At 42.3% G+C, this 117,101-nt stretch overlaps 4 protein-coding genes across 11 annotated transcripts; 3 read left to right on the top strand and 1 right to left on the bottom strand.

Moving 5' to 3' along the window:
- The first annotated feature begins 10,083 nt into the window (after window positions 1–10,083).
- On the top strand, window positions 10,084–12,582 carry myog (myogenin). Its single transcript, XM_035151903.1, has 3 exons — window positions 10,084–10,823; window positions 11,512–11,611; window positions 11,737–12,582. The coding sequence occupies exons 1-3, from the start codon at window positions 10,290–10,292 to the stop codon at window positions 11,853–11,855; spliced, it is 753 nt and encodes a 250-aa protein (XP_035007794.1). The 5' UTR covers window positions 10,084–10,289; the 3' UTR covers window positions 11,856–12,582.
- Window positions 12,583–12,588: 6 nt separating this feature from the next.
- Window positions 12,589–69,963, bottom strand: ppfia4 (PTPRF interacting protein alpha 4). 4 transcript variants are annotated; one of them, XM_035151898.2, is made up of 32 exons: window positions 69,614–69,962; window positions 69,123–69,423; window positions 30,323–30,424; window positions 29,993–30,157; window positions 29,428–29,502; window positions 28,837–28,908; window positions 26,869–27,090; window positions 25,938–26,072; window positions 25,195–25,329; window positions 24,959–25,042; window positions 24,167–24,298; window positions 23,941–24,003; window positions 23,546–23,637; window positions 23,305–23,434; window positions 22,707–22,882; window positions 21,988–22,216; window positions 21,839–21,874; window positions 21,623–21,744; window positions 20,755–20,867; window positions 20,584–20,665; window positions 20,380–20,461; window positions 20,002–20,202; window positions 19,470–19,532; window positions 18,390–18,416; window positions 16,864–17,039; window positions 16,555–16,652; window positions 15,701–15,876; window positions 15,089–15,157; window positions 14,813–14,999; window positions 14,531–14,628; window positions 13,751–14,265; window positions 12,589–13,517 (listed from the first exon to the last, which is right to left on the bottom strand). In XM_035151898.2, exons 2-30 carry the CDS (start codon window positions 69,378–69,380, stop codon window positions 14,570–14,572), a joined length of 3,561 nt encoding a protein of 1,186 aa, XP_035007789.1. In that variant the 5' UTR covers window positions 69,381–69,423; window positions 69,614–69,962; the 3' UTR covers window positions 12,589–13,517; window positions 13,751–14,265; window positions 14,531–14,569. The 4 variants fall into 4 exon arrangements, with proteins under 4 accessions (XP_035007789.1, XP_035007790.1, XP_035007791.1 ...); XM_035151899.2 differs by lacking the exon at window positions 14,531–14,628 and having other exon boundaries at window positions 69,614–69,963; XM_035151900.2 differs by lacking the exon at window positions 19,470–19,532 and having other exon boundaries at window positions 69,614–69,963.
- Window positions 69,964–73,581: 3,618 nt separating this feature from the next.
- On the top strand, window positions 73,582–78,515 carry tmem183a (transmembrane protein 183A). Its single transcript, XM_035152858.1, has 8 exons — window positions 73,582–73,777; window positions 73,912–74,001; window positions 74,436–74,606; window positions 74,696–74,855; window positions 75,126–75,306; window positions 75,587–75,667; window positions 75,797–75,952; window positions 76,836–78,515. Exons 1-8 carry the CDS (start codon window positions 73,714–73,716, stop codon window positions 77,019–77,021), a joined length of 1,089 nt encoding a protein of 362 aa, XP_035008749.1. The 5' UTR covers window positions 73,582–73,713; the 3' UTR covers window positions 77,022–78,515.
- A 1,530-nt stretch (window positions 78,516–80,045) lies between these two features.
- On the top strand, window positions 80,046–111,463 carry tfeb (transcription factor EB). Of its 5 annotated transcripts, none has more exons than XM_035149609.2 (12): window positions 80,046–80,342; window positions 93,203–93,294; window positions 98,877–98,981; window positions 99,398–99,571; window positions 101,283–101,381; window positions 102,098–102,286; window positions 103,001–103,090; window positions 106,961–107,078; window positions 107,265–107,315; window positions 107,889–107,964; window positions 108,067–108,223; window positions 108,326–111,463. In XM_035149609.2, exons 3-12 carry the CDS (start codon window positions 98,952–98,954, stop codon window positions 108,896–108,898), a joined length of 1,557 nt encoding a protein of 518 aa, XP_035005500.1. In that variant the 5' UTR covers window positions 80,046–80,342; window positions 93,203–93,294; window positions 98,877–98,951; the 3' UTR covers window positions 108,899–111,463. The 5 variants fall into 5 exon arrangements, with proteins under 5 accessions (XP_035005500.1, XP_035005512.1, XP_035005481.1 ...); XM_035149621.2 differs by having other exon boundaries at window positions 93,164–93,294; window positions 108,076–108,223; XM_035149590.2 differs by having other exon boundaries at window positions 93,164–93,294.
- Window positions 111,464–117,101: the final 5,638 nt, after the last annotated feature.

Raw genomic sequence — 117,101 nt, 5'->3', positions numbered from 1 at the left:
TGTCGTCCAAATCTCTAAAATACTCACTTTGTTGACAAAGAAAGAAAAGCAGCAAACGCTCACATTTGAGAAGCTACAACTATGAATTTGTATTCTCGTATTCTCAAAATATTTGAGAGTAAATCACATCAGCTGGTTGACATTGGTAGACATTTAAATACTCGCAGCGCAGTTTTTTTAAATGTCTACTCTTGGGTTAGGAATGTAGTTAAATGTATTGTAGTTTCCACCACATACCAGGGAGGAAGGTCGGTCATGTCCTCCCAGTGACACCACAGCTCTAAACGTTCCTAACGGTCATACCAAAACGTTTCCTCCTGCTGCGTCTAATTCGAGAATGGCACACAAGCTTTGTCAGTGGCGTCTGGCATGTCACCGGGTGTAGAGAGGAAGAATGGCACAACACCCCTGGCGACATGGCAGCCGGAGCTTGGCAACTCTCGAATGGCACGGCTCAGGGAGTGGTCGGGGGGGATCTTCATGTTTCCATGGCGACAGTTCCTCCATCCCAACATCCCAGAATAACTTAACACATTCTCCCTTCATCCCTCATGGTGTATGCAATACTTCCTGGAGGGAAAATAGTTAGGATGGAGGTTCTTCACCACTTTATTGCGCCCACTGCCTTCAATCAGTTCTGTGAAGCATCTTCATACACGTTATATTTCTGTGTCACTCTCATCCTTTGTCCTTCGTCTAGATTCCTCCAGGACGGCGAGCCTCGGCCTGTTTACCCTCTCTTGCTTTCTTCAGCTTGTGTCTGGGTATCTGTAACTGTACCCGCCTGACCTGGACCTTTCTTTTCTCACCTCCATGCAGACGCACATACACATCATTCCTGCTGTTGTGTCCAACTATTTGGTCGTTCAAGAAACCAGTCTGCTAAATTTGTCCCACTGCTGACATGGGAGAAGGTCAGTGGAGCCAGAGAAAAACAAAGATAGTATATGGAAAGAGTCATAAAGATGGGGGAGGATTTCAAAATAAGAGTAGGACTAGCAGAGAGGGATCGAGATGTGACACTTAAGCTTGTCGTTCCTTGTAAGCACAGCAGGAAGCCAGATATGACATTGAAAAGCTGGACAGGTTGGGATCAGGGTGTAGTTTTCACATAGTCATCCACTTAGAGCTCACATCATCACTCTGCCTGCGTTCACACATTAATGGCCCCAGACAGAATTCAGCCAAGTCCCTCAAGAGCTGATTGTGGTTTACACATGGGCAACGTCAAGGTGTAAATTGCCCACAAATTGAAATTGATGATTTTATGAGGGTCTCGCTTTCCACTGTCAGATACCTTTCTGATGAACTGAGGTTAAACTGGCAGTGTCACAGAGATGTATGTTTTCATCTGCATTTCTTTCTTAGTTAGCAGGATAAGGCAAAACCTGCTGGGCAGATTATCACAAAACTTGGTGGTAGGATGCGGTATGGGTCAGGGAAGAAAAACATTCTTGTGTTCTGCAAAAATTGCGAGAGTGGGTGTTTTTCAACATTTTCATTGCTTGTTCGAGAACCATAATGACACTCAGTCGAGCGCTTACCTCTGCCAAGGCCCAAGGGTCCCCTAATGAAAACATTTAAATTCAGTAAATCCGGATTTTCTACTTCAACCAAATTGTCCCCAAGGGGAAATTTGTTTTACAGCCAGACAAATAAAATCCACAGGAAACACTGGCACACAGAATCGGGGAGAAGAATGAAAAACATTGAAATACATAAATACCTTAATACATCAAATAACAGAAAATCCGGAGCTTGTAAAACCATCAATAACATTGGCATCGCTAACTGTCATTAAAACCTAAAATAAGACCCTCATCAGTCATCAGGGCTGAGCAAGAAATGTCTAATCATCTAGGTCATCATTAGAAAAATAGTTTGATGGCCTGAGTTATAAAATAATTTTTCCACCTGTTGGACTTAGACTTTGGTAATTTGTATCTCCTGCCTGAGGTGAGAAGCTCAAATCCAACAAAGAGAGGATCTCGAGGATGCTGTAAGATGTCTCGAGCCTGAGCCTGAGCCTGAGCTCTCTTTCCTAAGGTGAGAGACAGGTCAAGTAACTTAACGCCAATGATGTTACAGGGAACTTGAATGATGTGTTGCAACTTTCATTCAGATCTACACCAAGTTGCAGACACTCATAGATATCAGCCTGTTTTTTTGTTTTTTCTAATGAAGATCCTTGAATGATTGTAAAATCATGTAATAATAATTATATTGAAAAACACTTTATTTCACTATGTTAAAAATAATTCCTGAATCTTCCCCCTGATTCAAATCTGTACTGACATTTAAAGATAGTTCACCGAAAAAAATGAAAATTCACTCATTATCTACTCACCACTATGCCGATGACCAGTGTTGTGCATGAACGGTTCAATGAACGGCGTTCATATTTTTTGTTATCGATGAACTGAACTAATCAGTTTACATATAATAAACGTGAACGTAATCGACGTTCACTCTCGCTGGAGTCACCTTCATTTTTTACATCATCACCGTATCAGGCCATCCTGTGAAATACCAGGAGCGGGTACACACACAGGCCCCGGGGCCCCGCCCCCACTCAATCGCGCAGAGCGACACACGCAGTGACATCAGAGCTCGTTCACGTGAAGCAGCCGGTAAGTGACCTTGTTGAAGAACAATGGAAACAGTGAAAACACAGAGTTTCTCTGGTCACAGCTGCTCAGTGATCAGAGCAGAAGCTGCAGTTGGTTTGTACTGAGCTGGAGTTTCTGTGTCCTCCTCCACTCTGACCTGCTCTCACTGTAACTTATAAACACAAAACACTAGTTATCAGGACCTGATCAGCACTTGAAGTGACTTAGTGTTTGTTTGATTTGCTCCAGAGTTTATGAGGCTGCAAAATGACTCGTGAACATTTTGTGCTCAGTACAACACGAGACGTGACGCTCACAGTCAGGACTCAGCGTTAAAGTGCGGAGCGACACGCAGACATGATCCGACACCATCAGCTCATAACTAAACACATGGTCGTAAGTTTGTCACCTAAATCATCCCAATAAAAAAAACGGAACCAATGAACGTGAACTAGTTCATTTTTGGAACCGTGAACTTAGTTCAAAATTTAAAAAAATTAACTATGAACGTGAACTAGTTCATTTTCATCGGCATTAACTGAATTTTGAAGTAGTTCTTTTTAAGTGTGAACTGGCACAACACTGCCGATGGAGAGGTGGGTGAAGTGTTTGAGTCCACAAAACACTTTAGGAGTCTCAGGGTTAAAAAGCGTTGCAGCCAAATCCAATACAATTGAAGTAAATAGTGACCAATTCTTCAAACGTATATAAAGCAATAGAAAGAAAACATAAACTGCCTCCATACTGCTCCTGTGGTGTCATCCAAAAGTCCGTAAGCCACGACATTTATATTCGACCCGAAACAAGGTAATTTAAACCATGTTTTTAGCCTAAATGTCCTCTGTGATCCACTCACAAACACGGCCCCCGGAGGAGGAGTCAGGTGAGTAGATCATGAGTGAATTTTCCTTTTTGGGTGAACTATCCCTTTAATGGGTTGCTACTTGGTTCATGCCCCAACCTTCCACTAGATTTCATGTAAATGTTTGTTTGTCAGCGGGATTACGCAAAAACTTTTTTGCGTAATCCCGCTGACAAACAAACAAACGCAGATGAAAACATAACCTCCTGAGTGGCTGTAATCATTCAATCAGATCCAATTAAGAGCCTGGATCTAGTGAATGTAAATCTGGTTTCATAATGGGACTGCTGGACCTTGATGAAGGTATTCGCTCTCCTGAGATTTCTGTCTCTGATGCCTCTTTTGAGTTATGATACAACTGTGGCATCACTGGAACATTCAGTGGGTCATGTAAATAATCTGACTGTTTGTGTGGGGCACAGATTACAGTGGACACTTTAGCGCGGCCATGTGCTGCAGAGTATGTTAGTGGGAAGTGGGTTATGTACGTAAGTATAAGTATGTATGTGTGTTTGTCTGCGTGTGCTGGAGCCTCACAGTGAGTGGGATGCCAGTGAAGGGAAGGGCAGCGGATGGCTCAGGGGCTCAGTCCATTCCTGCGATTTAACATGACACCACTTGCACTAAGACTGCGACAGCTGCGTATGCACATGCCGGCCATTCTGTTTGTTGTAGGGGATTACGCTGCGATAAAAGCCCCAGTGAGCAGCAGCATGGCTGGGCTACAGAACTACTGTTGCCCCCCTGACTTTGAAAGCTTTCTCCAGGCCTCCAGAGCTCTGTGAAAACACAGGTGGGGCGCTTCATTCTGAACAGGAATGAATGAGCGTATTCTCCCGTTGATTAGCCAGGACAGTAATAGTGTCACATCACCTTTAGACATCAGTCAAATGGTACAGTACTGCAGCTTATGCAAGGTTCATTACTCAACAGAAATAGTTGGGGAGGGGCTCACAGTTGTGTAGTATTCAGCTCGGACTGCTCCCATTCATTTGAATCTCAGTAGTAAGGTAATTGATTTGATGATCATCTGGGAGGAGTTCACTGCTTAGTCATCTAACACCATTAATGTTATGGTCGGTATAATATCACCATAAACTTTCTGCTGTTGGACAAACTGATATCAGTCGTCAGTAATTGACGTGCAGTTATCATGGTGACAGAATGAAAAGGCTCTGAAGCGTCACACTTTGGCATCTGTTGCTGTCACTATGGCGACTGTGTCCTCTGCCAAAGGTACTTCATCTTGTACATGATGTTGTTGCACGAGTCCAGAGTTAAGACAGTTAAGTAATGCAGACACGTGTTTTTTATTTACTACATTTTATTTCTCTATTCCCTTCTATTTTCTTTTACTGTTTATTATCTAAAATCTCATGATCATATCACATCTACTACAAACATCCATAGTACCCTACATTAGTAATTAGGTGGTAAACGACTTAAGGTTTGTTTACCAACTGTACGAGTGATGCAATAAAGCTTTACCAAGTTTTGTTGAATTGACACGAACGTAAACTGTAGAAATGAACATTCATTATTAGTGAACTAAACTGGGATTGGGTCCAACCCCACCCATGACCCATAAAGGATAAGCATGAATCCTGGTTCAGTCAGGGCCTTTCTGTGTGGAGTTTGCATGTTCTCCCTGTGACGGTGTGGGCGACCAGTCCAGAATGCAGCCCGCCTCTCGCCCATCGTCAGCTGCATTATCACGATGGTTTGGTAGTGACTGTTGGGAAAATGTAACCAGTGTATGTCTGTAAATGAATTCCAAACAATCGCCAGATAATCTGGAGTTAATCCCACTATTCAAACAATGAAAAACAAAGAATACATTTTCTGAGGATAAAAAATTCAATTATTCGGATTTTAGTTATTGTTAATTTATGGAAATTCCTCTAAAAAATGTCAACATGATTAAACAAACTAAAATAATAGTCCCAAAGCACGGTCTATATTTTCCATATAAATTGTCCCAAATGAAGTAGTCACTAAGAAAATACACGACCTGTACATCACAACATCACAACACGTGTTCCACTGAATGACTTTGACTTTGGGGTTATTGTATCCTACAATGTAACTGACTGGACTGAGGTCCTGGTTTATCCACATTTAATCATCTCCTTCACTGTTGTTATGTTATTCTCCTCTTACATCTCTGAGATTTCCAGTGTGCGCTCGGATGTCAGCTCTCCAGGTCAGTGATGATTTTGAGGCTAACCTGGGGTGAAGAGGCCTGATCCCTCTCTCCCTCCTCCTCCTCCCTCCCGCTCAGCTGTCCCACAATGTGCTGCTGCTTGTCAATGACAAGAAGTGCAACAGTGTTGCAGTGACAGGGCAAACCCCGCTACGCACAGCCCACACACACACACACACACACACACACACGCACGCGCAGTCATGAACACGCACAAATGGGGCCCATAAACCCTTGTGCACACATACACAGTGTATGTTATGTACAGACATGTTTTTCAGGGTAACCAACTTGGCTTCTACAGTTTCAAACATGTCAAACAGGTTTATTACTGTTTATTTCTCTGAGATATTTACATGGTCTTTATAATAAAATCGAATGCGTAAATACTTGAAGAAAAAATTTGTGTTACTACCAGTTTTAAAAAGACAAATGAAATCCAGGTCTAATCTCAGTTGCCACTTGTTATGGTGAATGTTTGATCTGATATGTATTTTGTTATTATGACTCCTTCACTGGGTTGAGGTCTGTAGAGTATTTGCACACAGTCAGTAAACACCCACACTCCTCCCTGGTTTACTGCACCTCAAGTGTTCACTTAAAAAATGCTGAGAGGGGGCTTGCTCCTCAAACGAGACACAAGTGTGCGGCCGACATTGCGACAAGACACACACAGAAACACACACACGCGATCTCCAGTTCTGCTGACAATGGGTTAAGATGACAGAGGGTTATGAGTGACTCTGACACACTGCAGACCCCACCCCTCCTCCCTGCTTCACCCCTGAGTCCAACACAGGCGTCTTTGTACTCGCTCCACCATCAGTGACTATCCATCACGGACTAACCTGTCAGCCCTGCGCCAAGCTACCACTCCGCCTCAACCCCAGACCCGAGGCCAAAGCCCAAGACTCCACCACGACCCGCAGGCCACACCGCTGCCTGTCACCCAGTCCCACAGCTGAAAGTCTGCTGCCTGCAGTCATTACATCTTACATTATGTTATGTTCGACAAGCCATTACATTATTTACATTTTAAATCCCAACTTAGATTTTTATTCCAAAATGAGTAAGTTTAAAATCATACAGAGACATATAACAGTAAATACAGGCTACTGTAATTAAAGAATAGCAAATTATAAAATGTGATGTAATGTAATATGGGTGGCTGAGGGTTATCCACTGAGGGTTATCCACTTACCAGGTTGGTGGTTCGATTCCCAGTCTTCTTCAGTCTGCATTCCGAAGTGGCAAGATACTGAACTCCTAATTGTGCCTGATGGTTGTGCCGGTAGTGTATGAAAGGTGTGTGATCAAAGAAAGCAAAGTTAATTCAGCAGCAACTTTTTAGCAACCAGCTCCTGTTGGTTTGCACTGCTGCCCTACAGTTCCTGGTTCAAATCCCAGCTGTGGTCTTTTTGTGTGGAGTTGCAACTCATAATGTGACTCAGTAGTTAGTATGGCCTCCGCGTTCCTGGATACGCACTCCTGATAACATCTGGGCATGCTCCTGATGAGTCAGCAGATGGTGTCCTGGTGGATCTCCTCCCAGACCTGGATCTGGGCATCAGTGAGCTCCTGGACAGTCTGGGGTGGTACTTGGTGGTGTCGGATGCATCAATACATAATGTCCTAAAGGTGCACAATTTGGATTTAGGTCCGGGGGAACGTGAGGGCCAGTCAATGGCATCAATGCCTTCATCATCCAGGAACTGCCTCCACACTCTGGCCACATGAGGCCAGGCATTGTCCTTCACCAGGAAGAACCCAGGGCCCACTGCACCAGCTTAACGTCTGACAATCGCTCTGAGGATTTCATCCCTGCACCTAACTAATGACATGGAGGTCTATGGGACCCTCCAAGGATACATCACTGACCCACCGCTAAACCGGTCACGCTGTGTGATGTTGTAGGCAGCATAACGTTCACCACAGCTTCTCCAGACTCGTTCACTCCTGTCACATGTTCTTAGTGTGAACCTGCTCTCATCTGCGTAGAGAGCGGGGCACCAGTGGCGGACCTGCCAATTCTGGTGTTTTCTGGTAAATGCTAATCGAGCTGCACGGTGCTGGGCTGTGAGCACAGGTCGAGGACGTCGGCCCGCATGCCACCCTCATGGAGTCTGTTTCTGACAGTTTGGTCAGAAACATGCACACGTGTAGCCTGCTGGAGGTCATTTGTAGGGCTCTGGCAGTGCTCCTCCTGTTCCTCCTCATACAAAGGAGCAGACACTGGTCCTGCTGCAGGATTGACTTCTACTACCCGGTCCAGCTCTCCTTGTGTAATGGCCAGTCTCCAGTCTCCATGCTCTTGACACTGTGCTGGGAGACACAGCAAACCTTCTTGCGACCGCACGTATGGATGAGCCATCCTGTAGGAGCCGGACTACCTGTGCAACCTGATTGGGCTGCAGGTACAGCCTCATGCTACCAGTAGTGACAAGGACACTAGCAGAACACAAATCTATAGAATAATCAGTGAGGAAGGATAAGGAGAGAGCAGCTGTCTGTGGCCATCACATGGAAAACCATTCCCTTTTTGTGGGTTGTCTTGCTCTGGCCTCTCCATTGCACCTGTTGTCACTTTAATTTGCACCAAATCAGATTAATTACTATAACTTGTGCTTCCTAAATGGACAGATTGATTTCCCTGAAGTTAAACTGACTTAGTGTTATACTGTGACGATTAAGTGTTCCATACATGTTTTTTGAGCAGTTTATATAGATGTCCTGTGCACTTACATTCATTAAAGCACTAATATGATAGCTTTTGGAAATGTCACAGCATTTATTTATGATAAATATATTTAAAAAAAATGAAGTTTAACAATGATGACAGCTCTGCTCTGTTAAGGTTTACCATTGAACTATCCCACTCAAGACCAAGAAAAAGAAAAGAAAAGACTCTGTTCATCTCTGCTGTATTCATATTCATATTGAAACCAGCATGGTAAAAGGTAAATAAAACGAAATAAATAATCAAATTGTAACTTAACTAAAAGGCTTTTATTTTCAATTTAATTTATCAAACTAACAAAATGTATTGATGTATTCAATAATATTTACTCATGGAATAACCATTTACTGCCTCTTGTCTCTTTTTGTGTGATGTAATTTGGCCAATTTAAATAAAACAAGACAATATTAGCCTGGTTTGTCTTCTCACTATTTCTCATTGAACATTTAAAGAGTCTATATAAACTTATGGTGTTACTGTATGTTACGGTGGAAGAGTAAAGGCATTCAGAGAAAGAGAAAGGACGACGTGAGACAAAGCTCTGGCTTGTCTCGTGTCACCAGTACGTCTCCATAGGTTTTATGGCCACAATACAGAGCACACCCCTCTGTCTCCAAATTTTTCCTGACAGATATGTGTGTTACAGTGATTAACCTGTGGTAGTGACATGGGATACACAGGGATGTGACACATCTCACACTATGCCTGTCATTCCAGTCCACGTCTCTGCTGACAGAAGTGTGTGTCTTGGCTGCTCGTCCGCGCTACAGCGGAAGCCAGTCTGAATTTGCTGGTGAGCTATGAGGTGAGACATGTCCTGGTAGGATTAACACCTGGTGGCTAACGCTAATGCTACGGCTGACTGGAAGAGGACAGGACATACGAAGGCCGTTCCTCGGAGTGGTCGACACGTTATTTTCTCTTGAATTCTGAGAGTAACGGGAGCCGGTGTCAAGTTGGCGTTTGACTGACTGAACAGTTCTCTGTTCGTTCCTGCACAGGCCTGTCTGGTTCAGAATCCAGTGATGCTGAGGTCACTTGTATCACTGTGCAATCATCTTAGAGGGAGTGTCAGCAGATATGAATGTGGTTACATAAAAACGAGACTCGCCCACAACGGCCGGACCCTTTTACTGTCTGGCATCGGAGCTTTTACATATTTTACATCAACCTCATTCATGATTCTGACCCTTCACAACGGAGATCAAGTGTTTATCTGTGACCCAGTTTTGAGTAAACAACAATCTCGGGCCTCATTTCCTTCTCATCAACAACTAGGATTCGAACAGCTTCTCGTCATTGCATATCATTGGCTCCCAGTAGAAGTGACAGCTGTCTCCGGACCCCCCGACCTACCCACCGATGCCAGGGGACATGTATGGTGTCACGGAGGGAGACGTTAGTCTAGGATTAGCTCATTAAGACGGGCATATTTGATCCGAGATTATCTCTCCCATTTCCACGGGAACTTGATCATATCCTGGCCTCTTAAGAAACACACACACGCGCACACATAAACACAAACGGGCCCTAAAGCCCCAGAGAGCAGGGCCCAACAAAGATGTGAAGTGTAGATGTGCAGCAACAGCTAAACGTCGGGTCAGGTTTCTGGGGGCTCGTGCTAAATTTAACCCTGTGATCCTACAGCAGGCAGAGGGGTTTAAATGCCAGCCTACAGTTGCTCCACACCAGTTGTTCTCCAAACGTCTTCCACTCATCACAAACTAAAGGCAAGGGGGCGAGGACAGGCACACACACATACGTACACTCCCGACACACGCTCCAGCTCACAGAACCGAAGACCATATCACAGAAGAGAGGTTCCAGGGGAAGCAGGGATCTTCGTTCCCTCAAATCCAGACCACAGTGCCGTCCAGTATGGAGCTTTTCGAGACCAACCCTTATTTTTTCCCTGACCAGCGCTTCTATGAAGGAGGGGACAGCTATTTCCCCTCTCGCTTGCCCGGGGGGTACGACCAAGCCGGCTACCAGGACAGGAACTCCATGATGGGTTTGTGCGCGAGTCTGTCTGGGGGTGTTGGAGTTGGGGTCACAGGAACAGAGGACAAAGCCTCTCCGTCCAGCATGTCACCTCACTCCGAGGCCCACTGCCCAGGCCAGTGCCTCCCTTGGGCCTGTAAGCTTTGCAAAAGAAAGACAGTGACCATGGACCGTCGGAGAGCGGCCACGATGAGGGAGAAGAGGCGCCTGAAGAAGGTGAACGAGGCCTTTGACGCTCTGAAGAGGAGCACCCTGATGAACCCCAACCAGAGGCTGCCCAAGGTGGAGATCTTGCGGAGCGCCATCCAGTATATCGAAAGGCTGCAGGCCCTGGTGTCTTCCCTCAACCAGCAGGACACTGAGACAGGACAGCAGGGACTGCACTACCGACCCAGCACGGCTCAGGCCAGAGTGAGTAGGACGGATGAGGAGGGATGAGGAGGGATGAGGAGAAGGTCACATATTAAACACTGAGAACAGAGCCAAAAGACAAACAGAAAGTGGCAGGAAAGGTGATGCTGGGACAAAAAACAAATGTGGAGTAGAGACAGAGAAACACTCGATAATTAATTATTGGAAAAAATAATGAAAACAAAAATGTTCTTGACTTTGTTGAACTAGTCCGCTCTAACACTGGCTTTGGAAGTGATCGTTGGGGAAAAGTTTAGAAAATTCAGTTGTGGAGATGCATTGACGGATCTATATTTTTATGTTTTACCCAATTTTCAGTGGTGTTTTAAGTCATGATCCGATTTTCAGCCCAGTAATGTTTCAGAAAACATGTTTTTTCTCATGGTTATAAGCTGATGAGACTGGTGCCAAAACCCAAAATCCAGTTACAACTCTCGCTGTCAAATGTTCATGATCTTCCAAGATCTTTTTTATTATTTCCATCTGTGTTTTTTTAATTGGAAGGTGTAATTTCTCTTACTGAGGTAATCCGAGTTTGTCTCTGAGGAGTCACATGCATTTGTAGTCGTGGTGTTGTGTGTGTGTGTGTGTGTAGTTGTGTGTATGTGTGTGTCTATGTGGGGCAGGGTGTGCCGTGTCATAACACAGTGACTGACAGCAACTTCTGTGTGCATCTCCATGGCAACAGGTGTCGTCGTCAAGCGAGCCCAGTTCAGGCAGCACCTGCTGCAGTAGCCCGGAGTGGAGCAGCACTCCAGAGCAGTGCACACAGAGCTACAGCAGCGAGGGTGAGTACAGTTCACACACACACACACACACACACACACACACACACACACACTCATTATGACACCATGGGCAGATAAGTGTGCCGTCACTCTGATACTGACTGTGTGACTGTGTCTCTCTGCAGATCTCCTGAGTGCTTCCGACTCTCCAGAGCAGGGGAACATGCGTGCGCTGACCTCCATCGTGGAAAGCATCTCTGCAGCGGATGCAGCCGTGGCCTTTCCTGTGGACATTCCCAAATAGACCTTCCACTCATTGGACCCATAAATGCACAGAGATCCACAAAATAAAATAAAAATTGATATAGAGGATTAAAACTAATTTCAAAGTCCAATTCAATATATTTTTCAGCTGTTCCGTTTTATCCTGTGCTAAATTAAAAAAAAATTGTAATATATTAGGATTGCAACTGTGCGGATCTATGGTTGTGCCAGCCAAACTGAATCCTGTTCACAACGAGGCCTTATTGCCATTATTCCCTGCCTTATTCTGTGGTCTAGACCTGCCTGTCAGACCCACAGGAGCCTTTTATAACTAGAGATTCAACCATTTTGCTGCATGAACAACACCGAGTAACTAGCGTGGATCTCTGACAGGTCTCCTGTCTGATAGAGCTCAAGAGGAATAAGAAAATTATTTTCATCCTCACTTAATTTAAGTTTTTCATATTTTCGAAACCTTTCCCAGATCTTTCATTCTTTTTGTGTGTGTTTTTATGCTTAGAACAACATGAGTTTTATTTGTGGGGCCAATATGTACCATGGCAGTTTTGACCAAGATCTGCTTAATTTAAACTGAATGCTAGTGATGTAAATACGTTCCCTTTTTCTACAGAGTGGTTTTGCCATTTTATTTTCTATTTTTTGCTAACTTATTTTTGACTTTTATAACTAAGATTGTTGTGTATTTGTAGATGTTCCAAAAAGTGATATTTTCTGTCCAATTCTTGCAATAAAGACCATTTTCAATACATTTGTCTGTTGTTGACTGATTTGACGTCTTTAAAAAGAACACAACAAAGACAATTTATGTAAAAAAAAACAGCTTTACTTATGTCTATATAGTGTCATAAATACAGTACACTTTTTTTGAATAGCCAAATAATAAAATCTTGATTTGTCAGCATTGTTTCACACCTGGAATAAAGACACAGTACTCATAGCTGCCACATAGCACATTACACCTTTTAGACACCTTGGAAAAACTGTTAAAAAAAGAAAAAGATTGTACACCCATCCAGCACTTCACTGGTTCCATATGCTGTGTTCTCATTGGATGAGGAGTTGGTCAGCCAAGAGTCAAAACTGCTCACTGTCACGTCTCTATGGCAACTGAACGGGAGGCGACGGGACGGGATCAGAACGAGTCCGTCACGTTGAGCAGTATTATGTGGATATCATTGGCTGATGTTGAGCAGCAGTTTACAGTTTGATTTGAGAGAAGAGTTAAGGAATCGACAGAGAGGAGCTACAGTGTTCACACTACCCATTCACAGAAAATAGTCATGGTCAAATGGCTGGGGTCGGCCCATCACACGTACGACCTTTCTGCAAGTCTCGAGCAGAGAGACTCATTCAGACACACACACACACACACACACACACACAGCCGCACGCAGACACACACACACACACACACACACACACACAGACACACACACACACACCTTCATATTAAAGGATTCTCTCTATTCTAGGCTACATAGTGTCATACAGAAGGCGAGAGAGGTGGAGAGAGGGGAGCTAACAGCTACATGGTGTCAACAGAAGAAGAGGAGTAAAAAGAAAAGAACTGGAGAGGAAGAAGCAAAGAGTGAAGTCTGAATTTGGACCCATGAACCTGTGAAGAGTCCTTGTAGAAACACACCCCGTCTTTTGTGAGTCCCTCTCACTAATGATTCACACACTTACAGCATACAGCAAAAGACGCACAAAGGTCCGACACAGAGAGAAAGAGAAAGAGAAAGAGAGAGAGAACAGTCACTATCGAATACAGGGCATTGGGTTTCATACAGCAATATTATATTATTTTCCATATATATTTCCAATATATATATATATATTTATATATATATATAATATTTCTATAAAAAACATAATTCATCCATTTTATGTACAGAGACGATAAATGAGTAATACCTTGCATAACCGGTAGAGGGGCAATGTGCAGTGGGATCTTCCATTTATACAAGTATTCATCATTCCCAAGTCCAAATCAACAGCTGCTCACCGTCGCTTTAAATCTTTTTCTCTTTTTACACTAATCAACTAGTGTGTTAACTCGGATGTGATGACACAGCAAAGTTGGTTTGAACTTGGCCATGTTGAGACTAATAGAACCAGCACGAGAACCCACAGCTGAGACCAGGGGGAGCAGGAGCACAACACCACAACAACAAGGCTACTGGGAGCACTGGGGTAAACTGGGAGAGACTGGGACGAGTCTCGTTTACAGCAGCGAGCGCAGCCAATGAGCACTCTCGAGAGTTCAAAGATCAGAGTTGGCCTCTGTATTGCACGTGTCCGAAGGAGAGGTGAGAGGTGAAAGGTGGGAGGTGAGGCTGGGCAGTGGCACCCAGGGACTTCCTCTCCAGATTTGGCATATCACTCTCAAAAGGCCGCAAGCATGTGTCCATATAGGTAATGAGAATGCACTGGAGGAGGAGAAGTGGGACAGAGAGAGGAAAGTGAGACAATGTCGTCAATCTTTATAAACTGCCTGTGGTTGAGCAACATTTTTCTGAACGATTGCTAAAATCACATTTTACTTAAATCTTTGTGTAAATCAGCCGTTTACACGTATTAGTACAGTAAAGGTCAAGCCATATTCCTTCCACAGGCCACACAGATGGCAAATGCTGGTTAAAAGCACACCAAGCTGGAAGTACAGCAGTGTCAGGTAGTGTTTCATTAGCTTACCTGGTAGCATTAGCGCTCCTGTTAGTAAGCAGAGAGTAGTTAGCATGAGTAGGTCCGCACGGCCGAAGGGTCGAGTCTCGGGGGCGCCGGGGGAGGAGCTTGAGAAGATATGGCACAGAGGGGCGTGGGCACAAAAGGACAGAGAGGACACAGCATGCAGTTAGTCAGTCAGGACAAGCAGAGAGAATGGCAAGCAAAGATACACACACACACACACACACACACACACACACACACACAAAATATACGAGGTAGAATCCTTTCGTTAGTACTGAAACTAACCTTCAGGCTGCAGCTGTTTCCTGGACATCAAATTCACAGAGGGCGGCATGGACATGGAGGGCATACGGAAGCCAGCAGGCAGTGTTTCCATGGACCCTGCCATCATCCCCAGCCCCGCCCCTCCCTCACGTGCCCGAAACCTCTTGCGCCATGACGGAGAGCGTCGAAAAGACTTGTCGTCCCCACTCTACAGGGACAGGGAGAAAAACCAGGTCAGACATTTGGCCCTTTTTCAACAATATCGTATTGGATCAAAGCAGCAGCTTGAAAGGTCACCTCCTCTAGATGACGGTCAGTTCCCAAAGCTAATACGTTGTTGAACTCTCTGTCCAAAACCTGCCGTGCCTGAAAAACAGAGCAGACACAGAGACGATGTGAGCGCTCACCAACCAGGATCCAGAAAAACAAACACGAGCTGAGGCCATAATGTCAACGGAAGCTTTTGAAATACCTGAGGAATTAAAAAGTGGTTCCTCTACTTATTAGAAACCATCATGTTTGCAGTTGAACTGCCAAAAACAGGCACCTATGAATGTGAAACTGGGCAAGTCATCTGTACTGACGCCTGTGATCAGGGAACTGTTTTAAGTGAATTCTGAGTGAGAAAAACTTTTTATATTAGAACAACCAAATCTGAAGCCGTACTAAATGTTGGCAGCATGTTGTCAGGTGGAGAAGCAAAATGCTGGCTGAACACAAACCACAGTGCCAACAAAAGTAAAGTATCATTATATAAAATATAATGTTATTGCTAGAAATGTAGATGTTGTGAACAATATCCTATACAGATGTTGAGATTTCATAAATCATTGAGTCTGCCCACAAAATGGACCAAACTATCCTTAAGAACTGCTCACACAACACTTGAAATCTTTCCTCAATAACCACCTGTGTGTTCTGCATAGGGATCTGCAGGATGAGCGCTAGGCTGCTGTAGTCGAAGGTCTCGTCCAGAGAGATGAGCGACCCGTGAATGCCGCTCTCCAACAGGCTGCCACTGTACTCCCTCAGACCAATGGACTGGACCCAGTGGATCACCTGCTCATTGGTCCACACCAACACATCTAAACGTAAAGAGGGAGGGGCTCAGATTTATGGTACAACGTTATGTGCAGTGACAGCAATTGTCATTAAAAACAAATAGAAACAAATAGATTTAGAGAAAAGAGAAGTGGAAAGGGAGAGAGCGAGAGAGAGAGACAGAGAGAGAGAGAGAGAGAGAGAGGGATAAAGAGGTAATGTGCCTGCTAACATAGTGTCAACTCACTGGCACACTCCCTTTGTTCATTTAAAGCACAGCTGTCAACCAGCTTTCCAAGTTGGAACAGGCGGTGTGTGTGTGTATGTGTGTGTATGCGTGTGTAAACAGGGCAGGAGTCTGATTTGACACGACAGCTGACTCAAGTTCATGTGCAGAACTCAAGGTCAAAAGGGCGAGAGGACTGGTTAGATCTAAGTGTGTGTGTGTGTGTGTCTGTGTGTGCAGACTACTCTTGGTATGCAGCGCTTTGGATCATAAGGTTGAAGGCCTGCCTCAGTTGGTTTTATGACAGTGCACGGTGCAGCTGTTTCAGTGCGCGTGCCAAATTAACAATATCAGGCAAAACCACTAGGTGGTGCTCTGGCCTGACGAGACTTTGGATGTGTGTGAACTCATGTTCAGGGTATTTAAATCCGTGTGCTTCCTGTTTTGCTTTGTTTAGGTCACTGTATGTGTGTTTCAGGGTGTGAGTAAAGTGTACCTTTCATGTCGTGTTGGCTGTCCTCTCTCCGGCGCTCCAGGTCTTTCCTGTCATAATTGAGTCTCTTCAAGCACATAATCCCATACTGCAGACTAGCCCTGGTACAACACACACACACACACACACACACACACACACACACACACACACACACACACACACACACACACACACACACACACACACACAGAAAGGGATAAGCACATGTGCATCATTAGTCCCCTCATCTCCATTGCTAATGTATCCAGTTAGCACATGAAAGCAGAAGCTGATCAAACAGAAGCTAAACTCATCGTCACGGTTACAGACCTATGAAAGCTGTCCACCATCTTGAGGTGGCTCCTCAGGTCCTTCTTGGTCAGGTGGTCCAGCATGCGTGCGTCCACCAGACACTCCATGAAGTAGGAGCGGTACTGAGGCAGACCGAGGCTGGGCAGCCACTCGTTCCCGATCCACTCATGGTTCATGTCTCCATATGCCAGAGTCTACATGGAGACATGAAGATAATGCTACTGATTTTGCAACAGAAACAAAAGGGACTGCTCTATGTTTCAGAAATATATACAGTATATGTCTTCATGGATGTGACACTGATTAATGTGAAAACCTGAATAACCGCATTGCAGTTGTATGCTTCCGCCAACCAGTGCAGTTTCTGTGTACATATTTCTACATACTTTTTCCCCCCAGATTCATATAAGGTCACTGTGAGCTTTGACCAGAGATCACAAAAAAGTGATCACTTCATCTGAAAATCGTAGTCCAAGTGAAAACTGATCAAAAGTTGAAGAAATTCCCTCAAACAGTCTTGAGATGTCACATTTTTTTAAGGCCACCGTGACGTTGACCTTTGACCACTGAAATCTAATCAGTTAATCGGTGAGTCCAGGTGATTTTACCAGATGTACTGAAATTCCCTTACGGGGAGTCCTAATATATCACATTCACAGGGATGTGAGGTCCCTTTGACCTCCAAGCACCAAAATGGAATCAGTTCATCTTTGAGCCCAAGTGAACTTTTGTACCAAATATGAAGAAATACCCTCAAGGCATTCTTGAGATATCGGTTCATAGGAATGGAACTGAAAGACAACCCAAAAACATGATGCCGCCGGCAACTGGATTTCGCCGGTGTGGAGGCATAAACCTGCATTTGAGCAAAAAAGCTGCTTATGTGGTAAAACCAATCACATTTCTGTCATATTGTGAATCTAAATTTAAAAATATGTGCAAGGTCTTACCCGGATTTAAAACATACATGCCTATACATAGTCACATTTTGAAGGCTGTTCTAAATGCGGACTGAAGTCTAATCAGGTAGTACGCGGCGCAGTATTAAATACAAAGCAATTATTATTTTATTTGCATGTTAACAGCTACAGCTCATCAAGGCTTTGAACATTTGCAAATGGCTTAAGTGAAAGGTTAATAGAAAGAAAATATTCATCATTTATTTGGGTTAAAGGGTAATTTCACTTAATTTTTTTTCTTCTACTCACTCTTACTGGTACCTTGCCAAACAGATGATTTTATTTTAAAGCATCAAGGTTATGAAAAATTGGTGTCTGAGTTTTCTGAGGGCAGCCTCAATAGAATGAATTTAGTGGGATTTAGTTTTTTTCAGTGCTCAAGGTACTGAAAGTGACACCTGAATAACTCAACAGCAGGACAACAACAACAACAACAACAACAACGTCACATTTGGACAAACACCACATTTCATGTAATGTTACATCTGAGTACAATACTGAAGATGATAAAGATTCCCTTGAAATAAGTGTGTTAGTGAAGAGTGTGGCTGCAAATACAGTTGTTAGCAGATGTTATGCCCCCACCTGTGCCCAGCTGCCCTCCTCATTGTCCTGAGTGGCAGCATGGTAGAGACAATATGCAAGGTTAGAGACAGATGCTAACAAAATACACATATAGTATTAATTTAACATAATATAATAGATCACACACACACATGTACACAAATGCAAACCAGAGGACATTACATTGACTTACATTGATTTCCTGGAAACTGAAAATGCAAATCCACTCATTATCTACTCACCACTATGCCGGTGGAGGGGTGGGTGAAGTGTTTGAGTCCACAAAACACTTTAGGAGTTTCAGGGGTAAACAGCTTTGCAGCCAAATCCAATACAATTGAAGTAAATGGCGACCACTTCTTCAAACGTAAACGTGCCTCCACACTGCTCCTGTGGTGTCATCCAAGTGTCCGTAAGCCCAGAAATGTTTGACTAAATGTCCTCTGATATCCTCAGCCTGGAGTCGTGTTCAAGCGCACACACTGCACGAGCTCTCGCCTCTATGCTCTCGCCCAAGGAGCATCTGACGACATCAGGGAGAACTCGCAATAGCTGCAGTGTTTTATGGACTTAAACACTTCACCCACCCATCCATTGGCATAGTGCTGAGTAGATGAGTGAATTTGTATTTTTGGGTAAACTATCCCTTTAACCTGAACTTAAACTTAAACTAAACCTTAAAACATGTCTTCCCCAATTCACAAAATTGAATGGTGTACGTTATGGGGATTTGCTTTTTCCCCATAATTAAGACAAGTCCCCATGTGACTATGTTAACAGATATAGGTCCCCACAACATCAGTACTACATGGACCACACACACACACACACACACAAAGCCCTTTCACTCTGCAGTTAACATCAAACTATATCAGTTAATTGTATCATCATGTTTAGTTGGATTTTTCATGTCAGCACAGGTCGCATGACCATAGGTTGCACCAGTAACATTCATACACCCATCACACAAATACCAGCGCGATAAACAAAATGCATGTGCATGTGATATAGTGGGGGCAAGTGCGAGAGAGTGTTTGGTGGTGGTGGTGGTGGTGGTGGTGGTGGGGGTAAAGGGAAGGGGAGCACCCAGATGGTACTGACCGCTTTAGTGGAGGAAGCCAGGTTCTCCATCTCTTCATGAGTCACCCACACATTTCCGGAGGACTGCTCAGAGGACAAAAACACACACGAACACACACACACACCAACCCCCACGCGCACACACACAAAGACAAACATTGTGTTGAGTGATGCCAGGGGAGGGAGTGTATTTCGGGCAGGTAGCTTGTAGCTATATCTGGCACCATATGTGTGTTATTTTCCCACAGAACCCCATGCAATTTATGGCAGCAGAGAAGGACAAGTCAACACAGTAAAAGGCAGAGACCAGCCTCTACTGTGTTTTGAGATGACGAACAAAAAAAGGGGAAAAAAAGCAGTGATGGGTTACTCCAGGGTGCAGAGTGAAGGTTGAGCCAAATCGTGGAAGAGGTTTTAAGTGTTGAGTTTTGTGTAGGGGATCATTGTGTTCATTTATTTATTCGCTATTGGTGTATGTGCATCTATGTGGATGAAAAAAGCGCAGTGTGTGAGTCCACAGTGTTGTATTTTGGTTGGAGGTTTTTTGTTTTACCGTTCTGGAGGTGAGCGGTGCAGAGGGGCTGGTGAGGGAGACCATCTCCTGAATGGCCAAGCGGAGTTTGAGTCGGTGCAGAGGGTTGCTGATGCCAATCTCCCTCTGAATCTCTGTGTCGGACAGAGCTGACATGATGGCTCCGCTCTTCACGTTGGCACGACAGGCCGCCACATACCAGGCCGGCATACCCACCCACAGCTGGTGAGAGTCATCAACACAATCAACGTCAACGCCATTGTCACCATAAAAGGCCACATAGAAGAGGAGGGGAGAGCAGATTACTGCTCCTATGGTCAGTCTGGTATTTAATATCACCGTAATATTAACGTAAAGACATTTATGGCTGGTAGAGATGAAATCAGATAAGTGGAATACCTCAAGCCAGGAGACGACAGTAGGGCCGTCCCACTGGGCAAACGGCAGACCTCTTTTCCTGGCATCTTCAAGAAGCTCGTGCCTAAAGAAGAAATCGCAAACAAAGGCCGAGGGAAAAGACAAACACCAGAGATGGCTCAGTTAATACTGTAACTAAAATAGTAATAAACAGAATAGAAATAGAGAGGAAAAAACAGGTTTTACTTTTTCTTCATCCTGCGGTCCCTCTCAGCCTGAGTGCCAAGTTTTCCCAGAGTCATAGTGTCGCCGATGCCCATCTCAAAGTCTGAAATACAGCAAGACAGTGTTAATTTATATCTCTATAAATCCCACGCAGTCTACACAGTGTAGTATGATATGAGGTCAGCAGTGGACCTGTTAAGGCTGGTAGGGGCTGTCCGTCCCTGCCCATGGTCTGGTCCAGTCGACCCTTCTCCTTCTTCCCAAACAATCGGCCGATCGACGACTTGATGCCTTTCTTCTGCTTGCTGCAAACAAATGAAACGAGCAAGCAGGAACAAATAATGTTAGACTAAAACCTACAGTCGGACACATTATTGTCAACTGTTGATTAAAAAGTAATTGACTTTGTGTGTGTTGAGCAAACAAGGTTTCAGAGTTGAATTGAAGTGGACAATATATTTCTTAATCTACCTGATTGTCTATCATCACATTTGCTCAAATATTTTATAAATTAAAGATCTTTTGATTATTGGTGATATCGTCATGGTCGTTGGAAAATTTTTATTTACTTAAATTACCTCTGAAGAGGGTTATGTTTTTATTTCTGCGTTCGTTTGTTGGTTGGCAGGATTACACAAAAATACAGAATTTCCCCCCACTTTTTCTAACATTGAGAGAGGGCGTTTTATCTTTTATCTTGATGAAAAAAATCGGACATGTTTTGGGTATGCGGATAGGGGATATTTATGTAGATCCAAATAAAATTTGTATCCAGTGATTAAATCCAGTCAATTTAAATGTAGTTTCATTGGGGGACTGTTGGGCCTTAGTGGAGTATGTGCTCTACCGAGTGTCAGTCTAGTTAATGTAGTTAATTTGAGTTGTTTTGTAGCCATGCTGTATATCGATTAATCAGCCATCACTCAGGACAATCCTCATTGTTTTGGGGATGTTTTATGTTTACTCAGGTAAATCAGACAGTGTAACTCAACCATGGCGACTGCTGTTTCCTGTGGCTCAGCTAAACGTATCTGTCTGTGTGGATGTATATTTTTTTTACCCTCGACCATCCTCCAGACTGCCTGTAAATTGGGCAAAATTGGTTTCCAGCCGCAAACTCCGGGGCGAAGAGGGAGGCGACGTCTCACACTTGATGGTAGCTTTGTCCACTTCAACTGGAGACTGGAAGAATCACAAAAGCAACTGGGTTACAAAAGCCGCAGTCAGACAAAAAACAACCACGATAAAACTGTACAATTTGACTTTGAAAACTTACTGCCACTTTTCTGCGATGTTTCCTCAAGTCGCTTGGCTATTGAAGAAAACAACACACATGCTATCAAAGTGACAATTTTTGTTCATCAACACCATCAAGTAATTGCAGTTAGAGTGTGTTTATCAGATAGAAGGCCTGTGCTCTCTGACCAGAGTCATGATGCCTAGATGGTGGCTGGGGTTGCGTCCGTGGTGTTTCGGCGTTGAGTGGCCACTGTTGGGCGGTGACGAGGAGGATGCCAGGGACTGGGCGGTGGCAGAGGTGGGCAGGGCCCGCGGTCGAAGCGTCACGTTTAGTCCGTCCATGCTGCCGCTGTTCACGCGGGACTCGATCTCATCAGAGCGCAGGTCTGCGGACTCTCTCTCCACCTGGATCATCCTGCACAGACACGTACAAACATGCACGTACACACATTCTTATGTTGTCATACCTATGCAGTAGAGTTGAAATAATATATTAGCTTAATAATCTGCCTATTATTTTCTTTGAAGGATTCAACGGTTTTATCCAACAGGGACTTTTTATTTATCTCTGTAATAATTAGCATCCTCTTCCAGTACGAGACACGAAGAGTGTTATCTGCATGTTATCAGCTCTATATCTAAGGTCACTATCTGTTCTGGTGCATCCTGTCTGGCCAGAGGGCCAGAGGGCTCCATGCATCGCTTGAACTAGCAGCAGCATCTTTATTTTGCTGCAGTATCTCCAAGATGTTCCTATTCTTGTAATTATTTCTTGCATCATCTTTAATATGTTGTTCCCCTCTTATCTGTATCCTGTTTCTTGCTGCTGCACTGACCCAGCTCCCCCCCCTCAGGGATCATGGAACTGTCATGTGCTATAATCTAATATGCCTGTGATCTGTCACCTTATCTCTTCATTGATAGCATCAAGCTGCTCCTGCAGCATGAGAGCGAGAGTCTGAGCGTCTGATTGGCCGCTGGGGGAAAGCAGGGTAGAGCTAACATCGTCGTCCAGGTCCGACTCTGCCTCGATGTCACTGCCGAGGAGGTGGCTGACGCTGCCGCGCAGTGACGGGTAGTCCTGTTCAAACACAGCGCACACCTGAAGAGACAGACATGAGCTTTATTACAAACAAATCTGTAGAGGTAGTCTACATGCACACGTGTAAAAATACAATGTGACAGTTGTGGAGGTATGTGGTCAGCTAAGATAAGAAATGGATGAACAGGAAACTTACATCAGACAGCATGTCCATGGCGGCAGGTGAGAGAGAGACAGAAAGACATGGAGGTTAGTAAAGAATGGTAAGTTAGGTATGAAGATCCTCAAACACTGGCCGGGCACTGACACGCATTAGCAAAGCAGACATGAACTTGGATGCGGCACTGGTAAGGAGTAAATGTGGTTAAACGAATAACAGAAATATGATCTGTAAGTTGGCCATTCTACTTAGTGTTAGGTACTGCAGGGCTGTTGTGTTCTGCTCAAGACTTTATTAGCACCTTGTTTGGGTCGTCTCGCATCGCTGACATTCTGCCCTTCTGTGAGCGCCTGATCACAGTCGTGCTGTAGTGGCCGTCCTGGCCCTCCACCACAGAGTAGCGAAGGTCACTGGCGCTACCCAGATGAGACCTGAGATGATAAACATAAAGGAGATTACAATCCCATTCATCATAATGAAGCAGCATGTTAGAGGGAGAGTATGAGGGAACATGTGTGGAGGAGGTGTTCGTCTGTGTGTACCGGGGGTGAGTTCCATCTCCAAAAACCCCACTGCGACGTTTCAAATGGTCGATCTCATTTCTCAACTTCTCAATCTCTCCGATCAGCCGTTCCTGGGGGACAGATGGGATTATGGGGCATGTGCTCAGTTTGTTTAATCAAGAAAAAGTAGCAATAACTTTACTATAGTACCACTCCATTACAAGTCAGAGTAAAAATCCATATAAACAGCAAATGTCTGGTTTTCAAAATGTAACTTTAATAGAAGTATTATTTGTAAAATACTTTTAAAGTTTTAAAGGTAAAAAATAGTCTAAGCTGACTGAAAACAAGTGACTATTATTATAGGGCTTATAAATTGATCACGAGGTGATGATAGCAACAGTGGTTTGATGATTTGCTGAGTTGTTACTGACCCTGGTGTGGTGAAATTCTTCAAGCTGTTTCTGGCAGTTCTCCAGGTCCTGAATGAGAGAGTTCTGGACCAAAAAAAGTAATGAAACCACGTGAAAACAAGTAAAATATAAACTTATAGTCATTTGTTATGTGAACAACAGTAATATGAGCTGCTGCTGCGTAGATGAATGTGTGCCACGTGTGTGTGTGTGTGTGTGTGTGTGTGAGCGTGTGCGCAGGTCTTGCCTTGTCCTCCAGGGCAGCCATGCGTTCTTTCAGATGGAGCTGCAGTCTTTCATTGGACTCAGTGAGCAGACGATCCACTGTGTCAGATAAACGCTTGTTGTGCTCCTCATTCATTTTCTCCCTCTGACGAGCCTGGAGGTGATCAGAGAGAGAGAGAACATGACATGACTCCGTTTAGGTGTGTTTATGCAGCTAATCAAATGTCTCTGCATGGATTAAAGGATGTAGTGTGCATTTAGCCCAAGATCACAAGCTGCCAGATAGGTTGTCTTGGCCAGCAATGTATCTCACAGCCAGAGCGATTTAATTACAGTCATTTACATGATGATGAAAAAAGGGTTCAATGCCTTTTCTTAAATGGCTTTGCTCAATATGTATTCTACAATAATTCCATTAAAATGAATTAACACAGACACAAACAAACACACATCTGCATCAACTCCTACGACTAAATATAGTCGTGAGATTGCACAGAGAGAAAGAGAAATTTGCCTAGCGTGAATTATTCAGAGTCTAAAGATAGCAGCCAATCAGTCTGTGTGTGTGTGTGTGTGTGTGAAAGATTTGTGGAGTTGGTTTAAATTCATGCAACAATGCACCATGTCTGTCCTGTGTGCATGAAGTGTATGCATGAGGGAACACAGATCCAAGAGTCAAGGCGTCCAGCTAATGTGAAGCATCAGCACACACACACACACACGCACACACACATTATAGTGAGAGGTCAGAGAGACCCTGCAGGGCTGGTGCACACACACACACACACACACATACACACACATACACACACACCCTTCCAAGCTCTTGGTTCTTCTCCTCCAGTTGAGATTCCAGCTGTCTGAGCCGCTCCTCCACGTTGCCATGACGTTCCTCGGCCTGCAGAGGGAGATGCTTACACGTAAGTTCAACCGCCTCCACCACCACTGTAACTTTATGTCTGACTGTTTCTATAGCTTTTGTGACTAAATTATCATTTGCTGTACTCTCTGCACTTTGTGTGTGTGTGTGTGTGTGTGTTTTTGTGTTACCTTGGAGAGAGCTGCCACTCTCTGTGCCAATTCGGCTTCCACCTCTGGCAGAGTCTCAGCCTTCCTCATGGTCTGAGCCAGCCTCTGCTCTGCCATCTCCAGCATCTCCTGCAGCTGGCGCACCTTCTCTTCACTCTGACACACACGCACAAAACATGCACACACAGGCACACACACACACACACACACACACACACACACACACACACACACACACACACACACACACACACACACACACACACACACACAAAGAAGAGGGCCATTAGTGCGAGGCAGTTGTAACCAGTGCATTGCAGTCATGGAGCAGCAAGGACACATCACACAGGCCCTGAATGGAGGATGTTGTGGACCCATGTGGCGTTGAACCACTGAGTGTGATATTTCTTTTACTCACTCAAGTGACTGAAATATTCTTCTATAATATTCTCGACCTTGAATGCATCACACTCAACACTTTTGGACAAAATAACTCATGTCACCTTGCATCAAGTTGAATGTGCCACTTTTGGCTGGTTAATACTGATAAAGTTCTTGTGTCAGGGTTTATTAGCTAAGTTCTGACAGGATAATTTTCACAGGTGCTTTTGTCGAACCTATATTTAAATGCCGATGGAATTCGGAGCTTTACTCAACATAGCGATCACCCATTTCAATCTGAATGACAGTTGATTGATAAATACAAACCAGGAAGAGGGTTCTTCCTGTAGTACATGGCTGTATGTGGCTGCTGTGTTTGTTACCTGTCGGTGCAGGGAGTCCTTGGTGGCCAGTTCATTCTCCAGTTTGTCGTTGAGGTCGTGAATGTGTGTGGTTTCCCGCTGGGCGGCCAGGTAGCGTTTCTCTAATGTTGTGATTCTCTCCTCCATGTCCTCTCTCTGTGGGTGCAGGGACACAACAACATGTATGTGTATGTATGGACAAATACCCCCACTTTATGATTTAAGATACATTATCAGTATAAATATTCATGGTATCATGTACAGTTGATGGGATTGAGTCCAGCCTGAAATCTGAATCCTGACAAGAGTAATTTGCAGTTACAATAAATGTAAATGTATGCAATATAAACTTAATAAAGTCTTACAAAGACTTACAACGAGCCTCAAGTAGTTTCATTTTTGTGTTGTGTGGCAATAGTTTCCATCAACAGCACACAAATCAAGGAATGCACACTCACAAACTCACACACATTATTAAGTAATCAGTTAATGAGCTTTGTTATGTGGTTATTTCTTACACTTGTGTCATTATTTAGTATCTATGTTATAGCCTGTAATACACTCATATTAACTAGCAATACTGGTAAGTAGTAAAATAGTTGTGATTTTGCTTTGACTAAACTCAAATTTACAATAAACAGAACTGAACCCAAGTTGATTGAATGCACTTTAGGAAACACCTTTTCAAATATTCAAACATAAACAACACAATATTGTGTATTCAGCCACTGTCAGACATCAACAATCATGCACAGTTTCTCTGTAGCAGTGAGAACTCAATGACATGGGAGTGTAAGGTGTGTTTGGAAGTAATGATATAGTAACGTATTAGTAAAGATCCATATTTTCCCTCAGAAAAGCAGAAAGGTAAAGTTTGTTATCTTTTTACTTAAAAGTAAAAATGTAACTTTTTTCTCCTCCAAGAACAAAAGCACATCTCCTTTGACCTCACCTCTCTCTGCTCCCTCTGTTGTTTGATTGACAGCTCCTCGCTGCGGCTCAGTTCTCGGCGTGCGTTCGCGAGCTCTGCCTCCAGCTCGGCCATGCGGGCGTTCAGAGTGGCAGAGTGCTCGCGGCTCTGGGACAGCTCCTTGTTGGTGCGATCCAGCAGCTCCTGAAGCTCAGACAAACGGCTGCTGTCATCGTGAGCGTCTATGGAGCCGTTGGGAAGTCTCTGTAAGGTGGACACGTACATTTATATATATATATATATATATATATATATATATATATATACACACATTGTCACATTAAAGGTGGTTTAGGACTAAGTTACGCAAATAATGTGAGAGTTGACATAGAAAACACAGAGTTGTTGGAGAGTAGAAAAAGTTGGATGACCTAGATAAAAAAGTGTTTTTATGCATTTATGGGTGGTGCAGTGTGGTGTGGTGCTGCCATGTTGTTGTTTTGATGCTGTTTCTCATCTCCTCACAGCTCAAAGTGCAGTTCATTCCAGGGCCTTAATTAAACAAACCTTTGGGGACACATATTCATACAGGCAACACAGTGGGCAGTCAGAGTTATTAGGACCCCCTCGGCTGCCTCATGTTCCCATTTTGCCTGCTTATGAATACCTTACAGAAACAGAAACATGCACGCCAACACTGCGGGAAGTGGAGCTAAATAGCATGAAGATGTGTAATAAAACACGCCTGGTGGTTTGTGCAATTGTGCGTTTAGCCTCACAAAGTCAATAGTTTTACACCCAGGGACTTTGGAAATGCCACTGTACGGCCCCACCAGAACGGCAATCTGTGACAAAGATTGGATACGACGTGGAGCCAAGATTAACTCGGAACAGGGTTCCAAAGCAGCTCTCCAGAAAAAAAATCCATGAGGTGATGATTTCATGGTGTTTTGAATTAAAATATCCCCTGAAGGACGCTGGGAGAAACTGCAGTAATTGTCAGCAGGACAGCGGGTGTCATGAATAGAAGTCGTGACAGCTTGTGTGTTTGCACAGTTCCCACACAGAGAGACATCTACCTCTCATTTTTACCTCCGCCAAGGAGGTTGTGATTTTTCCCCTGTCCATTTGTTTGTCAGCAGCATTATGAAAAAAACTATGAAACAGATTCAAGGAATCGGACACGGGCCAAGAGAGAAGCCAGGCGGATCCAGGATTTGTTTTACTGGGATATCTGATATATTGCAATTTGGTGCAGCTTGATTCAATTTAAGAGTTATGCACTCTACTGAGTTCCATATGAAGCTTGGTGTAAGTTCAATTAGGAAGACCTCGTTCACAGTTCACTCTCACCCTCCCTCTTCTATTCAGCTGATTGTTGGGTGCTATGATCTCGATCAGCCAATCATGTTGCTTCAATCTGTTCTCCTCTCTCTTTTCAGTCATTTCAGTGATTCGCTGCGACCCTCCTCCTCCCCAGGCACCTGCAGTCTCCATATCCAGTTTCCACTCATCTCATCAGACCCTCCACTGTCTCTACATCCTATCAACCACCACCATTGTCTAGACCCCAGGGGATTTCCTATACTACACACAGCCTCACCCCATTTTTTAACATTGATGACATCACTTTGGGTCTAAGCACTAAATAGACTAATTTATACCACATTACTTTCTTCTCTAATTATGCTTGGCAATACATTTTGTCCATGTTTCGTGGATGGCCATCCTTTGTCACACCCACCTCACTGCTGTCATGCTCTCTAAACGGGAACATCTTGATTTATCAAATTTAACTATTCTTTCATAAAACACATTTTATTTTTGCTTTCTCTGTCTCTAAGCCAAAGAAACAAGAGCCAAACAAAGTGGAAGTAAGTGTGTGTGTGTGTGTGTGTGTGTGTGTGTGTGTGTGTGTGTGTGTGTGTGTGTGTGAGCCACCAGACAACAACCACAGACAGACATAAAATAGAGCACAGAGCAGAAAAACAATCACACAGCCAGGAAGACCTTCCATGTAGGTTTGGATCCATCTGTTCGCTCCAGTGAGTCACCATCCTTCCTTTGTCTCACCATGTTCAACTGCAATGTAAATTAAAAAGAAGAAAAAACAGAACACGCATTTACTAATTTTTTCTCTTCCTTCACTGAACCAAAAAAAAAAGAACTCGGACTCCGGATGGGAAGTCTGGCTCTCGGGCTGTCAGCGTGCTTCAGACAACATGCTCCACCATATTTGGGAGAACTATTAAAATGAATTCTACTCAGATTACTTAAAATAGAGAAGGGGGGGTTTAGGGGAAGGGGATTTTATTTTATCTTTAGAATAATTTCTCGGATGGCATTTACAAATATATGATTGCTGAAGGCAAGTTGCTGTGTGTGTGTCTGTGTGTGTGCATGTGCATTGGCAAACGGGTATGAACAGAGGGCCAAGGAGACTGAGCCTCTCGCTGAGCATGACACTTGGAGTATATATCAGATCAGACAGGAGGCTGCAAAAGATGTCTGCTAGGAACTGAACAGATGTTTCACTAACCAATACACACATACTCTCACACACACACACACACACACATATAAACATTAACGCATGCACACCTCTTGTGTGGTCACCACTAGCTGTCCCTCCAGGGTGGCCACCCTCTCCAGAGCCACCCGAAGCCTCTCACGCACCTGACAGAAACACAGAGAGAACACACTTCAGCACGGGGTCCAGAAACACTGTGTTGAACTTACAACAGTATGTGTTTATGTCATTTGTATGTATGTGATTTTAAGTTATACTGAGAAATGTAATCTGGAAATTTTGTTGGTATCACCGTTCATTAATGAAATGATCATGATTTGTCATCTGCTTCCTTTTACAGTTGCACTCTGGTCTTACTGTAGTTTGCTGGAGAAGCAGCTTGCTCAACACTTCCTCCATCTGTTTCACATTAAAAGCATTTCATCTCTTCCCTTTTCATGGGGGAACTTTTACTATGAAAATCAGGAAGTGCTGAGGTTAATTAACAGCTTAACAAAAAGAAAAACAGCAAAAGGGAACTGATCAAAAAGTGAGGGAGGATAGCAACTGTTTAAAAGTAAGACATGACTGATGAGGTCACCAAGCGCAGCAGCCGTTTACACCTGCACGTGTGTGTGTGTGTGTGTGTGAATCCACCTTCTCATCCAGGGCCTTGTGGTGTTCAAACAGCGACTTCAGAGCTTTCAGGACCTCCACTTCGCTGGAAACTCCAGATGGTGGGGGTGCTTGTCTCTTCACCACTGTCATCCTCAGACTGCGCTCGTGACGAGACACCAGACACTCCAGGTGCTCCAACAGCAGCTACAACACACACACACACACACACACACACACACACACACACACACAAAGCACAAGCACGCATGCAGAACCAAAGAGAATACAAATTTCAAGCTTAGAAACATTATTTGTTTTTATCAGCACCACTGCACACTTGCACTCACATATAGAAATGCACACACATACCCTTGTGTTGTTCCTTTCAGCTTTCAGCTCTGATATTTCCTCCTCTTTCTCCAGCAGCTGCTCCTGGCATATGTTCAGCTCCTTGGTCAGGGTGGCAAACTCCTACAGACACACACACACACACACAACACATACAGGTTAATATTGTATCGGTGATCAATGGAATGGGCTTTCTTAGCTGTAATCTTAAAGTGCAAACCCAACTGGGTGTTCTTGACCACTTTTCTTTGCAGTTTTTGGTGACCGCGTAGCACAGGGAAATTCTAAGTACCTGTGGGAGGAATTCTTTATCAGCAGGTGAAGTTGGGACAGACATAAATAATGGGCAGTCCAGGCTCAATAAGAGGAGGTCTGAGCCAGTGGAAGCCTCATGACAAAATAGCCACCGAAATGAGACCGTGTTATCTGCTCTGCACAAACAGAACCTCAGCTGTGCCGCTCTGACCACCTCAGTGACCACCTCTGGGTTTTTCGGAGCCATAAAATTACAGTTGCAAGCGCAAAGACAAGCGGACTTGTGACTGATGACATTGTGTTTGTAGTGATGTTTCTTACATAATTCAAATATAACTTTTGTTGTTGCTTGAATACCTTACTACAACTTGCATGGAGCACTGCAAATTTAGCAATAAAGGCCAACATTCGTTTCAGGATATTTGGGTCACATTTGCTATTTTACAAGTATAAGCAACGTTAGGCTCACATCCATTTAGTCCGGGCAACAAGAATTAAGGCCACGATTGCCTGAAGTGGTTCACCTCCGTATGCCACTGCATATAATGATGTTGAAATGATTTCCTAAACATAAAAAGTTTAACCTATTCTGATCCAAATTTGATGAAATTGTATGATTTCATTATGTTGTACATAAAGTAAATATACTGTAAATACAATTGAGAGAACTGAGAACACTAAGAACAGTATCATCCCTTTCTCTCTGACACAAACACAGGAGCAAATACAATGATGAAGTATTTTTTTAATTAAACAGTGAACAGATGATCTATAATAAATTCTTAGTTGTAAGATTAAATGTATTTCACTTGAGAGCAATTACATTTATTGATGTTCATTCTTCATGCTCATTAGTCCTGCTAGAGGTCTGAGACTGAAGAGTCAGTGCTGCGGCTGATGTTCTTTTACAGCCACATCCGCCCAAACTTCACTGATGATTGATGAGTGAACATGGACCACATTGGTTTATGGCTGATTAGGATCCACTCAGTGTGTCATCAGTGAACATGTTCAAAAAATATTTTCAGCCCCTTTGTGCAAACTGTGCAAGATGTTGGTCAATAGGATTCAGGGGCAATTTAAGAGTTAAACCCACCCCAAAATAAGGGTTAGCCCTCAGTCATTATCTAAATACAATTAAAGGTCCCATAATTTTTTATGTGAGATTTCCACGTTTTGTTACATTACAATTCGGTCAATGTGTCATGACTCTAGACTTTAACTCTGGAACTCTTAGATAAAGAGTTTTTTTTTTGTGTTACTTTTGTTTGTTTTTTGTTTACTGAATTTACCCGTTTTCCTTGTGTTTGGATTTGTGTTCACTCTTTTGAGTTTTACTCCTCATGTGTCTCCAAATCAACTTCCTGTCATCCTCCTGTTTCCTGTCCTCCTGTTGTTTTTTTTTGTTAGTACTTTTTATTAAAGGACACTTTTTATTATCCTAACTTGGCTCCTGCATTTCTGGGTCCACCTGCACACCAACCCTTTCTGACACCATGGCTACATCCATACTACTACACTTTTGGTTTGAAAACAGACTAGTGATCTCTGTCCACACAAGCGTTTTGGCTCAGATAGGATCACTGCCCACCAAGACTCGATGTCTAACCTCGCAAGATTTGCTCTCCTGTGTTTAGCTAAAATCTGCTTAATATTCAATCTCTATTCCAAACTATTACTAATGTTTTAGTAATTTTTTTCCCGTTTGTCTATTTTTGTTACTCTCACTGAAAACCAGCTATTGTAATCTGCGGACTCCAAACTTGCTTACTCATAGCTCAGCATCCTGGAGTCAGAGCTCTGATAAAAAAGATTAAACTTCTCCATGGCTTTGTCTCTGTAGCTGCTGCCCAGGCAAAGCATATTTCGGCCATGATTTTTCCATTTACACCAGTCTCACCGTTACATCTTCTTTCCACTCCATTCTCTCATCTGCAATCAATCCTATCTGAGATGTAAAACTACAGTACATTGAGATATATAGTACATATATCTTTTTGTGGAAATTAAAACTTATAATGAAACACAGCAGAAGTGTGAAATATTTGACATAATTTAGAAGAGTTATTCAACATTCCACCTGGTACCGCTTAAGCTTATTAATCACAAGTTATTGTAATACTTTATATGTAGTTTGTGTTATTAGCTTTAGAGACATTGTTTGACAGATTTTAGATAGATTTACAAAGTCAGGCTGGATGATTTACTGACTTTGTGCCAAGCTAACAAAAATAAATCTAGGCCTTATTATTATTATAAGCCTTTATTATTGTTCATGAGTGAAAAATCACTTAAGTACAAAAACATATTTCTCCTGTACAGTACCCCTGTTAAGTGTGAAGTTGATTAATTCATATATTCACAGCTTATCCCACATTATTCAAGCTAGCAGCGCCACCTTTTCACAGCTACACAAACAACCACATATTGCAAATTTGATGGGCATTTTATGTTCTTTTGGGGCTGTAAAGTGACGGCCCCATTAACTTTAATAGTTTGGGAGAACGTGGTGATGGAAGTGCAGCAGTATTCTGCTGTGTGTTTGGTTTTTACAGTTTATAAACTTTAACGGCATTTCGCCCTGCAATTTTTCATTATGGGGTGAACAAGTCCTTTAACATCACATCGGCCAAAGGTGTTTGAAGATATTATGACCCAGTTGGTGCAAAAAATAAAAAGGGTTTTCTTAAAATGGTCTCACACACCAATAATGTGTAAACCTCAAATGTGGGCTGACTGAATAGCTGTCATCTATCAACCTGATTCAATATGACAAGCCCATTTATCACTGCAAGACAACATTTATGACAGAATAAGTTTTAACAATGACAGATGTCTTTCAGTTCACCACACATCGCACATCTGGCCCACAACCCCCGTGAAATGATTTCACCTGGGCGGTCCACTTCTGTTTGCCAGATCTGGGCCACCAGTAAGCCATAGCAGTACCGCATGTCAACCAAAGGTGGCCCGAATTTGTTTTGTGCTGTTTGGGCCATAAGCACCATTTACTCCATGGGCCACTTTACACTGTAACAAACTGATGGAAAAATACAGTGAATTTTGTACAGTAATGTACTGTTTTTCTTAGATACAGTTGAATACTTTAAATGTTCATGCCTTTTAGGAGGGAACATTTTACAGCAAACTACTGTCCAAAATTACGGTATATTACAATATTTTTTGTTCCACCACCCATAATTCATTTGGGCAACTCATGCTGAATCAAGTCCCATTACCTCATGAAGCACTGTCAACGTATAGGAACCAAATAGGCATTTAATACTCTAGATAGAAGGAACTCTAAGAAGAGGAAGAATTAAAGATGATGATTTCCACAATGATTGACAGCAAAGAATTGGATACTAGGTCTCCCCCTACTGCTGCTCATCCATCCTGCTCCTGGTTTACTCAACCTGCTGAGTCCAATCTTATTAACAGCAAACACTATATTGCAGACAGCATTTCCCTGTTTTGTCCTATTTGTTGAATTTTCATTGTAGTGACTGTTTTTGCTGAAATGATATGAGTCAAAATCCCTGCGTATAAAATGTTCAGCCTCCATCAGTAATGTGTCGATTTATTTGATTTTAGCAGCCACAGGATTCAATTTCTAAGTAAGCTCATTTACAAACTAAGTTGTGTTAGCTAGTTTGGTAATTAAAGTGATGTTAATTTGCAATTTATTAAAATATCAGATGTAAAATATGATCCTTGATTTGTTGTAAAATCTATAGAGGAGACTACTTTATATTTTACTTTAGTTGAAGATCTATTTAAACTAAAAAGGTTAATTGTATCATGTTTCTTTTCTCCTCCACCCAGGGAGGGAAACTTGCTTGTTATGCACATAGCCAAAAAGTTGTATGTTTAATTTAAGATTGTCCATCTTTTACAGATGTCTCCCACTCCAGCAATGTTGATGGAACCTGACCCTCACAGCCAGTTCACAACTGACTGGGTAAGTGTCACATAAGCAATGAAAGCATGAAAAAGTCACAAATGGACATTGGATGATCATTTAAGTTATGTCCTCTATGAGGGCATCCAACTCAGTTTTTACAGCCAACTTGTGTTCAACTTGCAATCTCAAGAGGATTTCACAAGCTCTGCAAATGATCATAACCTACATGCTTTTTTATCTTATTACATGTTTAGGCAATTCATTGTTGTCAACACTGAGAGGAGAACAAAAGCCAGCCGCAGGGCATGTGGTGTTTACAGTAAGAAGACAGGAGAAGCTGGTCCAGAAAATAGGTAAAAAAAATGTCCTTTAAGTGAGGCTTAATGGAGCCTAAACACATCTTCATATAAGATCTGTACTTTCACAAAGGAATAGCCCACACTGCAACCTGATGCTCATGTCTTGGGGTAACATTTGGTTTCACATTGCAGCTGTTGTCATCACCTATGTGCGCTGTGTCTACTTATACTTATACAACTTATATCACTTATTGATGGACGTGTGTCTGATGTCAGTGTCAATTCAACTATTGTATTAGGTAACTTCTGACATAAGTGCAAAAGACAAAACCATCAAAAAGAGATGTTTTCACACTGCAAACGATATGAACCATGGTTCAGTTTGATCCAGACAGAGAGCAGATCAGACTAAACTTTGGTCCGAACTGTGGTCTGAGCAACCTTTCACACCTGTTATTGAACTTCCTGTCCAAACAAGGTAGGTGTGAAATCACCCAGACTGTAGCAAAGGCGATGGAACATATCATTACTGACCTGGTTATTGCCAGTACAGAAATACACCTGCTATCTGATCCTGAAGTGTCAACAAGTCAGGTGTTACCACAACAGCGGAGGTACAAAAGCTTTTCCAGCCAAGTGTCGATTAGGGCAAGATGAAACTATATGTGCTATATAACACATTCTGTCCTCCAGAATATCACAAGTGATTGTAAAAATATTAAATGATTGTGATGCTGTACATTTCATTGACAAGTATCTAAAGTATATATTACATTCAATATAAATTGCTCACTTGTTTTCAAATATTTTGCAGCTATCATGACACAGAAATCATTATCACATTCGCCAAAAAAACACTGACTGGATTTATGAATTTGACAAATTAGATTGAGTTTTTCCTGTTTTAAGATGACAAGCTGAGCACTTCAGGGGCTCACAGCGGATATTTCTTTGTCTGGGATTGAGTGGATCTTGGTGGTGAATTGGTGATTTTGAGGGGGGGGGGGCTGAAGAGCTCGCTGTCTCTTTCAATCATGGCAAAAAGGCTCAACAGAACACCTCCTCCACTTCTCCTTTAGTTTATCTCTCCATCCCATCATCTCTTTGGCTTTTAAGAGCTCAGCATCCTCCTCTTTAACTGTTTCAATATTCCCAAAAAACTAAAACAAATTGGAGAAACAGGTAACAAAGAACACACATGAGGGTATGAACACATCACTTTCGTTAGGATTATATATAAAATATAAAACGTCGCGATGTCTAGACGAATCTATTTAATTTCTCATGAAGGTCTGTCGAATACCCTCCCTCTAGCTTCTACTGCTTTTGTACACACACACACACACACACACACACACACACACACACACACACACACACACACACACACACACACACACACACACACACACACACACACACACACACACACACACACACACACACACACACACACACACACACCACGAGATCCTAACCTCCAAAAGCCATGTGAGCTTTGAAATCCCAGGATGTTTATTCAACTTCACACACTATAGACGCGGCTCTCTGACAACACAACCTCGACATCTGTCAGAGAATATATCATATAGAGCGGAAAACGAAGGTTCTGGGTGTCTGGAGGAAGAACGCTGCTGCTCTTCTGCCTCCAACCACAATGTGAGATAGCAAGTGGTTACCAAACACTGCTGAGCCCAGACATTGTAAAGGGATTTCTCCCCTTCGCTTCCTTAAGCAGTTTGGGATTAAAGGATGTAAAAAAAATGCGGTGTGTGTGTGTGCAGAGAGAGAGAGAGAGAGAGAGGGGAAGAGATTGGAGTGCAGTCGTATAAAAGAAAAAGGGCTGAAAAAAATGTACATTCAATCTCTCTCTCTGTCAGACACACACACGCACACACACACATGTGCACACACGCACACACGCACACACATGCACAAAACCCCAAAAAGTACAAGGTTTGCTTATCAGTCTGCTTATCCGTACACTCTCTCTCTTGGTCTGTGTGTGTGTGCTTGGCTCTAAATGTGTGATCTGCACTCTGATGGGTTAACACACACACACACACATCACACCTAAACTGTGTCTAAAATCACCCCTCATCCACTCATTTACTCTTCCCTACACAATAAGGACTATATAGAGTTTACATGATATCAAGTATTAAACTGAGGTTAGACACCGGCTCTATTGTCTCAGGAGGGAAGGTGAAGCGAGCATATGAAGAAGTGCACGTGGTTTCATTCTTTTTATTCTCTTGTGGGAATTAATAAATATTCTCTCATGGTGCCTCCGCACTCCTCACAAATGATGTGAGGATATTTTGTTTTGCCAGTCGCTTGTTATTCAGCAGTGACGTTGTGGTTGAGGAAACTTTCAGTGTAAATGAATCCTACTGAAGCTGCCGCAGTAATACTTTTCTCCTCTCATCATTCACAGAATTGACAGACTCTCACAAAACCCCTCAAGTGAATCCTGAAATTGGTAAATCTAGTGCTGTGCACCACACAGTTGGGATTCCTAAAAATGTTATTATTTTAGAGATGAATGTGTGTGTCTGTATTTTGTTGCGCTCTTTATCTAAATAAAGATCAAAATAATTATATCCCAAGACTACACAAGTAGTGAAAAGAACTGTTGTATTTACTATTCTGAGTAACACGATCACTCTGAAAGCCCCAAAGTGGCATCCTTTTTACAACCATGTATATTAAGGCATCCCTAACAATCCCTCTGCAGTCCTAGCACTTCTAAAAGATTGACCATCATGTGTTTTATACAGATCTCTCAGACATGCATCGACGCTACACAAGAAAAAGAACAGATTAAACATCCTCTTGGTTTTTGCCATAAAAGAGTTACGGGCCAATATTCGCTGCGTTCCCGTTGTTAGTTCAACATAGTGTTAGAGCCATATTGAAGTAAAGAAGACGATCAGAGATTTACAGAACAAAGGTTGTAATTTTGCAGGAAAAAAGTCATAATTTTATGAGAATAAAGTTGTTTTACAAGATGAAGAAAAAAATTATAATTTGGAAATAAGACGCAAGAAGAACGCGTGCTTGCCGGAGTTTCTCTATCATACGCAATCTTTTTAAAATCCTGATACTTTTGATAATGCGGAGCTGATGAGCCATGAGAAAACTTCATCCAGAATCTGAGAAATCAAGTGTACTCATAGCAACGCAGTGCTTCTGATCATGTAACCTGCACTATCCAACCTATGGTTTATTCATGCAGAGCACACACACACACACACACACACACACACACACACACACACACACACACACACACACACACACACACACACACACACACACACACACACACACACACACACACACACACACACACACACACAGAATAAGAGGGCAAGTTCACAACTGTTCTCTGGAGGTTGTTGAAGGTTATTTGTGAGAAACAGGGAATCACGAGCAAAATACCATATTTCTACACTTCATTGTCAAACAGCTCCTGTAGATGGTTGACTTAAAAATCATTCATACATGAGCCTCTAACTTTATACCAACTGCACTGCAATGTGTGGGTATATTGACAAGCCAGTAACACACAGCCAAAACTGATTTCATCCAGAGTCTGAGGACGACGACTTGGATCATCTTCTCTGTGAGCGTCAGTTAGTGGGAGGAGAGGAAACGAGGAAAATATGTGGAAAAACAAATACAGCAAAGAGACTAAAACTGTAACTGATTATTAACTCTCTCACACATTGTATGATTCATAGTTGAGGGTTGTGATATCATTTTTGACAATCAGAAGATGTTTACAGCTCCAGTACACATCACAAGTACTCAGATTGCTCCTTGCATGATAAGTTTCGTCAAGAAAATAAAATTCCACTGCATTTAAAGATGTTCATGTTACTTGTCCTTCGTCGTTGGTTCGCTGTTTCTGAAACACAATTTTTCTTATTTTCTAACCCTAACCCCTGCTCATCACTCCCATCAATCCTGTGTAATCATATGGGGGAGTGATTAAGTTGGAGCCTAGACGCCAAACACTAAACCTGCATAAACGTTTGAACGTGAGTTGTCTGACTGAAATCAATTCATCAGATTTGCTTTTCTTGTTATTCCCCATGCTGACATAGAAGTCTGGTTTTGGCCTTCACAGCAAGATCTGACTTTAACTATACTATAAATTGATTCAGAAACAAGATAGAAAGTGTTCATTTGAGTGATTCTGTAGAAATATGGTGCAAGTTTTATAGTAAATGCAAGATAAGAGTCACAAAGTTTCATGACTAAAACTATAATGATCGCTCTCTGTGGAGAGGCAGAGAAGAGCAGCGATACCTCGTCAGAGATTGTGTGTGATGATGAGCTCCTGCACACACCAGAAGACACTGAATTAACTGTGATGTAAATCGTGGTAATTCACTAAGGAACGCCGCAATGAAGATGAATGCAGGGATCGGGGGACGAGAGAATGTGTGAGTCCCCGGGGAGACTCGGATATCACAGATCTGTAACTCTTCACCACTGCAGAGAGAGAGAGAGAGAGAGAGAGAGAGAGAGAGAGAGAGAGAGAGAGAGAGAGAGAGAGAGTGCGGGGGCAAACAGGAGAGAGGTGGACTCGACCTTCCTCTGACAAATCTTAGCCAACACACACACACACACACACACACACACACACACACACACACACACACAAGAACTCTGACACACTCTACCACTACAACACCTTGCCTGGGTGTTGGCCCTAGGTAGGCAGTGAGTAATCTGTTGCCATGGCACCACCCCACACACGGCTGCCGTTGCGATGGCAACGGTATCATTAGGAAAGTGACGTTTTTGAGCAGCATACACAAACTTTGCATGAGCGTTTAACACACACACACACACACACACACACACACACACACACGCATGCACGCACGTACGTACGCACGCACGCACACACACACACACACACACACACACACAGAAACACATCCGCTGAGAGTGTGATGCTGAGATGGAGATGCAGCTGACTGCAGGAGAAACGTCTCCACCCTGACTGGTGCTACAGAGGAAGAACAACTCTGGCTGGAAACTCAGGATGCAGAACATGGAACATAAAGGACAAGCGCAAGTTTTCTTTGGATAAGTCCTCATGGCTGAGACAGATGTAAAAAAAATTGGCCTCTGCATAATCACTGTGAGTCATGAGCAAATCAGCCTAAGTGAAGCACATTAGGGATAATGCCAAGGCTGACTGAAGCTGTGCCAGCTCTGGACTCACTTCTCCAACGCTGAAAACGCCACTGAAAATACGCTCGGTGTAAATACAACTCAGTAAATCGCGCTCGGAACACCTTTTACTCAGAGAACGAGTTGATTCCTGTTTGAAATCCAAAGCAAACGTGAAGCCAAAAGAACCACTTTAAATGAGACCTCGAAGAAACACGACTTCCCATCGAAACATGCATTTCAACAGTCATTTAATATCCTGATTATTTGTTATAAAGTTGACTGATGCAGCAAAAGCATTTCTAGGGTGGACACATCAGCTCTGTCTCTCTTTCCCCAAAATATCCCTCTCCCATGCTTCAGTCAACAAAGTGGTGTCAAATCCCTGCAAGTTTTCCAACTCTCTGTCTCCTCCTCCTCTGTGCCCAGAAAAGCATCAATTCACGTATCCCACTGTCCTACAGGGAGGCAAAGCACAGACCTGCACCGGAAGAGAGGGACAAGGAAAGGCAGGAAGGATGAGAGGGTAGTACTTCCTCTGCTTGGATGAAAGGAGAAACACAAAGAGTTTTTTGTTCCTGCATCAGTCGAGTTTATCTCTCATATGCATGTTGTAATAAACACATGGTGTGTCGAGGTCGCACAGCAGACACAGAAAAGGAGAGGATTTCCCAACAGTGCATGACACATATTCATATTCTTTATTGCCCTGGACCATTGGGACATTTCATTTGGCTGAAAACTTGCAGCTACAGCCGCAGCAACCAGTGAAGAGCTTCAGTGGAAAGGGGGTGCCCACATTTTCTAAACCAATATGCAATTTGCATGACGGCAAAGCATTAATCATTCGTCGCAGCCTGATTGAGGCATGGTGGTGAAAAGGAGGGAGGAGGAGGAGGGGAGGAAAAGGTGGAGAAGAGGCCATTTCTCAGCCCCTGAAAAGAGTCATCAGCGCTGAAATCAATACTCGGCTCAGGATATGTGGAGAATGTAGAGAAAGCTATTTGAGCTGGAAGACATCCATCACCAGTAACGTCCCAAAACTGTACAGCTGCCGAGTCCCTACCTGGTGCATGTAGCTGTTAAAGTGGGTCCCATTCAGAAGGTGGATCTTCACTCTTGGGTTCATGGTGGAGGATGAACATATCAGATCCCTCAAGCCGACCCCCCATAAAAAAGAGAGGCAAATGAAGAGGAAGAGGAGGAGGAGGGAAAGGAGGTTAGGGTGAGGAAGGTGGAGAAGTGTGTAGCAGGGCTGAATGAGACTCCCTCTGTCCTCCGCCGGGACAACAGCACTCAGCCTGTCAGCGTGCTCTGTCTGCAGCCCAGAGACAGAAACAGAATGAAACACAAATGATGAGGATGGAGGGAGGAGGAGGAGACAGGGAAGGAGGAAGGACGGGGCAGGGTTTAGACGAGGACTGCTCGGGGCTCTGGCCACCTGTTCTCTCTCTACACACACACACACTCACACACACACACACACACACACACACACACACACACACACACACACACACACACACACACACACAGGCACACGTACATGGAAGTTTAGGCACTCTGTGGGAGTTTTTAAGTCACATTTGGAACTAATGCCAAGAATTACCATGAAATTAAACGCTCTATTTCCTCTTAATAAAAACTCCAGTCACTGCTTACTCAACACAAATTCAAGAGACCCATTTTCCTCCAGCGTGACATTGTGCCTGCTGATTCTTTCTATTTATAAATGGCAGCCTGTTTCATTTCTCTGCTCTCAGTAGGATTTCACAGAGCATGCACTTGACTGAAGCGCCTTCCGGTGATTTTACACGATATCAAGTATATCAAGTATATTTATTCATCATATTGTTATAATGTCGTCTGCAATATTAATGATCCTTTATCTTTTTTGGGCACCATGAGATATCGTTATTGCATTACAAAGCAGTGTGAAAATGTAGAAACTGTGGCTCAAAATCTTGTTTGATTTTAAATATTTGGGGTCAAATATTCATGACCTATGTTATCACATGATCTGAATGACTTAGTCTTTAAGGCCACTTAAAGGAAAACAAATCTGAGATTTTGAGAATTTAGTCATAATATTACAACTTTATTCTTGTAATAATATTACTTTTTCCTCAATTGCAACTTTATTCTTAAAATAATATAACTTTATTCACGTAATGTCATGACTTTCACCTCATTTACGACTTTATTCTCGTAACATTACGACTTTATTCTCTGGATATAATGACTTTCTGTTTAATTACAACTTTATTCTCATACATCTCGTACCATTTAATTCATTCTCGAAATCGCATATTTTCTTCTCCAATATGGCCCTAATTCAAAGTTATTGCGCTTACTTTGTGTGATATAGATTTTTTTTAACATTATGTGTAAAACGCTGGAGCATACTGAACAAATTGTGTATGTACTCTACATCTTTAAATTGGAAAAGGTTGCAGTCAGAGGGTCTACTTTCTTGCACCTGGTTGTCAGGGAAACAGGGTTCACAGGAGAGAGGAGATGAATCGGTGAGGCAGACTGCACACATCAAAACATCCTTTTGTGACTGGGGTGACTTCCACCATTACCTGACAGCAGCTTACTGCAGGCTGGAGACACAGCCTCACATCCACTCAGTGGCCAAACCCACCGGCCCCCTGCTGCTTTATGGGTTAGTGGTGACGTGGAGACCCCTACTGGCAGCATGAGGTTGCAAGTCATGTATACACATTAGCTAAATATGTGTGAGGAGGCCAGTTAACCAGCTTTGCAGTAGCAAAGTAGCCGTGACTTCATTATTCAAATAATGTGCACTTATTGCGCATGAAGTCATCTCGATCCAGGGAAACAAACGACAAGAGAAGCCAGTAATAATTCATGAAATGTGATAACTTCTCATCCATGTGGAGCCAGAGACAGAAACACAAAAACATTCAAACTCACACTTAGCGCAAACACACACCACACGGCAACACAAGCACATCAGCAGTACTGACAAAAACACAAGAAAGTGAATTTTCTGCACAAGAATTCACAGACCCCTCACTTCTTTTTAAAAACTGACAGCCTCTCACAGTTCTCTCTCTCTTTCGCCTCCTCTCTCTACCTAAGTCTCTCTCCCTCTCGCTGCTGCCTAACTACACTTGATTACTTCTTTCACACTCTATCCGCTCCTCCATGCTCCCTCTCTTATCCCCCCTTATATTTTTCTTACTTGGCTCACCCTCTCTCTTACTCTCGTCTCTATTTTTCTCAAGCATTTCTTATCTCGGCTGAACCACCCTCGACAGACAGCAGCCATTTTGCATCATGACATAATGTGGAGCAGGGAGCATGCACCTCCATCCCATTATCACTGAGTTTGGTTTCAGAAAAAGAGGGAGACCTCCATACTAGTATATCTGAATCCCAGAGATAATGCGTTATCTCAACATAAGTCTGACAAAGAGTTTGAGATGCTGAATACCTTTTAATTATAATTACTGTAATGCACTAATCCCACTGAATTACATGCAGTGTCACTGATGGGATTGAGATAAGGCTCTAATGCAGTTTTAACAATAAACCACTAAGAATAATGTATTAATGCCAAGACTTACTATGTAATCTTGTTTGGTCACTGCAATTTTGATTTGATCTTAATTTGACATGTCTGCTGATTTACTTTCAAAACTAGACATGTAGAGGCAGCGTTCAGTTTTTATGCTCTACATATGAAGAACAAGCTCCCAGAGAACTGCTGCAACTCTTAGTTCTTTAAATTCAACGCTTTAATTTCCTTTCCTTTCATTAAATCAAATGAATACCAATTTCTTACACTGCACTGTTACTTTCACCCTTTTATTTGTTATATTGTTTATTTTTTACTCTCTACGTAACTCTTTTTTAATTTTCTTTCTAAATGCTTCTTTTGTGTATTGTCTTATGTTGCTTTTCCACTTTGAACGGCCTTGTTGCTGAAATGTGCTGTGAGAATAAACCTGTCTGGCCTTCATATTATTGTTTAATACTATTGTGGTTGTAATGGAGTATTTAAAGAGAAGTTTGACATTTGAGGAAATACACTTAGTTGAGGTAAATGAGAAGAAGGATACCATACTTATATCTCTAAAATTAACACACTGCTATTATCTGTACAATAAATATAAATATCCAACCAGCAGCCAGTAGATGAAAAAATGTAAAAGGCACATTTTGTAAATTCGGAAAATAAACAGTGAGCTTCAGAAGTGTTGGTATAGGCAGATGTGTTATCTTTGGGACAGAGCCAGGCTAGCTGTTTCCCCCTGTTTCCAGTCTTTATGCTAAGCTACATTAACCAGCTGCTAACTGTAGCTCCATGCTTACTGGTCAGACATGAGAGAGATATCTACTTATCTTAACAATTACATTTCACAAATGCATCAACTAGTCATTCAAAATAACATCTATAAAGAGCAGACATAGTGGGTGGTGTGCTTTTAAGCCTGGGTTGTATCTGCTAAGCTTCAGGCTGCTTCCCAACAAGCTCCACTAATCAGATGGGTAGGCCAGACTGTCGCCTGAAGGATGAAACCCAGGGCGAAAAAACATCCATGAGTCTGTTTCTGCTTCAAACAAAGCTGTGAGCACACTGTAAAAACTGAAATGCCCTATATGACAATGTCAGCACTTACATTAAGGCAGAGATCATCTTGAATCGTAAATGTAAAAATGTAGAACTTTAAAATCGACTGTTTTATTCCATCCACGTTTCGGGAAACAGTCTGGGAAGAGTCATACCTTCCTCAGCTCCTCACCCCTCCTGCTCTCCTCATTAGTTTTTTTTTCTGGGAAGAGTCATACCTCCTCCCTCTCCTCTGTCACCTCCTCTCTCGTGGCCCTGCAGCCTAAAGCACCTGTGTCAGCTCCGTCTTTCTGTCTCTGCTGCTGTCCTCATCAGTCAGTCGCAGAACACGGGTTCCCTCCCACCATCGCCCCTTCACTGTGTCCTTGTCAAGCCCTTGCTCCGTCCAGAGGGAAGCCTCTTACTGCCACTGTACGCACAATCATTGCAAACAACAGATGCACTCACAGGCTCCGTTTGTGTACACGTTCACATCTGAACTCTGAATGAAGCCCTAACTATACTCTGATCCCAGAGATGGGAAAATGTAAATATATTTCATCCTCGCAGCCATAAAACACAAATTACAATCAGAGTATTTAAAAAATAGAGTCTATATAAAAACATTTCAAGTGGGTGTATTTTACTAGGTGGCATTTGTGTGTCTGTCTGTCCCAGTAATACACCCGGCAGTTTCAGTCTCATTTAAACTTGGCCCATTGATTGGGGTTAGTGTCAGGACCTGCAGTATTGATTCTTCTTCAAATCCGCCAAAGGTCAAGGGCAAAGCATGGGATCAAAGCCTCATGCAAACAGTAAAATGATTAAAGCCATTTAGATTTTGGCCAAACTTGGTATGCACCCTGAGATTCACATGACTATTGTAATTAAACACGCCTGCCATCAACTAATGTACTTTCACAAATGGTGGGGCTGAGGGAATTTTGAGAATTTGCCAAATCATAATAAATCTTTGTAGATATTTTCAAGCTTTGGTTGGGAATATAGGCCTCCCTAAACATTTTCAGGCTGACCCATAGGGGGTGCCAGGTATATGTAATATACACAGACTGTATATAGAAGCATCCACTTCGTCCCACTATCCAGAAACGAAGCCAGAATTTCCCAGATACAAACGCTGCTATCGATCGGGAGATGGAGGTGCAGCAGCAAGATTCTGCCAATACACGCACTGAACCAATCGTGAGTCAGTCTCAGCTGTCAATCATGACGTTTCACCCCGTTTTTGTATCATCAAAATAACAATTAAAACCAGAATTACTGAAAAAATTAACACGTAGTATGAAATAACTAAATGACAATCATTTTTAAGGAAAATGTATTCGATGCATACTGTTTTAGTTTGGTCCATACACCATTTATTAATTAACATGGATGAGGTACGCTGCAGCCAGCCACCAGGGGGTGATTGACATTCTTTGGCTTAACTTTTTGGGAGCAGCCATGTCGTCCATCTTTATACACAGCCAATGGTAATATAAAATATTGTAAAAAATGAGTACTTCAAAACCCAGGGGTCAGAATTTCACAAAAGTTGCCGTGGAGGCAAATATTAGCCAGAATCTCAAGTTTTATAATGATTGGTGATTGGTGTTTGCTAATAACTCAAGATACCTTTGATCCTAAATGAAAGAAAATGAAACTTACTCGACCACACTTATGCCCACAAAGTAAACATATCATATTTTACAATCTAATTTTACAATATGATCAATATAGATGCATTATTATTTTGTTGTCTTGCATCTCTCTTATAGTTGTCGAGTTATAATGAGGTAACATTCACTCTTATGTGTAAAAGTTCAAACCTTCATACCGAAACATTCTAACAATGTAACACATATTGAATATTTCAGTTTCTCTCTGAGTTCCTTTCAAGTTTTAATATATAAACCCCCGCTATACACAAACATACTGACTCATTCTCTGAAAATACACAAAGTAACACACGTATACTCCAGGGACCCCACCAACACACACACACTCAGTCCATCCCAGCTGCTCTGTTTTGCAGATGAAAGTGTATCACAGTTCTAGAGGAAAGCAGGAGATGCATCAAAGCTGCACAGCTGTATAAATATTAATCTACATATTCAGAGTAAATAAACTGCTCCAAGGGTACGCCCAGCATAATTTGCAATAATATCCTCTTTTCCTAATCCTTCATGTAGCTAAAAATGGCTGTGAGTAACGGGCAGCCTAGGTGCTGTGTGTATTTGTGTGCGTGTGTGCAGGTCAGGGAACGCTGCTCTTGCCCTTCAAAGGACACAAACAGCAGTGACAGGATGCAACTCTACACCACTGTGAGTGTGTGTGTGTGTGTGTGTGTGTGTGTGCGTGTGCATGTGCATGTGCATGTGCGTCTACAGTAAGTCCACAATAACTGTAACTATAATGACAGAGGCACGACCAGCACCTCTCGTGGTGCCTGAACGTGAGGTGTCACATTACTGTCCTGTCCTTCTCCCACTGCATCTGTCCTTCTCTCAGACCACAAAACACACGGATGGATGCACGGACTGTGGGACTGAATACAAAAACATAGTCAGTGCTCAGCTGGGGTGTAGCTAAAATGTCACATCCCAGTATTTTTCACATTATTACAGTTTTTCTCGATTGCTTAAGCACGATTTTCAAAACAGGGCCCGGTGTTTCAAAACACTACACACAATCAGCACAACCACACACACAATGAGCAGAACACCTCCGATCCTTTGCAAAATGAAACACTCTTGTAAAAACTATACACTAATTTATTAAAACCATAGTTTGTTACCATATGAAACACACACGTTTCATATGACTTCATTCTGTTTGAACCAGTTACACACTGCTGTTGCTGACCTAAAACACGTTTAGCAATTCCACTTCTCAGTGATTAGAGTACTGTAAGTGAAGTACACAGAGAAAGTGAAAATATACAATAAATTCACCAAACACTACACAAGACCAATGCTGCAGACTGATGAAAATATAATGTATTTCTCTCCATATACCCAAATCAGCCAACATGTCAACATGGAGAATCACAACAAAACATGTCCCAGTTTTCATGCTACTACAGTCGTGTGCATAACACTGTAAGCTCAGCAAATATCAGACAAACAGAAGATTCTGTATCCAGTACAGGTTACAATGACAGGTTTCACTGTATATCTCACGACATGGTCAACTAGTGCTGCACGAATTTCATTTGATAAATTTGGTCCTCTTCTTCTTTGAGCACGTTCTCCTCCTGCTTCATGTCTTCCTCTTCCTCCTGCAAAAAGTGTGAGTCTGACATTGTGCTTATAGTGGTGCAAATCTGGGCCCATGTTTTGCTCCTTGAGTGTAAGGTTTTGATAATTGTGTCATACTTTTGATTTTAGTGTTTATGCAAGAGCATGAGTGCATGTATACATTTCTATTACAGATTGTGATTAAACGGCAGTTTCAACAAGGTGTCTGGTCGACCAATATTTTTGAATTTAAGTGTCAACTGATCAGCCTTCGCTTAAAGATTTTGACAGGTATTAGATGGGGAATAACAATCGGTATAAAAAACCTTTTCTGGATAAATACAAATCCAGTGTATGATAATTCAGAATTGAATTTAAATACTATTGTAATCTCAATGTTAAACAGCCAGAGGTGAAAAAAGGTGAAGATTGGAAGAAGTGCAAACAAACAGAAATCTCCACTAATATCATGGAAGGAGAAAGATACCTAGAAAGGTGAAATGACTTTGTGTACACTCAGTCAATTAGTTCATTTATTATCCTTGAAGGGTTCATTTCCACTACACTGCACATTCACTTCCACATACTTCTATGTGTTATAATGTTTGTCCATTTCATTCTTAATTATTCTACCTCTTTTTAATTCTTAACTTTTTAGTGCACTGTATATTTAAGATGAATCTTCTCCTCAATAAAAGGATAAAAGTGGATGAATAGGTTTGTGTGTTTTCCAGACATGTCAAAAAATAACATGATGCTCTCTCAGAATACTTAAAGCTGAAAACAACACAACCAAAGGGCATTAAATATATACAAGTAATGCTGTGGCCCACAACTAGTTTCATCACGTCACACTTTGAGGAAAAAATACTTTTTATTAAAAAGATGCCGCTTCATAGCAGTTTTATATATCCATGTCACAAAGGACAAACATTTCACAGACATGCTTTACTTTTTTAAGATATTAAAACACACACACATGCACAGTCGCAGAATATACAGACCCAATATATAGTTACTGTCTACAGTCCAATTTACATTCAATGACAATAAAGCACCTTGCACATGTTTCGTGAAATGTCGTGTTTTATGTGAGGACTGTGATCTGAATGATGCATGCTCACACACACACACACAAACACACACACAGACCTACGTGAATCCAAAGAGTGAGCACCAACAACATATCTCAAAAGGGTCCTGACAAAGATAGAAAAACAAGCATAAGCAGACACACACACACACACAAACATACACACAGACACACACACACACACACACACACACACACACACACACACACACACACACACACACACACACACACACACTAATACATAGGAGTGACAGCTCTATAAAAACGATTCGCCTCTAATCTGGTCCATGCTATGATGACCATGGTTATAAATCATGTGTGTGTGTGTGTGTGTGTACATCCATCACAAGACCCTGGATGATTTATTTATGAAATGTGATTTTCTGGAACTCAGACACACACACACACACACACACACACACACACACACACACACACACAGTTGACTGAGACAGACACACAGTGGTCACTCTCAATCATACTTTACTGTTATACTGATGTACAGTATTTGCTCTGCCAAGAAATGATTACGTTTATTTTGGGATATGAGGATTTAAATCTTCTGTGTGTACTATGAACATGTTCAGGAGGAATGGGGTCATTTACTTTGTGTGTGTTTGAGCCTGTATTTTGTTTGTGTGTGTGTGTGTGTGTGTGTGTGTGTGTGTGTGTGTGTGTGTGTGTGTGTGTGTGTGTGTGTGTGTGTGTGTGTGTGTGTGTGTGTGTATGGTTAATGTAGCAGTCCGTTATTTTCCCACTGGTGTAATCCCTAACAAAGTACCAATCCGTCTCTTTATGACTCATACAGTGGGAGCTCATTTTAACTGAAAATACAGACGACTCTTTACGTCACAGTGTGTGTGTGTGTGTGTGCGTGTGTCGTCTAAAACATTCACACTAACAAAAATCCTCAACAGAATAAGGGTCGTGCTGTATTTAAGTTTAATAAATGCATATGTCTGTATGGTCGAATGCAATATTCTCTTCAAGGCCAGCGGGTAAAAAAGATGGAGGAGAGACGAGGAAATATTTATGTGGATGGGTGTGGCATGGATTGCGTGAGTAACTTCTCTGCCACTTCTTTGCACTTTGTGTGTATCTGTGTGTGTGTGTATGTGTGTGTGTGTGTGTGTGTGTGTGTGTGTGTGTGTGTGTGTGTGTGTGTGTGTGAGTGTGTGTGAAGTGAAGCTAGTCACACTGAGTGACTGAGTGAGCTCATCTGTTCTCAGGGTCTATAAATATTGTAGATGCCATGTGCCTGCAGTAGACCTTCACAGCAAGCTACTGTATGATATCATCCTGGCACACCTCTAAACACACAGCTGTGCTACCGGGGCCTAATATCCATGGCAACGCTGGGGTGTGGTAGGTGGGGATGCAAAAACCCAGAGAGGTTTGAAGAATAAAGCAGCTCAAACTGTTTCGAACTTCTATATTTCCTTCCCATTCTCCTTCACCGTTAATTTTCTTGATTTTAATATTTTTTTATTTATTAATTAAATCAGCATATATACTGATTTTGGCAGCTAAAATACCCCAAAATCCTCAATGGTGCCATGCATTCATCTTCTTCCCCATGGTCTGTGTTCCCTTTTGTTTTCCATCTGTCCCATTTTTAGTGTTAGTCTTGCCTCTGTGTGTGTGTGTGTGTGTGTGTGTGTGTGTGTGTGTGTGTGTGTGTGTGTGTGTGTGTGTGTGTGTGTGTGTGTGTGTGTGTGTGTAACCTGCTGCAGTATTTAAACAGTGGTTCATTCCTCCAGACTCTGCCAGATCGTCCAGTCGCACAGTGCTGTGACGCTGTAGCCGTTTAGACCTGGTTTCTGATGCTGAGCCACTTTTTCTGTTCGTCTGTGCCTCAGATTCAAGATCCAGTCAGTTTCCAGCCACGTCCATCTTTGTCCTCTTCAGTTTGGTTCTGATTCCTCGCCTGATTCTATTACTGACTGTAACTGTAGTAATTCTGACTTCTCAAAATATTGAATGGTTTTCTTCAGGTGATTTCACACCTGAAAGACCAAACCAGGTTTATGTCCTAATTAAATTGTCTTACTCTAATGTTGTCAATTTTGGTTTCAAAATGTAATTTGGTAAGCGCAATTTTGTATGACATAAGGACCACTGTCATCATCACCTGCATTGACTGCGTCTACCTGCACTTGACACTGATTGGTTTGTAGACAGACGTGCTCCTGACAATGGTGGGTTGTAAATTCAGCTGGTAGTAGTCTTTCTGTTTAAATGCAGAAAATGAATGAACCAGTACATTTTGTTCATTTCGTCGTTTCATCATTACGGTATTACTACCAACTACTCACTAACTTCAGGTGCAGTACTCAACACTAGTTTGAATGTGCCAAATGAAAGTCCTCGCTGTTTTTATATTGTCCGAGGCAAAAATTACAAGCATCCTGTGAGCCTGGGACACTCTTTATGAAGACACCCATAAGGTTCAAGACCATGATCCAAGAAACCTTTCACACCGGTTGTTTTAGTTCAGACTAAACTGAAAAGTCTGAAGCCCCTTTAGTCTTCAACAATTACCTTGGACTTCCTCACATTAAAAACTAAATGATTAATTGAGAATATACATTATTGATGCCAAAAATCTTTGTTAGATGATTAGGTAGTACCCTAATATACTGTCACATCTACCTCTGCAATAATTCACAAAATTAAAATATAATTTATATTTTTAAATAGACAAGTACCTAAGATTCTCTGCCTTTACAGTGAATCTTTTAGATGTGTAATTGTGCCATCACCTTTTGGGGCATTATTTGCTAAAATAGGAAGTTAAAGAAAGCAAACACTTGAGATTGCTTGACAAGCATGATGGATGTTATATGTTGTTATATGCCACTCCCCACTCCCTCTCCATGTATCTTCTGGAGCTAGACTACTATCAATAATGACAAAAATATCTCCCAGAAATAGCCATATACTCCTCATATCATATGACACTTGTGTTTCAGCCAATGGATCCTCTGGTTTCCTATAAGCTGTTACTATTTTAAGCAGTGCTTACATTTACCTTTGATAAGAGCACTGCCAATTTATTGTTTTGCCAATATGGAGCGATATGAAAATGTTATAAATGTTTGGTATTTATTTATATATCTCTGCCCTCGAACTACTATGTTCACACTGACAATATAGCAACACAGCTCTGCCTCATGATCCTCTGCATCCATACCCTCAACTGCAATTTATTATTTTTACTGTTGATTAATCTGCAGCTTTAAGCAATTACCCTTAATTGTTTCAAAAAAAAGAGAGAAAAAGCCGCTGATTTGATCTACAAATTTTAAGTTGACTGGCCAACCCCAGGTGATGGACCAAAGTAAAAAGAGGATAAAACACATAGTGCATCTAGGACAGCAGTGACACAAGCTCTTATTTTCATTTCTCTGGGTCTATCGCTGCTTTCATCCTCCTGTTCCAATGAACAGGGGATTCCTGCACACAGTCCTTCAACCAGACCCACAAACAGACTGAGCCGCTTAGTTCTGGCAGCCGATCAGAAGCAGCTATCAAGGTTGAGGCTTCATGTGCCAATGAAGGAACACACACACACACAAATTTGAAAGTGTAAAATTCAGCCAAAGTGTGTTTTGATCCGAGGAAGCTTTCAAATACAGCTACTTGCACCTGGTGTAAGTATATTAAGGCTGATGCACAACAGATCATACTAATCACACAAGAGAGAAAAAAAACACAAACATCCACACAGTATACACACAAATACAGAGTTGCTGACAGTTGGCGTCCCACAGGACAGAAGGTGTCAGGAAGTCAACATCACCCCCTCCCTAACCAGCCCCTCAGTTTCCATGGAGACTGAAACTGCAGGTCTTTAGGAGGTGAGGAGTCTGCACAGAACACACACACATGAACACACACACACACACACACACACACACACACACACACACACACACACACACACACACACACACACACACACACACACACACACACACATAAAAAACTCACTAAAACAAAGCATATATACTGAGTCTAACTAGGGCACAGAGTAGAAGGACAGCAGGATCTTGATGAATATGCAGTATGTATTGTGTGTGAATGAACGTATAGTTGACTGCAGAGCTGGTTGGCGTCGTGCCCTCAGGGTGAGAGGGAACACTGGAGGGATGGACATATATTCCGTTGGGTCAGCATTAAACAAGCGCCAACTGCTTCTGTGATGTATTCCCACCGGGGTGTTGCGTGGAGTCTGTATGTTTGTGTGTGTGCCTCTGTGTGTCAGTGTGTTTATGTGTGAACCTTTGGGCGTGTATGTGTGATAATGGTGTGTATACCAGAGGGATGAAATGTCACTTGTATCAGGCAGAGAAGGAGAGGTAATTTTTGCCCAAATGACAGGAATAAAAATAACCTGATGAGGATGACTAGGATGGAACACTGTAGATGTGCTGACCTAGCACACACACACACACACACACACACACACACACACACACACACACACACACACACACACACACACACACACACACACATTGAGATGATGCTGCAGCAATAATAAATGCCAATTATTTGACATTGGAAGCAATGACATCAGCTTTTAAAAGAGGATTTCATTGGGTTTTATCCAATCTTTCGATATGCTTAGTTATTTTCATGAATGAAAAAATAGGGATAAACCCTGGCCTGCAGCGCAGTGGAGGAATTCCCCAGGGTGTGTCAGATCAAATGCTCTAAATCAGCCAGATTGGAAGGATTTAAGCAGCTGTTTATGGAGGTTTGCCAATCACGAGCGAGCGCAGTCCTGCTGCATTAACTCTTAGCCTGAAAGTGGCTGTAAAGATGGATGATGTGTTAAAAGAGCAGGAGTATTAAACTTAACTGATGGATCAAGATAGTGCCGTGCCACCATTAAATATATGCTTGATCATAAAAGCGTAAAAGGGATATAAAAAGTTTCCAATACATATCGTATCATTGTTATAACTTTCTCACTGTATCCTTGCTCCTCAATATGTTGAGTTCTTCATGAGCAGAGGTATCTTAATGTAATTTGGCAACCATGGAAACACTATAGAGCCGAAGAACAACAGATGATAATATTTTTCAAAAGAAAGAGACAAGGAAAGAGCTGTGTCCTAATTCAGGGGCCTTCGTGGGCAACAGAGACTCTAAAGACCAAACCCAAATGAGATGGTCTGGTCTTCGGAGGATTTCCATGATTTTGGTCACCAGCTTGTCCTGCCCTTACTGCTATTGCCCAGCATTGGCGCTATTGGACATGACGAGAAAGTTTTACAATGCCCTTGTTTTTTTTATCGTGTACTGATAGCTGTTTCGTTGAGTTGAAGCCTGACGAGCATCAGACGTTTTGGTCTCATTGGTCACCCTCTCTATTTGAAATACTGTACATGCAAGGGCAATGAATCCTGGGATAGGTTTGCCCGGGACGGATCCACACATGTTGGAGCCTTCGCTGCTCGGGATGAAAGGACACATTTTTTGGACGCATTTGAAGGAGCCCACGAAATTGAACAGTCTAGTTGCGTCGCTTTGACGCAATCAGTCAGGATGTAGACCCTGAATTGAGACACAGCTATAAGAAGTGTGTGTGTGTGTGTGTGTGTGTGTGTGTGTGTGTGTGTGTGTGTGTGTGTGTGTGTGTGTGTGTGTGTGTGTGTGTGTGTGTGTGTGTGTGTGTGTGTCTGGTGTCTGTGAAACAATGTTATATCGCACCCACCGCCCAAGCGGCCCACAGCCAATCTAGAGCAATTACAGCACAGATCTATGGGTGCCTGACGATGAGATAAAAAGAGAAGAGAGGAGAAGAGAAGAGAAGAGAAGAGAAGAGAAGAGAAGAGAAGAGAAGAGAAGAGAAGAGAAGAGAAGAGAAGAGAAGAGAAGAGAAGAGAAGAGAAGGAGGCCTCCATTCATTTGCTGACACAGGATGCTGACATGCCAGCACTGGCGGAGGGACGAGAGGAAACATGGGATCAAATAGGAGGAGGCAAAAATGAACAGATCCCAATGACAAAAGGATGTGACTGAAACTTGAGAGGCAAAGGATGGAGAAGAATGCTGGAGGATGGCAGCGGAAGTGGGGGGATGGGTGACACTGTCTGATGCAAGCTGCAATGCTTCATATGACCTTAATGTAACTCAGCTACGGGCACTTCCTCGCTGTCCTTGTCTTTTTCTCCGTCTCTCATTCACAACTGTGAATACCTCGTTGTCACACTGAACATCTCATTTTCAAGAGCTTAAATAATGGTGAGGAAATTTTAAACAGCTTTTCATGGGGCTTTTAGTCACCTTCAATGAACTTGTGCAGAAGGGACGTGCACACGCCCACTCCTCCTCCTCCTCCTACACATAATTTATTTAAACATTGATTTCATTTTCATATTGCGACTGTTGTGTATTAAGAGTCTCTCAATCAAAACAATAACCAAAGACCTAGTTTGATGATGTTGTGAAGCAGCATGGGATCATGGGAGTTGTTGTCTTCACCACCATTGCAAAAGATAATCTACCTGACGCGAATGCAAATCATCTTCATGGATGAGGTAATGTCTTAAAGTTGTATTCACGTTAAAGGGCAAACGGCAATGAATAATCCTGATCCATTATGAGTGAATAATACAAACAGCGGAAGGAAAGAACAGCTCACTGGCTAGCAGTGTGTTTTTCCTTTGCCATCCCTTGTTTGCCCCAGACGTTATAGCAGAGATCTACAAATCCATGGTAAAGCAGATATGATTGGGTTAAAAGGCGACCAAAATAAAATGTCCCATTTCCATGAACGGGAATTTGTCTGGCTTTGAACATTTGAGTTTGCATGCTCCTCCCGTGTCTGTGTGGATTTTCTTTTCCTCCTATAGACCCTGCAGACTGATCAATTGAGGTTACATTAATCCAGACATAAATTGGCTGTAGGTGTGAGTGTAAATGGTTGTTTGTCTCTAGCCCTGTGATGAGCTGGCAACCTGTCAGGGGTGTACCCCTCCTCTCACCCAACATAACCTGTAGATTCAGCTTCCCTGCCTTACAGGACAAGCCGTATAGATAATAGATGGATTTGCAACGGGCCTTTTCCAAATGCACTCTGCTGTTAGTGTGTTTACAATGCTTTCATGCAGTTTAAACAAAGCTGTTAAACCGCAAGGTGTTCAAAGACATCAATTACAAGAGCCATCTTATGTCTTTCCCTTTGAGTCTGTGTTTTTTGTAGGCTAGTTTAAGTGTGATTGTTTGTGTCTGTGCCAGACTGAGCGAGAATTAGCGTGAGCGAACGAGAGGGCTGGAGCGTGGAGCTGAGGACTAGAAGAGACGGTGCAGGGCAGCGGAGGAGAGAGAGGGCAAAGCATCTAAGTGTGAATGATCTTCTTCTTGCACTGGGGCAGGCCACATCACAGCACCCATTATTCTAATGGGGCACCACGATGCTTACTGACCTTCATCATTGACAGACAGAGCCGGCTGTGGTCATGATAGTGTGTGTGTATGTGTGTGCGCATGAGCTGTTTGTACAATTATAATATGTGGGAGCAGTTCAGGCTATTAGCGTTGTAATTAGATGTACTACATGGAGTGCACAATGCATTCACAAAGAAAATGTTTTCTTGGTACCAATTAGACAATAGAATATTGCATTGCAACACGAAGAAGTGTGGATGCACATACACACACACACACACACACACACACACACACACACACACACACACAAACACACGCACACACATGCACATATGAGCATACAATCATAAAACATAATGTTCTCAGGCTACTAGGGAGATATAACAACTCACTGGGCTTGCTAGTTCAATGAGCTGATTTAGGTCAATTCAGTGCACATATGCAATCGCTAAAGGACATACACTTCTACTTGATATGAATATGAAACTACATTAATAAAACAACATTTTCAGATTTACCCAGCTCTGTTTCATCAAGTTAATACAAAGACAATTAAATCTAATAGCTGCATCTTCAATTTTAGTTTTTCGTAAAGAATATGGACAGACTTTGTGCCCCAGTATGACATCCGAGCAGCTGTGCTCCCACCTCAAGCAGTGAGAGCAAAGCTGTAAGTACAGTGAGCTCACCGAGAGATATGAAGCATTATCTGACAGAACGATAGCTAACTAATAGAGCTCTCAGCACACACGCATAAAGTCATCACCACTGATAAGACAGAGAGCGAGGGAGCATGAGAGATAGAGGGACTGAGAAAGAGGAAAAAAAGAAAAGAAAGAGACTGAGACTATGAAGAGAGAGAACAGATTAGTGCGTTGGGAATGTTTGAACACTGGATCTTGACCAGTGTTCATTTCAACACTGATTTTATAGAACAGGTTCTTGAACTTTACTGAAATCAAGGAGACACAAAAACTAATTGAACAAAAAAAACAGGAGAGCAACTTCTCCACAAATCTTTAAGTAACAAGGATAGAGTGTGTGTGTGTGTGTGTGTGTGTGTGTGTGTGTGTGCGTGCGTGCGTGCGTGCGTGTGTGTGTGTGTGTGTGTGTGTGTGTGTGCGCACGCTCAGTTTGGGTGTCTGCACCATCCCACGTTTCTGTGAATGGAGCTGAAAGTAATTGAATTGAACAGACTGCATCTGAGAACTGAGGGATGTTGTAGGTGGTGCTGAATAAACGGATCTCGATTTAATACAAGAGACGAACCTAAAAGCTTTCTGCAGATATATACATGCACCAAATATATCTTATTAGTTTCTCCAGTATATAGTTTGTGAACTCATGCTGTTTAAATCATCTTTTAGTCATGGTAGTGTGAAGTCAGCATATACCATCATGTATTTAGACTCAGAACACAGTGCGTCTGGCCAGCCATGATAGTGCTCTGAGCCGGCTCATGCACACTTGCACATGCACCTTTTTCCTGTGAGAAACATCCAGCACCATACCGTTATGGGTGTATGCACATGTGCATGTGTGGCTGTGCGTGTGTGATGTATTTTCCCAGTTTGACACTTAACAGTGTACCGGGAAGTGCTGACTAGGTGTGGGCAATTCATCACTTGAACCGTTTTCTTATATAAGATTTCAGTAGCAAGAGCATCTGCTCACCAAGAGGATTGAATAATATAGGAGGGAACAGTGTAATCCATGTTTTACAACCTGAGCCTTACTTTAAAAGTCCAACATTTTCCCATCAGATGCAACAACATATTTAGACAGATATCCACTCCTTATCTCTGCTTTTAAAGCACAGGTGATTTGACAGAATAAGACGAGAACTGCAGGATCTCGAACACCCCCAGGAAATCTCCATAAGAAGGGGCAGAGGAGGCATCCGAACAAGATGCTTCAACCACTTCACCTGGCTCTCCTCCAAGCTTCCTCCTGATGTCCGAGCTCCTCACCCAAAGGCCAAAGCCAGCCACCCAACTGAGGCTGCCAACCAATTTATTAAATTGGTTGGCAGTGAGTGAGAACTGTAGGAATCAGAAATTAAAACGATTGTGCAGCATTTTTAACACCAAAATAAATCACATTAAGACAAAATTGGCCAGTGGTGAATACGTTCTCAGGAGTGTGTCACAAAGTGTTAGCTCGCAGCAAGCTAGGTAGTTTGTCGCTGAGGAAACGCACTACACTGCAGGAGCACAGGTCAATTCACAGACACTGCAAACAACTCAAACACCAAAACAGGAGCACATGGAGGGCATAACCCATTTGATGTGAGTGAGTGTGTGTAGCACGTGTTTGTCAAAGGGTGATAGGTCGGGTCACGAGACATATGTTATCGGATCTGAGCGGGTCGGCATTTCACAAGGAGATAATAGCGGGGTAACATGTTGAGTCCGGTAGGGAGCTTTGCGGATTCAGCCAAGTGCAGGTTTTGCAAAAATGGGCCCATGCATGACTCAAGGCCAAAAGCAATCTCAAGGCCTATTTTAAGACTGATGGAAAAAAAACAATTATAACAAAAATTTTCTTTTTAAAAGTATCCTTCACATATTTATGATTCCCATCCCGAGCCCGATAAAACACAAATGATTAAAGAAATACAAATAAAAACACATAAGGGTGTGATAAGTTCCACAGCCTATACACATAGAGAAATACATGTTCCACTGGAGCCATTAGCTACAGTATATACAGCAATATTTGTCCTACCACTGTGTCCTTCTCGCAAATCCTACATTTCACTTGCACCGCCACGCTCTCTCAGATCTGTGTAAGTGTGTGTTTGTGTGTGGGTGTGTGTGGGTGTGCATGCGAGTGTGTTATTGACAGACAGCAGCGGGAGAGGGGGCTATGTTGTGAGACACTGACAAGCTGTATTTCATGGAGCAGATGAAGCATTTTGAAGTCCTTTAAATCCCTTTAAGGGTCCAGCTGGGGACTTAGCTTCTGATGCCGCCGCCTGTGCTGCTGCCGCTTAAGTCTCTCGCTGAGAAAAACTGGGGTCTAGAAGATGTCGCCCCGACTACTGTGCATGTGTGTTTGTGAGGGTGTGATTCTTTGAGAGAGGGACTCTCTGCGTGTATTGTCTTGTTTTCTCTCTGGTGTCTATGCACACGTGGGTGTATATCCTTAAAACTTGCAAGTTTGGGTTTCAAGACCCATCCATCTATCCATCCATCATCTATAATGCTTATCCAATAAGGGTCACGGGGGCGCTGGAGCCAATTCCAGTTGACATTGGGCGACACAGACACTGGGAGAGCATGCAAACTCCTCTTCTGCCACCCCTCATCTCTTCTCTTACACATTTATAGCCCCTCCTTGCCCACCAATGTCTCATCTTCTATTCTGGGGGAGTTTCACGAGGGGAAAGCGAACTGACAGAGTTCCAATAGTGTAGTTGTTAGACATGGCAGGGCCAAGGGCTAAACTGCTGGCTGGAAAACTTAATCTCACGTCCCCCTGTTTCTATTCCTCCTCCTCCTCTTTCTCACTCTGTCCTTTCGTGCCTCCCTCCTTCATTATTCTCGCCCTCCCCTCTGGTGGAGCAAATGCAACTCCAGTCACTCTGCTCTTATAGGTTGAGGGGAGCACTCTCTCTCTCTCTCTTCCACACACACACACACACACACACACACACACACACACACACACACACACACACACACACACACACACACACACACACACACCGCACGCACACACAAACACACACACACACACACACACACATGCATTCTCCATTATGAGAGCATGTCCCTCACTGTTGGGGACAGTCAGGTCTGCTTTTTTTCTCCTTCCTTTCCTGACCTACTCTTTGCTAACATATACATATATACACACAAACATATTTGAAATAAAATATGTCTCTCTGTCCTTCTCTTACTTCCCTCGCTCTCCTCCTCTCCCAGCAGCCAGGGGGACAAATTGGCGCCCGGCTGAGCTAAATGTGCCTGGTGCTGAGAGCCAGATGGTACTGGCAGAGGGAAGGGGGGAGCCAAAGATGGATGCTACTGAGAGACAGAGTGCTGAAGCCGTGGTGTGGCAGGGCAGCGTGGGGGAGCTAGCTTTGCACACTGATAGTCTATTAGTGTTCAGGGGCCCGAAAGCTGTGCACATGGCCCTTGCCAGGGGCCAGTTTGACCTGATTAAAGCTTTTGGGTGTGCTTGAATCAAGACTGGTCGACACGAGGACGACATGAACGTGAAGCAGAAGAAGGGCTGTGGAGTGAACTGCTGCTGACAGATGATGTAAAGTTGTTACAGCAGGAGAGGAACAGAGGATGAGAGAGAGAGAGAGAGAGAGAGAGAGAGAGAGAGAGAGAGAGAGAGAGAGAGAGAGAAAGAGGTGATGTCAGACCTCTGCTGAGAGGTAGATATGCTGTTAATTAGACTCACTTCACTTATTCTGGGGTCAGTTACATTTGTCTCCTTCTCTACCACAAAATATTAGTTAAAGATCTGAGGTCAAATCCAATTTCTATAGAATGTGGGTCATATTTTTGTGGTTTATACACTAATTTTAAAGTATTTATTTGTTATTTATTACAACTAAGGCTTGGTGCACACTAGAGTATTTAGTGTATTTAAAGTTTATATTACTTAAAAAAAATGTGGGAAACCAATTGAATTTTAATATTCCAATCACACACACCAGCCGATTTGGTCTAAGACCTCACACTAAACGATTTCGATTTGTGCTGATTCAGGGTTAGGGTTCCCCCAGAAACCCACATAATTAAACATGACTTCACAGCTAAACACGCATGGAGGTGGACTGTCATCAGCCAATCTCAGAGCCCATCGGCTATCGCCTGATGACAAATTAGCCTCCGGGAGCAACGGCCAATATGTGGGGGCTTCTCCACACAAAACACAAAAAGTGATACTTTCTGAAGGGGTTTTTGGTCCAGATAACATTTTAGGTAACCTCTATTAACAGCTTTTATGCATATGAAGGCAGATAAATTAAAAAGCCGATCGCCAAGCTATTTCAGTCTTTGTGTTCCACCTCTCTTGCTCTCCACTCGGAGTGTTTACCTGTGGGCAACCAAAGCCTGCTCAAACGTGACTCGTCAAACTAAAATTAAAACATGAAGGCTTCCAGCCCCTAAATCTTGTCCCTCTCCTACGGTCTCTGCATATTCACATGCAGAAAGTGTTTATAGAGATTAGTCATCAGCTGGTTGCACTTGTGCGTTGTGATTTTGTGGAAGGAAAAATGAGGTCATGGCTGAGAAGACAGAGTCAGCATGACATACATTTGGCAGCATAAGCAGGAGGTGAGTTGGAAATAAAATGTTTTTGTCTCATATGAGGCTAGTGCAAGCTGCTGCTACATGCTAACATTATTGTGTTTCTTTATAGGTGTAGGGGAGAGAGAAACCTGTGATCATTAGAAATGCAGTTATCATTCTCTGACCTTCCACTGCCATGGGGATGCCCTTCTATGTTACAGTAATATTGCTGTGCTCTGGGCTTGTAGGAAGATTACTGTCAATTGTTTACACCACATCCAATTAGTGACGCTTCCCGGTCAGCTCGTTCTCATTGCATATTGCACGTTTCTGCTCAATATCCCCTCACTGTCCTATTTAGATTATAGGATTTCAAGTCAAGTCCAAAGTGCTGAAATAATTAAATTGGCTTTGCTTATGAGATGGATGAATTGTGGATGGATATGTTTAGTGGAAATCATTATGTTTAAGTTAAGGTCAGGGTGCCTCTTTGGTGTCTTTGGTGTCAAGGTGCCGACCACGATGCATCTCTTTACCCTTCTCTTTGCCCAGGTAGTTTCCTATCGGCTCCACATTCTGAAATAAAAACTTAAACTGCCCCAAAACATACTAATAAACGATAGGAGGTGCTTGAGAAAAAAGAAAATGTCAATGTCGTTAAGGTAAGGGTAAGATCATAAACATGACATCAATTTTTGGCTAAGTCCATAACATCGCCCCAGTCTCCTGCCCTCTCACCCTCTCTCTTCTCTCTCTTACAGGGTTTCTTGGTGACATTCAGCTGCTCACTTCATGCTCCACTTTCCTCAACATCAACCCAAATTCCTGTATTTGGTGCTTACGTAACAAATACCATAAGATTCAGGCCTCAGTAGCAGCAGACCAATGAGATGTGGAAATCTTCCTCCTGACTTTGCTCGCCCTCCTCAATATTCTCCTATCATGGTGCACAAAGCTGCCCCAGCCATCCATGCATAAGCAACACTGGCTGTGGGCATGCTCGCACATACAGACACACAGGCCGAGGACGACACGAAGACAGCGCATGACATTTAAGAACACACAGGCAGTGTGTATGTGTGTGTGTTATTTGTTTGTAGATGTGTGCATATGCGAGTAAGTGTGTTGGTGCCTTGGTGAATGTGTGTGTGTGTCATGATTTCCTCAGGCCACCTCTGAGCACTGCACAGGAGAACCTTGGAGCTCCTCTTCATTCCTCTGCTGAGTAAAGTACATTCACTTTGACACTCATTCCCTCTCACATGATACCTGCAGGCCTAACACACCTCTAGTACAGTTACTATAATGGCTGAGTACCAAGCCTGCAAGACCCCCTTCTGTTGGCCTTGGTAAGTATTGTGAACATCCCACTCTCTGTTAGCCCACACAGCCATTACTATAGGACGGGGTTATGAAGTCCATACTTATTCATTACAATACTGGTGTTGATTAAGTCCATAGGTCAGTTTATTTGACATTCATTGGGCTTGAATTAAGATTTTTTATTCCAGCTCCAAATCTTTTACATCTCTATCTTCATGAAGTAGATAAACTGTAGAGAAAATCCAGCCATCATCCATCATCCATCATCCATCATCCAGCCATCATCCATCCATCCATCCATTATCTATACCACAGGGAGGCTGAAGCCTATTCTAGCTGACATTGTGCAAGAGGCGAGGTACATATTAAGTTGTAAAAATATTAGGTCTTGGTATCATTTGAAAAGTTTTGGCACTAGTACCAATATGATATAGAATATAAAGCTGAGGGTCAGCATTTCTCTGACCACACCCAGCACCCTGTGCTACACTTATGCATCACTGCAGTAAGTTGAGAAGGTAAACCCCTGTATGTCAGCAAGAACAAGATGTAAGCTGGTGTACAGTTGCTCTGTATTGTTGCCGAAACACAAGCAGCCATTAAACCTGGACTTAAATTTAGCTTAAATAAAATACAGCGTAAAGCTAAGATAACTAAAGATGATTCTTGCCAGCTTTGTTACACTACTTGACAGTGCTATGTGTACTGGTATATGTTTCTGTTTGAGTAATTAACACTTGTCCATGTTGGTCAATGTTGGATTTACAATTATAAACCTCTTGTTTATTATTGCTTCACAACAACATAGTTACATTACCCCTCAACCCCAGTAACATATCTCACTATATATTATCATTTGTCCAATTCAACCAAATCTCAATTTGGACCAAATGAGAAGATAAATGGTGCCTGGCTGTTGTGTTGTGACACAGACATGAGATGGTTTGCTTTGCAGAGCATTGAACAGTGAGCCCTTTGCACCACCTGCTTCCCATACTGGACAGATTTTCTGTGGCCTAAGGTCGGCTGGAGGAGAAGGAGCAGAACATAACTATCAGAAGGGCCGCCGGGTTGGGACAACTGAGTTATTGATAAGTCTGATAGAAGAGAAGGAGTGTAAAGACAGACAGAGAACAAGAAATCTAGTGATAGAAAAAGAATGAACATCAAACAGGAAAGAAAGAAATAGAGAAACAAATGTGTTATTTGTGAAGTGCAAACACAGACCTGGAAATAGTAATGTCCGAGATAGGAAGGAGAGAGAGAGAGAGAGAGAAGAGAAGAGAAGAGAGAGGGAGAGGAGAGAGAGAGAGAGAGAGAGAGAGAGAGAGAGAGAGAGAGAGAGAGGCTCATACACATAAACACAGAGGCACGTGCTTTTTCATTTACTCAGTGCCTGAAGTTGTGTTAATGTGTCTGAACGAGGGTAATCAACAATCACAGCTATTAGAAGTTAAAGTGTACATGTGTGTGTGAGGTCAAATAAACAACACAAATACAAAAGGTTGTGTGCACGTAGTTGTGAAGCAGTGAGGACAGAGGGGTTAGAATTTAGAACAAGAGGCAGTTGTTGTTTTGAAAGGGCAGCGTTGTGTGTGTGTGTGTGTGTGTGTGTGTGTGTGTGTGTGTGTGTGTGTGTGTGTGTGTGTGTGTGTGTGTGTGTGTGTATCTGTGTATTTGAATGCCGACAAAAATAGTCAGTGTTGTGTCAGCCTGGAACAGGTGTCCAAACATCACAACACTCACTTACACGCCATCAAACTCACCATGAAACTCACATCACTCCACAAAGGCACAAACGTCTTGCAAAAAAGAATATATAAAACCCCCCCAAAAAGTTACAGGAAATGAAATCACAAATATTTTGTGCTTTGAATGGAAATTTCTGGAGCTATATAAACTGTTGGGTAACTTCTCTGCTTAATATGTGAATTTAGTGTGAATCCTTAATCAATAGGTGTTACCCTATAGCTTAACTTATGAAGATAAGCAGAAAACAGCTTCCCTGGCTCTGTCTAGAGTTCAGTACTTACAACTATCTCTACTATCTTACTAACTCACTAGCACCTCTAAAACTCAGTAAGCTTATTATTGCATTGCATCTTTTTCATTTAATCTGAACCTAACAGAAATGCAAACAGATGTTTGACAGAGCATCGATCCTGTCCTATATCTCTTGTAAGAAACTGCACATGTTTACTTCCCAAAACTATGATTCTGCATCTATGGGACGTATAAAACTATATCACCCCTTTAATAATAGTGAATATCCAACAGTGTACGATTCTAAATAATACAATAAAGTAGTAATATAAAATATATAGAGATGTTATAAATGGATCAGTTCCACCCATTTACTCAAACTTATTAGATCATTCCTGCAAACCAGTGACTGTAACTGGACGTGGAAAGCCATTCCCATCTTATCTAAAAGATAACCCCAACATCAAAATCATACATTTTAAATGAATACACAGAGGCTTTATTACACCACGTGGGAAGGATTTCAAGCCCTCTCTGAATTCATTACATTATAATTGGATACATACACTTGCATGTTCTGGTAATGCTCCAGTATTAATGTCCTGCAATTGTGTACTACAGAGACAATAATAATATCCAATCATCTATATGGTATTACCTGGTTTATGTTTAACGCTCTGCAGCTAAAATTAATAGGACAAAACCACACCATTACTTCCTGGGACATTGTATTAAAATAAATGTGTTGAGAGGAAGTATTTTGGTTTATAGCTTCATGAGTATGTTGCTAGCATCTGATTACACAAGCTTATCTTCTCTGGTGTACATTATTTTGAACCGTGTTAACGTTTTTTTTTTATTGACAAACATTTATATAGAGAGATTTAGTGAAGTGCTTGATTTAGACACACGGTGTTCACCCACTGTCTGCTCGCTGTCTGAGTTGCACAAATGTGCACAAATGCTTGTTTTCCAACACATTCTCTTTGACAGTGTCAGAACTGTTTTTCTCACACAGGAGGAACAGGCGTGTGTGTGTGCAAGCATGCGTATGTAGGTCTCTGTGTGTGTTTAAAACCTTATTTGTCTATGAGCAAGCCCATCTCTGAGGGCAGTATTAGACGCATTATGCACTGTAATGGGCTGACATGTTAATCTGAAACTCTATTCTCTGTTGCTAATGAACATATCCATCGCTCTCTTTGTGTGTGTGTTTCTTTGTGAGTGTTTGTGTGTGTGTTTGTATGTGCATACGTGTGTCTGTGTGTGTGTGTGTGTGGCAACATTGTACTATTTTATGATGCTACTGAGGCAAACACAGATTTGAACACTGATGCCAAGGTACAATCACCTTGGCATCAGTGTCATTGTGATGTTATGTATTTTTTACAATGACAACACCAAAGTGTATTGAATTTTGCTCACATAGCTTGTGCATGTGTGTCTTTGTGTGTGTGTGTGTGTGTGTGTGTGTGTGTGTGTGTGTGTGTGTGTGTGTGTGTGTGTGTGTGTGTGTGCATGTGTGTATGTATGTGAGACTATGATCTGACAGTTTTGGGTCAGACCAGTCCCATGGAGTCAGCAAACCTACAGAAGGCATTACAAAAACACAAAACACACACATGCACACACCTAATAGGTGAAGATGACAAATGTTTGGGCAAAGAGAAAGCGAGGAATTCTTGCATTTGGGCAAAGAGGGCCCTCCTGCTGTGCCAACACTCATACATCAGTATACACCTCAGGAGCAGAGAGAAATGAAAAAAGCCCACATCTCACATATAGCACACATATGTAGGCCCGACTGACTGGAGGGCATCACAGAGGAGGCAGCAGTAGCAAACAGGCAGCTGTAATACTTTATTGTAGTTAAGGGCATAAACACACCAGCCATGGTCAGGGGTGTAGCTGCGAATCAGACTAATTACCAGTGACACATATAGGATAGTGAGGTCAGCAGCATCACCAACTGCTCCAACACTGCCCTAATATATTCATCACACCCAAACTTGAGAGATCAGATAGGGTATGTACATTTTTTTCCACACTCCCCCTTCATCATTACAAGATGCACTCTTCAATTTCCAGTGATGAATCAGGTCCAGACTAATCTCACTCTTCAAGTGAGCGCAGCAAAACTGAGCAGAAGTCAATCCCAACGGAGATTTTCTAATTTCTCCGTCTTGCTTCACCCACTGTCCGTTGCATCATCTCTAGGCTCTGTGGCCGGTGTGTAAAATGACCACCGCTGTGTGTGGGTGTGTATGTGTGTGTGAACAGTTTTCAGACAGCAAGAGAGAGCAGGAGACAGCTTATGCACGCCAGTCATGATATCTGCATAATGTCCCCTGAGGTCTATGTCTGTATAACTAATACTTTTATTATTGCAAGAATAAAACATTACGCTGAACCAAGCAGGATTAGAAAAGAGGCATGACAGCCTCTTCCCACTCTCTGCTCCCAACACACAAACACAAACACAGACACACACAGACACACACACACACACACACACACACACACACACACACACACACACACACACACACACACACACACACACACACACACACACAGACGTGTGTGGAAGCAAGCAGCCCGGGGCCATGTACACTAGCAAGCAGCCATGTTTCTTTCACAAGAGGCTGCAGTGAGGCTGTCAGAGTCAGCATGGTTCTCGCTCACACACACAACACACACACAACACACACACACACACACACACACACACACCATACAGTGACATCATGCCACGAATTTAGACCGAGGGGTCAGAGGGTAACGTAGCTTTATGTGCTGAGGCTTCATTGTCGTCATGCTCGGTGACTGCATCAGCCCTTATTCAGCTACATCACACACACACACACACACACACACACACACACACAAACACAGTGTACAAACGTCTGACATCACAGCTCCTATTCCTTGCATTACCACTGACAGCAAGGCCACCACAAACAGAGGTGAGGTTGTTTCAATCCAGATAATGATAGGTGTGCTCTGCCCTCGTCTGTGGCACAGCTCTCAACATCTGGCCCAGACCTCTAGTCAGTCAACACTCTTCTTGTGAGTATATAAACCCTCCCTCCACATTTCCACCTACTACATTACCGTTCTACCTACTAGACATTTAGATCCTCCTGGCATGCTGCCACTTACAGCGAGCTTTTGAAGTGGTACACACCTGCACATCTTCACAGTTATTCTCGTGGTGATATCCTGGGGCATGCAGGAGTGTTAGAGGGGTTTCCCAGCAAAGACGTATACTCAGAAAATCGGAGCTCTACCACCCTCTTCATAAATTAGACAATAATGCTCAACTTTTTCAGGCCTACCTCCAGTTAGTGTTTCTAGATTTGTGGCTGTCGTTAACCACTGGTACTGATAGAAATCAAAGTAGAAGCACCATGGCAGGACTGATCTGCTGGTTGGGCCAAGAGCAAAAACATTTCTGCACCCCTGTTCAATCTAGATATCACCCGCCCCTGGAGCAATCTACGAATATGCAACACATGAGAAAGCAATAAAGAAATCGTATAATCACCTCAGACGAGGAGGTTATGGTTTCATCCCTGTCCGTTTGTTTGTTTGTTTATTTGTTACACAAAAACAACTGATTTGAGTTTCACAATACTTGGTGGAAGGATGCGGTATGGGTCAGGAGAGAACCCATAACATTTCCATGCGACTCAGGGAGCAAATCCAGTATTTTCTTTTTACTTTCGTTGACATTTTTCAACACCATTTTCCCAGGGAGTACTGTAGGTCATAGATCTTAATGGAAAAAACAGGAGCATTAAGGGAACTGATATTCATGAGTGTGTCCAATTTGGTGCAGCTTCATTGAATCTAAGATGACAGTTGGGCCTTGGCGGAGGTATGCGCTCCACTGAGTGCCATTCTCGTTCGATTTGGACACAGTCCCTTTATAGATAGAGCCTTAAGATTAAGTGTGAAAAAGCAGGACACACCATGGGGCCCTTACCATGGCATTTATTCTGCTTTTGTGGTGCATATTCCCAATACAAGCAGATCAACACAAACCAAGAGACAAAAAAAATGGCAGGACTGGAGCTGTCAGGGCTGCTGGATCTGTGATCCTCCAGCCTGCTCTACCTGGTTCATGATCCGTCCCTGAGTTATTCTTCCAGGATAACATCTTCATGTTATCTTCTCACATACGTCTACTTGTCCGCTTCGATGTCATATCATACCAAACGACAAACATCACCACATCCATCTCGCCCCCACAGCCCGACCCTCCAGAGGCCCGGCTGCTCCTCACCTGAGGTAGCGAGGCGTTGATCTGCCGCTGGAGCACGTCCCTCTCGTGCAGCGCCCCCTGCAGCTTGGTCTGGGACTGGATGAGGGTCTCCTGAGTCTCCCTGAGGGACTCCAGCAGCTTGTCCCTCTCGTCCAGCATGTTGACCATCAGCTGCTCGAAGTTGGCCTCCTGGTCCGAGCCGTTCGGCACGCCGCCGGTGGCCCTGGGAGGACCGGCCGAGTCTCCTTCGCTGATGGTCGGCATCACCTCGCACATCATCTTCCCGGCTCTGCGGTCCGGGCAATGCTATAGGACAGTGTCGCTGTCGGGATTAAGAAGGTAAACGAGCTGGGTTACAAAGCGTGATAATCGGACTCACAAGAACTGATAAGAGGCCCTTTAACGCCCCGTGGCGACGCACCAGCCTGTGCAACACATACGCGCCTTATTCCCGTTGCATTAAATCCCCATCGTGCACCGAGCGCGCATCCTCCACCTTTCCATCGCCTTACCTAATCAGAGTGGTTGAAAAGACGAGATGGTGATCGACCTTTCATCCATATTAACCGGCGTTTCTTCACCCAGTGAGCAGATCCGCCCTGCCCGGCGCGCCATGCACGCACATGTAGAAATCCCGGCGTGATGGTGTGATTGACAGCTCAGAGATAGACGGGTGTGTGGTTTGGAGGGGTGGTGCCCGCGAGCGTGACGGAGATCATAGCAGGCAACATCCGAGAGGAGACGTTCAATCTGCGTCCTTTAGTGGTGGGGACGGCGAGAGAGAGCCAGTGTTATCTGCATCCGCCTTCTCCGCTCCCATCTCTCTCCACACACACACACATCGACACACACACACACACACACACGCACACACGCTCACACGCACACACGCACACGGCCACCGACGCTCACTCCTCCTCCTCCTCCCACACACACAGTCACTCTGTCACACACATAGACACGCCATGCCTGCACATCCATCTTTGTGAGGACACTCGTGGACATAACATATACCCCAACCTTATCCACCACAGATTGCGAAGACTGGACCAATGTCCTCATTCCATAAGGTCTGCAATTTAAACGGGTCCTCACAAAGAGAGAAGTGCACAAACACACACGCAGCTTTGCGCAACTATCCCGATTAGGACTTTGCATTGACTTCCATTAGCTGTGGACACACACACACATATGTTTGTACTTATATCTTAGTAAGGACAATCATCGACATATACATTCCCTAGCCCCCTTACCCGAACCTTAACCACTCAAACTAAATGCCCAACCCTAACCTGGACCTAATTCTAACCCTAACCCTAAAACCAAGTCTTAACCCTCAAAAAGCCCATTGAAAAAGTAAGGACCACACAAAACGTCCCCACTTTCAAAACATGTCCTCACTCTGTTGGGGCTATGCTTAAAATGGTCCTCACAAAGATATAAGTTCAGGACTACACACACACACACACACACACACACACACACACACACACACACACACACACACAGGAATCTTCAGTTGTCACTCCAGCTCTCCAAAGGGACCAACTCCCCACCGTCAGCCTCTAAGCGTTTTGCACCACATGCACATGTAAAAGAGAGGAATCAGCTGGATGGTCCATTGATGTCACCCATATATTGATCATAGACTTATAGATAGCACAGATTTAACCCTCACTGGCAGTAGTAGGCTACTAATGAGCCATTCTCATCAGCACCACTAAGCACCTTCATGTCCTGGCAGCTCCTGAGCCATGATGGTCGTGTACTTTGAGTGTGCAGCGCACCCTGCAGGATGGACACGAACCTTAAGATTATAAATAATAGTAATAAGAAAATGTTTCCCTGCTTTTCATTCTTATTTATAATCTTAATGTTAGGGTTAGGAATTCTTCTAACACCATGGTTCACTCTGAATGGCTAACCCTGGATCTCACTAAATTTCATTGATCAAGCACTATGGTACATATCCTCATTTTGGTGGTTGTACTGTATATGTTGCAAATTTAGGAGCTGCACTACAAAATATCCGTTCACATTGACAGGCCTGCAGCCAGGCAGAGGCATGGAGCTTCATGAACTGTCTTTGACAACAAACAAAAGATAGCTTACTCCAAAACACAGAGAAGTCCAGTGGGTTCTATCGAGTCCCGTTTTAATTCAAATGTGTTTTCTATGTATTTGTTGATGACTTTTTGTGAGACGGTTTGCAGTGACTTGAGCTGTTAAAAAATGTAAAACCCATCTAAGGTCTTGCTATATAAAAAACAAACTTCAATCTGTTAAACCAAACAACAGTGTCTATTTATTAGGTATTAATGTGTGTGAGCACCATCCTGTTGAAATTTTAAAGGCATGAGTAAAAGACTCTTGCCAAGGATGTAAAAGTAGATTTGATTAATAAATTGACGTTTTTATTTTCGTAAAACAGAGAGAACGTATAATTTGGTGAGTCACTGCAGTTTCTCTGACACATTACAGATAGGCCTGATTTTGTCCCACATTCTCCTTAACTCATGACTGATGTTTTAAAAATCTGAACTGTTACTTAAAGAAAAATCCACATGGAAATGGAGACTGGATTGCAGTCCCTGCTCAGTGCATGAAGAGTTAAATAATTAGTCTACATGAAAAAGTAACACAGTTGACCATAATCAGATTTACCTATAGATCATTTACTAATGAGGTTCAGCAGAGGTTTGGCTGCTCAATTTTTGAAAATTAAGTAAAGTAAGATATAAATTGTCAGTCATTTTTTCATAAAGTTTCTCAAAGTATATATTCAATTAAACAATCTGACTCTTTCTATCAATGTAGTTTTCATTTGTGATTTTGGTACAAGTTAATCCAGATGTGTACATAAATGCATACTATCAGTGCACAATTATGAAATTATGAAAACCTTTATTGAATCAAAATTCACCTGGTAGCAACAAATGGTTATTTATTGCCACCTAGTGGTTGGAATAGATTAACTGAAGCAGTGTTTCCACAATAATAATGTCAAAGGGATTTTTCAACCCAAACCATGTTTTCCTAAACCTAAACAAAAGGTTTTGTCACAGCTGAAAATCTGAAGCCAGAAATCCTGAAGACAAATTTCTCCCAAGAGCTTTCCCCACTGACCTCTTCTGACATGTGCATTCACATGTACTGTTGTGTGTTTTTTATTGAAATACCAAACTAGCAGTTCTCCAATCTGTCCAGCATTTATGACACAGAAAAGTCCAGAGGGCTGTGGGAATAATCCCTTGGGTCTTTTGGCAAGTGAGATTTATTCAGATTTTAATTGCAGATGCACTTGGGGCAGTTGTAGGTTGAAATACTAACAATGAGAATATATATTGTTCTTTGATGCCTGATTACCTTGTTGTAAAGGGACAATCTTGTCATACGGAGAACACCTTCATAAGGTGAAATCGATGCTCTGTGTTACACAAATGACACGACTGTGAAAACACATAGTGGTCATATGATATTTGACAACACAGATGCAGACATCAGAGGGTTTCATGGGTTAATTTCTCCTGACATCTCCTTTGACACATCTCTTAAGTTGGAGGAAATGAGACACTCAAAGTTTTGATAATGTAATCGTCAAAGAGGTAAAAGTAGCACCTTTGTTTTTTTTGGTCAGAGATTTCTCCCCAAAAACTAATTGCCCTTGGAGACGTGACTCCGTGCCGCTGAGTTTTCAAGGTCTTGACAACAATGTTGTCAACAGCCAGTCTGCGATGGCCTGCAGCACGGCTAGGAAATACTGAACACCGGACCTTTTTAGCATTATGATTACTGGGGCTGATAACATTGTCAGAGGTAATGATTTCTGTCCGTGTCTTCCTTCTCTGACAGATGGTTATTATGGAAGTCTAAGAGGCTCAGTGATGTATGGGGCAGTTTTAAACGCCTGTATTAGCACCCTTATGAGTGGCAGAGTGAAAAATTGGCCCTTCACTGAAGTCAGATGGACAGCAGGCTCTTCAGGAATACTATGATTAACTGTTTTCTACAAATCCTTCAGTGGATGCCTGACAGGTTATTTACTTCTTAGTCATTTAGAATAGCTGAAGCCCCATGTGTCAGTTAATGTGACATATTTAGTAAAAAACAATACAAACAGCTTCACATTCACACACACACAGGTTTGCTCTGCATACCTTACATAATGCTGTATACTAACATCACAAGGACCTCTGGAGTTTGGGAAGTATAATGAAAAGTAGTGGTAGAAAAGCAGGGTTTGTAAATTGTTCTTCTGAAACTACAAGTAAAACATAAATATACATCATCCTTCCAAGAGAATGTATAAAGCGCAGATATTCTAACAATAATCTGTTGATTGTGGTAGATCCACTTTCCTTCACCCTTAAACGAGAGACATTCTTGCAATGCTCATATCTACCGGCAGGTGGCAGTAAAGCGACGGAAACAAACAACAACAATAATCTCGCGATACTTGTGACACCACGTCATTCCATGATGGCTGAAGATCCTGGCGGAACACTTTTCAATTTCTCTGTCATTTTTCTTTCTTTCTCTGTACGTCGGCTTGCCATAGAGGCATGGCAGGACTCACAGCCCCGCTAAGCGTTCGCAGATCATTGGTGTCGACATGCCCAAGAAAGGGAACCGAAAACGGCTGAAATTTAAGACTGGGGACGTCTGTTCGGAATCAGGCAGGTTACGTTTACGTTAGCCAGCTAGCTAGCTAGCTAGCTATTATGGTTATTGCAGGCTTTGCTGATGTGTGATAAAGAAAAAAATACTCAAACTATATTTATTAGAAAATATCATGTTTTTTCCCCCCTAGTGACGGTAGCTGATTATGCTGATGCCGACCCAGCTGTTGTGAAGTCGGGGAGGGTGAAGAAGGCTGTGGTGAATGCAGTTGCTAAAGAAGGTAAAGCTGTGACAGTGTTCAGTGTAGGGCTGGATCATATGGTCACAAATTATATTAAGATTAAAACCTTCGAATTAATCGACAATGATCACGTTTAATGTCACGTTACTGTTCATTGTAAGTTTAAATACAGATATTTGCTCCTGAGTGAATGTTGTGGTTTTAAACTCTTCCTCATGTGCAGAGAATGACAAACACTCGATAAACAGCAAAACCTCCTACAGATCTGAGGTCAATTGTGCGTTATACCTCTTCACTGTGATTATATAAACATACATATCGACATGTATTGAAGCTTTCTTATATTGCTATTGACAAAAATTCAACTTTGGTTATTATTGACATTGTTTAATAGCCCAGCGCTAGTACAGTTTGACCTTGTCTGATCGAGGTGACCCTCGTGCTTTACTTACCATTATGCTGTTTTTATCCAGTGAAATCCCTCTGTGGCCTGGAGGCGTCTCAGGGGGCTGTAGAGGAAGTCCTCTCGTCTGCTGCGAGTGTCAACACAGACGCTTCGGACGGCAGTGAAGACCTGGACCCCGAAGAAGATGGAGAACCTGAAACTAAGGTGGCCCACAAGAAGAAAAACAAGAGAAGAAAGGGTATTATTTTAGTTTTCTTCATGAAATATATATATTAGCATTACTTGAGATTTCTTGGTTACAGTGGTGTTTGCATGTTGTCTTCTCAGAGAGCAGTGAGAGCAGCGATGGGGGGGAGTATCCAGTGGATATTTGGCTAATGCTCTCGGCCTATATTCGGCCTGAGGATGTGTGCAAATTTGCGCTAATCTGTAGAAATGCCTGGACAGTCACTTGCACCGCAGCTTTTTGGACAAGGCTTTATAGAAGGTGAGGCGGTTTAACTGATTGATTGCGCAAACTTAATTTACATTTTATTTTTTTTTACCAAAGAATGAATTAAAGGCAATCTTTAATTGATCTTTATTGAGCCATTCAGTCCAAAACTAATTTGCTAATTCATTCAAATGCTCATAAAACTTTCTATGCTCAATAAAATATCTTGAATCTGTCCTAATAAATTAGCAAAGTGATGAAGCAAATTGACATCAAATTAACAAGTTTTCTTTCCCTGTCATTTTCAATCTCTCTTTCTTAAAGACACTATAGGATTGATGTTGATCTGCCATTTCGTCTCCAGCCTTACTCCATTGATATGATGCACCGTCTACGGGCCCGCGTCATTCGCTCCCTTTTCCATTTGTACGAGCCATTCAGCTTGCGTGTCTCGAAAATTCCTGCCCTGCCCGAATCCACGCCCACAACATTGCTTAACTCCAGGGTAAATGAACAGATGTTTGACTGTAGTCGTTGTGCTTAGTAAGGAATGCAGAGCTATAGTTTTGTCTTTATTTAATTTCCATTCCCTGATCTGATTGCATGTTAAATAGGATTAGCTTGAGATGAAGGTCTTTGTCTTTTTCATATGAATGTCCTCATGACTGGAAAGCAAAACTCAATTTTAATTAGGTCTATTTAAAACCCGCTGTGAAACACCAAGTCAAAACACAGATTTCACTCTGGAAACAGCAGCTTTAAATGCTTAATTTTTTTTGTTGCAGTGTTTACTCTTCTGGATCAAAAGGGTGTCAGGGACTCGACCAGATGTATTGTGGGAGTTCAACTTCAAGTTTTTAAAGCAGGTAAAGGGCTTCCTCAAAACCAATTACATTTCTACATTTATTATCTTCATTACAAGTTGGTAATGGCCTACTGTGACTCCTGTTGTCATGTTTATGATTTGTGTATTTCTCTGTTTGTCTCCATCGCAGCGGGGACACAGTAAAAATGGTTGTGCCAAGTCCTTGAGCTTGCCCAGACAATACGAACATGTCCACACAAACCCAGACACTGACTGCTATTTGCTTCAGGTCACCACACTCAACTTCATCTTCACCCCTGTGGTCATGGGCATGACCCTGACCTTGGTTAGTATTTATTGGTGGTCCATTAGCAAGTGTTGATGAGATTTATGTTGACTGTTAACATTTTAAATTAAAAGAATACTTGTATAAGACAGTTTTTAATGAAAAAACATAATGTTGGTATACACAACCAACCAGAGGGTTCATTTGGATTTATTTCATGATAAAACCTCCAGCTCTGCTCTCAGTCCTCAGAAACACCACAGTTGTGTAATACTAATGATTAGACAGATCTTTCCACAATGTATGATAATGTACAAACCATTTAATTAAAAAATTAATGACTTCAAATATCAAAATATTCCTCAGATTGTCAGTAATGTTGAATTGGCCAGGGTAGTGCTGAGGTCAGGCAGGACCATGACAGAATCCTGCCCAGCGTCAGTGGCCATAATAAGGTGTTGAGAACATCAGCAGATCTGTATCTGCCTTACATCAGATTTCACTAATGAAAAGAAGGTTTGATTTGGTAAAAGTTGCTTGGGGTTTAGAGGTCTCTGACAGCTTTTTGAGAAGTGCTTGAAAGAAGATAGAGTAAGGCCAAAGATCAGCGAGGAGTTAACTAGTGAGAGCACAGGGGCAAGTTGTAGATGTAAACTCTAGTTGGGGTGAGAGGAAGTCATTTTTATATGAGCTACTGTTTAACAGTTTGTACGACGTTATGGCAGCCCCAAAAATCTGAAAACTGAACTGAAGTGTTGAATCATGTCAAAAAAACCTCTGGGCAGTATGTTTGTTGAAAATATGCTAATTCATGTATATTTATTATCTTTTTGCTTCAGCTTACATTATCTTCACCGCTTGATCATAGACTAATGAGAAGATGAACTTATGTACATTATTTCCTCTTCTAATCCACACTTTCCTGTCTCTGTATCTCTCATAGTTCACAATCAACGTCAGCACAGACATGCGGCACCATCGTGTCCGTCTGGTGTTCCAGGACTCGCCACTCCACCGTGGGAAGAAGAGGGTTGATCACTGCGGGACCCAGGTGGTGTTGGATCCCGTCCACAGTGTGAGGCTAATGGACTGGTGGCATCCACAGTACCCCTACATATCCTCCATATAGGATATCTGCTCTCTCAGTTCTCAGTTCCTGCTGCAGCATTATTCCCTCCTCAGTTACTCTAGGAGTTCCACTGTTAATTTCATCCCTCTCACCAAAAAGAAGAAATGCTATTGGGTGATTCTGCAAAACTCAAATCATGACAAGGTTTTTGCACATTCACATTTTTACTCGTCATCGTTAGATGTTAAGTCCAACACTGACTGGCCTCAGTTGGGATGCAAATACCTCCTTCTAGTGTGAAACAAGTTGCATGCCCATCCTCCACAGTAAATTATTCCTGCATGTCCATAGGACTTCAAGTTTACACTGCAGAATCATCCAATATGAGCATTATTCCTTGGGCTGTTTTTGTTGTTTATTTATACAAATCTGCCGATGTCCACACATCAGCAACCCGTCTTCTCTTCCAAAGTCTTTGTGTAATCATGGAGTAATAGGGCTGGGTGTTATGGAAAAGAAATTAATGTCATAACCAGGAAATCAATTGTCTTAGTACCTGTTAATTTATGAAAAACCAGATCAGATTGTTGAGTAAAGCACATTTCAAAGTCACAGTGAAACTGATTCATGGGAACTCTACAGATGGTTGTGGGAGAAATGAAATTATTTTCCATGGTTTGCATAATGTTTTACAATATTACAGCATTAGTTCATAGATGCATCACACACACATGGCAGACAGGAACATTTATTTGGTACTACTAGACCAGTCCCCCATTCTCCTAGCAGACAACATGGTTGTAAGTTGAACCTACATGTGTGACACATTTTGTAGAAGAGTTTCTAAAGCTCATGGATGAACAAGGTGCTATATTTGTACTTACCTCTTATAGTTTGTTTTATGCTCACTTGAAAGTTACTCTGAAATATCTAGATTTTTGCGTTGATTTGAGTTTTGATAATAATGCCCGACATATTGCTCTTTGAAAACCATGTTTTTTATTCTGGATGTATTTAATTCAAGGCAGCCTCTCTTAGTTTTATGTGAATATTAATGACACTGCTCTACACTGAAAGGGACAAAGATGATTTACTAGATGTCACCAGCTCACCTGCTGATTTGGGCAGTGTTTCTTTTAAGTGTTTCATGGCTGAAATATCTTGACTGTTTTCTCGCTGATCGTGTGGGCCACGTCCCTCACTGCCATCCACCTCTAGACACTCAGGCTCATCTCTGAGGTTCAAAGTGGTTTGTCTTGTGCATATTGAATGTAAGTAGATTCATACCAATCACATGCTTGATACCAATCAATTGGTATGGAGGGAATGAGCTACTATTGATATTGTCTATCCATCATTTATAATTGATTTGTTTTGCACCCATACAAATATTGTTAGATTACACCTCTAGGCATAAAAAGATTGCAGGAGGCTATAGGAGAGCCAGTTTGTTTTGGTTAGCAGCATTAGATTATGAGTCTAGTTATATCAGGTGAGAGTTCCTCTGATTAAAATAAACTTACTGCACTGAAATAAACTGAAACTGCCCATGAAGAATGCCTCTGCTCTTCTGTCATGCAATGTTGATGCACAATATGAGTGATTTTTTTGCTTCCCACTAGTGGTCATACTGGGTACTACCTGTGCCTAACACCACCCGTCATCACACGTCACAACCACACACGCACACAACGGCAGACGTGTATATATAAGGTAAACCTTGAGAACACTGAAGACTCGAGCATGAACAGCTTGAAATTCAGACCGCATTTAACATATTAGTGGTTTAGTAATAGTACAAATGAATAGATAAAATGTTAAGTAAAAGTACCACAGCCAGTTTTCTACTTAAGTGGTATTGCAAAAATGTAGTGGAGAAGAAAGTAGAAATATTTGCTGAGAGATGTAGTGGGTTAAAGTGAAAAGTACCCCAAAATAAATCTATGTAAGTAAAGTACACGAATATGCATCTAAGTACAGTAACAGAGTAAACGTAGTTCATAACATCCCACTGCATATTATTGGCTGAGATCTTCAAAACCATGGAGATCAGTTCAATTTAAAACAGGCAGAAATGTGTAATCAACAACAGTACATAGACTCACTGAGTAAAGAGGGAAATATAGCTGATATAAAATATGTACTTGTTGCAGGACTACTGATCCCATTGTATTACACTATTACACACCAAACAAATTATAATATTAATTTCATTTGTCAGGGACAGTACATAACAACACTATGTAATTGCCCCATAGATAACCAAGAGGGTAATTTTCCTCTGTGGTCCCTGACCAGGTGTAAAGTTGACAGCCTAAAATCAATAAAAGGTTACATATTTAAAACAGTTATCATGATGTTGATAGTATCAATTAAGTAATTAACCCTAATATAGAGATATATAGGCAGAAGACAATCGTGGGCAGTGAATGAAGCAAAGCAAGACATTAAGATTCATTAAAGCAAACAAACAACACACAAACACCAGCAAGGACAGACATGAAAACAAGGTCAACATCAAACAACAAATGAGTAAAAACAGATAAGAGAAGATAAAGACAGACATAAGTAGAGCAGAATAATAATACTAAATAAACGAAATTTACACTGAATCCTAATTGGGAATAAACAAATTTATAATATATTGCACATAGTTTTATATTGTACATACTTCAAAATAATATTTACTTCTACTTCTTTTATATATTTAATTTAATTGAAAATATATATATTTTTAAATATTGATCTTTTACTCAAGGCTTCAGGCCTTATTTGTCTCCTTATTTCCCTATTTTGCTTCATCATTGACCTACTTACGAGTTTGTTATGCACCAAACACCAAAGCAAATTCCTTGTGAGTTGAAAACTTTAGCAATAAATCTGACTTGGTGGGTAACGTATAAATAAACCTGGAGCCACAACATGTAAACTGACTAAAAGAAGCAGCACACTGGGGGGAACAGTCAAGATAAACGACTCCTTCAGTCCCGATTCGTCTATTTTGGATGAAGTCGCGTCATCGCCCTGAAATACCCAAGCGTGACGAGCATGTGCGAAGACTACATTTCCCAGAAGCCCGCGTGCGCTCTGCCATTGGCGGCGGCACAGGTGACTGCAGACGCTCCGGGTCGTGACAACATCTCGACGGTCGATACGAAAACAAATTAGCTCCGGAGCCTCCAGCGGCTGCTCTCGCTGTGGCAGCGGCTTGTGGACGTACAGAGAAAACTTCTAAACTCCCGAGTTTGGGTGTCCCGTTGAGGTTCTGGACAGGGTTTGATTCCCCTGCGCCCGGCTGGTGCCAGGGGCTGCGCACAGGAGCGGACACGCACTTTTCCTGAACCCGACTCTCGCCTGCGTACTGTCTGACCTTCAGAGCGGGTAAGTGATAGTTTACCTCCGACTCTCAAACTCCGCTTCCGCTCGAACACCCGACACCTCCGGAGCAGCAGCGAGGATCCATCCGAAGTGCGTATCGTTCACTTTACAGGCGACAGCTCAGGGATTTCACCATTTAAAATGAGCCGGAGACTTATTATTATTCGTCCTCAAAAAAAGAAGTGAAGCCATCTCTGTGCTGTACTGTTCAGTTACACGTGGTTGATTTATATATGTCATGTGTGCATGTGACATGTTGTTTATTCTGTATCCTTCAACTTCACATAGAAGCATCACAAATCCACAGGGCACCATTTCTTTTATTACAACTTCTCCTTGTGATAACTTTAGTGTGATCCATGTAAAACATTATAAACAACAATAAGATCAATTAATACACAGATTTTAGTTTATATTTATTTAATGATAATATTTATGAATATTTTTGTGTGTATATATATATATAAATAAAACTGTCTTGGGTGGAAATGTGACTGGATTTATTTGATGATATATAATTTATTATCTTAGAGTGAAAATAGTACATTTATTTTTTTATTTTAATTTACTACAATTTACATTTCCTTTCACTTGCAATAGCACTCAAAGAACAACATTTAAAAATTCAATTACATAACAATTCAATAACCTTTCCCATGGTTGCGTTCAGACTCAATTTTAGCTCAGTGTTATTATTTTCTAGTGTATTGCAGAGTACATGTTTTACCATAAACAATGAGGATTCTGAAATAGAATAACATCAAAGTATGAAAATAACTCCCTCTGTAATTCTGCTGCTTTACTTTTTATCGAGGACACTGGTGCTACTTTAGGAGTTGGACCATAATGCACCACTTTCATGTCTCTGCCTAGAGCTGCCCTCCTCTTGCCATTTATAAGCTGTAGCTGGGCCGGTATCAGTAACAACACCTCAACCCCGGGGGCATGCTGCTATGTATAAGCTGTGACAGTAAACTGTTCAGATTGTAATACTCGGCTGCTTGTTCACGTGCTTTCCTTGACGGTGCTGTGTATTGCCAACACAAAAATAATGGAGGCACTTCTCACCATTTATTCCCCCTGTGGCCCTCTCTCAGCAGAACTGGTGTATTTATATACATTATATTTAGTATGTGTTCATTTTGAGTGGAGGGTGCGGCTTGTTTTGCCTGTTGCTTTCGAGTAATTTCAGTAAGTCATTATGTGACGCCACTAATGACCTATGAAATATATCTGGGATTAAGATGCAATTTTAGAAGCAGGCACGTGTTTGACTGCAAGATAAAGTGAGATTTTTGTATCCATCTATAAAATCAGACATTTTTGCCATACTAGGTTATTTTTCTTGATTGTCGTATATTTGAAGAATATTAGAGGGGTACTAATGAAGATGATGGCAGTAACCATCAAAACACAACCTTGTGGACTGAACTTTTTAGCTCCTGTGCTCATAAAGGTGTAATTTAACCCCCCCAACAGCCAGTCTGCTCGCAGGCCTCTTGGCTGGCCTACATGTCTCCTCAGAGTATGTGTGCCACCTTACATCACAGCAAGTGTTTGACATTAGACACCATCCCCTGACCCCTCTGCCTGGTCCCTGCAATCCACTACATCATTCTACGAAAAACACAATGAGGTTCAAAGGTCAGAGCAGAGAGGTCTCATTAGGTCAAGTACAAACTTCGTGTTCCATTCATATCTTGTTTATTTTAATTTTATTCTTGATGAATTTAAAATACATGTCCCTTTACACGTTAACATGAACACTAATATGGTGATGACAGTAATGCGTAAACACTATGGGGACAAACTTATGTGAGTTACAAGAAAAAGAACGTCTTCAGAGATTCTAATAAACCATGAGTATATTATTATTGACAGATCATGGGAGGTTGATTTTAAGGAACTGCAGTAATGGGGAACAACAACAAAACGATATTGAAACAAAAGTCTTATGACTGGATAGGAAGACATGTTTTTGTAGATATGTTTTAAACACATACTGTGAATAGTATTTGGGTGCATTGGAATCATTATGTAACACAGAGAATCAGTGGATGTGTTAAGGCCTTGCTGCAAACAATTTGTCCAAATACAGTCGTGTTGATGCAGAGTTTTAACATGTGACTTAGTTAATCGACAGTTGTCATCACTGAATTACCATTCAACTGTAAAGACACATAGCGTCTTGTCCATTGTCTCTGACTCGACGTCATTTTTGGGAATCCATGAATGAAAATATTTCTGTGGTGTAAACAGATCATACAGATAGGTCTGGTCTTCAGCAGCACTGGTGCGCAGTGTTTGCGCAAATGTCACAATAATGCGGTGCTACCACATGTCAATGTCAAAGAAATCATAGAAGAGGACTTTAGATGTATCTGCTGTCTGTTACACTACATATTGTCAAATAATATAATAACCTTTATTGATAAGACTAGATGTGTACATAATAACCAGGTGTGAAGTGCTGCAGGCGCCCCACATACAGAGGGTTGAGTCCTCCTGCAGCGGCCATGGGTTCGGTTTCCAACCCATCCCTTTCCTGCGTGTCTTCCCCATTCTCTCTCCCCATTTCTCACGTACTATCATTTCAATAAAGGTGAAATATCAGAAAATATATCTTTTAAAAAAAAGCAATAATAATAACTAGGTGTTCGAGTGTAGCTGTTTAGACTTTTACCTGCACTCCCTCCCTGTGTCATTGCCAGAACAAGTGCTGAAGTGCAATAGAGAATGGGACAGATGCATAAGTCAGTGGGGTAACAGAGTGCACACAGTTTCAAAGATCAGGGGTCAGTAAACACACTGAGCTGTGAGGTCACTGTCAGTAAGGTCAAAGGTCACTAGCCAGTATTTGGAGCAACATTGAGGCCTGACAGAGTAATTGCGCTCCCTCCCCAACAGCACAGCTGCAACCTGCTCGGATGGCCGACAAAGGAAAACAGAGTTTAGTTTCAAGCACTAAAACCTGCAGAAGAGGTGACCGCTTTGACTGTGAAGTGTTTTAATTAAGACCCTAATAAAGCTTAACATGACCGCCCACTTTTAGAGCGGCTCTGGTTTTGGATGTAAATGTCCCATTCATCTCCTCCGTTGACATTTCACAAAATCTTTCGACCAACTACGAGATAAATTGCAACCATAAAACATTACATCCGCAGCAAGAAAATAATGGAAAGTAGAAAAAGGTTGATGGTACAGGAGTGTTTACATAAATATTTTAAGAGTGAAGGAACTACACATTCCATAAACAATTGCAAATGATCCCTTTCCAATAATAGTGACTTTCACCCTCATGGACTTTAGTTTCGTACCCGCCATGTTTTCCTCAGCTGTGTTAAACATTTCCATGGAAACAGAGAGGATTGTGGGTAGTGAAGTACCTATCCTTGACATTGTAGTTAAAACAAGTTTTTCTTAAAACACAGTTGATATCATACAAGCCCTACAATATTATGGCTGATAATCAAAATCTCTATTTAGAACCACGCTGTTGTATTACCTTCATACTGGCTGTATCAGAGCAGTTCTCTCCCCTGGTTTGTGTTCCATCAGTGTGTGTTTGTTTCTGAATATGTGACACTTTACCTCCTGATCACCATGTCACGTAGGTCCACACATTAGCTCAGGCATTGTGTCCTGTGTGCTGTGTATATGGAAAAGTGTGTGTGTGTGGGTTATATTTTCAGGCTCATTGGGCTCATGTCCGCTAGTAAGTGTTGGCAATAAGGTTAATTTTCCTCAGGTAAACAGAATCAGCCATACACACACACAAACACACACACACACACACACTGATACAGGCATACTGGCAAAGGCTCAATGGATGTACTCTAGTGTGAAAGAGCATTGGGTGTGTGTAAACACAGCTTCCTCCATTTGCCATATGGACAGATCTCCCATGACCTGGACAGGTTCGTGACTAGATCAGGAAAAGCTGTATGAGGAACTGTTTCAGTGGTGTACCTCAAAAATAACCTAAACATGGGAAAGAAAAACCAAAACACAAGTTTGTCTCTTGACAGTTGGACTTTTTCTTGAAATTTACAGAAATTACAGCAAGGCATGTGCTCTGTGACAACGTGACCCATGATCTATTAGAGGTGAGTGTGGGTGGGACATTATAGGGCATGTGCTGAATGTGTGACTCTACTTCCTCATCTCATCTCCACTCCACTGTTTCATATCCCCTTTTGAGTGACAGATGGTAGTGATGGTCTAACACAGTCTCTCTTTTCCCCCGTACGAACATCTGCATCTGTGAAGTACACAATGCAGCTGCCCTGTTGTGTATGTTAGGACAGTTGGCTTGTTAGTCTGAACTGCAGGTGGTTATTATCTGTATCATCTGGTTGTATCACTCTCAGATTCTCAATAAATGTCATGGAGTTGCACTTTTGCACGTTTAGACCTTCATCATACAAGGGGTATTCTCCACCTTGTCCTAGGCTCTAAAATCAAACAAGTACCATAATAACGCCCTCCTGGAAACCCTCAGTTGACACATCCATTCCAACTCATGTCATCTTGGGTATATAGACAAAGGGATTGTATCACCTAGTCCTAAAATGGAACTTATCTGCTATAGATGATGATCAGTCATCTATCTAGCTATGCCATTTAGAAATATTGAGACCAGCTGTTCCTGAAAACCAAATTAAATACCTGATTAAAATCCCTGTTTCTGGTTTTAGTGTAGACACTTTTATTTTACATGGTTGAAACATGGTTAAAAGCACACATTCCGTCTATTTCTTGATGAGCCCACTCAAGCTATAGAGTGCGAGCATATAAATGATGGGTACTCCGAAACAAACTCTGCAGTCCAGGTGCTTCTTTTCAAATGTTAACTGAAACTTTCTTCTTTGTTGTACAAAAATACCCAAACAAAATCTTTTCAGTAATGTTCTCAAAGACCGTGGGTGTGAATATGAGCATGGTCGAAGACTGGTGTGCTCTCGGCTCTGTAGCTTCAACAAACAAAACTAAACAAGCAGAGGTAGCACTTAAACTATTCAGCCAATCAAAAGCCAGGACTGCAATGCGAATGTGGAAGTGCCTATTCTTAACAAATCAAGCATGTCAGAAAACAATTTGAACAAACAACTCACACATACATTACATTTTAAAGAGGAAGAAGGAATGTTAAAGGGGAATTTTAGCATCTTCAACCTGAGCCATTTGTTTATAAATGTGTGTGTGTCTAAATGAATGGTACTAACAAAAACATTTGAAACTGCTCCATTAGATGATCTCCGCAGGCATCTGAGACACGGCGGCAGTGGCTACAATGAAATCTGATGGGGCAACTGTGACATTCCATGACATATCTACCAAAAGGGATTTTTCCCCCCAACAATTTAAAGCCCAAATTGTTATTCTGAGTCTTTGCTGAGGGCCTGGCAACATTACACATGTCTCTCTTAACAAAAAGTCTCACTCTCAAGTCTGCTGAGACTTGGGTTGTTGCTGTGGTTGGAGAGAGTTGTCTGGATTTTACTGTGAGAAACTGTTATGGCTTAATCTCTTTATGATGTGGACAATGGCAAAGAAGTATTTTACTTCAAGCTGTCCTTACTTGTTTGAGCCAGAGTATACAGATGACGAGCTCCTAGAAACTGAAATGTGAAGAAGGAGAGAAAGAAAGAGCAGAGGAGGGACATTGAGCTGTTGCACGGTTGAGAGTGAGACTTGTCATTGAGTCATGTGTTATGTTGCCAGACAGTTATAAAAGTACTTTTAGTGGACATTTTATGTACTGTCGCAATTGCTCCATAAGATTACACTGTAACCACTGCCACTGTCTCACGGCTGTCGGGGGAGACAATCTGCAGGACAAATTCCAAAATTACCATTAATTTACACACCTGCATTTATAAACATAAGGCCCAGGTTTAAGGCCCTTTTAACTTTTGCATTTTGAAAGTCTGCATCAATGTGTGCACAGTGATCTACTACAGATGTGAAAGTCTCAAAATGGCCTTGAACAATAATAAATAACATTATATCAATAGCAAAATCTGTGTGATATCTCTGCACAGCTGAAGAGCTAATATAATTTGAATCTGCTTAAAACCTCAGCAGTTTATTAAAAGTTGAATAGATAATTCCATCATCCCCATGATAGCATTAGTCAGTCTGTGGCAGAATCAGTTGTAGAAAAACATTTAGTGATACACTCACTGTAGAAGGTTGTGTCTGTGCATCTGTATAGAGACACAGCATTTCTTTGTCTGAAAAGTTTAATCACAAACTGTCCCCATATTTGGTCAGAGGACAAGCAATGGATGCTGATCTGGAGCGTGCGCGCGCGCGCACACACACACACACACACAGAAAGAGAGACAGGAAGTTCTTTTTTCTGCTGATTTAATTGATTATCACCGTTATGACCCCGACTTGAACTCTCCCCGTGTTTTTCATTGTTCCTGTCCTTTCTTGCCTCTCTCTCTCTCTCTCTCTCTCTCTCTCTCTCTCTCGTTCTCTTATCTTCTCAAGTCTGAAGAGGTCAAAGGCTGCCACATTCTTCATACTTAGTGGTAATTTAGTTTTCAACTTGTCTACACATTGAGAATGAAAGTTGGAGACAAAGTGAGAGAGCAGGATAAAGAGAGGAGAGGGGAATGGAAAGTTTTGTAAAGGATCAGGTTTTGGTGTGTGATGGCTGCAGTGAAATTCATTTTGTGTGTGTGTGCACGCATGTGCCTTATCTCCCAACTCATCTCCCAAATGCCTTTCATTCCATCTCTCCGTACATGGTGACTCTCACCCATGCAAAATGAAAATGCTGTGTGGCTGGTTGGCTGATTACCTCACTCTCTCTCTCACATACACAGGCACACTTACAGCACACTGCTTTTGTTTTTCAGTATTAATAACAGATCATTTATATGCTCTAGATCAATGTGTATTTTATGTATATCAATGTAATAATTTTTTGTGCAAAGCTAAGGAGAGACAATAGGAATTGTATTCTATATTTCTTTTCTTTGGTTAATGTCATCAGAGATAGCAGGTGATATACATCATTAAACCACAGTAGGATGCTTCATACTCACTCTCTCAAAACTTTAGGTCACGTCAGGTGGTCTTATGATGTAATACCTAAACAAGGAAGTGATTCAGAGTAGCACTGTAGCACGCTGACATTGTGGGCCATGTTCAACAGGGAAGAGGAGGTTTGGGCCTAGGTCAGAGTAGACCCCTGTGGAACAAGGCAACTCCTTCAGAGCGGCTAAAATTGGTAGTCCTTGAAATCCAATCAAAAAGAGGCAGCAAGATGTGCAAAGGCTGTCACTCAAGCAATACAGGGGCAGTGGATGAAATGGGAGAGCATAGAGAAAGAAGATCTGCTGGATTCCTGTGGGGAATGGAAGCAAGCAGGATTTACTTACTGCTTAGAGCAACCTATGACGTCCTTCCATCACCCAAAATCCTACAGCAGTGGCTGAATGAAGACCCTTCCTGCACAGTATGCTCAACTCTAGCTACCCTCAGGCACATCCTCACTGGTTGTAAAATAAGTCTCTCCCAAGGTAGGTATATGTGGAGACACAACCAGGTACTCAAATGCCTAACAGCAGCAATTAAAACAGAGAACCGATACCAACACCTTGCAGTCCAAAACATTGAGCAGAGTTCAAAGGACAGTTCAAACATTTGTCTGAGAGGGGGAACAGGGACAGAGAGGGCCTCCTCCACTGACCTGGAGTGGGCTAGTGGCTTACAGTCCCATCACATATTGTCACTACCACCCTAAGACCTGACCTGATACTCGTAGAATTGACAGTACCCTGGGAAGATGCTGTTGATGAAGCGAATGAGAAGAAAAGGCTGCCGTATGTAGACATGGCATCTGAGGCGGAACAACGTGGCTGGAAAGCAATAGTTTGCCCTGTGGAGGTTGGCTGCAGGGATTTCATTGCAACATCCACCATCAGGTTGCTCAAAATCTGGAGATCCATGGACAAGCCCTGCTCCAGACCATAAAAGAAACGTCACACAATGAAGAACGCTGCAGCCAATAGCTCTGTATCAGGAGGAACGATCCCAACTGGGCCCCAAGATGCTAGGGACATGCACCCAGGTCTAATCAACCTGTGGTGGGCCTGCCTTAGAAGAGTGATTAAAAGGCTGAAACACCTGATGACGCTAAGGTGCACAACTGAAGATATGTCCACAGCATCTGCTGGTGGTCACTAACATCCGCTAACATCAACCAGCGGTAGGCATTAATAAGTGCAGTAGAGTGTACAAGGGATATTCTCCATCTTGTCCTATGTTCTAAAATGGGACAGTGTTAAGTTTAAAAAGGCATATAGTTAATGATGTCTGATTTACTGAGCAGGCAACATGGCTTTGATAGAACTGTCATACAAACCAGTAGCCAGTCAGATTGACCTTTTAGCCTCAGCCTACCCTCAAGTTCGGCCTGTATCGTTGATTACAAGGCCAAAACTTTTGATGACACTAAGGTGCACAACTGAGTTTTATGTCCCTAACATCTGCTGGTGTCCGCTAAAACCTTCTAACATCTACTGGTAGTTGGTAACTTAAATTGTGCACAAGACCTTCAAACATACAAGGGATATTTAACATCTTGTCCTATATTCTAAAATCTTTCCTCACAAATGCTTGTAGTTAAAAACAAGTCTTAGTTAAGTGGATAACAGCAGCGTGTTTCAACTTGTGCTGGACCCACTGGTGAATCACTGTTTGTAGCTCAGGATTGTTTGAATTAAAAAAACTTAATTTCAACACATACAATACATAACACACATTTAAGTTGATGTAGAGTATAGTGTGATGCACAGTATGTTTATAATATTGTATTTTGACATGAAACCATTAAAAATGGCATCTTTGATTATTCACTCAATCTAAGCTGCATCATGTACATGAACCATCAGATATAGGATGGATATATATATATATATATATATATATATATATATATATATATACACAAGAAACTTAACATGAAATCCATGTTGCAATGGTTGAATAAAAGGTGTCTTGCTGCCTTATAAATAACTTGTTTGGAGTATTATCAGCACCGTTTGAGATATAGCTTAGGGATAGCATAGCCGGGTCAAACTTCATATCAACAGAGTTGTTTGACACTTTCAATGGAGTTACAATGACGGTCTATTTATGTAGTATTTGTTTGCAGCCTTCTTGCCACCATGGTGACGGAGGGAGTAAACGACAGAGAGCATCTTGGTGTGTGTGTGTGCGTGTGTGCGTGCGTGCGTGCGTGCGCGCGCGCGTACGTGTACGTGTCCAGCCTCCTCCATAGGCCATTGTCAAAAGAGCACAAGTCTGTCTTGTCAATGATTTCCCCTCCTACATATATGCCTTATGATTGGCCAGACTCGACAGGAACGCAGCTTTTACCGACCAATAAGCAGAGGGCCTGGAGGGGTCCTGCCCTTGGACCAAAATAACCCAGTAAATACACTGCAGGCACTATGAGAAGTAGAGCTGGCCCACTAGTGAATGCTTTGTGTACAAACAAGGGATGCTTGTCAGCCGCGTACTGCTGATCCCTGCCGGCCACTGTTCTCCTCTGTAGTGATAAGCACAACTCACTGAGAGGCACGTCGATACCAATGTTTGTGTTTCTCTGTTCACGGATACAGGATGGAGCGGTTACAAACAGGGATGAGACAGTGTTATTAGCACAGCATTACTCCACTTCCGCGTACTTAACACACCTCACAGCACAGATTATCCATCGCACAAGCTGCCGTACATAATGGACAACTAGCGTGTGGCCCATGCAATATGTTTATGTGGATGTGTGGGGCAGATGCAGTTTGATTTGCTGATTGACTTTAAAGCTGGCCACTCTGTTTTCTAGTTTAATGAGTTGACCTGACAGTAAAGTCTAACAAGGAGGAATGACATCAGTTTTTAGGCTCATAAACCGTCAAGATCAGAGCTGTGTCATCTCCTCAGGAGGCATGACAGACAATAGGGAAATATTGCTGATTACAAACTTTAAACTTGAAAACAGTGTGGTCCTCTGGATCCTGTATCATATTGATTTTAGAAAATAAACATCCTCCTTACTGTAATGTTCTGAATTGAAAACATTTGAGCTATTGTGCAAGATCTCACCACTAGGAGGCTCTCTTTAAAGGGCTTGTCAGCCCTCATCCTACCCTTTGTTGTTTCTTTGCTACTACTGTTTCTTGTAAACAAATCTGTGGAACCGTTTCTTGTAAACGAATCTGTGGAGCCGTTTCTCGTGAACAAACCTGACAGCACTACGTCAGAGGAATTCTTGTCGTAATCTGAACTCACCAGAGGGATTTGCCCACTGAAATAGACTGTAATACTTGAAATAATAGTGATGGTTACAAAACTGTGTGTCATACCTTTTGTTTTGAAAACATCTGTCTTTATAGTTTCTCTTGTGTTATCACAATTCCACAATTGTGAAATAAACCTTTATCCATATGTGTCACTTCTTAGGTGTATGCTTTGATTTGTACCTAAATTCCTACCCACAACAATACAGTGAACTGGACTTTTAAATAAATTATTATTTTAACAAGGCTTAAGTTTATTATAATTAACCCTGGATGGACACAGATTAAATGTTATGTGTTATTTACCTTTTGTCTCGAAGCTGTGAGATTTACGTGTGCTTTTTCATGCATGTGAGAGTGCAATTAAAGAAGTAAATATGCTGATTCACTGCCCCATGGTCCAGAAAAACAAAATGAGGAATTGCCTTCAGGGTTTGAGTGTGTTCATGCACACACACTTGTAGTTGCTGTGTGTGAACGCTGTGCAAACTGCTTTAAGACGGAGGCTGGACTAAAGGTGGAGCTCCACATAAGGCAGAAGGAGAAGGAGAGGAGTTTGCTGGACACAGGGCTCTCCTTGTTGTTGGCCCAGACTACGGTATTCAGGCTAATTTAAGGGAAGAGGAGGAGGCGGAGGAGGAGGAATAGGAAGCTGAGCTGGTAGTTTACTGAGGGAGGAAGGTGACTAATCGTGAATGTCACTCAGCGTACTGTAACTCAGGCTGGTGGAGGGAGGAGTGGCTGGACAACCACTGAACCGGCATATGTATGCAGTAGTTGGTCCAGCCCAGCCAGTAAACAGCTGTCTGTTTCTGTCAGAGAGAGTGTGCATCAACACGTGGAGGAGCAGTAATCTCTTGGATACACTATGATGTCTTTGGGATAGTTGGAGAGTTGCTGGTAAGAAGAAGTTCATACATGCTGTGTGTCAGTATCAGTGTTTCACACTGCCTGGCTGTTGGACACTTGTCAGTCTGAGCTTCATACCTGCTGATTCACAACTCAACTAGACACAAAACTGAAAATGTCTGATTGATACATACTATTGAGAATACAGGACGAGAATAAGTGTTGAATAACATTTGAATTACAGAACTTGGATATTTCCATGACTGCATTGTTTTGTGATGTGTGATTAGTTAGCAGAAAAGTGGAGGCACGGAGATTGGTACTGATTGTGTGGTAGTGTGGTGGGGCGGAAATGAAAGTCATGATATGAAATATATATACAACCGCTTGTTTATAAGCCAAAAGGAAACAACCTAAAAACAGCAATGGTAAAATTATTTTACATTAAACAACATTTTTTGTATTGTATGTTAAATGCCTGTTGGTAAAGAAACAAGCAATGGTTTACGCCTAAAGCACGTTTCAGTCCCAGAGACTGGGGTATGACAAACAGCTTTTGTTCTTTCCCTGGGTTGCCTGCAGAGGAAGTTGCTTCATCCCTGACAAAAGGAGTTGTGAAAATCGATGGAAGGAAAGGGGAAGTGGTGCATTGTGGTTGTTATTGATGATGCTGGTCTATTGTCTTTCCTGTATATCTCATTGTGTCGAGATTATCATGTCTTCCTTTTGAGCTGTAAAGCAGTGACCTGAGGAAAGCAGGGCTGAGTTGGCAGATTCACTTTGACCAAGGGTCTCTCTTGGTCAGCTATAATTAGACTGTGTTTAGAAGGTGACAGGCATTGTGATTCATGCACTATGTCGATGAGTTGTGGTGATTCATGCAGACGACCTTCAGGAAGCTTGGTTACTGAGCAGAAACGCTTTCTGGTGCTAATTTATTACCAATGACAAGTTTGTGTCTAAACTTTGACCTAAACCCTGATAAAATTTATAAGAAAAGTTATTTATTTAATAATATAGCACATTTGACAAAGCAAGTCACAGTGTGCTTCAGAAAAGTGCAGTTAAAATTAAACAATAAAAAAAAAATGTAAAAAAGCATTAGCCCACAAAAAAAAAAGGTGCAGTGTTTTGAATATTTTACTTGTGTGCACAACTCAATTAATGAGAAAATGCTAAAAACCTGTACACGTTTGAAAAATGGAGGTGTTAAAACAGCTACAACAGGATACAGGAGCAGGAGCACCAAAACATCCCAACATGATGGCCAAGAATCAGCTGCAAAAGAGCTGCTGCAATAGTTTACTGTTTGAGTTAAACAACTGAAAAATGTGTCATATGATAGAGTTACTGAGATTAACATCGAAACATTCGAAAACATCCTCTCTCAATGCATCTTACATGGTCTGATGCTTCCCTTTCTTCTGCCTTGGAAATTCATCTCTTATCAATGTTCTTTAGTGTGTGTCATGCACCTGCTGCTTCCTCCTATTGAACACTCCACTGCTCCTCTGTTGCTTTGCCACAGCGACCACAGTCGCTCATGTTTTATGTTGCACTTGTTCATTCATTTGTCACTTTTTGCAGTTTTACATTTTACAACCAATCATATTTATTCTTTTTGTCTGTCTTTTTTTCTTTCTTTCTTTTGCCAAGTTTCTTCACCCATCTCTGTTCCGTGACCTCTACATGCAGATTACCATCCACTGTCTCCAGAGGCCTGACATGTAGTCAGCAGCGTAAAGCAGAGCACATTCGTCTTTGTGAACCCTTTTCCTCTCAAACAGGTAATTCTACATGTTTGTGCGTGCATCAATCTGTCTTAATATGCTGTTGTAGAAACCTTCATAGAAATAGGAAAATATTTCTAGGTTCCTAAAGTGACCTCATCAACTATATGTTCTAACAAATTTTCTGGTGTCTGTTGTAATTAGCACAGATATGAGATCGTCACAGAAAGGGCTTTATATCTAAAGCAGAAATTGACCCAATAGAAATCCAGTCCCAGGTGTTTGAACATGGTCTGACTGTCTGTTCATCTGTCTGTCTGCATATGCAAGGAGAAGGGTGCAGTTCACTAAGGGATACGTGTGTGTGAGTGAGTGAGTGAGAGACCGAGACCAAAGAGGAGGGGGTAAGGACCCCATACTTGCCATGCCAGCCCTGACACAGAATCCCACCAACCTTCCTAGTTGAGTGTTTGTGGCGTCGGTTTAGGAATATTGATACTTCAGGTCTGTTTACATGCTCTGCAAGACTCTACTCAATAGCCAACAGTGGCTGTAGAGCAGTAATGCACATGCAAACGTACCTTTTTATATGCATGGCTCACCTCTACCCTCACCAACCCACAAACACACATGCACAGAAACAAACAAAAAAACACACCATTGCTCAGGGGATCTGGGTGTTCCTGAAAAGGAGAACAGAGAGCAGGGGGGTTTATTTTAGTCATAAGAGTAGACAGACATATAGCTTAATGCAGAGAGAGTGTGAATGCTTCTGTGCAGTGATGGAAAGGCTGCTGAAGTGCACAGTTCACTGTCACATTTAGGACCTGTCTGATATCAGTAGGTAGTAAATTGTCTTTCAGTGTTATTAATCAGCTGTAGTATGTGTGTACGAGCATGTATACACATTTAACTGTTGGTCATTTAGGCCTGGGCACAGGTGCCATGGCTCCACGCTGTCCCCAAGTGTGTGTGTTTGTGTGTGTCTGTTTGTGTCTCACCTGTATGTACATGTAGGACATCCTGCACACCATCTTTAATGTACAGTATTTTGAAGTATATTTTGCAAACTTCTGTGGATTGTGTGCATTTTGTTGGCATGTAGGTTCGTGACTAATCTGTGGCACAATCCAGAGTTGACCTCTGGCCCGGGCTTCCTCCGCTCTGCGTACTCCCACTGGCCGTCAGTATTTGAAGTGAGGGAGCTGTGACATCACAGTGTGGACACACAATAGCAGCTGTGTGCTCCCACTGCGTCACAGATGCCCGCTTACCCCAGTGGATGCTAGGAAGGCCCATGTGGGAGATCATGCTGCCTGGTAGCAGTGTGTCACCATATGATATGAGGAAGTGATATCCTGCCAGTGTGAATGCATGTGATGTAGTATATATGTATGTATATATATTATGTGTCATGGCTTTACTCACTGCTAGAGGCTATATGATACGTGTTATGTAAACATTGTAGCCACCACATATAGTGTCATAATGAGCAGTGTCATTTTTACTGAGTTGGGGGATTCAGACAAGCATTCAAAATTAAATTTGGCCAATAAATTACATGTAATCTTTATTTGAATATATTCTTTACCTTAACTGATGAATTAGGAACGTCTTTATCCATACATGAAGCTGGACTGTAACAATGCCACATAAAGTGGAAATGTACCACTCTACTGCACATTTCCACTTCTATGTGAAGCTCTTGTGTCTCCAGCCTGATATATTGTCCTAAACACTTTGTGTCAGGGAGGTTTGTGTTGTGTTGTTATGTGACTCTGTGTAGCATGTTAGCATTAGAGTCTGACTGACATGGATAACTGGGGGCTGAGGCAGATAAAATATTTCAGATAACAGACATTGGCATTGATCCTTAAAATGTTGTTATTAAACCCTTATGACAAAGAATAGTGTAACAGTTTAACTATAAAATATAAACGATTTTAAATAAAAAGAAAACACAAATGCAACCAAATATATAGAACTTAAAATAACATTATCTTTATTTTATTCGTTATTATTTCTTAAGTCTTTATGTCAGGAAATATAAATGCTGATACCGACATATCAGTGAAAGGCTCATATTGGCCGATATCAATAAATCAATCTGGTTCTAATTCGGGTTCCTACTAATCAAATTAAATTGATCTAAACTCTTGGTCAATTGATAAATTGATCTCTGGCTGTAATTAATATAGAAATGTGTAGTTCAGGATTGTTAAATTAGCATTGTATACATTTTATGGCTTTGGCTTTAGCATGTAAAGCTACAAGAATTGCTTAGACCTGCACAGTTGAACTTTATTTTTCCAAAATACAGTCCCTCGAAGGACTTTACAGTCTGTGCAGCCTACTGGTCTATCCTAAGACCCTTGAAGCATAGAGCACACGTCCTTCTCTGGCTGGCATTCCTACCTTGCCAATTGAGTTTGCAGATGTAATCACCCCATTTGTCAGAATCTATGAATACTCTCTGCAGCATTCCATGTATGTGTGTGAGCTTAAGCACCTTCAAAGACTCTTCAGTCCCTCCAGGAGGGCCCTTCTTCCTCCATGTTAGCAGTAGCTACAGAAGTTGCTCCACCAGCTTCAGTAGTTCTGAGTGTCAGAAACACTGTTGTGTCTCAGCCTCTCCTTGAGGCCATGCGCGCTCTGGGCCACGTTTGAATTGTGTTGTGTTTCAATGTGTATCTCTGCATGGGTGTGTGTTTTTCATGTGGGCCATCCAATGGGCACAAAGCGGGCAGTGTGTGCCCCCTCGGCTGCTGAAATGTACACTTTGGACAACAGGCGGCTTCAGTCCTTCTCAATAGGAGCTGCCCTTCTTATTGTACCTCACACACAATGAGCTTTTCTCTCTCTCTGTCTCTCTGTGTCGTTCTCTCTTTATGACCATATACAGACAGTGTTTCTGATGAGAGACTGGAGGAATCTGATTCTGACTGATCTCTCTGTCACTGCTTTGCTGTGTCTCATCTCACAACAAATCAGCGGAGATATTAGAATAGAGTAGAAACTGCAGACTGTATAGAAAGATGGATGACACATCTCCGCTTCCTCCCGGTGGACAAAAATGAAGCTAAAATATTCTGGATACCGGCACTGTCATCTTTGACTTTTGACATTATTTGGAGTCAGAGTCTACACAGTAGCTATCGTGGTGTGGAGCCGTGTAATTGAGGTCCTGCCTGTTTTTATAGCATCAAATACCAAATTAAATTGAAACTTAGTGGACACATGGGCACTTGAACATAAATCAGTGGGATAAGAACAACCTAAAATGACAGGGACCATCTTTGGGAAAAATATTTTTTTGTTTGGCTAATATCCCATCCGCTAACAGGTGGGATTTGTTACCTATACTGCAGCCAGCAACCAGGGGATGATCAAGATGGTTTGGCTTCACTTCTTGGAAGCAGTCATGTTGTCCATCTTTACGTGGTTGAAACGTGGCTCACCCTTTTGTGGGTGCAGAAGAGCTAAGTCATGCAGGGGATAAACACATAAGTCATTGCAGAAGGGGAACTGAGTCCTGGGAGTCCCCACTGTGTGTGTGTCTGTGTGCATGTGCGTGCGTGTGCGTGCGTGCATGTGTGCGTGCGTGCATGTGTGCGTGCGTGCGTGCGCGTGCGTGCGCGTGCGTGCATGTTTGCATGTTGGTAGCTCTGTATACTAGAGAGAAAAGAGGAGGTGGTTTATGGGGGAGACGGGTGTTCCCCATGGTTTTTCTGCTCACATGATCACGCAAGAACAACAAGACCACATGACTCCCTCATGACCTCTCCACCATCGAGGAAATCTTCCTCAATTTGACACTTTTTGGAGGAACAGGATTGGGAGCGAGTGATTGTTACATCCTACGACCCACTTCCCTATTTTTACCATAAGGGTGGATATAACACCATTTACCAGAATATGCTAATTTTAGCCTGTTTTGGTCTTTAGTCATCATGTTGAGTTGTGTGGTCATTTAGAACTGAATTACATCCTGTATAACTGGTAGCGATAGTGGTTTAAGCATGACCAGTGGATTTGTTTTTTCCTCTGTTCTTATGACTTGACTTGGAAATAGACCATTAAAAAAAGTGCATGCATAGTTTTAGGGGTTGTTAATGTTTTTAGTTTGTAAAGCAAATTTGGATTTAAAAGGGCCATTTAAATATGAAAACAGATTCACGTGATTTCTGGAATGGATTTTCAACCAACCTTATTTAATGGAAACACGCAAATATTCACTTAGATTAATAAACAAAATGATTGGGTGTAGCCTTTGTTAACTTTTTTTGTAACAATCGTTATCTGGTTTTACTTGTTTTTATTAAAAATAAGGACTGTATTTTATCTATGTCATGTTCTCTGTGTTTAAAGACAGCATTTAGAAGTAAAGGTGGATGGACTGTGTTTACCTGATGTCAAGTTTTCGGGTTGTCCGTCCGTCTGTACCATTCCCTTGAACGCGATATCTCTTGGATAAACTGATTAGAATTTGGTGCCTGGAGGTCAAAGGTCAAGGTCGAAATTACCTCATGTTACTGTGTTTCAGTTGTCAAAGGTAAAGGTTATAGTGACCTTTTATATGAAAAAAGTATATAGAAATATGAACATAGAAACTGCACTGGTTGGCTGAGCATACAAACGCAGTGCGGTAATTATAGTTATTGTTTAGATGTTGACCATATTATCTACCCTTATAATTTGGGTGTTTTTTTATTTGTGTTTACTTACATTGGTATTATAGGCAGATACATGAGTGGTCGTTTTTCCTTATGTTTTGAGAGCAGCATAGACGACTATATTATTAATTGTACTGTGCTGTCATGTGTTGCATATTGAATCCAGGTCTCCCAGTGGTGCATCAAGATAAATGATTCATCCATACCTGTTAGTGGCACCAGTAGAAAAGGAAAAGGTCTTCAAGCTGATATGTCTGATAAACTGTTATGTATTTACAAGCTATAAAAAAACAAAGAAAGTCAGCACAGGAGTTACTTCTTCACCCTCAGCTGCTGGGAGCATTGGCTACCATAACCCATTAACACATTGATTGAGGTATCTGTTTTTTCTTGACTCTCAGGGAATGTAATGGTGAGCTAATAATAAGCTGCTAGTAATTCATGACATAACTTGAACACTTAAAATAATAAGTTATGCGATATGGGTTTCAAATCTTTTGACCAAACCTATTATCATCCTCTGACCATTGAATGAGAATGAGGATTCCTATGTTGTATTTTCATGATTTTTATCTTGAATTGAGATTAAGGATACAGAGACTACTTTGACGTAAACAAAGCTTATACATAAGAAGAGCATGACATAAAGAGCCTCTATCCACAAAGACACAGCTCAGTAAACATATAAAAAGGTTTATCACAACATTGCACATTTTCCCCTCTTCTTCTCACTAATGCTCCCATTAACAATCAGGCGTCTGCATGAAGAGAGTACATCCACTGTTGATATGTACACTTATTGTTAAACTGCAGATCTTCATTAGAGAGGATTACTTTTTGCATTAATCAAATTTAACTTGATCTGAAATTCTGTTAATCTCCAGCACCCTCCTGGTTTTACCTTGTTTTTTTGCCCCCTTTAGTTCTTCACTCACTATTTCTCCCCCCTTTTCTCCTCCTCCACAGCTTACTCTACCTCTCGGGCTGGACTGCGGTGCCCTGACGCCGGCTCGCCCTCCCCTGCCCCCTCGCCCCACAGCTATGGCCTCACGCATCGGGCTGCGTATGCAGGTACAACACAACTGCCCTTCATGGTCTCATATACATGCAGGCCTTTTATTAGCTTAATAGCTTTATTAGCTATTTATAGACATCACACTCTGTAGTGTTTGTGGTCCTGTTTCTGAGAGGCTACTGGAGAGGAAAGTATTCTAGTCAGTATTCGGGTGTGCCATTTGTTTAAAGGGCATCTACACCAAGCAACTGTTTTTTTCAAGTAAGATTGGTTTTAATGAGCATTTCTCTCTCTCTCTCTCTCTCTGTGTGTGTGTGTGTGTGTGTGTGTGTGTGTGTGTGTGTGTGTGTGTGTGTGTGTGTGTGTGTGTGTGTGTGTGTGTGTGTGTGTGTGTGTGTGTGTGTGTGTGTGTGTGTGTGTGTGTGTGTGTGTGTGTGTGTGTGTGTGTCTGTGTCCGTGTGTCCGTGTCCAGCTGATGCGAGACCAGCTGCAGCAAGAGGAGCAGCGCGAGCGGGAGCAGCGGCAGCAGAATGCAGTCATGCAGCCTTACATGCAGCAACGCATGGCCGGGCCGCCTGCACCCACCCCGGCCATCAGCACCCCACAGCATTACCAAAGCATGCAGGTCCCTGTGGAGGTTCTCAAGGTCAGTAGGGTTACAGCAGATGGTTTTCATCATCAATATCTTATTATTTCTTATCTACCCAATTGCACAATGAGCCAAAGAAATGTTCAAAAATGCCCATCACAAATTTGACTTTGTCACAGAGATAATACATTTAGCACTACTGGTTAGTTTGTGAATGCAATGATTTTTCAATGCATAACTTATACACAATCTATTGACAAGGAATTATTGTGGCAGGAAAAAGAACAAACATTTTAACAGAGATTTGTGATTTGATCTGAACACCCAGTCCCCAAATAAGGAGTGCAGTGACATTTCTCTGACTCACTTCAGGTTGACATGCAACTGCAACAAAAAGTGATTTGCAGATTGTAGTGAGGGGATTGGCAGAAGAGGGGGAAACGGTGTTGGTTTACAGGAGTTTCAAAAGGACAAGATGCTGCAGCACTTCTGTTAATCCACTAACATGTTACTGAGACAGGATAGCACGGTGCAGCAGAGACCTGGATGCAGTGTTCTTTCACTTAGCAGCTCTGCCACACAGGGAAAATTCAAGCACAGATTTGAAAAAGGCAAAGAGAGAAAAATGCGGTGGAGCAGCAAGCAGGTAGGGAGGCAGAAGAGGGAGCAGAGATAAGAGAGGTTTGACATGTTTTCTGATAGGACAGACAGGGGTGATGTAGTAAGTCTGACTCTGACTGGGACTGATAAAGCTGAAGTGACATTTCGCCTGATTCCTTAGATGCTTCTGTGGGTCCTTTTATTTTGTGTGTTTTTGTTGTGTATGGCTTTGTGCAATACTCCATTATGTGCTTTGTGTGTGTCTCGCTTTATGTTCTTTGGAACCATAAATCTACAGTTTATATCCACCAGTAACTATTGACAGTTCCCTCTGCATGCATACATGTGTGTGTGTGGGTGTTTGTGTGGAATGTTGAGAATGAACTGAAGTGTTTTGTCAGTATCTTTCCCTTCATGTTGTAGATAAAGTGAGCTGTCTGTCCAACAGGCTCACAGCCTGTCATACCTCCTGAGCTGTGTTTCTTTGGACTTCATCTATCCTGACAGAGCTGGGCCGGACAGGTCAATAGCTGTTCCTCTGCCTTATCGGCCAAAACAGCTGATTGCCAATCAAACATATCCAGAGTGTCAAGATTTGTTGGAAAAATAAATATAATCACTAACAAAGTAAAAGGACTTTGTAGAAATTGCAACGTTTCTTGTTGATTTGATATAATCTGGTTGGGGGTTTGTAGGGCTGAGGAGTTGAATATTTCCTGTGTATCAATGGGGAGCAGCCCTTCTCCTTACTGAGCTTTACTCTTTGATGTGAAGGAATGAGGCCAACCCATTGCTTTTTGTAGCCACACCACAGGATTTAGTTTGGCTTTACCCATGTAGGCATTACCACCGACTTAATGCTGCTATGTCTTTGTCCAATCCTGGGTTCAGTGACGGGGATAAACAAATGTACATCTGAATACTCAATTTGTTCTGTTTTGTGTTTAAATGTCAATTTTAAACTAATGAACTAACCTCTATTAAAACAACTGTCTGTCATTTTTGGTGTACCAGTGTATATAAAACCTGTGTTTACTTTGTCTCCACCAAACAATTAAAACATGGAATCATCAAGAGGATCAATAAAGAATTGGGCTCAGTTAATTGGATGTACACAATCAATGGAATAAAAATAGATTTCAGCCTTACCTGTCCATATTTCATACAGGTACAGACTCACCTCGAGAACCCCACAGACTACCACATCCGACAGTCACAGAGGCAACAGCTGAAAGAATATCTGTCTACAACCAATGCCACCAAACAGGTACCTGACAATGTTGTACTGTTTATTGATAGTTTGTCTTTCATTAAAGGTAGGGTAAGCAATTCAAACATTAGCAACTGGGACAACATAATACTGACCTATTGTTGTCGCTCCTCCTTTGAAACATTGAAAACCTCACAGATGTTCTTGCGGGTCTTTCCTCCTTTCGTTATTTCGATATCTTTTTTGGGTGAGCTGTAGTCGGTTGTGTTTCAGCAATCAGCATTTGGATCGTTATTGTGAGAATGATAGTGTATACCGTCCTGTGGCTAACAGTAGTTGTTACGGTAATAGCGCTATACGTTATCTGGGTAGTATACGGCAGAGAAAACCTTGATATACAGAGAATCAGTGCATCGTTAACATATAATGTTTGTGAACATTCCCACCCTGCACAAGCACAAATATCCTTGTTGCTGATTGGCTGCAACAGTGTTGTGCTTTTCAGGTCATCCAGCTTTCTTTGTTTCCCAAATACTGAGCCAGGGTGTATTTAAACCAGATTTCTTCCAGCGCCCAAACACAACATAGAGCTAACGGACCGTGAGCAACGGAATTCTGACAAAAAGTAGAATACTGGATTAAAATTGCTTACCCCACCTTTAAATCAGCTCTGTCTATATATGGTCAGCAATGCATTACATTTATCTATGTCAGTACTATATTACACATTAACTCCATCACATCTCTCTTTTTATCCCTCTCTCTGTCTGCAGACGGTCCACGCAGCCGCAGGCCTGATTCCACCCACTTCTCCCTCAAAAATGGGACCCATAGGGGGGTCCGCGTCTGCCCCACCGCCCCTCCAGTCCCCACACATGCGCACCGAGCAGCTCCTGTCTGGCAACAGTGCACCCAACAGCCCCATGGCCATGCTCAACATCAGCTCCAGCCACGAGAATGAGGTAGTCGCCTGCGTGTCTGTTTAGACCTAGGCGTAATAAACATTAATTCCTGGTCAAGTCACAACGTTTTTTTTACAAGAACCAAATTGAGCAAATATCCCTAAAATATGACTTAATGACACTCCTATATAAAATGATGAGGTTTGAATATTACCCCGGAATTGACATTATCTCCACATTTTATGAAAGCATAATGATTTGATTGGTCTTGGTAGGCTGGAGTGGCGCTTGTAAATGCACTGGTGTTAATGTGTTGTGCGTACACTTGGCGTGTAGATGAATGTGTTGACTAACAGGCTTTAACTGATGCTGGCTATCATCGGAATTTAAACGCTTCATTATGACTTTGCAACAGTAATTAAAGCTTAACAAGTGACAGGGGAACAGCAGAATCCAAAGCCCTTTGCACCCGGCAGACTTTGACCAACTCTCCTCCTCCAGCACTCGATCACACTTATTTCTGTCACTCAGAGAAAATGGTTTTACTTTCTAGCCTAAGTGACAAATAAGTGATCGTTTCTCTCGAGTGCCTGCACCTTAAGGCAAGTTCCTCTTCAGGCCTGCATGCCATCAGGTTTCAGATGCTTTCATAAATGCAGGAGTAGTGACAGTGTTTTCAGTGCAGTATGTCCAGTGCAGTCTCAGTCTTAAAGTCAGACATTATGGTTTATTAAGCTTTTCATAACCACATAGGTAATCTCTCTTTTTTTTCAGATGGATGAGGTAATTGATGACATCATCAGCATGCAGTCCAGTTACGATGATATTCAGGCATACATTGACCCTGTCCAGATGCCCAACACAGTAAGTAAAGCAAAAACAGAAGGGGCAAACACACCATGAGCTGCACTTTAAAGATCACTATAGTTTTATTGTCTTTTATCTGTCTAATAATTCCAAAAATCTATTTCTGTCTGTCTATATGCGGATCGCTCTTCTTTCGTCTTCACACTTGGCATGTGTTTTTTAAGGTCCAAAGGAAGTGCAGTGTGGAATTTGGTCGATTTAGTGATAAGTTCATTGAATAAGTGATAAGTTCATTATTAATAAACGTTGAATTCTCAGGCAACCAGCTGTAGCAGCGGTGGTGTGGGACCCAACGTGAGTGATGTGTTGATCATGACAACAGCCATGTTCGTAACAACAGCAACTGCAACTGATTCTCCAGTTTGGGGTTCAGCGTACTTAGTCGAGCTTCACCAAACTTTGAATATGCAGGTGATCAGCTCTTTGTGCAGCGAGTCAGTAACTTTTACAGTTTCAGAAGGAAAGATGCAACCAACATTACCACAGGCCAATCAAAAGTTATTCACTTTATTTCGTAGCAGCAATTTTAACTTGTCAAGTATGTAATTACAGTGACATTTCATGCTTTGTACTGTTTATTTGATTGTAGTATTTATTAGAAACACATCACGAATTACAGTATAATATATGATATACATGCATTTCTTAGAGGTTAACATGACTTTACACATTTAATGTAATTTTCTTTCACTTTTCTCGCTTTGTGTCAGGAAGCAGACTATAAGTTCTCTATATTGAGTGTTTCGATGATCATGTTCTTACGGATGTCAGTGAGTGTAATAAACGTTTAGTGTTGTAAGCCAGCCGTTATCATTTTGCTTTAAACGTACTGTCTTGGTTGTCAGACTGTCCTTGCATGTCCCCACATGAAGCAATAGGTTATGTCTTTATGCGCCCATACACACAAACGCATACAAACATGTAAAAGTGTATAATTAACTAAAACCCTAAACATCCCAGCCCTAAACCATGTTGGACATGTCTAGATAACTGTATGGAAGACATGTTAGATAAGGACAGCACAGCGCTTAGTGTTTGAGGGAATAAACTCAGAAAATTAACAATTAAACAGCCAGCAGTTAGAGTTCAACTTGTTTACGAGACGTTCGGACAGAGAGGGAGGTGGAGGAGGAGAGGAGGTGGGGGGATGGGGGGCAAAGGAGGGAGGAGGGAAAGGGGGATGAGTGCAATTTGTGCAAGGGAAAACAGGCTGAAAGTCCAGTTAGGGGAAAGTTCACTCTTGTTTGGTGGGGAGCAGAGGTAGAAGAAAGACAGGATCGGTGCCGCTAAGGTCATTCTCCTAGGACAGGGGCGGCAGAGGCAGAGAGAGCTCTGTGTGCTGCTGGTGCCTGAGAGCGAAGAAGAAAGAGCCCGGCGGCCAAGTGAGGGAAGGAGTAGAGGATGAAGGAGATGAGTAAGACGTATGCCATTGTGGAAGTTATTGAAGGAGAACAGATTCAGCTGGTAAGACAGTTGTTTGTTTGTCGTACTGCTTTAGCTTTTGATTGCCGTTGTGGGGTAGGTTTTTCGTTTCGGAGTAAACCACAGTTGGACGGATGCAGTGGCAGCTCTAACTCCCAGCCTCAGGTCTCTGATTATAAGATGAGCCATGGCAGGGGCGGCGGGGTGGAGGAGGGTCAGTGTCTGAAAGTTCTTTCATATTTCTGTGTGGATGTGTGTTTCTGCACTGGAATCAGGAATGTTTCCCGAGTTTGAGTTGATGTGGAGCATAATGTTTGCGTGTTTGTTTGTGTGTGTGATCGAAAAAGAGGGGGGGGTGTGTAGCCGCCTGTAGCTTTATCTGGTTGTATGTCCTCTGTGATTGATTGATTGGTTTAATCTGTGTGCGTTTGTGTGTGTGTGCGTGTGCATGCGTGCGTGGCTATGTCTATGTGTGTTTGTGTGTGTTGGTGTGTGCATGTTTAACATCACACTGATTGATCAACCCATAGGGTAATCAGTGTGCCAGCCCAATAGCTTGACTGAGATAAAAACCACAGCTCTGCCATAGGTCTGCCGTTTCAGAACATTTGTAAAGTTTGATGTGGAGCAGTGTTTTGTGTTCAAACACACTGGAAACCAGACTTTAGACTTATTCCCAACTGACAGACCAGTAAGTAAAACTCACCTGCTAATCCTGATGCGGATTAAAGCGGCAAACCTCATGGAATTCTTGGAATCTCAAAGTTTAGTAAGAGCTGGGAACACCACTGAATACCAGGCACAAGTGAGCAGTTCTTAAATGTGTGTCAGTGTATGTGTGTGTGTGCGTGCGTGTGTTTGTGTGTATGGATGGATGGTTACACTGAGCCTTACTGATTCCCTTGCTTGTTCAATTGAGTTAAATGTTGAGGGGCGGGCTTCCCTGCCAGGACATGGGAGGTCAGTGAGGAAGGAGGAGGAGGCTGCGAAATAGTTTGTTTCAAAGAATGTGTTTTTGAATCTTCTATCATCAGTGGAAAATTTGAAAAAAAACTTGACATTGTGAGGCTTTGTATTATTTTAATATGGTATGTTGTCACTTAACATGATGCAGACTTATTTTTTATATTGAATTTGAAGTTATTTAGCTGCATTTTTCTACAAATATTCTTAACAGTATTTGAGAATGTCGTCTGAAAATTGGCCAAGATCAACTATCCAGGGCAAGATGTTACTTTGCTCACTTAAGCAGCTTAACGTACAAGTAATATGAAGCTTTACAGTATATCTATATTGGATATACTGGTCATTCTAAGTTATTTCCAAATCCAGCTCTTAATCATAATATAATGTATAAAGAATATTATATCCTGCTTTTAAGTGAATATTTAAGTTTCATCTTTGCATTCTTCATATCTTTAGAATTTGAATACGTCATATCATTTACATACAGACGTCAACCTGCAGAGGTGTGTATTTATTTTTCGTCTGCGAAGGTGTTTGATCTCACAGCTCGCACAGTAGCCGGCAGATAAGGTATCTTTTCCTTTTGAGTTCTTTATCTTTCAGGCCTCATTAGCAGCGTCACATTTGCCCTCGCTTCGGGGGAGTGCGACACGGTCGACGATGGGGGCATAAAAAGTCCATCACACTCATTAAACTACACAATTAAAAGGAAATCATGTCGTTTTAAGAGTCCATACAAAACCCTATCACGGCTGTTACCCAACGTCTAAAGGGCAAGAGTTGGGAGACCTCTTGCACAGGTGTGTGTCCAGGAGCTGGAGAAGGCAGGTTAGAGAATCTAGCCATAAAGAGAGATAAGATAGAGAGTGTGATAGTCAATCATTGCTGTGTATTTGGCACGCCACTCTCAGGTGTGATATTATTGCATTATCTCCTTTTATCTGCTCCTTACAGCACACTAAACATGAATACTGCCTCCATAAAGGTGCTCAACGAGGTGTGTAAAGCTGTACTAGCCATATAAGACTTTAACATTGTTTGGATTTAACACCAGTGAAACTTGATTACTTTTTTTAAAAAAGTATTAAGTTCAACATTCCTTCTGCTTATATTGTGGTAAAATCACAAATTTATTCTATGCAATGTGTCATCATCATCCTGGAGGACTTTGGAAAAGGATGGCATCTTGTAGGTTATATTCTTCGTGAGGTGTTTTTAGGGTTTAAGGCCGAGTAGAGTTAAAGCTGAACTCATTGAACTTTGACAACACATCCGTTCATAGACAGCAAACCTGTCATACGGCTCTCTTCACACTCTAATGTTGTTTCAGACGAGACCAGGTTGCATCAAGGCATATTGAATGATTTTTCAACCTTCTTATATTACAGAGTTTACATCCATGAGCAGAATGTTTTCTAAGTGTGTGTGTGTGTGTGTGTGTGTGTGTGTGTGTGTGTGTGTGTGTGTGTCCGTCCTCAGCTCCCTCTGTCTAGCAGTCACCTGGATGTGTACACGGGTCCTGGGATGAAGGGGCCAGCCATTGCCATGACCAGTAACTCCTGTCCCGCCAACCTGACCGTCAAACGAGAACTGACAGGTGCGAAACTCAACGTTTTACACATTGTCGTAACAACTACTTAGATGTTCTATATGTATAAGTTATATTGAAGACTGCTTCTCACTGAGTGTATATAAAAACATCGATGAAAAACTGCTGTTTCTGTTGAGATGCTGCAGAGTCGCAGCCATTTGTTAATCGCTTTTTGTTATCGCAACGCTGCAGAAGCCCGAGCAATGGCCAAGGAGAGACAGAAAAAAGACAACCACAATCTGAGTAAGTCTCTTCACCTGCAGCCTCTCTGCCCAAAGTGTCTACCCCCTTTCTGTGTTTCCCACACCAACACTATACATATCCTTAGAAATGTGTGCACACAGCACACTCACATGCACACTCACATGCACACAGACACCATAATCTGTCTCTTGCAAAAACAGTTTTACGCATCCTTGCACCGATTTAGCTGATAGTGCAACTAGTGGGTGGATGGTTAACCTGGTCATTTCTGCTGTTCTGGCATTTAAGTGTAATTGCCTGTGACTGTGTGTGTGTGTGTGTGGGTGATGTTTGTCCCTTTTTGCCCTTTACTATATATGCACTAATCTGTACTTTTCTGTGAACTACTGTGCCCAACCTAAGTATCTGCTTCAGAATTAACCCCTTGCTGTCTGTGTTGATCATATAGAAACTTAAAAAATTGACTGTTGTAGTTCCAAAGGCCACAATCTGCCTTCCTTTACTTATTGTTTAAGTCTTTTAATTCCTCTGTACTATTGCCTTTATAATGTATTTACCTTTGTCACTTCCTTTTTTTACCCCGCACCCCATGTTGTTTTTCCTCTTTTATAGTTGAAAGGAGGAGGAGATTCAACATCAATGATCGTATCAAAGAGCTGGGCACCATGATCCCCAAAACCAATGACCTGTGAGTTACTTTGCTGTGCTATGTTTTCAGTTTAGATGAAATTGTTTGAGTGAAGTCGGTTACTTAAAGTTACTTACGTTTAGAAATTGTTTGTGTTTACTGTGTGCATAGTGATGTGCGCTGGAACAAAGGCACTATATTGCGGGCATCTGTCGAGTACATCAAACGCATGCAGAAGGACATGCATAGGAGCAGAGAGGTGGAAAACAACTTCAAAAGGATGGAAATGGCCAACAAACAGCTCTTGCTACGCATCCAGGTAACACACACACACACACACACGCATTACTTTGCAGAAACACACACATACAGAGCAAATGCACTGTTAGTTATGATTTTGCCTTCTGCCCGCTGTCTACAGGAGTTGGAGATGCAGGCTCATGTGCATGGCCTGCCCAACACCTCTCCCTCTGGCCTGAACCTGTCTGACCTGATGTCTCCCTATATCAAACAAGAGTTGAGCCCAGAGGATAAGCTTTCTCACCCTCAAATACAAGCCCACCACCAGCCCCAGCACCTTCCCCGGAACCAGGCTCAGCCCCAGCAACACCAGCACCACTTCCTCCCGCAAAACCACCTTCAACTTCAGGGCCAGGCTCAGCCACAGCAAAGGCAGCTGCAGCAGCTCCCCCAGCACCTCCAGCAGCAAGCGCCCATCCAGTACCCAGCTGTAGGCAGCTCCCAGCCCTTTGACTATGCCCAGTCGCTGGACTTGTGCGATGGCATACCTGGCTTCTCAGACGGCATATCGGGGCTGGGCGACCTGAGCGGACTGGACGTCCAAGGGAGGAGAACCGACCTGGGCTTCCTGATGATGGACGAGCCCCTGTCCCCAATGGGTGGAGACCCGCTGCTCTCCGCGATGTCCCCCGAGGCCTCGATCGACTCCAGCCGCAGATCCAGCTTCAGCATAGAGGATGGAGACATACTGTAGACACATATACACACTTACACACACTTATACACATAGAAGCACATGCAGAGGTTTCACAGAGGGTGCAGTAAACACGTTAAAGTGACAGCGCAAACTGCGACACATGTGCAGCACATACAGGAGAAAGAAATCAGCCACCAGAAATCACAGCAGACATTCACCCAGCACAAACTGGCAGCATGCTGCACACAAACACACACTGGTGACACGCGATAATTGTGGTACAAAGGGTACAAGCAAAAAAAGGTACACGACTCTCACACAGTTGAAAAAATGATGTACAGTGCAACCGTCTGCACTCGCGCACACACACACACACACACCCACGCACACACACACAAGCGCGTACAAGATAACCTGAGCAGTTTGAAACTTTGCCTGACAGACTGAGCATTTACAAGGGGGGAGTCAGCACTGCCAGGTCAGGAGTTATATAGCGCACTTGGCCTTGTTTCCATGAAGGTGGCTCTGAATCATAATTGAACAAGGGACAAAAACCAGCAGTTAATTAGATTGAAGTTATCAGATACAAGGACAACCGAGTTCATTGTCTCACTTGATGGAGGACAAGTTATTTTCCCCTTTACATCAACCTCTTTTAGTAACCATAAATGATTGAAGGAACGATAGTGAATAAAATGGAAATAGCTTCATGGTCCTGCATACATAATTTATCTTGAGCGGAGGATGCAGTCGAGTCACAGCGTTCTGCTTCTCAATCTGGATTTACACATGAGTTTGACAAAGATTTGGTCTCAATTTATTGCATCTTTCCCTCTTTTAGTTTATGATTGTCAGGAGATTTGTCTCCCCACAAGCACGTTCACATGCGCACACACACACACACACACTCACACACTGCTGTCCCCTCCGTTTCTACACCTTGAAAAAAGAAAACCATTTGATGGTCTTCAAATAGTCTCATCAGAATCTGTGAGGTGTCAAAATACTCAGGTACTGTAACACGATACACGAGCAGGATCATTTTTTTAAGTAGAAGCAGATGTTAACCTGAACTGTTTCGGGGCCACAGCTCTGATCATTGTGCCTTTTTGATTTGTGCAGCTGCTGCTCCCCGTGTTTTATAGGTTAGAGGTCATGACCAGGGATTTTGGTAATAATATCAAGTTCCGTTATGCCTGTAAAAGCTTTACAGTTACCATTAATAATGCAGTAGATAAACAGTAAATGCTTCTGTCACTGAAACGAGCGACCCTGCAGGGCTCGAACCAGAGGCCCAGATGGAGGAAAGATAGAGTTACAGGGTTTGATGCTGGAGAGAGAGAGAGAGATGGAGAAAGAGATGATTTGTCTCGACTGACAGCAGCAGTGGTTGTAGTCTTCACTGGAAAATCACACTTGCATGCATTCTCACGCTTTGGTTCACAAACTAACATGCATACACTCGCCCAGTACACGCATACACACGCACATACATACACTGCAGTGTGCTTTGAGCTGTTCTCAGATCAGCACATTAACAAGTCCCCCGTGCTTTGGTCTCTCCTGCTGATGAGTTGAGTGTAGCTCCCAGCCACAGAGGTAAATCACAGGCCTGCTGTCCAGCGCGCCACACACAGGGAGTCTGTTAACCCACTGGCAACTGTCCACACAGCCAGGACGGGAGCAGGTGAACCTGACTTGTGCCTCTGCTGTGGTAAACCCGGGGCTTGGCTTTGATTTGACATAGCTTATGATCAGTAATGATAAAAGTAGAAAAAAATCTTTGAAGGTGATTTTTTTTTTTTATTATTAAAATAAGTGTTTGTTTTCTTTAATATATAGTTTGTTGTTTATTTTATCCCCCAAAGCACTGGAAACTATATTATTGTTTTTGAACTTTGTACATGGAAGAATTATGAAATAAGATTTATTTCAGATATTTTATGACGCTAAGCCACTTAAATGTATTTTTATTTGTATCTGTTGTTTTAGTTTTATTTCAGTTTTATTCCAAAAGTTACCATTTTCAAGAAGTACACTGTACAGACGTTAATGCCGCCAATGTTTTGTCACGTTGAGAGGGGAAAGCCGTTTATAAACTTCCAAATTTCAAGTAACTAAAGAGATGAAGAGATGATGTAGTTTTATGATGCCATTTTTTTTTACGTGATTTGGATTTTATTTTCTCTCTTTAAACATTGAAATTTGGAGCCAGACGTAGATGGAAGGTGATTCTTTGAGTTCATTAAGTTCAAATAGCTCATTTTATGAATGTATGGTTTTACTAGTGGTAAACTGGAGCAGGTCAGCATTTCTCGCCATGCCTCCTTCCCCCCTGCCTCTGGCTTCTTTGAAGACTGGAAATACGACTGACTTCCCATAAACTCTGAGCCGAGAAGTGGCCCTGGAGCTGTATCATAGACTCTCTCCGTCTGCCTACCAGAGTTGTGCCTTTTCTCTCTCAGCCACAGTTTTGACTGTTGTACTGTCACCCAGCCAACACTCCAAAGAGCTGCTCGGGCCTCCCCTACTCTCCCACTAGAGGGCGCTCTGCAGAGGAAACTACACAGGGAAAAGTGGCTCTGATTTTACTGAGAATATAAAATGTTTTATCAAAAACCATTCACTGGCTTTTCTTTTTTTGATTATTAATATGAATTATGTGTGTGTGTCTTTCCCTTTTATTGTATATCCCCAATGTGGGGACAGGAATAGTTTGTTTATTTGGGTAAAAAACTCAGGTCCTTGCAAGGTTAAGGTGATATTTACTTACAAGAGGATTATGGGGCACCACCACTAGAACGGAAGGTTCTCCAGTTTCCAGCTGGCAGACGTGACTAGAAACCACAAGCACACTTGATGCACTGAGAATTCTCAGTGAAATAAAAGATAATGTGTCTTGTAATTAAACTTTAAAATGAACAATAGGAAAATATTGTTGATTTATAGATAAGGATGAAGGGATCAATATCCTATTATTCCAAGATTATATTTTATATTTTGAAACATGTCTTGATGCCATTCCGAATAGAGAGATACAAATCTTATTAAGTTTGAGTTTCTAATGAATGCAAGTCAATGCCATGTTCTCGTGTCAAAAATCTTCAACACGCCATAAAACCCCACTAAATGTTATTACATTATATGTGCACCAGGGGGCAGCAGAGATCTATTGTACATAGGAGTACTTTAACTCTGTGATATTTCTCTCAGCAGTAACGGTAAAGGGCTGAGCTGCTGTGCAACTGACCTCTATAATACTACTTAAGAACATAATCTCTCTCTTGCTTGTTCACAAATGGCAGAGTTGAGTGATGCACAGTGAGATTTCCTTTTTTTTGGAGTAAGATTTCGTCGGCGGCTGCAGAAACTGACTTTTTGGTTTTGCCCTGGTGAATGAAACTGAAAAATCCCATCCCATATGAAGGATTTGTCTGGTGAAAGTCATTGTTGCCAGTTTGGTAAAATGACTGTGTTTTCCTGGAGGCAGTGGCCTTCATATATTTCCCCTGCCTCCATCTTTTGTCGGCCTCTTTCGCAGCTTTTTCCATCATCTCCTGATGTATTAGTCCACGGCTGCTTCGGGATGATCCATAAACCGTTTAACAGCCTTTCTTAAGTTAAATCAGGGTAATCTTATTCCTCATCCACACACACACACACACACACACACACACACACACACACACACACTGGTGCCGCAGAGCATGTTAAAGTGTAGTGGTGGTGTCTGCAGCCCATCCACAGTCCCATTCTCCTGGGTCTTTATGATGCTAATGTACTCCCCAGTCTAATAAATCCCTGTAGAGCTGCAAAGAGTAGATCTTATGGCTCACTCTGATCACCACCTTTTCGCCCACCCCCAACACACATTACCCGCCGCAGAAGTGCCTGCCTTGCACTTCCACAGACACTTGGGTGGCTGTTCAGTGAGGAAGAGAGAGAGAGAGAGAGAGGGGAAGGGTTGAGACAAATCAAACATGAAGGTGCAATTTAAGCGATGTTGGCACAGGAACCAGAGTTCAGCCCTGGCATTGTTTGCATGTGCTGGGCGGTGGGAACTCTCATATCCTCTTTTTGTGGTGGTTGTGGGTGTGTTTGTCGTTGCACCTTGACCTGCAGAGAGGTGAGAAAAAAGGGACATTTTAAATAGTGTGTTCAACAAGCAGCAAACAAGGAGCTCCATTAGAGCTGTGGATGTATCCTCTATCAGAGCAGGGAATAAATTCAGAATTCTTCTAATCCTGCTTTTCATTCCTCCTGCTCCTCACCCTATCTTCTCCCCCTTACCTGCTGCCTCCCCCCACTCCCTCCATAGTCTTCTTCAGGCCACTAGGCTTGGTATATGTGTGTGTGTGTGTGTGTGTGTGTGTGTGTGTGTGTGTGTGTGTGTGTGTGTGTGTGTGTGTGTGTGTGTGGTGTGTGTGTGTGTGTGTGGCTGTGTGAGTCCTCCCTCCCTCCTTCCCAGGGGAGCAGTGTGTCACTCAGCTTGAAGCCCACGGAAGTAAGGTGAAAGGGGGCTGATTGAGCTAATTTAGCCCCTGGATGTGAGAGCAGGAAAGGCCTCACCCTTCGCTAATAGACAGACATCAAAATGGAGATGGGGGTGTGAAAAAAGGGAAAGAAGAGAGGTGGGAGGAAGGACCATAAAACTGAGGCGACTTTTTTGATGGATTCATCTCTTTTTGTCCGATGGGATGTGGAGAAAACTTTATGAACACTGAGTGACATTGCGAAGTTGGTAAAGGTTTATGTGTGTTGCCTCGAATTAAAACCTGCTGATATTACTTATTGATCCGTCCTCCTCCATTAAGATACCGTCAATCACGGCCTGCTTTATGATCTCTCCTGCCCGGGCCACTCCTCGTACATCCTCCACTGACAGCACACTGGAACTCACACCAAAAATACTGTCTTTTACCAAATGGATGGAAAATTGGAGACACTTTTTATAGCTTCTGCAGACGTACTCCAGTGGGACCTGATGGCCTGCCATCAAAAAGCCTCTAATGAAGATGGCACCATGACACAACATTGATTTTAGATCCATAAATCATCAACACAGTAAATCGGGGCATGTTTGAAAGTTTTTGGGACACCTCTGGAACGGTGATGTCCACTTATCCTTCAATTTCTTTTGAAGATTTTGCCATCTTGTCTGATTTCATACTTTTTTCCAGTTTAAATCATGTTCAGCTGATCTATATTTGAGCTCAGTTCAGTGTTAAAAAGTCTGTCACACACAGTAAAAGTGGCATCGGCCTGAAAGGTCAAAACTGAGAGATCACAAACACCCACGGCACCAGCCAAAGCCAACGCTCCTTCTATTCTTCTCTCTTCTCACATTCTCTCACCGACTAAATTGGTCTCACACTGTCGCTACAAACCTCCTGTTCTCCATTCCCACCTCTGCTGCCCCTCTTTATTCCACCGCTCCTTTTGTCCATCTTCCTCTACATATTTAATACTCTTCGCTGACTCCTCTCAACCCCTTGTGTCGCTTATTCCTGAAAGAAAAAGGAGCCTCAAATTGGCTGGAGAGATGAATAATGTCCCCGCCATTAGCAGTGGCATGGACAGATCAGTCTTTTCATGCGTGTGGAGGTGAAGGGGATGAGCTGCAGGAGAGGTGAGCAATGGGTGGTGGTAGCGGTGGTGGTGGTGGTGGGCTGTGGTCAGGGTCTTTATTGTTCTCTCAAACTTTGCAGCGGAGGCAGCAGCATGAGTGGGATGTGTGGAGATTCATTTCATGTAGCCTGCAGAGAAAGATGGAGGAACGTGTGGTCGTGATGGTTTGTGGGAGCGTGCGTGGAAGCGGAGAGACACAAATTTGCACGTGAGTCCAATGCAGCAAATTCAGTTTTAAAAATCAAATAACACATCCATGATAAAACAGCAGAGTTTCTGACTTTTGGTTCTTCGGAAACAGGCACTAAAGGGACATTTTTGTGAAAGCTGTGATTAAGGTTTGTTTCATTCACAAATAGACAATAAATCTGAAATCGCTTCAGCATTGCTTCTTTATTATTAAATTCAATTTTACACCGAAGTAAAGTCCATGCATCCTGGTTTCTTACCTGAATTCTTCCTCCGATGCTTTTAAGCAGTTCTTTCCCCTAACCGGCCAGTAGGGGGAGGTAGTCATCCACAACATAGTCTAGCACAGTGCAGACTGAGGACAAACAAGCCTGACTGACATTTCTCAACACTGAAAATTAATATGTTGTTTGGAATTTGTGGTGAATGTCATCCCCTGACAGAAAGAGCATCTGGCGCAACCTCCGTAAAATTAAGACGCCGTGTCATCTCTAAATTATAATAAGCTGCCCAGGAACAGGCAAACTGTTGTTGGCCCATTTGAATGATCGAACACAAATACTGTAACATCTCTCAGTATCGGGGGCCTGGTTGGAGAGCTGCTAAATTAAGCTTATCATTACTAAGATAAATAATGCATCTGACATCAAGATTTGTCACATTTTGAAGGTTATCCACTCCATCCTTCCCCCCGCCAGCTGATGGAGTGACTGTGAGGGTGATGAGTCCTGTATCACATCCTCAGCAAAGGCTTTTTTTATACTTCAGGACCTCAAATGATGGACAACGTTATCGTCCTTAAAAAAAAGGAGAAAAAACCGTGAAGATTACTGACTAACTAATGGTCTGGCACGCAGGATTCATCCTCGCCTAAGCTTTTGAGATCTATTTGTTCTTTTGCTGTGTTTGTTTCTGTATCTGCCAATCCACGCAGCCATCCACTCATCCATTCATCCATCCACCCCGCAAATCCTCCTCTGTTTCATTTGGTGTTGTTGTGAGTGAAAGGCCGCTCTGGTGAACTTACAATCTGAAGGTCACCAAGATCTGACTTTTTCTTTTTTCTCTCTCTCTCTCTCTCTCTCTCTCTCTCTCCACACCTCCCTGAAAAGCGGCGTAGATTATACAGCCTATAGCTGTTATCACATTTATGCCCTTCTTCAAGCTTCTTTTTTATTCTCATCCTCTCGTCTCTCCCGCCTTTCAGGGACCTGGAGATAACGACACACAACATGACGCCATTGTCCTCTCTCTCTCTCTCTCTCTCTCTCTCTCTCTCTCTCTCTCTCTCTCTCTCTCTCCCTCTCTCGTAGGTGGAGATTTAAAGTTCTGTTTTAAAACTGCCACTGTTCCAATCCTACTTAACCCCCCCTCCTCCTCGTCTTCCTCCCCCTGCCTCCCCCCTTCCTCCTGAGTATACTACCTAACCCCTCTGAACTTCAGTCAGAGTTACTGAAGACCCGCAGTACACTGGGGAGTCAGCTACACTGCTGAGAGAGAGACAGAGATAGACAGAGACTTAGCTGCCTGCTATTCTACCACTCTCTCCGGTAATAAGAAAAGTTTCTGTTCTTCTCTGTGTTACGGCACAGAGATAAAACCAGGGATCACTCGCACTCACAAGCAAGTCTGTGCACACTCACACTTGCATAGGTGCACACACCATCTCACAAATGCGCACGGCAGAGATACACAAATCTAAGAAGGCACGAAATGAAGACATGACAAACTTCCGCTCTCACACAAAAAAGTGTCAACCTCGTCTGACTCTTCCCCTCAACACTCGTACGGACAAAGAGAACCGAGAGACGGGAGGAGAGAAAGAGAAACAAGTTTCATCTGTAAATGGTTCGAAAACCTGATTCGAATTAGAGGGCGATTTCCACAAAGGTCAATGTATTCAGCTGATATCCTAAGAGGGAGGAAATTTAATACCCCTTTTTGGTTGAATTAATTAATTATAATATTAGGCTAGCTCCAGGGGCCCTTTTCTTCAGTGATTAAGTGAGCACATATCTTTAAAAGACTGTGTTGGTCTCTGGGGCCCTGGGCTTCTGAACCTTGGGGTGAAACAGAGAGAGATGTATTATACATGAGAGGACGGAGGAACACAGACCAGTCTGCTCACCTCCACTCTAAGACGTTACCGTGTTACTTATTTAGACCTTCAATGGTTTTTCTTTGCAGAGTGCGGCTCCTCTGTTGTCCCTCTGGTTCCGTCAGAGTTCAGCTCAGCGTGGCTTCAGTTGGGACCTCTCAGGAAACAGGTTGGTCCTCTCCTGTACGTCTCCCTGCATTTGTTTCTGCAACTGTGCAACAAGTAATCACAAAAATCAAACTGTAAAAATACAAACATTCATGGAAATATCATTCAGCACCAAAATGTATTCAACTTTCAAAAGTGAAAGAACCCATTATTCCGCACGATTCCTTTCAGACAGTT

This window comes from Hippoglossus stenolepis, chromosome 3 (genome assembly GCF_022539355.2).
Source record: "Hippoglossus stenolepis isolate QCI-W04-F060 chromosome 3, HSTE1.2, whole genome shotgun sequence".
Classification (NCBI taxonomy): Eukaryota; Metazoa; Chordata; class Actinopteri; order Pleuronectiformes; family Pleuronectidae; genus Hippoglossus; species Hippoglossus stenolepis.
This window is presented reverse-complemented; position numbering and strand designations above follow the sequence as displayed.

What these genes read in the sequence shown, in the direction of transcription:
- myog (XM_035151903.1), top strand. Translation starts at nt 10,290, where the DNA reads ATGGAGCTTTTCGAGACCAACCCTTATTTTTTCCCTGACCAGCGCTTC. An exon ending in CCAGCACGGCTCAGGCCAGA is followed by an intron (nt 10,824 to 11,511) that starts GTGAGTAGGACG and finishes CCATGGCAACAG; the next exon opens with GTGTCGTCGTCAAGCGAGCC. An exon ending in ACAGAGCTACAGCAGCGAGG is followed by an intron (nt 11,612 to 11,736) that starts GTGAGTACAGTT and finishes GTCTCTCTGCAG; the next exon opens with ATCTCCTGAGTGCTTCCGAC.
- ppfia4 (XM_035151898.2), bottom strand. Translation starts at nt 69,380, where the DNA reads ATGATGTGCGAGGTGATGCCGACCATCAGCGAAGGAGACTCGGCCGGT. An exon ending in GCTATCAATGAAGAGATAAG is followed by an intron (nt 22,217 to 22,706) that starts GTGACAGATCAC and finishes GTGTCTGTGCAG; the next exon opens with GATGATCCAGGTGGAGAGAG. An exon ending in AACATCGCAGAAAAGTGGCA is followed by an intron (nt 21,745 to 21,838) that starts GTAAGTTTTCAA and finishes TGATTCTTCCAG; the next exon opens with TCTCCAGTTGAAGTGGACAA.
- tmem183a (XM_035152858.1), top strand. Translation starts at nt 73,714, where the DNA reads ATGCCCAAGAAAGGGAACCGAAAACGGCTGAAATTTAAGACTGGGGAC. An exon ending in GAATGCAGTTGCTAAAGAAG is followed by an intron (nt 74,002 to 74,435) that starts GTAAAGCTGTGA and finishes GTTTTTATCCAG; the next exon opens with TGAAATCCCTCTGTGGCCTG. An exon ending in TGGACAAGGCTTTATAGAAG is followed by an intron (nt 74,856 to 75,125) that starts GTGAGGCGGTTT and finishes TCTTTCTTAAAG; the next exon opens with ACACTATAGGATTGATGTTG.
- tfeb (XM_035149614.2), top strand. Translation starts at nt 98,952, where the DNA reads ATGGCCTCACGCATCGGGCTGCGTATGCAG. An exon ending in CGTCAAACGAGAACTGACAG is followed by an intron (nt 107,079 to 107,264) that starts GTGCGAAACTCA and finishes GCAACGCTGCAG; the next exon opens with AAGCCCGAGCAATGGCCAAG. An exon ending in AAAAGACAACCACAATCTGA is followed by an intron (nt 107,316 to 107,888) that starts GTAAGTCTCTTC and finishes CCTCTTTTATAG; the next exon opens with TTGAAAGGAGGAGGAGATTC.